The sequence below is a fragment of the Rhodamnia argentea genome, chromosome 9 (genome assembly GCF_020921035.1).
Source record: "Rhodamnia argentea isolate NSW1041297 chromosome 9, ASM2092103v1, whole genome shotgun sequence".
Classification (NCBI taxonomy): domain Eukaryota; kingdom Viridiplantae; phylum Streptophyta; class Magnoliopsida; order Myrtales; family Myrtaceae; genus Rhodamnia; species Rhodamnia argentea.
Window position 1 is genome coordinate 2,743,608 of NC_063158.1, and position 137,959 is coordinate 2,881,566.

A 137,959-nucleotide genomic window follows, 5' to 3' on the forward strand; every position below is an offset into this window, starting at 1 on the left:
TGGAAAAATTTCAAATAAGGACCTAAAGTGCCATTACTTTCTCAAATAATGATAGAAAGTGGACCTCATTTTAATAAGGGCCCGAAGTGCCAATATTTCCTCAAATAAGGGCCTGCAATAACCATGCGGGAAGGGGCGGACCTTTCGGCTGGTCAATAGCATTTTCATTCTTTACATTTTTTATTTTTTTCCCTTTTTTTTCTTTCTTTTTCCTTGTTCTATATTTTTCTTTACTTTTATGCCGGTGCTCAATCTCGGGAGATGGCCAGCCACCGGTGATGCCCGAGAGAGGGTCGGACATTGGTCTCCCACGGGCGAGGTTAAGCTCTTATTTGAAACTGTCATAATCACTTTAGGTCCTTACTTGAAACCGACATGGCCACTTCAAACCTTTATTTGATGAAAGGTTCACTTCGGGCTATTATTTGAGAAAATAAGTGCAATCCATGCCCCTATTTGAAAATTTCCCCTATTATGGGGGATTAGTCTACAAATAATATGATTCTATTGAATTGGTATCTCCGGTGATGCATGATTTTCTGCTTATCTTAGGTAGAATTTTCTTCCTTTATGTAAGAATTAAAGGCAAATCAAGTTAATTGACGTATCGACAACATCGGCAAAAAGTACTAGTTGTCATTAGTGGCACAATTTAGAAACAAGGGACTGATTTGCCCGAGAGCATGATGTTGCTACGGAGAGCCGTTGGCGTGTTACTACCTGTGAATAGCTGGTAGAATATAATACAAGGGCCTTTATAATTTGATACTAAACAGTAATTTTTGGATTGATCTTATTATCTATTGACCATAGATTTGAAAGCAGTATTGTCGCCAAAGTTTCCGACCAATTCGAAATTCAAAATTGAGTTTCTGGAGCCGAGAACATAAAATTGGCGAGTTAAGAATGTATGTTTCTGAGAAACATCCTCCCTAATTGGCTATTCCCTTATGCTATCTCGTCTAGATCCAACAACATAATGCTATTTGTTGTTCTTGGTTTTAATAGATTTAAGCACTAATCAAGACTAGATATTGTCACTTCAACGATTATTCTTTCCCGGTCACGACGCTAGATGGACACGCTTCGAGTAGGTACAATACTCGTGTTGTATTTAGCAATATCGCCTAGAGAGGATGAATAAGTGATTCTAAATAAATTTGACTTCAAATCGCATAATTAAAGGAAACAAATCAAATGTCACAATAATTCATAATGTAATTGTATGCGGTTTATGATTATGAAAAACTAGTAAGCAATATTATATCAGACATAGTAAGAAGAGTTTAGGGCTAGAGAAAATTGCATACGATGATTATAGTAATTCGGCTTAAATCAAGCCTACATTTACTCTCCCATGATGGTAACCGATATGCTAGATTTCGCTAGATGAATCAATGAAGGTTTACAACAAATGATGATATTCTCTTTGATAGATCACACTATTTTCTCTCAATCACTCTTATAAAGTCTTTCAAAGATTGTCATATAAAGCTCATGAGGACAAACATGTAGAATATAAAGTTTTCTTGCACTTTGGAATTTATGATTGTACCAATGATCTCCTTTTATACTCCTTCATGCCCAAACTAACCGTTGGACAGATCTCCGGAGGACCGTTCTTCAATCTTTAATTGGACGTCTCCAATCCTTAATTGAATGAGACTGTATCTTGAAGGTTTAGTAGCCATTGAGTGATAAAAATCTGAACCCTGCTGATCTAGTCGCCCATACGACCAAATCTTTGGTTTATAAGTAGATCCCTTCATTTATGGAAGTCGGCTTTTCTCAAGAAAGGTAATTTCCAATTAGAGATTTATCTACAATACGTCATAGAATCATCTTCCAAATCGAAGATTACAGACTCCTTAATAATAGATTCCCAGCCATAACGACGTTCATCATATGTGGGTCTTCATATAACAATTATTTTTGAATTTTGCATATATCGCTGCTTCTGAATAAGTAGCAATTTCTGAATTTTTGCTTCTAAATACGTTGCAGTTTCTAAATTCCTCAGAAACAAAATCAGTCTTTAGAATCTTACCAGAGAAGACATTGAGTTGTAAGTTAATAGAGTCCTTATTGATGCTCGCACATATGTCCTCTTCAAAGGAATAGCTGAATCTACATAAGCGATACTTCACTTAATCTGGATAACATAATTCAACTCCTTCATAGATAGATATGCGATACTCTTAACTTGAGTCCGAATAATTCAATAAGGCCAACATAAAATTCTTTTCTCATGAGTCCATTTGAAATAAAATACAGTAACGTATTTACCAGATTAAATTAGACTAAGGACAGTTTTGTCAATATCAAAATTTATTAGAGGAGTGTTTCTCAATAACTTGCTCATGAAATATTGCACTCACCTTGCAGGCGATAAAGAATGCGAACCCAATTCGAGCGAATGGTTGATTTAAGATCGATTGTGCTTTACTAGGCTTAATAACTGAACTAGTATTGGGTGCCTAATTCTTAAGAAATCATCTCCGTGATGTTAGGAAAAAAATAAAAGTTGTCCGATAAGTTTGAAGGGATTAGTTCAAGTGAAATTGTTATCGAAAATGAATGCAATTTGAGTTTCTTTCTTGAGAAGTACCAGAACATATCATTATATCCGTGTATAATCTCTTAGAGTCGAGTCCTCGATGAGGTAATTTCTTATATTTTTACCTCTAATTTGATTATGACTCTCTTTGTACTTGAGGTTACGGTCTTATCTAGACCGTCCACAGCGGGCTCGATTTGCATAATTAAGGTTTTGCACGGTCAAAGATGTAATCGGAGCATCTAATTAATTGGCACTAGTGTGAGCGAGATTTTACTTAGGGGTGGTATGAACATGAGACTGAGAGGACATGATCATAAGTGAAGTGACTGAACCAACAAATAAATTGATTCAAGACTTTTATTTGCCGAATATCACGGTGAGGAAATTCAGCATTTGTTTAAAATAGCTGACGTGGCAACCACATTAGCATCTCTCTCTTAAAAAAAAACAATAAAAGAGATAAGTCAAATAAGCTATTTTAATTTGTCAAATTGGACGGCGCTAACGAAGGGACTTGACAGCATCAATTCGATAAATTTTGGGACTTGATTGTACTTTTGGGAAGTTTTATGACTCGACTACACTTTCAAGACAAGTTTCAAGACTTTTGATGTACTTATCTCTAAAATGAGCTAACGAAAAAGTCTTCGCTTCGGAGGCAAAGAGAAAGTTCTCCCCTAGGGAAAAGGAAAAATGGCTTTTACTATCATTTGCTGCCTCTTTGTCGCTCCGAAATGAATATCTCAAAGTAATACTTTTATGAAATGACGATAGCTGCTGAGATAAATAATATGTTGCATTCCATGTTTTAGTTGAAATCTTCTTCTTTTTGGTCACTAAGTGAATGGTTATTGTGGTTTTAATTTATGTCCATCCGGACAAATATGTAGATACAATCAGATGCGAAACACCCTTTGCATGATTACGGTCGATTACATTAAGCAAACGGCATAAGGACACTCCGTTCGAGAATAGATCGAGCTTAAGTAAAGGGAGAGAAATGGCTCTCGCACTTTGTAGAAAATAGAAAAGAGCTAATGACCGCACGCTCACAACCGAGCTATTTTTCATTCGATATTCAAGTGGTACCTAAGTGATCATTTTTATTAAAAGAGAAAAGGAAAGATGAGACATAGAAAACGACCCCATCATCAGAAAATTTCCAAACACGTATATGAAACTAGTTTTAGTCAGATTTTCAGCCGGCCGTAGCTGGCAAGCCGGCCATAAAGATAATCTCCAGTTGTTCTGAACATGACCACTTGCTCCTTATAAAAGCCTCCATCTTTCACTCATCAATCACTTCTCTTCGTCTTCCTTCACACCATTCCCGCAGAAGTAACTGCAAAAGCGCTCATCTCTCCATTCTTTTTTGGACCCTAGAAACCTCCGGCATCGTCCAACATCACAAGTGCAATCTGTGATCGATTCTAGCGACGGAGAGTGTAGTTATGAGGCAGCCCGGGATGTATTCCGGGATGTTGTCTGGAATATCCGGCAAAACCGGGCCTCACTCCCTGCCCCTCGCGAGGATCAAGAAGATCATGAAGAAGTCTGGCGACGACGTGAAGATGATCTCGGGCGAGGCGCCGATCGTGTTCTCCAAGGCCTGCGAGCTGTTCATCGAGGAGCTCACCAGGCAGTCTTGGGCGATGACCATGCAAGGCAGGAGGAGGACGCTCCACAAGGATGACGTGGCCTCGGCGGTCGCGGCGACCGACATCTTCGATTTCCTCGTCAACTTGGTTTCGGAGCCTCCGAACGCGGACGAGGACGCTCCGGGAGGAACTAACAACATCGAGCATTAATCTCAGAGTAAGTTTAGCTTCCCACCATTTACATGGAAATAAAGATTCCTACACAACTCGGGCGTATATGGAAAGTTGTGTTTTATTGGATATATTGTTATTGTATCGAGTAGCAAAAGATGAAACAGCTTCAATTACATATATGTTGCTTCTGCCTTCGAGAAGATAGCTGATATTTTTTATTTGGACAAATATAACGAAAGTATTTTTATGGAATTATTTACAAGCAGCTTTCACTAGGGTTTTGGATTAAAGTTGGTGAAGAAATATTACCATTCAACGGTGATGGCAAAGAGTCAATTTTTGCTGCGCTCAATTAAATAATGGGAAGGTTTTAACCTATAAGAGACTTCATCTTCTCTCCTTTTTCTTTTTTTATTGATAGATCGATCATATTCTTTCGAAAAAGTTACCATCTGACCATTTTGTTGCATTCAGGCGCTCAATAGTATCCAATTACACAAATAATCGTCCTCGCTCCGAGAAGTATTTTTCTAACATGTTAGATTCCAACCACTTTGTTATCTCATGTCACAAAATTTGTGGGACTTATCGCAGTTGTGTAAAGAATTTGTAGCCTAGAGTGGCATTCTCTAGTCACGAACTATACTATATGCAATTCTCAATTGTCCCTTTCACCCAACTTAGTCAATAAGGGTAGAAATTTAAATATTTAGCTCGAAAGTCTCTTTCTGTACTTCGTAGTTTCGATCTTCCACTACTAGCGCGTTTGAATCCTTATTTTTAGTAATTATCTGCCACCGGTCGAATACCTTAAGAGGAAACACTTAGTAGTGAACATGTCTTTCTCCCCCCTAATTTCGCTTTATGTGTTTTCAAACTTGAGTTTCGTTTTCCATACATCGAAGTTGTACCATCATAAGTACACATATGATACATTAGTATTAGAGGGAATCAATAAATATGCGTACATATTTCATTGGTAGAACGAATGTTTAGTAGGTACATTTCGATCTTCCTCATCCTTGACGCGATATAAATTTCCCATTTCTCGCTCATGTAGAAGCACGCGGATGTACCGGTGCCTTCACCTTCTTTGAATCGCGATACGCTACCAAAATGATCATAGGAGGAGCAAATTAGGTCAATCAATTAAGACTACATGGTAAATATACTAGTTACTAGGAGGTGGATGGTCTGAACATATGAGAAAAGGGAAATGTTTCTCTGACATTACTGTCGGGGATGATACAATCTCAATCGTAAATCCATACACCATCACCGTGTGTTTTGCGTAAAGCACATATTGATTAGGAGATCGTGTGGTTATAAATTACTGACAGTACTATCAAACTATCAGTCTAACAACTTCCACGAGTAAAAGGCTAAGAGTTTGGGATCTCGATGGGCTGCTTCTAGCCCTTTCCTTGTTCACTTCAGGAAAGTCAGAGAGGGACTTCATGCTTTCCTTCTAGGGCCGACTTCTATTTTTGTTAGGACTAGAAAAGAAAAAAAAATCAAGGAAAGAAAGAAGTGAAAGCTAAGGTGGAAGATCCACCAGGACAATGGCTATATATTCGGTGTTTGGACGAAGTTTTATGCATCCTAATGTCACCTACGACATGCAACCCCAAAAAAACTCCAAATACTATAATTAGAGAAACTCTCTCTCTCTTCTCTCAATTTTTTTTTTTAAGTTTGTTAACTTGGAAAATTGATCCGGCATTCCACATTATATCGGCCCAATGAACACTGACGTGGCAATCCACGTCAGGAAAATGCATGTGACGTGGATGCACTACAGTCAACGGATTTTTGAAAGTATAGGAATTAAATTAAACAACTAAAAAATTCGGGGACAACATTGAAGAAAAATTTAGAAAATCACCCACTCACGTCATTTATCCCAAAGTAAAATAGGAAGTACATTCTAATCACATCGTCAGAATGGATGTCCATTCTTGAGAAAACTTATTGTTATATTTTCAGTGACACGACCGGTGAGAAATTATTTAATGAACCTAACTAGCACATATTCTAAACTGAAAATGAACCGTCCGATCTCCCAAATCTCACATGTACCCATATGGATCCATCATTTTCAGTGGTCCATAATCACACTTTTGTACTAATTTCTCGTGTATCGCAATAGTTGATTTATATCACACCGGCGGTCGTGGATAAAATAAAAGAAAATCAGCGCCATTAAAATGTTAGGTATTTGTTTCGAAACTGATTATTAATAATGCCAAAAATTACCAATACAAAATGGGATACATCATCAAGTAGTACATTAGCGGGTCAGTCTCTACTCTAAGAAAGCTCACGCTCACCACTCCATTTTCTACGATACGCTACTACCCTACTAGTACTACAATTTTATATACCCCCTACATACGTAGTTGGTACCAAAAACCAAGCAATACGCCTTGGTTAAGCAGAGAAGCAGCTATACACAATGCTCTCGCCGGGAACAGCTGGGACCGAGAGCTCGCCGCTATCGAACCTACGAACCCTGGTTGGCCTCGAGGTCATAGGGCTGGTCGTCTGGCCATCTCTGCCGGATGCTCTGGCTGCTGCATCCGGCTTCTTTCCGGCGGGGGACGCCCTCCTCTCCATCCGCCGCCTCACCACATACTCCTCGGGAATGAACACGTCCATTGTTGGTTACTTGCAAGGTTTTGGGTGGAGTGAAATGGAAGTGAAGAGGGAGTGTTATATACTAGGGGAGAGAGAGAGAAAGAGTTACAATGGGCGAAGAGGACCCATGTTTTGGGGGGTAAACAATTGGCGACAGGGTTATGAAGGTGGCGCCTGCAAATGGTTTTCTTTTTTCCCTTCCTCGGAGTGTGCTTTTTGACTCACTTGTGGTCGTGAAAAGCTTTGAGGTTTGATGGAAGAGAGAGAGAGAGAGGACATGTGTAACGGCAGGTACATAATATGATAGTCCATTGCTTGACAATTGTAGGGATAAACAGAAGAAATTCCTGGCCATTTCAATCTCCCTGTCTCCAAAATAATGATACAAATGTTCCATAAATTTTGGCCCAATATCTAATGTGATTCTCGAACTTTTAGTTTAATGTGGTCCTTGAACTTTAGCCCAATTTTCAATATGATCCATGAGCTTTTATTTTGTTCAATGTGGTCTCTTGACTTTTGGTACATATTTAATGTCGTCCCTGAACCACATTAAAATATTCAGTGTAGTCCTTTTATTAATTAAGATCATGTACAACATTGAATATTTTCTTATAGTATAGGAACTACATTGAACATATACCCAAAGATTAAACAAACTCAAAGTTTAAGGATCACATCGCACATTGTGCTAAAGTTCGGGGACCACATTGAACAAATTAAAAGTTCATGGATCACATTGAACATTAGAATAAAGTTTAGGGACTACATTACACATTGGGCTAAAGTTCATAGATCACGTTGAGCAAGTTAAAATTTGATGAACCACATTGAACATTAAGCTAAAGTTCGGAGACTACATTGCACATTAGGCTAAAGTTCGGGGATTACATTGAATAAATTAAAAATTCGTGGACCACATTAAACATTAGGCTGGAGTTCTGAGTAATTGAAAGTTGACAGAGGGGATAAATATCAAAAAAGTCATATACCTATTACATTGGTATTAATTCAGTCTTAAATCTTTCAATTGGATCAATTTAATTCTAAACTTTTTCAATCAGTATCAATTCAGTTCATCCAGCCAATTTCGTGGATGCCGGTCTTCTTACGTGGCACGGTTGGCGTCAACGCGGAAATGTTTATGATTTTCTTAGTAATTTTGAATTTTTTCTTTTTGATTTTTTTTTTTACTTTTTTTTTTGTCTTTCCCTTTTCTTTTTGACTATTGCCGACCCTCGCCTACGGCCCGTGGTTGGTGATCAGCAAAAAAGAAAAAGGTATGAGAAAAAAAAAGTTCAAAAAAATTATTAAAAAATGTCAACATCAACACTAGCCGGTATTCACGGCAGGAATTTTCAGCCTATATTTATCGAATGGATTGAATTTATACCAATAAAAGTTGAAAGATTTATAATGTTTTTTTAAGGTCAAAAAAAGATTTATAATGTAATTGGTACAAACACAATACATCTAGGATTTCTATGGTACTTTTTTCCGTCGACAAAGTCACGCGAGACGAGAGGATGGGACGGTGAAAAAATATGTATGGGTAGACAAGGCACCAGTCTACCCAACTCCTTTTGCCCTCTAAACAACGTTGGTGGATAACTCAGTACATAGTATCTGGAAAACAAATGAAGTTTCGTCCTTACCTTGGTCGGCAGATTAAATTAAGCTTTGCATAAATCGAGAAGGAGATTAGCATATTTCTAATTGGATACTCTCTCCCCGGAGAGCTCCACACATCTACATATTCATGTACTTCTTGTCGCGTGAGTAGAAGGGTCGGGTCGGCAATTTGACCGGAAAACGATCGGGGTGCATCTGGCAGAACCAGGGAACGAAGATAAAAGTCCAGGGATTGCAATTGAAGTGCCAAAGTTTTAGCGACTATTGATGAACACTCTGCTCTTCGCTCTTCATTCGATTGATTTGTATTACGCATTCCATATGAACACGTTGTATCATGCCATCGATGGTGCTAACAATAAAGCCGTAGGCCATCAACATCGAAACCTTATAATAGTGGCTGTCTAGTTGATCAAGATCATGGTTTTGCTTGGCTAGCAATCAAGCCTAGGCTTTAAGTAACGTATCTCCTTCCTCTCTGATAGACATCCTAGCCTAGGAATTTGATGAAACTTGCATTTCATTCCACAGTGAAGCACCAACTTTAAAATTAATTAACTCCTCTCGTCACATCAATGTTTGGTGAAAACCTTGGGGTTAACAGCTAAATCAAATCAGTCCCCAACCCTTAAATCTTCTCATTTTTTTAATGATCCAAATGCAACAAATTCCAAATCTTGCTCATTTTGTAGTTTATTTCATCTTGTTTTCGCGCGTACCGGTGGCTAAGTTGAAGGATTACGTGATGGAAGAGGAGGTGGAGAAGGAAGCTGGTCGAACCGACGCACCAGAAGCTCCCCCTGAACCAGAGAATGGAGCTCAGGAGAAGATCGTCATATCTGCTCCCAACAAGAAGGTGGCTTTTGTGGCTGATGATGGTGAGTACTCTGCTCTTGTTTTGGATTGAAAACAAAAAGAATTCGAGGTCGAGTTTGGTATAGTCGTCCCCATGGCAGACTTATCATGACATGCACATTCATCCATCGAACTAAACTTGTCGGATAATCTATTTCAAATTGGTATTAGAATAGGAAATCCAGTATTTGAAATTGACGATGCATTTTCGAGCCGGTAAGAAACTTTCGGTCTGTTGATTAAATAGACTGGCAGGGGTTCCCTGCAATTTTGCAAATCCTGTCATTTGGTTCTCTGCTTTTTACCTTACCCCATTGATTTTCTTGTGGCAGAGATCACTGATGCTGTTGAGAAGGGCTCAGGAGATCAAACAGAGGGAGGTATGACTAAGCGGGCTAGTGGGGACCTGTAGTCATTCATTGTTTTCTGATTAAGTATATATATAATTTTTTTTGGGCTAAGTTAATGTAAGATCATCAGACTAAGAATTTGACTTGTTGCTATGGTTCTTTAGATGGTGTACTTGCCCAAGTGGAAACAGAGAAGAGGCTGGCTTTGATAAGAGCTTGGGAAGAGAGTGAGAAATCCAAAGCTGAGAGCAGGTAAGAGACTCTTCACTTGTGATTGCCCTCCCTTTGCATCGAGTCCTGGTTGATTTGAGCGAGATCTTGGGACAGGGCATACAAAAAACTAACCATCACTGGGTCCTGGGAAAACACCCAGATAGCTTCTGTTGAGGCTCGGATAAAGGAAATTGAGGTGAGCAACATTCAAACTGTGTTCAAAAATGTTCTCAGGCATCCCGGTTCTCTCTGGCCCACCATCTGAATTATATGCGTGGAGCGGAACTGGAACTCTGATTTTCACAGTGTTGTAATTTGATTCGTTCGTTCGGGATGGTCTAGATTGCTACTGATGTCATTTGTTCTTCTTCACAAATGGTAGGAGGAGACAGAAAAGAAGAAGGCCGAGCAGGCGGAGAAAATCAGGAACAGATTAGTTGAAATTCACAAGGAAGCCGAAGTAAAGAAGGCGACGATCGAAGTGAAACGAGGCGAAGACATCATCAAGGTACAAGAGGCGGCTGCCAAGTTCCGTGCCACAGGCTATGTACCGAGGAAGCTCCTCAGATGCTTCGGCAGCTGAGTTTCCTCGGCCAAAACCGATTCAAGGAGGATGAATTTTGAAAATACAAGCATGCTTACGTTTGACTTTGGTGATCCGATGCTTTTCAAGGACTCTCTGCTTGTACAGTTAAAAAATGTGTGTACAATTTTGCTTGAACAGGTTTGAAGATTTGTAATACATGCTTTTGAGATCTTGTATCACATGATATATATAAGGGGTCGAGAATAGGATCATAGGTTTTGACATTTTTCTGGCCAAATGACAAGATTTTACATGGCTGATGGCTTTTGCTGCTGTGGAATATGCTCCAATTCTCAAGCATTTGACTCTTAAAAAGGGAAAAGAACAGAATGGATTACGAGGGAAAGAAATGGCCCATGACAGCACAGAAATAGAAGGAAGTGAACAGACCATGTCCTCTAAATTTATGCAGGTCAGACCAGGTCAACATATTTGATTTAGATCATCAAGGGCAATGACAGGTCCCAAAATAGAAGGAACCTCAACCAAGTGTCCAAATCTCATGGTAGAAATTCATGACTCCCTCCCAAACCAATCAACCTATCTTCCAAGCTTTATGACGCCGAAGGTGAAAACAGATTTGAGTTCTTTCGTCGAAAAGATCTCCGAAATTTTTGAAGACAATGTTCTCGCGCTCGATAGTGTAACGTCTGCATTGTCTTGACGGAAAGCTCCCAGCACAGATTAGGATTCAAGGATGGGGTTCAGTGGGACGCAGGAGAAATGCAAGGCTTGCGACAAGACCGTATATCTCATCGAGTTGGTATCAGCTGATGGAGTCCCTTATCACAAGACCTGCTTCAAATGCAGCCACTGCAATGGCAAATTAGTGGTACGAATCCTCATCTTTTTAGATGTTTCTCTTTTGTTGTTCATAAATGAAATCAATCCTGTCCCTTTGTAACCATCGCGGAAATCCTGCATGCTCGGAAATTATAGGTGCTTGGCGTTTGTTTATCTGTCTTATCACAATGGTCAGAGGACCGTGATCCAATGGGAAAAAACAATTAGCACCATTTCTAAAATTCCGGTGGCTAAATGCCAGCGCGATCTCTGAAGAGGTGAAAACATGACTATTAGGACCCCAGAGATACCGCATCGATTTAATGTGCGCAATCCATTTCTCAGATAAGCAGTTTCTCTTCGTTGGATGGAGTCTTGTACTGCAAGCCTCATTTCGAGCAGCTCTTCAAGGAGACAGGAAGCTACAGCAAGAAATTCCAACGTGAGATCTCTTCGTTTCAACAAACTCAAGACATTAACCGTCACTACGTCGCCGCCTTTCTTCACTTTGTCTAACAATCTTCTTTATGTCTGTTATATCTATGGTAACCAGCGGGAAAGTCTTCTGATCTGAAACAGAATGCGCTGGTAATCAACTCTCGAATCTCTCTAAAATCCCATCATTCTAGTTATGCATCATCATATTGGGTATTTATGTGCCATTGTCCTGTCACCTTCAGTCTAGGACTCCTAGCAAGCTTTCACAGAGGTTTTGCGGTACCCAAGACAAATGCGCATTGTGCCAGAAGACGGCTTATCCGCTCGAAAAGGTTAGCATCGTTAGCACCACATTCGCGTTGATAACCGATTCAATGCTATTATATCGGAGATCACACAATGTCGGGGTGTTTCTGCAGCTGACGGTGGAGGGAGAGTCATACCACAAGTCCTGCTTCAGGTGCTCCCATGGGGGCTGCTTCTTGAACCCATCCTCCTATGCTGCTCTGGATGGCATCTTGTACTGCAAGCACCACTTTGCTCAGCTCTTCAAGGAGAAGGGCAGCTACAACCACCTCAACAAGATCGCCTCCATGAAGAGGGACGCGGCTGGGCCGCTCCCCGAGCCGAAGGAGCAAGCGGGAGCGCCCGATCAAGAGCCGGGGAACGCGCAGGAGTCGGGACCCGAGGACAAGCGCAAGTCGGAACAGAAACAGTAGACATTGGCGTTGAAACGATAAAGTCGCAGCAGCGATGGCAAAATTCGGAGCTTCTTTTTTCTTGCTCATCATGATTATGCATTTGAATTTGAGTTTAACCTTGTTGTTATATTCTTATTATCAAATTTGAGATCTTTCTACGACTCTTCTTTGTGACATCCTAGTTTTGCATGATGCTGTTCCTGAAATGCCTGATGGGAAGAAAAAAAAAAAACCCAACTCAAATGGCTGTCCAAATTTGTGAATTGATGCCATTGATCCTCCAAAAAATTTAAAGCATGCAAAGAAATTGCCATTTGGCTCCAAGCAGGAGAACCCTGAAAAAGAAAATAGAAAAGAAAAACAAAAATAATGCATGCCACGTAGGACGTGACGTGGCATTTTTCCATTCCAGAAAAGATAAAAATGAAATCTTCCTCCGACAGCCGTTCTATCTCCAGAATCTCCCTCCACCTTCCCGTTCTTCACTTCTTCGGAACGCTCGCTCCTTTTCCATACTTTGTATCTCGGCGGTGATGAGCTTGTCTTGACCTTCGATTCATCACGGCAATGGAGGCCTCTGCTCTGACCGCCGTCGCTAGCATCGCGAGTTCGGCTCGCAAGGTTGATAAGTCGTTCGCTGCCATCAATGGGTCCGCTCCGTTTCCCCTCCGGAGGAGGGGGTCGGCGACCGGAAGCTTCCGTTTGCTGGGGAGATTCGGGAGGTTTACGGTTCTTGCCTCCAAGGACGAGCCGAAGCTCAATCAGTGGGACCAGATGGAGCTTAAGTTCGGCCGCATGCTTGGCGAAGATCCGAAATTGACTATGGCCAAGGTCGCTTCTCTCTCTCTCTCCCTCGCTCTCTCGTATGTAGGCACTCATTTTTCGATGTGACTGGGTGCTTTCAGCAATTAAATTATGAAACTTTCAATTATTCCGATGATGGAGAATGACAGAGACGTAGCTTCAATTGTGTTGTTTCGACATGCTTTCTTTTGCAACATATGAGAGGATCTCTAGGCAAGGAAAGTGGAAAATTTTCAATTACATGGTTGACAGTAACTCCATGAGGGATTGGAAAGACTATGTTGTATCAATTGACTGTCTAAGGAAAGGTAATAACGTAACTGAAACAATTAGCTTACGTATCCTTAAGACTGCATAGGACGGCTATGCAATTAAATTATTTAAACTTCTAATTGGCAAAATATGTGTAGCGAGTTCATTGGAGAGAACTGGGTTTTGGTTTTTCAGATAATGGGGAGGAAAGCAAATCCAGATGCTTCTTATCTTGAAATTGAGAAATCATTCTACAAGAAAAAGGGTAATATCAAGGAGGTGCCGTTTGAAGGGACAGAGGAGGGAAATTCGTCTGGCTCATCAGATGGTTTGAATTTGGTTCGGCCTGTACCGAAAAAAGGTGTAAAATTCCAGAGTGACAAACCAATGGCATCAGAACTGAAGAGACCAACACCAGTGGTTGAGAAGTCTAAACATAGTCTGAAGAGTAGTGTTCCTGATGTCATATTGAGAAAACCGACCGTGTTTAATGAGGATGATGTTGAAGATAAGCCATCAAAGTTGAGAATTAAACGGAACTTGTCCCTACAAATGAGCAACCAGCAGGTGATGAAGGAGAGATTCAGTGACATGACATTGTTGAGAAAGCCTCAACCGACTGAGGTCAATAGTAATCTTTCCAGAGAAGTAGACCCTACAAATGACTCTGGATCTGTACGTGGTCGAAATAGTGAACTGCAGATGCAAAATGAAGAGATAAAGGTTGAAGGAAATGATTTCACACTAATGAAGAAGCCTGAGGCTGTGACTGATAATCACGGACAAGTTGGCTATTCTGAAGCTCTTACCACTGCTGATGGAGGGGAGAAAGGCTTGGAATCTGTATCTGGGGAGACTACTGCAACTACAGGAGAATTTGAAGCATCTTCAGCAAGTGCTGATGTACCTCTTTATAGAGCTGAACCAAAGGATGATGTTGTCTTAGGTAAAGATCTAGATTCTTTTTCGCTTTTTCTTTGGTGGGATATGTGGATTAATATGATGATTGTTCTTTCAAGGATCGCAGCTGCATGAGAAGAACAATGTTGATTCTGGTGTCAATTTTGCTATGACGACCGCACTACAGGGAAAACCAAAGAGGTGTCTTAAATTGATTCCAAATTCTTTAGATTTTAGTGAGTTTTGTGCCTTGAATCTTTTGAATTTGTTTTGAATGACAACATTTTAAGTGCAGAATGGGTGAAAATATAAGAGGAATCTCAAACAGTGACAGAGTGGAGGCATCAACTCCAGCCTTTGACCATCATGGTGATGATTTTGAACTTGGGAGTGTATCTGGGAACCCTGCATTGGAGGTAATATGTTATAAATAATTGACACATTCTTTTGGCTAGTGAGAGAGATGCCCTTCAAAAATTTGGCTATTCTGTTTGGCTATAGGACCGTGAAGATGCTGATTGGACACGAGCTGAACACCTGGTTAGGACAGGTGAAAGAGAAGAAGTGGAGTTACTAAGCTCTAGCACCCGAGGTTTTGTTGTAAGTTAATTAGTGGAGACTTTTCTGGTCCTTATGCTGATTTGTTTTCCTTTGCTGTGTCAAATTGCAGACCCGCATGTAGCAACTATTTTGTTTTATTGGTTTGTGTTAATTGTCCTGAAATTGGTTCAATAACTGCAGGTGTCTTTTGGTTCATTGATAGGATTTTTGCCATACCGCAGTCTTGCCGCCAGGTGGAAGTTCTTAGCATTTGAATCATGGCTAAGTCAGAAGGGATTAGACCCATCAAAGTACAGGCAAAACCTTGGAGTTATAGGAAGTTATGATGTTTCGGGCAACAGTAGTTCTACCAGCAAACGTCTAAATCCAGAAGATGTTCCGCCAATGACCGAAGGAATCTTACCAGATATGAAATTGGAAGATCTTCTTAGAATTTATGACCAAGAGAAACTCAAGTTCTTGTCTTCATTTGTTGGACAGGTATCAAGGAGTAAGATTCAGTATCAATGCATTGGGAATTTCCATTGTTGCTGTAGTTACTTTACATGTTGAGTAACTTTCCTCATATAACCTTACGTTGCAGAAAATCAAGGTTAATGTGGTAGCGGCTGACAGAAAGTTTAGAAAGCTTCTCTTTTCTGTGAAGCCCAAAGAAAAGGAGGTAATTGTCGAGAAGAAAAGAAGTCTCATGGTAAGGCAAGGATATGGAAAATTGGAATCATTATCTGTTGGCCATATATCGTCCCACAATCGAATATGTGACTTAACCCTTGTTATGTTAAATGCTGAATAAAATGTTATGCTTTCAGATATGCTGCTAGGGTTTTGTTTGGTTTGGTCTTACCATTTTGCTTCAAACCCTCTCACATAAGAGTTTTTCTAGATGGACAATTTGATGATTATTATTCTTATTTTTTTTTGGGATAACCTAAGGGTGGAAACAGGCAGTCAACATGGGTATCGCCTTGAGTGTTACCAGGGGGTTGCTAATTGAGATGGACAATGTTTTAAATGCGTGGTTCTTGTGTTTTGGTGGCTGGTGTTTCAGTGGGGTGGCCAAGATTGGTTTTAATTGTATTGTGGGGGCAGGGTTAGTGTCCCAAATATGACATCCATGAGTTCAGAATGATCATTCGGGTTGTCTAGTAAAGATTTTTAGATTCAGTCTTCAGTTGCCCAGTGACTGATGCTACTGGTGGTGTATACGTTGAAATGGGATTGCTCCTCTTTTACTTACTCCAGTAGTTTGCTATCCTTTGAAATAATAAAGTGATCAAAGCACATCTTGATGAAATTTTATTTCAGTACTTGACATGATAGAATTTGTCACTAAGGCATAGCACTGTTTCTTATTGCAGGCCAAACTTCGCATAGGGGATGTTGTCAAATGTTGCATTACGAAGATCACATACTTCGGTATTTTTGTGGAGGTAGATTATTATGAATTTTCTATCTGGAAGGGAGCTCACTCAACGTTCTATGTTGGTGATGTCTGTACCTAAATGAAGCAGCTTCATAATGCAAAATCAAATCTCTTTGCTATTGGAATGATTTGGTGCTCTTATCATTGTTTCTTCTTTTATTGAAATTCTTCAGGCTATGGATCTTGCATATGAGGCTGCTATAGCAAATTAGTTGTTTGAACAACAACTCCTTGAATTCGTCTATGTAGGTTGAAGGGGTGCCTGCATTAATTCACCAGACAGAAGTGTCATGGAATGCAACGTTGGATCCTATGTCGTATTTTAAGATTGGTCAGGTAATACAATCTATTTAATGACAAAACCTTTATTTCTTTATGATCATAGTTTGCAGGAAATTAGTCAGACTCTCTTATGTTTGCCTTTTCTATAAAAACTTCATATATTCGATTTGGATAGTGTTTGAGTTCGCCTATTTTCTGTTGGTGGCTTCCCGAGTTTTGCTGGCTGTGTACATGGTATACAAATTCAGTTATTCATTGTAAAATTTTTTATGTATTCTTTCACTGTGGGTCCTTTTGGCTTTCTGACTTCTCAAGAAGATCAATTTGTAATCAGATTGTGGAGGCCAAAGTTCATCAACTGGATTTCGCACTTGAACGCATTTTCTTGTCACTGAAGGAAATTATGGTAATTTAGTTCCAAATTTTGGTGTAAAATGAGAAAACTTTCATATTTGTCCATCATTACAAGTGTTATTTCCTTATGGCAGCCCGATCCGCTGATTGGGGCCTTGGAGTCAGTGGTTGGTGATGGCAATTCATTCAATGAGAACCTGGAAGCTACACAAGCAGAATCCGAGGTTCCTACGATCATCTTTTTTTTTTTTTTGGTCGAAACGACAATCATCCTTTAATTAGAGCTTATTTTGCACTCATTGAACTATGCGGTTCTTTTGACCAAAAAAAAAAAAAAAGAAGAGAACTATGTGGCTCTGATGAGAGCTGGTTGGTGTGTCCTAAAGATGTTTTTGGCATAGTGATTCTAAAGAACTCAGAAATAGGATAATGACAGCAAAGTGATTGTTTTGTCTGTTGAAGTTAATTGCATAGAATTAGGTGGTTTACTTGATTCCACCTTTGAAATGTTGAAGAAAGTAATGGGTCACATGATGCATAGCCTAGTTGATTGCCTTTCCCCATTTTGCATCACTAAGCCTGGATGGTATTTGTTTTATCTTATGCTCGTTCAATTAGACAAAATGAAATTTGTCTCTACATGATCATACCAGAACATATGGTCTGGGAGTATTCATCAGTTGCTTTAAATTTAAGCAGTGGTTTGAAGTGGAGTCACTTATCAAGGAGCTGCAACAGATTGAAGGAGTGCAGACTGTGTCAAAAGGTCGTTTTTTCTTGAGCCCGGGTTTGGCCCCGACATTTCAGGTGGGTGTACATGAATGTTCAGTTCCTACTTGGTGCAAGGTTGTGGTTAAAACGGTACATGTAGGTTTACATCTTCGTGGAGATACTCGAGCTCATAGCATAATGGTCATTGTTCATTGCGCAGAAATTATGTTCTAGGTTGATGCATCTTTGTTCTGTTCTTTATAGTCTCCAGAACAATTTCATGAGCTCATATGGTTTTCATGTTTTTGATATTTGAGCACACCCAAAGACATCTCTAACTTTCATAGGATTAACTAGATTTTAATAGCTCCAAATTTCCTTGCCTCAGGTTCTTGGCACAAGCAAACATATCCAAGGAGATCCTTTTCTGATTTACCAGGACAGACTGTTGTTTTTCTTATGTTTTTGCTCTTTTAATATATGCTATCAAGTGACGACTGCAGATCTACGAATGCACAGAGAAATGTCTTTTATTATCTTCTTTAGCACATGTAAAGGAGGCATGTACTACTTACCCTTTTGATGAAGGCACACAAATGCACTGTGCACTCTTTTGTTTTTTTTTTTTTTTTTTTTTTGGGCCTAGTGCATATTCAACACTTTTGATTGCTTGGATGCTGGCTGTTTTCGTGCTTTTCTTTCAGTGAAACTCTTACTTTAAGACAATAAAAGAACGTTATATTTGGTTATAACTGGTGGATTGTGCCCTTGCAATATGTCCCATGGTGCAGGTTTATATGGCGTCCATGTTTGAAAATCAATACAAATTACTGGCTCGATCTGGAAACAAAGTACAGGAGGTACGAGTTGAATTATATTCCATGGTTCTTTCACTCACGTCAGCTGTCGCGGGTGACATGTCACTGATGTGATCTCTGATTATTATGCAGGTAATAGTCGAAGCATCGTTGGACAAAGAAGAGATGAAATCCGTAATTTTGACGTGCACCAACCGAGTTGAGTAGCTTGCTCATCCTTTCTGCTAAGTCCATGCAATCACTTTCTTTCTGATGGACTTAAAATATCATTCATCTGGTGACTGTTCCACCAAGATACCAGCTGAAGCGGCATGTTAGCTCGGTATTGCGCTTTCGGAGCCAAAGAGCGTTAGGTGGATGTAGCTGTCCAAGATAAGCCAAGTCGTTGCCGTCTCTTTGGTTGTGGGGCGTTTGGGATTAGATACATTTTTCGAATCAGTTTTCTCACTTGACGTTGGACAGCGTGTAGATTCTTCAATATGCAAAGGAATTTATATTAGGTTCGCAAGGGAAGATCAAATTTGTAATGTTATCCTGTAAAGGGTGATGTCTAAAAGATTGGCAGAATGGTCTCATTTGGATCTCATCATTTCTTATACCAGTGGCAAGATGCTTATGCATTACATCGGTGTTCATCGCGGTTGATCGAGCAAAAGGAACTGGGGGTTACATGCTGCACTCGCATACGCATGACACAGCATTAAGTGTTTAATGCTTCGCGTGCGTGCAAGTTTCAGCCTCCTCATGAGCTACAGCTTTTGCTTATTCTGTGACAGTCATCTTCATACTTGATCTTGCATTCCCTGAGCTGGGATGATAGTCCGTCGCCTCCTTGCGTGCATTTGATCCTATTCCATGAGACCCGCATTGCATATTTCGTGGCCGTAGCAGTTCGCATCGGAGAGTTTGAGAACGCATAAGACAAGTTGATTGTCACTCGCGGCTGATTGCATGACCTAGGAAATGATATGTACGTGGAAAGCTCAGATTGATGTATGGAAGTTGAACTGAGTCGCACCACTTGGAAGAGGACTCCGCGTTTACATTCCGGTTGCGGCTTGAGACTTCCAGATCAGTAATTTAATTGGTTTGCGGAGATAGAATTCCATTTGGAAGAACAGTGTCATTCCATACGTACTCGAAGTGACTGTATAAAAAATTTAGACAAAATAGAATCATGTCTTGACGTATCGGGCTAAATCATTCCGAAACTCATATCAGCACAAGTCATTTATTCTCCTCCCCAACTCTTTGACAACTATGACAAAAGAAAAAAAAATTCTTAAGACTACTACACTTCCTCCAATCTCAGTATAGCAAGTGTAATGCGGTTTAGAAACTCCTACAAGTAGATAGCAGGAAAAATACAAAAGAACGTAAGTTTAGGGTCCAAACGAGCGTGGCCTCTCTGCACTACTGAAGCCAAATATTGATCAAAAGGTCGATACAACCGTCCGATTGAAGAACATGCCGGAAGGTCCAGCTTCTGGCAATAGAGCCACCATAACGGGACCTTTCGCGCCTTCCTCGACTGGCAAAAACCCTGTGTTGTGGTTTAGGTCGGTCTTGACGAAACCGGGGCTCACGGCATTGATGGCAATTCCGGGGTACTTCTTAGCCAAAACTCTTGTGTAAGCATTGAGAATTGCTTTCGAGGTGAGGTAAGCGGATGCAATGATCGGCCAGCCTCCAGTTTCCACCGTGTCCTCCTTCTTATCCTTTAGAAATCTCACTACCAAGCTGTCCACTTTCTCTTCCGTGAGGCTATCAATGTCACCGAGCTCCTTTTTGATATTCTCACCGGGGATGTACTAATTTCAAGAAGGATAAGATGAACAAATCTTGTCGTGAGAGATTATTATTAAGAGTAGTTAAATATTAAATCACGCCTTCATCTAACAATTTAAGTTTTAAAAAAGTTGATAGTAGTCCCACAAAATCTCACATGGTATCGGAGCAGAAAGTCTTGAATTCAAATCTTTTCAGGCTTTTAATTATTTGCCTCCTCCGCAATGTAATACGACAAGTTGATTGTGCATGGTTTCCTCGATCAACAACATAAGAATTCATTCGTGTATCATGCCAGTTAAATACATACCTGAAGCTGGCCAACGGAAGAGGATACATTGACTACTTTTGGCAAATTTGATTGTTGAAGAAGAGGCAGAAGAGCAGCAGTTACTTGTTTGATTCCATAGTAGTTAGTCCTCAGGCATTTTTCTGCTGATTCATACGTCTCCTTTACGAACTCCTTCGTCGATTTGGCCAGCGGACCTTTGAGCTGCAATAAGGTTACATTACATGAAAGGGACGACAGTGTTAACCAGCATAATCTTCTTAATTTCGATGAATAAAAGGGAACAAATTAAAGGGAAGGGAAAGGAAAAATTGATGCCCCAAACATTATGCTACAGGGAATATATTCATGTCAAGAAGAGGATGGGTAAATGTTCAAACGGCTTAAGTACATTATATGTGCCAAAACTTATATACAACGCTCATTTTAGTACTAAAACTTTCAAAAAGATCATTTGAGAGACAAATTTTTTGAAAAACGCTCACTTCCATGCCAACCCCGACGAGCCAAGTTCAAATATTAAAAAAAAAAATATGCCACATCAGATTTTCGACGACCCACGTCAGCTCAAATCGAAATTGGCATTGAAATGAGGGTCTTTAAAAAAAATTTAGCACTTAAATGATTGTTTTGGAAGTTTTGATACTAAAATGAGTATCATATACAAGTTTTGACACTTGTAGTGTACTTTAGCCACGTTCAAACTAACATTTTCGAATTTGCATGATCAAAAGCTAAGAAAATATTAAAAGATGGGCAAATTTGTATTAAGGCTAGTAGCCAGGAGAATGCAAAAGCGGTGTGACATAGGCTTTAACGTTGTACATGTTCCATAAATCATTTACGTTAAAAACTAATGCATAGTAATACAGCCAAAATTTGAGAAAACTCACGTGATCTGCAGTCAAAACCAAGTCTTCTTTCGTGTGTGTTACTCCGGTTACACCTGCATTATTCACCTGCAAGGCCCCCTTTCTTTTATGGCTCTTTTCTCAATCTATTCGAGGCATAATATAATAAGTGACTTATGCATAGATTTTACCAGAATATCAAGCTTTCCGAACCGAACCTTGAGGAAATCGGCCAGCGAATCGACGCTGATCCTATCCACCACGTCGAGCTGATGAAAGACCACGTTGGAGATCTCAATACTCGCAAGCTTCTCGATCGCCTCGTTCCCTCTATTCACATCTCTTGCGGTTAATACGACAAAGACTCCATTCAAAGCGAGTTGCTTGCATATCTCGAATCCGATCCCTTTATTCGCACCCGTAACGACCGCAATCCTACGAAGATTTAACACAAAAAATGAGAACAAAACAAAAAGGGTCAGCACTTATGTCTAAACATAACATATCGAACCGGTCTCGATAATTCGTCATGAGTCGTGGAAGCGAGTAGCACCTGTCCGTCTGATGAAGAGCCTGAAATGTTAAAGTCTGCCTCTTTTCTTCTTTTCCAAAGGTTTTAGACGGTGGTGGCTCTGTGGCCCGTTGATTGGATATTTATAGGTGGCACCTAAATCATTTTTGTCCTTCTAGGCAGGAAAAGAAAAAAAAAAGGAACAAAAAACAGGAAACTGAGAAAACATCAGCAAGTACGTCATCGGTTTATACTTGGTCGTGGATCATTGGAGTTTATAACGTATGGGGTGACGTATCCTCGACGTTCTCACGTAATTGTTATCTCTTCAGCGTCATAAATTATCCAACCAGGTATGTACGTCACCCAGAGCTTTCGGTGAAAACTAAGTTGACTGACTGGCCGTTTAATTCTTGAGCCAGTGCCCCACGAGAAAATATTAGATACAGACCTTGTAAAGCTCACGTGGCAAAAAAAAACCAGACTCACCGATTCAATTGTACAACACGTGTCGAACTAGGGGTCCATCCATTTTCAGGAAAAAATTAGTAAATGTAAAAATTTCGCTCTAAATTAGAAAAGACCTCTAGTACTATCTTGCCACTAACTCTCTTAATCTCTGACTCTGTCTTTCTTGCCTGAGTACTTCTGCCTCGACCTCCTACCCGCTCTTTCCTCCGGCTAATCTCTTTTCCCTTTTCCGACCTCGAGTGCGAGCCAAGTGCCGCAACGGGCCCGCGTCAAAAGAAAAAGCGCCGTCGAAAGTTCTCTCCTCTCTGGCAACTGACTCGCCTCGCTGATGGATTCTGACCGGAAATTCAAGAAGACGTCGGCTACATGGCTACAGAGCTCGAGCCCCCAGCCAAGGCGCTCCGACTTTGCGCCGTGGCTGATAGAGCACGAAGCGGAGCTCGAGCGCACGGCTCATGGCCGCCAGGCCAGGAGTGGGCTCGAGCTCTAGCTGTTGGCGGCCTAACGTCTTCTCTAGCCCTGAGACGTCGGCCACCGTCGCAGAGCTCATGGTCACGGCTCGCGGCCGCCATGGCTGCGGACCTCGAGAACTCGAGGTCGGCAGCCATGGAGGCCGCGAGCCGTGACCATGAGCTCTGCGACCAGGGGTAGAGAAGACGTCGTCCTGGGCTTCAGAGCTCGCGCAACTGCTCCCGGAGCCTACGGCCACTTTGCTCCAATCATAAGCTACTACATCCAAGAAAATTGGGAAAAAAAGCCTTAAATTAATTAGTAATTATGCAAAATGCATCAGCTTAAATTCTTTTCTAAGATTTAGATCTAAATATTTTAAATTTATACTAGATTCTGTTCGATCCAGATCGAAAAATGAAAAAGATTATCCGGAGGAAATAGTTCTAAACGTATTGGAGGTCGGAGCAAGTCAAGCCTAAAAACTTTTTCAGAGTTAGGGAGTCCTAAATCTTTTATAGATAGTGTCAATGAGAAATTTTATCTTTTTTCTGTGTGTGGTGAACCCCTATTTTAAATCATATTTTAATTTTTAAAGATTTTTTCGAATTTTTTAATTTTTTTTATTTTCTATTCCATGTTCTTCCTTGTTGACTGCTCTTTGAATAAACGGCCAGTCAGTCAACTTAGTTAACACGGCAAGCTCTGGGCGACGTACATACCTGGTTGGGTAATTTATGACGCTGAAGCAGATACCCCTGACGTGGAACGTCGAGGATACGTCACCCCATACGTTATAAACTCCAATGATCCACGACCAAGTATAAACCGATGACGTACTTGCTGATGTTTTCTCAGTTTCCTGTTTTTTGTTCCTTTTTTTTTCTTTTCCTGCCTAGAAGGACAAAAATGATTTAGGTGCCACCTATAAATATGCAATCAACGGGCCACAGAGCCACCACCGTCTAAAACCTTTGGAAAAGAAGAAAAGAGGCAGACTTTAACATTTCAGGCTCTTCATCAGATGGACAGGTGCTTCTCGCTTCCACGACTCATGACGAATTATCGAGACCGGTTCGATATGATATGTTTCGACATAAGTGCTGACCCTTTTTGTTTTGTTCTCATTTTTTGTGTTAAATCTTCTTAGGATCGCGATCGTTACGGGTGCGAATAAAGGGATCGGATTCGAGATATGCAAGCAACTAGCTTTGAATGGAGTCTTTGTCGTATTAACTGCAAGAGATGTGACTAGAGGGAACGAGGCGATCGAGAAGCTCGCGAGTATTGGGATCTCCAACGTGGTCTTTCATCCGCTCGATGTGGTCGACATGATCAGCGTCGATTCGCTGGCCGATTTCCTCAAGGCTCGGTTCGGAAAGCTCGATATTCTGGTAAAATCTATGCATAAGTCACTTATTATATGGTGTCTTGGATAGATTGAGAAAAGAGCCATAAAAGAAAGGTGGCCTTGCAGGTGAATAATGCAGGTGTAACCGCAGTAACACTCACGAAAGAAGACTTGGTTTTGACTGCAGATCACGTGAGTTTTATCAAAATTGGCGATACTACTATGCAATAGTTTTTAAAATAATTTTTAACGACGTGATTGATAGAACATATGCAACGTTAAGACTTATCTCACACCGCTTTTGCATTCTCCTGGCTACACATTTGCTCATCTTTTAATATTATCTTAGCTTTTGATCATGTGAACGTTAACCCATTCATTTCTTGACTTGAAAATATTCCTTGTAGCATAATGTTTGGGCCATCCATTCTTTTTTTTTTTCCTTCCCTTTGTTGCCTTTTATTTATCGAAATTAGGAAGCTTATGTTGGCTAACACTATCGTCTCTTTCATGTAACGTAACCTTATTGCAGTTTAAAGGTCCGCTGGCCAAATCGACGAAGGAGTTCGTTAAGGAGACGTATGAATCAGCAGAAAAATGTCTGAGGACTAACTACTATGGAATCAAACAAGTAACTGCTGCTCTTTTACCTCTTCTTCAACAATCCAATTTGCCAAAAGTAGTCAATGTCTCCTCTTCCCTTGGCCAGCTTCAGGTATGTATTTAGCTGGTGAAATTCAAGAAAGAATTCTCATGTTGTTCCTTCTACTTTGATACCCTGTGAAATTTTGTAAGACTACTGCCAATTGCTCTAAAAGCTTAAGTTGTTAGATGAAAGCATGGCTTAATATCAAATTACTCTAACAATAGCCTCTCATGACAAGATTTGTTTATCTTATCCTTCTTGAAATTAGTATATCCCCGGCGAGAATATCAAAGAGGAGCTCAATGACATTGATAGCCTCACGGAAGAAAAAGTGGATGATTTGGTACTGAGATTTCTGAAGGATAAGAAGGAGGATATGATGGAAATCGGAGGCTGGCCAATCATCGCATCTGCTTACCTCGTCTCGAAGGCAACTCTCAATGCTTACACAAGAGTTTTGGCGAAGAAATACCCCAGAATTGGCATCAATGCCGTGAACCCCGGTTTCGTCAAGACCGACCTAAACCGCAACACAGGGATTTTGTCAGTCGAGGAAGGAGCGAGAGGTCCCGTCATGGTAGCTCTATTGCCGGAAGATGGACCTTCTGGCGCGTTCTTCGACCGGACTGTTATATCGACCTTTTGATCAAGATTTGGCTTGAGTAGTGCGGAGAGGCTACGTTCGTTTGGACCCTAAACTTACGTTCTTTTATGTTTTTCCTTCTATCGACTTGTAGGAGTTTCTAAACCACATTACACTTATTATACTGAGATTGGAGTGAGTAAAGTTGTCAAAGAGTTGGGGAGGATAATAAATGATCGATGTTCTTGTCCGTTTAGCCAAGCTCGTCGCTTTTGCCCGATCAAAGGCGAGGAACACCAATGTCACGCATAAACATCTTGCCACTGGTATAATGAATGATACAAGATCCAAATGAGGCCATTTTGCCAATCTTTCAGACATCGCGCTCAATGGGACGACAGTACACATTGACCTTCCCTTGTGAACCTAATATAGATTTCTTTGAATATTGAAGAATCTACACGCCGTCCGGCATCAAGAGACTGATTCGAAAAACGTATCTAATCCCAAATGAATGATATTTTGAATCTGTCAGAAAGAAAGTGACTGCATGGACTTAGGAAAATGGGTGAGCACGCTATTCGAGTTGTTAAATGAAAATATATTATCGTTTATTTATTTTCAATCAGGTCTGAAATTGGAACGGTCAAAATATGTTCTTAACCGGCAATCTAGATGTTCAAAGCCAACCAATTGATATAGCGTTCCCGAGTCGTTAAATGAAAATATTTTCTTCTTCTTTTTTCATGCTTTCTATATATATATATATATATATATATATATTGTCAAACATGGTTTCTACATAGTTAGATAGTAGTTTGTTCTAATAGCGGTGCGGTGAAATTCATCATTCATGTCAATATTTTCCTGCTCATGTAGTCGTTCTTCAATTTATTTAGGTCCATCATGTAGTTCTTCAATTTTTACTCAGAATCTTTTAGTCTGGCTGAATTGCGAATCAATCAAATTCATTCCCTAAAATTCATAAACTCGATCAATCAAATTCACACTCTCACCGTCCATCTTCTCGTTTTCCTGATTCTAACATGAGATTCACACTTTAGCAACTTTAATAATCCGTCAACGATCGACTAAGAATGGTCAGTCAATGAATAAATATTTAGGCTCCATTTTATTTCACAAAAAATACGAGATTTTCTGAAAATATTTTCTGAAATGTTATTTTTTGGGCAAATGACAATGTTTTTTGATGATTGGCTAAATTATGAAAAAGACTTAGAAAATAGTTTCCTTCATTTTGTATAGAAAATCGGATTTGATTTTTCTCCATGGACTCCTTTTAATAATTTTTTTTGTTTTCTTATTTTTTTCTTTTCATTTTTTATTTGTTTTAAATTCCAAATTTTATATTATTGATCTTTTTCCATTTTCTCTTTTTTTTCCTTCTAGTTTCGACCGGTGACCGGATGCAGCGAGCTCGATATCGCCGGGACCAACCAAGCCTCAAGCTCGTTGACCAATGTTATAGCCGATCGCGGGGCAGCTAGCCATCGCCAAAGGCCGCGGTCGGTGGAGGACGGAGAAAGAACTGGCGGAAGGAGGAAGAAGTAAAGAAAAATAATAAATAATAAAAAAGAAAAAAAAAAAAAAAAATAATAAATAATTTTTTGAGTTTTTTTAAAGATAAATAAAAAAATAAAAGAAGGACGTGTGAAAGAGAGGAGGAAAATATTTTCTCCACTATTGAAGGGGTTTTTGCAATCACTGGGAAATTTCCCTAATGACCACTCTTTCCATTTGGGAAGAGGGAAATTGGGGGTTTGAATCCCCACCTTCAGGAGGAGTGGGGTGGGGATAGAACCCGACCAAGAAAAAAAGCCAAGCAAAAACTCCAAAAAATATTTTCCTGGAAGTTTTTTCCAAGCTCCGTTTATTTCCTAGAAATAAATTATTTGAAAAATATTTTTTTTAAAGGTGATTGCTCATATCACTTGAAATAATTAGTCGATAGAAATGGATGATGAAAATTATTGTCGTCCATTCATTTTTATAAGTGATACAGAAAATCATCTTTAGAAAAATATTTTACCAATTATTTATTTTTTGTGAAATAAACGAAGCGTTAGTCTTATAACTAGACAAATTTTAGTATGCAAGCATGGTAGGTGTCCTATTTTATGCATTTCCAGGCACCAAACAATTATGTCAATCTTTCCCTATTTATTCCACGACCTCTTCTCCACGTACAAACTAAAAATACCAAATTTAGTCTCGTCCGTTACCGAGACGCAATCGTTAGCAGATATCAATCACTCAAGCGAGCTACAGAAATTTGGGAGAATTACAAAAAAAAAAATCATAGACTTATTATAATTATATCAATTTAGTCCTAAACTATTTTTTTTTTTTTTTTTGCCAATTTAGTCATAAACCTTTTGAACTTATGTCAATCCAGCCCATTCCGCCAATTTTGATTGGAAATCGCCGACGTAGACGTTATCCATCTTACATAGCATAGTCGATGCTGACGTTGACATTTTTAAAAATATTTTAATAATTTCTTGAATTTCATATAATTTTTTTTCTTTTCTTTCTTCACCCTTTTTTCGCATGCACTTAGGGCTATCGCGAGCCGGGACGCCCTCACCAGCGCTAGGTGAAGCCGTCGCAACACCCTTGCCAAATCTGGCCAAGCAAGGACACCTATTGCCGGCCCTAACCGCAAGGGAAAAAAAAAGTAGACACAAAAATTATGAAAATTCATAAAATTATTCATAATTATTCGAAAATATTTACTGCTACGTAGGACGACCGGCATTCACGTCACCTATTTTTGGTGAGATAATTACAAAAATAGTCCTAAACTTATTGTAATTGTGCCAATTGAATCCTAAACTTTTTTCTTAATTGTGCCAATTCAGTTCATTTTGCCGGTCGGCGCTGACGTGGATATTTTTAAATAATATTTTATTTTTAAAAATATTTGTAATTAATTGTTAAAATTTTTCTTTTCTTTTTCATGTTCTTCCTTCTTGCCACTGTTCATGGCCGATGAGCCAGCTGAAAGGGTCATCGAAGCTCGCTGGCGATTGGGCGAAGGCTGCGAAGTGCTCGCCGACAGCTGGTAAGGGCTTTGCTACCCCCGACCGGAGTCGCCGGGCCTCGCCCAACATGGGCGATGCCATGATGGCCGCGGGTGAGGCCTCCTCGCCCGGATCCGGGTGAAGGCAGCCTCACCATGGCCACACCCGCTGCCGCGCCACTCGGGGGAACCGCAGGTAGTGGAAAGACTACGATATGTGATGTTCAACAACAAATAGGTGAAAGAGCACTTCCTTCCTCGGACCCAAAGGTCGCTGTCGCTCAAACCCAAAACCAAAGGTCGCTGTCATCCATCTCGGATTACTCGATCCAACACAAACTAAATAGAGGCAAAAGTTTCACCCAGGTTCACTCAACGGACTAGAGTCGAAGCCTTAGCTTGGGGCTGCCAAAAGGATACGGAGGAGCTGTAATCGTTGCCACGACACGGGCGAGGCCATGGCAAGGCTGCTCTTGCCCAAATGTGGGCGAGGCTGCTCTTGCCCGGATCCGGGCGAGGGGCTTCACCCGCGGCCGCCAAGGCCTCGCGCAGCCCGGGCAAGGCCAAGCGACGCCAATCGGGGGTCATGAAGCCCTCACTGGCAGCCGGCGAGGGCTTTGCGGCCCTGGTCCAATGGTCGCCAAACTCCGGCGACCCTCGCTGGCTAGGTCGCCGGCCATGAACAGTAGCAAGAAGGAAGAACATGACAAGAAAAGGGACATTAAAAATATTTAAAAATTAAAATATTATTTAAAAATGTCCACATCAGAGCCGGCGACGTGGCGCCAGCATTTATATCAAAAATGTTCTCGATGAATCATCAAGAGTAGTGGAAGCAAGTAGTACCTGTCCATCTAATAAGGAGTTTGAAATTTTAAAATATGCCTCTTTCCTCCTTTTCCAATGGTTTTGGAGGGTGGTGAGTCCGGTGACTCTTCCGCCATGGCTCGTTAATTGAGTATTTATATGCGGACAGTACATCAGCTTTGTCTATCTAGCCAGAAAAGAACAAAAAAAGGAGGAAACGGAGAAAACGTCATACAGCGCGTCGTAGGTTTATACTTGGTCGTTGATCGTTGAGGTTCATAACGAACGCCGTATGGACTCCTCATCATACTTATCCGAGTGGCGATGACTTTCTTTCTCACGTTAAAATCTCTTTAAAATTATAAATACATAGGATAAAAAATAGGAAACTACTAGCCCGATGGTACTGTTAGTTTTTTCTAATCACACGATTTTCCAATCAATGAATACCATATGCAAAACATGCATATGATGGTGTGTGAATTTTCTGTTGAGATTGTATCGTCCCTAACAATACTGTCATTGAAACATTTTCCTAAAAGATACATAAGCGGGGTATGACTTGCCTGTCAATACCATGTATAGCTTTCGATGTTAACTTGGTTGACGAGTGGCTATGGCGAGGTCTCCGAGGCCTGTGACACTGGCCGGCAAAGAATAAAAAATGAAAAGTTAATTTTTTTAAAGAATCACAAAAATTATTCACATTAGTGCTGATCGTATCAAGTAGAATGATCGGCGTCCACATTAATCTTTTCCGGCCGGAATTGATTGGTTGTGTTAAATATATGTCTTGAGTTTAAATCGTTTATGGATATATATATATATATATATATATATATATATATTGATTTGTTAAATCGATTTGTGCAAAGAAAAAATCTTGAAGGCCATCTTCTGTTGGGATTTAAACTAAGAAAGGTTTCTACCACTAGAGGACAAAATAGGGGACACTTATTCTTTGCACATATTTGTTTATAAAAAGGAAGATCTTGACTCGATAGGAAAGAAAGAAGTGCACGACTTCTTTCTTGAGCAATGTTCGGTCAAGGGTTTGACCAAGAGAGGGACCCACACACATATACTATTTCTTTCTTTTTTCTGTACGGTGAACTCCCGGGATTAGAAGAGTAGCGCCGCGAAGACTCAAAAGAAAAAAAAGATCCCACCGTGCCGCACAAAAGATTGAAGTCGCGAACAGGGGAGGCTCTGAGAAGGACGACTCGTGAAGACGGAAAAAAGAGTGAACGAAAGAGGTGACGTTCTCTTGATCGCGCGAGGAGCCTTGAGCATAGTAGATTTGCGCGTGAGTTTTATTATATCTAATTAAGTTGTTTATTTGTGAACACTTAGGATTTGGGTATAATTTAGGTGCGGGAAACACGAGCGTATTGAGCAATTGTAATTTTGATTCTCCGATTATAGTGGATTGTTTTTGCTGGCTCTCCCGTGGATGTAGGTACCAATATTCGGATCGAACCACGTAATCTCCGGTGTCCTTTGTTGTTCCTCGTTAATTTTTCTGTGCTTTTCGCATTGACTTATTTGCAAAATCCTATTTAGTTTCCGCACGTTCTATTACAACAATTGGTATCGGAGCCAGGTTCGGATATTCTAGATTGTGATTTGGAGCTTTTGCTTGTCCGATTATTATCTGGATATCCCGTGATTGCAATTATGTCCGGAGTGAAAGCTGAAATTGAGAAGTTTAACGGGAGGAACAACTTTGGGTTATGGAGCCTCAAGATGGAGGCGTTATTGACAACCCAAGGTTTAGCAAAAGCATTGGAGGGCAAGGCTGAGTTGCCCGAAACGATGACAGATGCTGAAAAGGATATGGTAATGAGAAAAGCTAGAAGTTTAATCATGTTGAATTTATCGGATGAAGTGTTAATAGAGGTTGGTGAGGAGAAGGATACCGCAGTATTGTGAGCAAAACTTCGGGCACTCTATGTAACGAAGGGTTTGAACAATCGCTTATATATGTTGAAGATGATGTTCCAGTTTAGATATACCGAAGGTACGTCTATCAGAACCCATATAGATGAATTTAATAAACTCATGATGGATTTGAAGAAGGTCGGTAAAACACTTGATGATGAAGAGCGGGGCATGATGTTGTTAGCTTCCCTACTAGAGTCATGGGAGCACTTTGCTGATTCACTATTGCTGGGGCGTACTACGATTACCTCGGAAGAGGTAAAATCCCCCTTATTTTCTAAAGAGTGGCAAAGAAAGTTGCGAGATGACAGTCTAGCGCAGGATGTAGCGCGAGGACTAGTGATTCGGGGTAGAGAGCAACAACGAGGGTCCAAGAGCAACAGAGGTAAAAGCATATCTAAGTCACGTCATAGAAAGTCCAAGGGACGCGTGAAATGCTTTGAGTGTCACGAAGAGGGGCACATCAGAAGAGATTGTCCCAAGTTGAGAAACAGAGGTGATAAGTAGAAAGCCACAACCAGTGTGGCGAACGTTCTTGAAGAGAGCACTAGTGATACAGAGGCTGTCTTGTGTGTGATCGCAGGTTCGTCGGGAGATAAATGGATGCTAGATTCGGGGTGTTCTTATCATATACGTCTCATAGGAACTGGTTTACTACTTACCGGACTGCAGATGATGGTATAGTTCTGTTGGGGAATAACACATCCTGTAAGGTTGTGGGGAAAGGGACGATTCGGATTCGGATGCACGATGGCGTGGTGCGCACATTGACAGGCGTGAGGCATATACCGGAGCTCAAGAAAAACTTTATTTCTCCGGGGACACTCGATGATATCAAGTGTAAGTACACCACTGAAGGTGGTGTGCTGAAGATCTCTCGAGGTGCCATGACAGTGATGAAAGGGAAGAAAGTGAGTTCTCTCTATCATCTACTGGGAGAGACCGTGACGGGAGCCGCTGCAGTTTCATTAGGTGAGTCAGATTCTGATTTAACTTGTTTATGGCATATGCGTCTAGGGCACATGAGTGAGGCGGGTATGACGATGCTGAGTGATAGAGGGTTGTTAAAGGGTCATAAGACAAGTAAGTTAGACTTATGTGAACACCGCATTTTTGGGAAGCAGCGCAAGATTAAGTTTGCTACGGGTATTCATTCGACCAAGCAACCGGTAGAATATATTCATTCGGATGTCTAGGGCCCGTCTCCGGTTCCTTTGAAAAGAGGTGCTCGTTATATGCTAACATTTATCGACGACTATTTCGGGAAAGTATGGATATTCTTTTCGAAGCACAAATCTGATGTGTTTGATCGGTTCAAGAAATTTAAGGCATTGATTGAGAAGCGATCGGATAAACGGATCAAGTGCCTAAGAATTGATAACGGCATAGAGTTACGTGGTAAAGATTTTACCGAGTTCTGTGAGAGAGAAGGGATTGTGAGACACCGCACAAGACTTGGGACACCACAGCAAAATGGCGTGGCAGAATGGAAGAACAGAACTTTACTTGAGCGGACTCGGAGCATGTTTTCGCATGCTGGAATAGGCAAGGAATTTTGGGCCGAAGCAGTGAACATGGCATGTTACCCGATTAATCGATCTCCATCATCTGCTATCGAGTGGAAGACTCCGGAGAAAGTATGGTCGGGGAAACCTGTTGATTACTCCGGATTACGAATATTCGGATGTCCTGCGTATACTCATGCGAGTGATGGTGAGCTTGAGTCGAGGTCGAAGAAGTGCATATTTCTAGGTTATGCACATGAGGTGAAAGGCTACCGGCTGTGGTGCATCGATCCCGCATCACCTGGTTTTCTAATCAGCAGAGATGTGATCTTTGACGAGACCGCAATGCTTCAACAGAGGAGTTACGAGACATAACCAGCAGAGAAGATAGATCATGGTGTTAGTAGTAAGGTGGAGCTTCAGGTGGAGACTCCAGAGACCTCGGAGGTAACAGATGTTGAGGCTGCAGATGAGGCTGCAATTCCCGAAGACGGTGATAATGAACAACCAGATCTGCCGCAACATAGTATAGCCGTAGACAGATAGAGAAGGCAAATTAAACCACCGGTACGTTATGGTTATACAGATATTGCATATGCTTTGACTATAGGTGATGAGGTGGAGACAGATGAACCTTCGTCTTACTTTGAGGCGATGGCTAGTTCTGAGTCGTCGCATTGGCTAGGGGCTATGAGTGAAGAGATGGAATCACTCCATCGAAATCGGACATGGGAGTTAGTTAAAGTACCCAAGAGCCGGAAGATTATCGGAAGTAAATGGGTCTATAAACGGAAAGAGGACATTCCTGGTGTCAAGGCAGCAAGGTACAAGGCGAGGCTTGTTGCGAAGGGGTATACCCAGCGAGAGGGCATTGACTACAACGAGGTGGTCTCTCTTGTGGTAAGACATTCTTCTATTCGTGTTTTACTTGCCTTAGTTGCTGCACGGGATCTCGAGTTGGAGCGGCTTAATGTAAAAACGGCGTTTCTTCACGATGAGTTGGAGGAACAGATTTACATGAGGCAGCCAAAGGGATTTGCTATTCCGGGTAAGGAAGACCATGTTTGCTTGTTAAAGAAATCATTATATGGGCTAAAACAATCTCCTAGACAGTGGTACAAGCGGTTTGATGCTTTCATGGCTAGTCAAAACTATTCAAAGAGTCAAATGGATAGTTGTGTTTATTTTAGGAGATTGAAGGATGGGTCTTTGATATATCTGCTATTATATGTTGATAGCAGCGAAAAATATGTCCGATATTGATGTGTGAAGAGGCGGTTGAGTGCTGAGTTTGAGATGAAAGATTTAGGTGCTGCAAAGAAAATATTGGGTATGGAGATTTTACGTGACAGATCGCATGATTATTTGCGTCTGTCTCAAAAGAAATATATTGAGAAAATTGTCGCACGTTTTAATATGCGGTTAGCGAAGTCTGTGAGTACTCCATTAGCGAAGCATTTTAAACTTTCAGTTAAGTTATCGCCGCACACCGAGGAGGAGGAGGAACATATGTCTCTTGTTCCTTATTCTAGTGCCGTTGGTAGCATTATGTATGCTATGATATGCACTAAGCCCGATATTTCACAAGCTATCGGTGTAGTTAGTCGTTATATGAAGCATCCAGGTAAAACTCATTAGGAAGCTGTGAAATGGATCCTCGGATATTTGAAGGGGACAGCAGATGTTGGTATAGTATACTGGAGGGACAGTGATGGCAGTGAGACCACTGGTTTTGTGGATTCCGATCATGCGGGTGACTTGGATGAGTGCAGATCTTTAGTAGGGTACGTGTTTACGCTTGCAGGTGGTGCGATTAGTTGGAAGGCGTCCTTACAAGACCACGTGGCCTTGTCGTCAACCGAGGCGGAGTACATGGCACTAACCTTTATAGCGAAAGAGGCGATATGGTTACAAGGTTTGCTCTTGGACTTTGGGTTAGAACAGAAAAATGTTGATATACACTGTGATAACCAAGGTGCGATTTATCCGGCATATAATCCGGTTTATCACGAGCGAACAAAGCATATCAATATCAGGTACCACTTCATCCGAGATGTCTTAACGAAGGGTAAGATTGTTGTGAAAAAGATAGCTACAGGAGAGAATCCTGTGGACATGATGACTAAGCATGTTCCTTTGGCGAAGCTCAAGCTTTGCTTGAGCACTATAGGCGTCAGTAGAGAGTGATCGTCCATTGGGGCGATGGAGAGCAGCATGGATGATGAGCACTATGACTTTGGTTTCAAACATCGAGCCAAGGTGGAGAATTGTTAAATATATGTCTCAAGTTTAATTCGTTTATGGATATATATATCGATTTGTTAAATCGATTTGTGCAAAGTAAAATCTTGAAGGCCATCTTCTGTTGGGATTTAAACTAAGAAAGGTTTCGACCACTAGAGGACAAAATAAGGGACACTTATTCTTTGTACATATTTGCTTATAAAAAGGAAGATCTTGATCTGATAGGAAAGAAAGAAGTGCACGACTTCTTTCTTGAGCAATGTTCGGTCAAGGGTTTGACCAAGAGAGGGACCCACGCACATATACTATTTCTTTCTTTTTGCTATACGGCGAACTCCTGGGATTAGAAGAGTAGCGCCGCGAAGACTCAAAAGAAAAAAAAGATCCCACCGTGCCGCACAAAAGATTGAAGGCCCGAACAGGGGAGGCTCTGAGAAGGACGACTCGTGAAGATGGAAAAAAGAGTGAACGAAAGAGGTGACGTTCTCTTGATCGCGCGAGGAGCCTTGAGCATAGTATATTTGCGCGTGAGTTTTATTATATCCAATTAAGTTGTTTATTTGTGAACACTTAGGATTTGGGTATAATTTAGGTGCGAGAAACACGATCGTATTGAGCGATTGTAATTCTGATTCTCCGATTATAGTGGATTGTTCTTGCTGGCTCTCCCGTGGATGTAGGTACCGATATTCGGACTGAATCACGTAATCTTTGGTGTCCTTTATCGTTCCTCGTTAATTTTTCTGTGCTTTTCGCATTGACTTATTTACAAGATCTGGTTAGTTTCCGCATATTCTATTACAACAGGTTGGTCTCAAATGACAAATTATCAAAAATTTTATGATTAAATTGATCAAATTAAAAGGGTTAGGATTGATCCCGTCCAAATACCATATGTTTTAGGCTTTTTGATTAATTTCCCTGCTTTGTCCAATCAATGTACACAACCTAAGGATAAAGTCAAACCACGAGGAGGACTGCGAGGGACTTTTTGGGTAATTTCCGCGCTTTGTCCAATCACAAGTACACAACCTATGAATAAAGTCAAACCACGAGGAAGACTGCTAGGGATATGATGACAAATTTTGTAGAATAGGATATTGAATCATTCGAATTGAAAATTTTGTACGGTGCTAAATCACTCCGAAACTCGTATCAGCATAAGTCATTTTTTCTGCTTCCCGCTCTCCCCAACTCTATGACAACTTCACTCTCTCAGATCTCAGTAAAATAAGTCTAACGCGGTTTAGAAACTCGTACGATACAAAAGAACATAAGTTTAGGGTTTAGACAGACGTAGCCTCTCCGCACTACTCAGCAAAATCTTGATCAAAAGGTGGATACTACATTCCGATCAAAGAACACGCCGGAAGGTCCATCTTTTGGCAATAGAGCAACCGTAACGGGACCTCTCGCGCCTTCCTCAACTGGCAAAAGTCCTGTGTTGCAATTTAGGTCAGTCTTGGTAAAACCGGGGTTCACGGCATTGATGGCGACTCCAGGGTATTTCTTTGCCAAAACTCGTGTGTAAGCATTAAGAGCTGCCTTCGAGACGAGGTAAGCAGATAAGAGGATCGGCCAGCCACCGGTTTCCAACGTATCCTCCTTCATATCCTTCAGAAATCTCACTACCAAACCATCCACTTTCTCTTCCGTGAGGCTATCGATGTCGTTGAGCTCCTCTTTGATGTTCTCGCCGGGGATGTACTAATTTCAAGAAGGATAAGATGAACAATCTCATCATGAGAGACTATGCAAGTGACTAATATTTATGAGAAATTAACGAGCATGCTAGATTATTCAACTTGCTATGACTATAATTTTTTTTTTTAATGGAGTTATGCCTACAATTGGAAAGTCGTTAAACATTAGTGCAGCTCATAAACTGTGGGTTATTTTACATTCCTTGTGTTCGATTCTTCTAATCTGCCTCACTTATCAAATTTTTTTCTTTCACATAATGATTTTCAATCATCGCACGTCGTTGCATTAAACGACAATACGACACAATAAGTATTGTACATGGTTTTCTCGATCAACGACATGAAAACTCATTCGCGTATTACACCAATGAAATACATACCTGAAGCTGACCAAGGGAAGAGGAGACATTGACTACTTTTGGCAAATTTGATTGTTGAAGAAGAGGCAGAAGAGCAGCAGTTACTTGTTTGATTCCATAATAGTTAGTCCTCAGACATTTTTCTGCTGATTCATACGTCTCCTTAAAGTACTTCTTCATGGATTTGGCCTTCGGACCTCTAATCTGCAATAAGGTTACATGAGAAAGACGACAGTGTTAGCCAATTTAAGCTTCTTGATTTCGATAAATAAAAGGGAAGAAAGGAAGAACAATGGATGCCCCCAAACGTTATGCTAGAAGGCATATTCTCATGTCAAGAAGAGAACAGGACAACGTTCAAACTAACATCTTCGAATTAGCGTGTCAGATATCTAATCAAAAGCGGTGTGATTTACGCCTTGAATAAAAGGGAGCAAAGGGAAGAAATCAAATGGATGCCCCAAACATTATACTACAAGGAATATTTTCATGTCAAAAGAAAGAACGGGTTAACGTTCAAACTAACATTTTCGAATTCGCATGATAATGATTTCCAATCAAACGCTAAGATAATATTAAATGACCGGAAAATGTGTGTTAAGGCTAGTAGCTAGGAAAATGAAAATTAACGTTATGTTCTACAAATCACGTCATTAAAAATTTATGTGAAAAATTTTATTGCATGGTAGTATAGCCGATTTGAGAAAACTCACATCTTCTGCAGTCAAAACCAAGTCCTCGTTCATATATGTAGTTCCAGTTATGCCTGCATTATTCACCTGCAAGGCAAATTGTTCGTTTATGGCTCTTTTCTTAATCTATTCGAAACAGAGTATAACAAGTGACCTATGCATAAATTTTACCAAAATATCAAGTTTTCCGAACCGAGCCTTGACGAAATCCGCCAGTGAATCGACACTGGTCCTGTCGACCACGTTGAGCGGATGAAAGACCACATTGGAGATCCCAATACCCGCAAGCTTCTCGATAGCCTCGCTCCCTCTATTCACATCTCTTGCGGTTAATACAACAAATACTCCATTTAATGCTAGTTCCCTGCATATCTCCAATCCGATCCCTTTATTTCCACCGGTAACAACTGCGATCCTGCAAAAATTAACACAAAAAATGAGAACAAAATAGAAAGGGATTGCATTTATATTGGAACAAAACATATCGAACCGGTCTCCATAATTCATCAAGGGTGGTAAAAGCGAGTAGTACCTGTCCATCTGATGAAGAGCGTGAAATGTTATGCTCTGCCTCTCTCTTTTTTCTTTTCGAAAGGTTTTGTAGGATGGTGGCTCTTCTGGTATGGCTTTGTTGATTGCATATTTATAGGTGGAAAATGCATCCTTTTTGTCTATCTAGTCAGGAAGAAAAAGGAAACAGAGAAAACGTCAGCCAGTACGTCGTAGGTTTATACGTGGCCGTCGGTTGTCTAAGTTCATAACGTAAGCCGTGACGATTCCTCGTCATGCTATCTATTGGTGGTCATTCTTGACCCAGAAGGCCCTACTTCGTCCAAAACCATAAATACACAACCCAAGGATAAAGTCAAACCACGAGGAAGTCTTCGAGAGAGATACAAGGATACTAGTAAATTGTTAACAACTTCATCAGCAATACCCAAATGCTCCCCTCTCCACTCCATCTTTCATATCTATGCATCTCAGTTCTCAAATCCCAAATTCTCAATATATCCAAAAAGAGAAAAAAAAAGGGGGGGGGCTTTAATCAGAATGACGATATCGCAGCATGATTAAAGAACATGCCGGGTGGACCGTCTTTCGGCAGAAGAGCCATTGTAACAGGGCCTCGAGCACTTTTACAATGGTCGACACCCCGGTTCAAAGTGTCGAGGGCCTCGAGCATTTGCAAAACTTAAGACTTGCCGGCGTAGTGCGGTGTTTCTTATGGAAACTAAAAACCAGGAACAAATGCTTCATGGCACAGAGAGAAGGCTGCAGTTTCAGAGCTGCTTCATAGTTAATCCAGTGGGTATTGCAGAAGGTATGGCGATTTTCTTGAATGAGCCAGCTTCAATGAAAGTGGAGTCACATTCTGAGATTTTTTTTTTTTTTTTGTAGATGTGGAGTGTGTGATTAAGGAAAGTAAACAGAAGATACGACTCACCTTTTTTCCTGCACCGTCACAGTTTCACGAGAGAGTTTTATTATGGGATAAATTACGTGGCATTAGTCTCATGAATCATCTCCCTTGGACTTGTATTGGAGATTTCAATGAAATTCTATATCATTAGGAGAAGGTTGGGATGCGCATGGCTAAACATTATAGACTCAATGCTTTTCGGGACTTCCTAAATGCTTGCTCGTTGATGGATATGGAGAGTAAAGGTTGTGCTTTCACGCGGGCTGATCACAAGGAAGGAGAGGCTTTCGTTAAGAAAAGGCTTGATAGTGTGTTTTGTACCATGGATTGGAGGGTCAGTTTCCCCAATGCTGATGCCTTTGCACTCCTTGCAGTTCGTTCAGACCAGTGTCCTATGTTTCTGTCCATTGAGTCATTTAAGAGTCGTGCATGTTAACACTTGAATTTCGGCCGACAAGTTTTAAGTTTTAAAAATCGAGATTTTCAGAATTCTGATCACGACGGAGTCCGTTTCTTAGCTAAAAAGAGTCCTAAGAATCCTTACATGCCGTTTTTTTTTTCCCTAAAAAGTTCACTTTTCAATCAAACTCCTAAAAAATAAAAAATAAAAAATGAAAAAATCATCTAATCAGCTCATTTTATCTAAATTCGACTTTGATTTCATCAAATTTACAAAAAAAAAAAAAAAATCAATTAGAAATTGACTTCTCTCGAAATTCGAAAGTTGGGTTTTCGATTGGTCAATTTTAGGTTTAACTATTGGGATCAAAAGTTTGAGTGTGGATTTAAGATATGATAGACTTTCTCCACAAAAGTCAACACGCGTGGAGAGTTCGATTGAGCCAATCAAACCCAACCCTGAGAGCTTAGTTGCGGCATGAATTGGGTGAATCGAATTCAAATCTTGCGACAAGAACGAGTCAACCCAAGGGGCAAAAACACAAAAATTGAGGTTTGGGCGATTCCAAGTCAACCAGGTCAACTTGGTTTGAATGAAGTCGAGCCAGTCCGGAAATGACGGCCAAGATCCTCCGACGCCCCTTCTCGCCCCTGCTTCGAAAAAATCTCCCAAATTGCCCAAAAATTACCCTTAGAGCAAATAATGACCCAAACGCCCTTGCATTAATAAACGGGTCCAATCTTAGCCATTCATTACATTTATGATCATGGTCATCAAAGGTAACATGTCATCAAGCCGTGTCACCTTAAATGAGCCAATCATATTCTTTGTTGTTCATCAAGTCTTAATATGAGCCATTAGATCAATCATAGGATCATAACTCATAACTCAAATCATAACGTGCAAAAATGACATAACAAAAACCTAGGAAAAACCCTATGTATTTGATCGTCCGGATTTCTAGTCGGAATAGGATCGTATATGATTGGATAAAAAATTGAGGATTTTGTCATATCATATCCATTGTTTTGTGAACTAGGGACTTAAAATCGGATATTCTCATATATTATCCAATTCATTGTTTTGTTGAAACTAGATATCAATATAAATGACATATATGCCCCTACGTAATGCCCCATGCAAATATATGTGCTTGAAAGCATGCATAGATGATTAGACTTACAAATTTCAATTGCAAAATCCAAATAAAATTAGACTCACAAACCAATATATTTGAACTATTTTTTCTATTATTTAACACATACTTCCGAATTGACTGAAGTTTGTAGCCAAACTAGAAACATATTTGTAAGAAACTGGAATTGTTAAGTAGGCTCATCAAAACCCACAAATACCACACTGCAAAATTAATGTAACTCAAATTGATGTATGTAAATAACAAGTAGGTAAGCAATTCGTTTAAAAGCAAGATAAATGGTACATAACTAAGCCTATTTGGAGGAGGTGGGTAACCTGCAATCTAGCCACAATTTAAACATCACATAAGGAATATATGCCTTGATAATGACAAACCAGCACCATATTACATGTATAATACCAATAGAATAAAAAAACTTCTTACAACACGAGTCTTACAACAATGGGAAACAAGTGATTTTTGTACATAATGTCAAATCATGCAACTCTTTCATGACCTCGACTTGCATTCCACTCATTAAACAATTATACTGCTAAAATTTGCCTCCATGTCATTCAATGATCCAATGTCTCAACAATATCAATTGTTTCCACATCTTCAATGGGGCTAACAACTTCATCTAATTATGCCTCAAGTTGATCAATAGTCATTTCTCTTCTTATCAAGTTATGTATAAGGCAACAAGCTATGATTATTCGACCTTACGTTCTAATTGGATAAGAAGATGGACTCCTTAGAATAGCCCACCTTAGCTTAAGTAGACCGAAGCATATTTATTTGACATTTCTAGCTTGAGAATGCTTCATATTAAAGCACTCCTCAAGAGAATTTAGCGTACAACCTGTTGTTCATTAGGATAGGTGGTATCGAGTATCTCTATAAGGAGCAAAAAAGCCCTCTCCATTAGTGTATCTAGCATCTACAAAATAATAATAACCTAATAACAAAGAATAACATCATTAATTGTCTTAGAATCATCAAAATCCATGTGACAAAGAATGCAACATATTTATAAAGGCTTAACTTACCGACAGGAATCTCCAAACCATTTGGTTTAATCGAAGCATCTCGAAGCACTCTAGAATTTGCTACCGAGCCTTTCCATCAAGGTAAAACATACATGAATTTCATGTCATGTGAGAAAACTCCTAACACATTGGCCTCTATCTTACCATTTCTATTTCAATATTTTGGTTTATCAACCTCCGGAACATGTACCCTAATGTAAGTACCATCTAATGCTCCTAAGCAACCCCAGAAATATGAAATTAATGAAATAACCTTATCTTTAAAGTATTAAATTAATTCACGTAATAGCATAACAAACATACCTTAAACCATTTCCACTCTCGTCGGTACATTCCTCTGGAATTGGTTCAAGTGAGACAAGAAGAACACTATGCATTCTTATCACCATAGTTAAAACTAAGTTAAAATATCTACTCATTGTTTCCTCATATCTCGTAAATCTAAATTTGATGATGAGACGATTCTTCACATGATGAGCAAGTATATGTAGGAACGTAGCCACTTGTTCTTCTATAATTACAAGTCCATCTTCTTTTAACCCACCAATTGTATGTGCCAATTCACATAGTAGAGTAAATGTATGTCTATCCACCCTAAGTTGTTCCACACAATTTATGTCCTACTAGTAATGAGGCGATCATGATGATCTAACCGAGCTTAGCTTCTACAAAATGTGCGATCCTTCAATATATGCCTACGGTAGTGCCTTTAAGCAACAATGGACGCCAAAATCATATACATCATACACAAAAGCAACATCTATAGGTTTATCTCCTTTAATATCAGAATACTAAAAATTTCTTTTCAATCATCGTGATCCATATCTAATGAGGAAAAAATAATAATAACATTAGGTAAGTACAAACCGGCGGGTTAGATAATAGCAAAATCATCCAAAATAATATTTTTTTCAAATCAAGAGAGTTTTACAGAATCAATCCATGATCATTGCTAGAAATACACAAATGCACCAGTTTTGTTTTTCTTTTGATGGCGTTTCTATGTTTAGGAGGACAAGCTGCGTTTTAGTTGCTAATCCCTACCTCCGGATTGATATTTTCCCTTCAGTTTTCTTAATATTCTTAGAACTATCAATGAATGTGATACAATGGCAAGTGCAGATGCCCTTCGGAGCCTATCCAAATAATGGTTTGACTTTGCTAAGCCTAGGTCATATTGCTCCTAAAATAGTACAAATGAGACCAATACTTGATAGAGCTCGAATGAAGTTTTGAGAAATCGAATATACAAATCGAGTCAAGCTCGAATTTGGCAACATATCATACTTGAGGCGACTCAATTTCTTTTAGATCATTCTCGTATAAACCTTGGAAGGGTCATGATCACTATAAGCCACATTCGACCCGACGACAAATGCAAAGCCCCAATAATAACAGATTGCTCATGATTGCGCTTCTCGTCATGCTGCACACATCTACCTTGTCATCGTCCCCCGTCAACTCTTCTCACTAACTCATGCAGAAAGCAAAAAAAAAGGTGACTCTTTTCTATCATGGAAGACTTCTTTGCGCATTCCACACTCAACTAAGTCACTAAAACAATACCGTGTTCACTAGAAAATCGATGACATGTTTCGACTCACAGAGAACCGAATAGAGAGACACCACCAAAAATGAGAATTTGCAAGCCAAAAAGAAAAATCGAGACTAGAAAGAGAGAAATAGAGCTAGATTCACAAATAAATGCACCCATGAAATCTAATACAAACCCAGGAAGGAACTCGCGAACCGTGTAAAGCGTGTGAATATTGATGCAGAAAGAGGGGAGGGAGAGAGATGAAGCCTTGCGAGGAAGCAAAACTGCCTATGGCTCTTCGCCGGAGATGGAGGTTGAGTTCGTCGGATTGTTGCTACGGGGAAGAAGACATTTCGACTATCCACTGTTTTGTGAAGTGTTTTCATGAAACTTCAATGTGGAGGATGCATGTGAACTAAGGAGAACGAAAAAAAGATCATAGGGATTTCAGAAAAATAGCTAGACAAGAGTAATCCTATTTGGGTCTATCTTATCTCCCCCTAGAATCTTTTTATCCAGGCTATATCCCATCTATATCCGATTTTATCCTGTCCTAGACAGCTACTAAACACAGAATATGATAAAACATATCATATCCCGACATTTATCCGGATGAGCAAATGCAGCCTAGAGCCAAACATCAACTTCTAGATAGCCACACATAAAAAAAAAAAAAAAAACTCTCTCTCTCGATTTTTTTGGGTTTCCTACTAGACATAGGGGAAATGTATGTCCTAATTGCCGGCCAAATTTCAACCACTCGCCCGATCAGCCTTGCAACCCGACTCTCCAGTCCGTCCACAACACAAGAATGTGTAAAGTTTGAGTACAAACTTCAGGATATGTTCAATTTTTAACTAGGACATGAAGAAATTGGTCAATTGAACTAAAATCGGCCTAAAAATTGAAGTGCATTAGCGTAGACTCCAAGAAATTTCATGTTTAGCCCTCATTTTCAATGTGGCTGAACCATCTATGCTATGTTCTAAGGACCATTTCCCGTGTTAGATGGTTAATATAACTTACATTTACATGATTAGGTGAGTTTATCTTAGAAATTTGACCTAGAATGGTTAGTCATTTTTTTGGATTTATCTGGGAAATATGCTTGTTGTCTAGCCATGTTTAATGTGATGTTATACTTGATTTAGATGTTAGTTTTCGTTCGGATGGCTCCAAGTTTGATGGATGACGCCTACGGGGTGTTTTGGTATTGATGAGTGCTTATTTGATGATGTATTGATGGCGATTCCTTGGGTTTGGATGAATATGGTTGAACATGTTCTTCAATGTTCATATTTGAACTCTGAAGATTGCCTAAGTTGTTGGGAACAGATTGAATAATCATTAGGTGTTCATAGACTAAAGTTAAATGGTCATTGACTTTTACAGAAATTTTCAATAAAACTCGAAGGCTAGCTGGCTCCTAACCTTCCGATTGTTGTGATCTTTTGGGGCTCGAATTCAGAAAATCTTTCTTCATAGAAGTTGCAGAAATAGATTTCAATATTTCCAATGGTGCTAACTTCATAACAATTCCACTCCAAAAAAAAAATCAAATATGATATTTGGTCCTTGTTTTTGGTGTTTGCATCAACTGATTTTGTTTTGCAATTTTCGAATAGTATTGAGCGTTTTCTAGAAAAAAAAAAGTCAAAACATGAAAGTTGTTCAAAATAGACTAAATTGAAAATTTGGAAAGTTTGGGACTATGGGTATAAAATATAGGGTGTTAATTTTGTGAATTTCGCACAAGATTAGGACTAAACTACAAAACTTATAGAATCTGACCTTCAGGGGAAAATTGGTAATTTTGGCAAACTAGGGAAATTTTTTCGAAAAGCCTAAAAGAAACTTGGAGAGCTCTCGGAGAATTAGTTGTCTGTAAATTTTGGTGTCGTTTTGGGTTCATTTACTATTTTTCCTATTTTTTTCTAATTTTCAAGTCGAAATGGTATTAAATCTGGAGTAGGTTCGGTTTCGGGTCAAATTCAGGTCAATAGGATCCAAATCCAGTCAAGTGGTCTAATGAAAATTAAAATAGACTTCACAGGCTTTCTAATGGTATAAATATCACTCAATGGGTAGATAATTTGGTCATTCGATTGAATGCATACATAATTGCTCGGAATCAATAAAAAATTGGATGAGTGACCCAACTTGGTTCACTTAGTAAAGCTATTTAGCCTAAATGCATGTTTGCTTGACCTTTTGCATGTGATTTCTAGATGCATGGCCTAGGCTCGTGATGCATGTGAATTGGTGGGTAGTTTACTGGGGTGATTAGTTTTAATTAGGGATTTATGTAATCGACTCATTGCATTACGAATGCAAGTGGTGAGTAGATTGTTGTTAATATTAATTAAACAATCCCTAGAGGATTAGGTGGTGGCTAGTATGATCGACGTGTATGCTTATTGTCGAAATCAATTCCATCTCAATTGAGCATTGAGTTGACACGGACTTTGCTAATTATTTGTTTTGCTTAAGTACTAAATGATGTGGATGAATGAATTGGTTGCAAATAGATACCCCAATGCAGGTGATCTTATAATGTTCCCAACATAACACTAAATATTTACTTAAAATATTTTTTTGCCACGTTTTTTCCGCTTCTCTTTTGACTTAAACACTCCCTTTCTTAATACTTTGACCATATTATCCTTGTGTGGCCTCCCATTTTCAATAGTCGATGTGACGGCCCTCTCTTTTTGTTTTCTTTCCTTAAGGTCCCACTTTCCTTCATCTTCTTCTCTCTCATGGGTAATTCTCTTCCTTCCACACTTATGTGTCTACCAACAACAATGCTCTTGATGTCCAACTTACTAAATCGAGAATAATTCAAAATCAAGCATAACCTATTCCTCCGGTAAAACTATTGATTGATATTAATGGCTTGTCCTGCAGTAATGAGTGAGCTAAATGATCCATTAACGATAAATGTGAGGCGGCCACAACACAACAAATCAGTAATAGAAGCAAGCCAGCTTTGAATCGCAACATGTGTTGACTTGGCATGCTTATGGCTGGATTGAAACTAACCCAAGAAATTAGAACAGATAAAATGAGAGAGCAAAATTTGAATAGACGAACAACTCAATAAATCAATGGGATTAGAAACGACATGATGGTGACTTTTGTGGATTGAAGATGGTGATTAAAAAAAAAAATCTAGGTGGGTGGTTTTTGGTTTTTGGTCTTGAGTCTCTTGTGTGTGTGCCCAAAATTTCACTTCTGACGATAATCTGTAATCTTAGTGAACTCTTTCCGTCGTCCTCTTTTGTGCATCCCCATTGTCCAATCAATGAGCATATTTTATGTCAAAATGTGTCTCGAGTTTGAGCTCACGAACGAAGGCCGACCCGAGATGAATTTGAATATTTGTTTTGATGATATCCATGTTGGAGATTTCCTATATTGTCCGTCAAGAAAATTAAGAAAATGAGATTAATTCCTGCTTTAAATCGGTCCACAAAAAGCAAAAGGGGAAAGTAAAGAAATTGACTTCCAGTGTAATTCGATCGGAGATTCTTTATTGTACATATGGGTTGTTCGCTTGGTAACGTGAGCTTTCACCGAAGTAGATGTGCATGGATAAAAACTTATTTGTGAGATTTAAGGCGCGCATCAATAGGCTTCGCTAATTGCATCCTAGGAAAAACTGCAATCGCTTTATAGCTAATAGAAAATCTTGCTTTTAAGATTTCTACAATTCTTTCGTGAGATGGAAAATTATTTCGTGAGGAATTGTGGAGCTAAATATTACGTGAATTAATGGGTGCAATTGGGGTTGAGAAGTATTGAGAGTGTTTGAGTCACTCGAGTATGGTTGTAATCTCCATTGTATCACTTGATCTATAGTAGAATTTATTGCTGCTTTCCCATGGATGTAGATTTCTACAACCGAACCACGTAAATATGATGTCCGATTTATTTTCTTATTCTGTTAATTTTATTGTTCGATCGTTTGCTTCCCGCAATATTTTATGGGGCCCTTCCCTTGCTAAAAATACATATGAATAATGGTCTCATGCTGCCCAATAGTAGCCTTGCATTCCTCAATAATAACACCAGAGGCTTCAATAACTTGGTTAACTTCGGTGATGGCGATCGGATACACTCCGTTGGAGCAACACTTAGTGGGGTCCGTGTATCTGCAAATTGCTGAACAAACACCAGCACAAGATCCACTTGATTTTACCATAATGAGAACGTCGCCCATGTCACACTCCCAATTCCCTTTTCGGGTCAAAAGATCAAAACGGGAGTTTCCCTGCATAGTGATTAGGTTCGCCCCCCAAACAATTTCATCCCCCTCTTCTTCCTTAGCATTATGGCCCCACCAAAATGAGAAAAACTTTTGACCAGCCCTTGATTGACAATGCTATACCAAACGGCATTGCTGCATATAGACATCAAAGGTGTCGAAAGAAGAGGGTCGCCCGCAAGAGAGAGCACAGAGAGAAGTGAGTAGAAGAAGGAAAGTGGGACCCACAAAGACAGAAAGAAAGAAAGAAAAAATGCAAAACAAAAAGAGGGGAACCACTTTCTTTTCTTTGTAGAGTTTAATCGTAACATGCTAAATAGTGGGTCATAAAAGAAGTAGGGTTAATAGCATAAAAAATTCAAATTGGTACACTTGCGACAAATTTAGCTCAAATTATTTTTTTACCATAAAAAATCCCAAACCGATACATTTATGACAAATTTACTTCAAACTATTTTTTTGCCACAAAAAATCATAAATTGGTATACCTATGACAAATTTACCCCAAATTAGTACAATTGTGATAAATTTACCATCTGTCAGTTTTCGTTAAATTTTTTCATCAAATTTTTGAGTTAAATGTCACGTGGCGGTTGACGAGTGTGCCCATTTGAGGTTTTTATCCTTTGTTTATCACATGTGTATCAATTTGATATTTTTGGTGGTATTAACTCAATTTAACGGAAACTAACGGATGGTAAATTTGTCATAAATGTACCAATATGGGAAAAATTTATCACTTGTGTCCAGGTTTAGGATTTTTGGTGGTTAAAATAGTTTGAGGTAAATTTATCACATGTGTACCGGTTTGAGGCTTTACATGGTTAAAAAAATAGGTTGGGATAAAGTTTTTGCAAGTGTACCAATTTCGGATTTTTCATGATAAAAAAATAGTTTGAGATAAATTTGTCATAGGTATATTAATTTGAATTTTTTTGTGGTATTAATGCAAAAAAAATAATATAATTAAAACACTTGTGAAGAGTGGGAAAAGAGTGGAAAAGAAAAAAAAAAAACCCTTCCGTTCTAAATATTGGCTATAAACATTCAAAAAAGTAGAGGTGTACACGGGTTCTTAGTCCGGCTCTCTCGGCCTCTCTTATATGTGTAGCCGGCCATTTGTTTGGCCCCTTGCTGTTTCTTTTGCTTTTCTTACTCGAGCTACCCTTGCGCTTTTGCGAAACTTCTGTGGTGTGCGGCGGAGGTTTTGTTTTGTAAACAACGCTCTTTAGTTCAATACACTTCTTACCTTTACAAAAAAAAAAAAAGTACCTTACCAAAAAAAAAACATTCAAAAAAGTACAAAGAGATCGTCCACATAATTAGCAATGCATCAGACAATAAAACTTATAATTCTTTGCTAAACCAAGTACTTGTACAGCGTTTCACTAGAACAACATAAGCTTTTGTGATCGTTTGTTGAGATGATCAAGTACTTATTACTATATACCCGAGTTTCAGCCTCCTCATGACCATGGGCGACGCCGGGAGAAAGTGTAAAGAAGTAGGAGGTAATACAAGTGAGGAATTAAGGAATAGAATACTGGCCACAAATGGGAATCCACCCAAAGGATAAGAGTAGAAACAATAACCCCTTGTTGTTAACAAGCCAAAGGCTCAATTAAATTTATCAATCAACAAGTCTGCCATTCTCATTCATCGAAATGCCCTTATATAGGCGAGCATGGAACAACCCTTCAAGCTTGAGTAAATGAGGCTCTTAGGAAATATCAAAAGACTCTTGGAAAATAGAAAACACAATTAAAGTCTAGGAACTAGAACTCGACTCTTAGGAAAGACGCGATACAACTTAATAAGACTTGGAAATCTAAAGGTTACTCAACTACTCTTGAAAAGATAAAAATTATTAATGCCCTTCGACACCTTCAAGGATTGCTCCGGCATCATACGCTTCTGCTGCGTGAAAACTCGTTCATGAGTTTCCCTCGTTGTCTTCTTCATGGTAAGGAGAAAGATCAGCAACATTGAACGTTGCAGAAACAACATACTCACCAGGGAGTTCGATCTTGTATGCGTTGTCATCGATCCTTTCCAGAACTTTGAAAGGTTCATCGGCTCTAGGCTTTAATTTTCCATGACGACCTCGAGGAAATCGTTCCTTCCGAAGATGAAGCCAAACCAAATCTCCTTCTTTGAAAGCCGTAGACCGTCAATGCTTGTTCGCTCTTTCTCGATACTTGGCATTGTGCTTCATAATTCTTTCTTGAATCCGGGAATGGAGCCTTTTTAAATAATCAGCATGGGCTTCAGCGTCTCCACTAAAATGATGAATGATGGGAAGTGGAGCTAAGTCCAATGGACTAATAGGACTTTTCCCATACACAATTCAAAAGGACTCTTTCCGATTGTTTGGCTTGAAGAACGGTTTTAAGCAAATTCAGCTTGAGCCAAAGTGAGATCCCATTGTCGAAGATTACTTCCAATTAAGCTCCTCAATAAATTTCCCAAACTTCGATTAACAACTTCAGTTTGCCCATCGGTTTGAGGATGATGAGAAGAACTGAATTGAAGAGTTGTGCCGAGCTTTTTCCAAAGTGTACGCCAAAAATGACTGACGAATTTGGAATCCCGATCGGAAGTCATTGTCTTTGGAATGCCATGAAGTTTCACAATCTCTTGGAAATAGAGATTCGCTACATGAGTCGCATCCAATGTCTTGCTGCATGGCACAAAATGCGCCATTTTGGAAAATCGATCAACGACCACCATGATTGAATCTTTACCCCTTTGCGTTCGAGGTAAGCCAACCACAAAATCAAGACTCACATCTTCCCAAGGAGCCATTGGTATCGGTAATGGAGTGGACAAACCGGTGTTTTGCACATGACTTTTGGCAATATGACAAGTTCGACAACGATCCACATGCCCTATGACGTCTTTCTCCATTCGAGGCCAATAAAATTTTTCTTTGACAAGAGGGTACGTCTTGTCTCTTCCGAAATGACCCGCTAAGCCTACTCCATGAGCTTCTTTGATAATGGCTTCTCTCAAAGAACCTCTTGGTATGCATAGACAATTATTCTTGAAAAGAAATCCATCTTGCAAAAAGAATTGCTGAATTGGACCTTTGGAACAATCTTTCCAAATCTTACCGAAATCTGGATCATCTTCATAAAGCTCTTTGATCACGTCGAAGCCTATAACGTTTACTTTCATAGTGGAAAGCAATGAATGTCGACGGCTTAATGCATCCGCAACGCGATTAAGAACTCCAGCTTTATGTTTGATGAGAAAAGTGAAAGCTTGAAGAAACTCAACCCACTTGGCATGTCGAGTGTTGAGTTTATGTTGAGTATTTACATACCTCAAAGCTTCATGGTCCGAATAAAGAACAAACTCTTTGAACAACAGATAATGTTGCCAATAATCCAAAGCCCAAACAATAGCATAAAACTCCTTATCGTAAGTAGAGTAATTCTTACGGGAATTATTCTGCTTTTCACTAAAGAATGCAAGTGGTTTTCCTTCTTGGCTAAGAACCGCACCAATTCCGACATTAGAGGCATCACAGTCAACTTCAAAGACTTTATTAAAATCTGGAAGTGCAAGAATAGGAGCCTCGGTTACCTTCCTTTTAAGGAGTTCGAAGCTATGCTATGCCTCTTCCTCGAGCAATGATGGTGCTGAAATGCTTGATGAATCGACGGTAAAAAGAAGCCAAACCATGGAAACTCCCGACATCATGAATCGATGATGGCACCGGCCAACTCAAGATCGCCTCCACCTTGCTGGGATCCATCTTGATGCCTTCTTCAGAAACGACATAACCCAAGAAGATAAGGCTATCGGTAAAGAAATGACACTTCTTCAAGTTCGCATACAATTTTTGCTCCCGCATGTTGACACTCGATTTTTAATCAATCTTTTTTCGATTTATCTTTGAAAATTCATAAAAAAATTCACAAAAAATTAGAAAATTGAAAAATCAACTTTGGTAGCCTTGGCCAAGCTCGAGGAACCATTTTTGATCAAAAAATAATTTTTCATATTTTTCGCATTTTTTGATATTTTCAGAAAATAGGAAAATTCCCAAAAAAAAATCAAGAAAAAATATCAGTCGAGGTCACAAAAATACAGAAAAATAGTCAATATTTTTATTTTAATTTTCTTTTCACTTTGACCTCTTAAAATTTGAAAATCTCAATCCGGATTTGTATGTTCCTTCACAAATGCACCCCACAAATTAGACATAAAAATACCATTTGGGGTCATTTTATTTTTCTTTCTTCACTATTGAGGGTTGTGACATGATTCTTTGGCATTCCACTTCACATTCTGATCCAATTGCACGTTAATTTGTTCAATTTCGGCATTAGGGACTTGATTGCACATAAAATTCTTTCATTTTAGTCCCTAGAAGGCCAAATTCAAAATTAAATTTTATTGAGAGACACCCATGGAACCTCAAGATCCCTATCCTATAGTTTTTGACCTTCTGAATCTAATGGTAGGCTCAATTGACAATAATTCTTTCATTAAGGACTCCAATTTGATAAAAATCAATTTCGGATCCTACTCAATATTTGGGGTTTTCACTCAATTTCAAAGAAATTTTTCACACAAATCACATTTTCAAAGGGAATCCAGGTTGGGAAAATGATTTTTGGCATCAATTTCATAAAAAATGTGTTTTGCTACCTCAATTTGGCTTTCCTTTGCAAGAACCGGGTCTGCCGGGTCCGACCCGGCGACTCGGCAATGTTCATCGTCTCTCCCAAAGTGTCACGGGCGCAAGATAGAGGGAAGGAGGCCGTTCCTTGAGTCTGTTATTCCGCGAAGAAGCTTCAAGAAGCTTCTGGAACAGCCGACGGTTAGGAGGAAGTTAACAAAACAAAAAAAGTGCTCACAAACGGAGAGAAAGGGAGGAGGGCAGAAAAAACGAACAAAAGAAAGGAGAGAGAGAGCTGGAGGATCAAGAAAGGAGAATAGAGAGGAGAAGCGAGAGAAAAAAGGAGCGAAAGATTAATCGGAGCTCGTTGTCGTCGCGTCTCGGAGGGGAGCTCGTTGCCGTCGCGCCTCGGATCAACTCCAACGTAAAAGGTGAGCTCGGACTTCTCTGTTAGTTTTCCGGCGAACATTGCGAGTTTGCGATCCGAGTTGATTCTATCCATACCGAACTGAATCGATGAATTGTTTTGAATGATTTAAGTTAGTCGAGTACGGACGTAGACTCGGTTTTGCATAATCTAGTATATGATCAGATTGTATTCACCCCATAGCATTAGCGTGATACCTGTTCGATGAAATGCCCGTATGGATCAAGGAATGCCGATCCAAACTACATGTCTGCGATTTTGTCTATTCACTTTTCTTACACTTTCGCTCGCGTCTAAAACGTTTACTGAACCTTGCTTCCCCTTTTTATGCATTGATGTGGTCAAAAAACCGTACATCCAAACCTGCGTATATACCTCGCCGGAGCCTCGCTCCGGAAGTTGTTAACGGTTGATTCCGAACTCGTAAGGATGATCGGGTGAGTTTCCCGAACCATTATTGATGTGGATTATATGCTTAAGTCTCGGTTTGAATGATCGGTAGTCGATGTATATTCGCTCGCCGGAAGTTGCGGGTTCGGCCGGACATTGGAGGCCGGTTTAGGTTAGTTCGGCTTAGTCATTCGCGTTAAACTTGAAATATGTTGACATAGGTTAGCCTCGGAATCAATTGGAAAGAAAACCGTGACATTTTAGGTTGATTTGGGCGTCGGGATCGGGTTCCGGCGAGGCGCCGGCGAGGTTTGCCGGCCCCGATCATCTTCTCGGGCGAGCTCTTTGACCGGTCAACTAAAGTTGACCGGGTCAACGGCCAGCTGTCGCCGACGTGGCGGCCACGTCGGCATTTTTGTTACAACAAAAAAAATGATTCGACGGCCTAAAATAGGCCACGTGTCGAGATCTCGAATTTTCGAAAAATAAAAATCACTTTTTCAAAATATATTCCATTTTTCGAAAAATAAAAAATATTTTGTGATCGCGTGGCCCAGGTTTGGCTACGCATCACCATCCCGATCGTTGGATCAAATTTTCGAATTTTCGAATTATAAATAAAATCATTTTCAGAAAAATAAAAAAAGTGATTAGATCGAACGATTGAGATTTAATCTCACCATTTGATCTGAACCGTTGATCTCGGTATGTAGATCGTGCGGTGGAGATTAAGCCTCCATTCAATCTGAGCCGTCGATTCCAGTCAATGAATCCGACTGATGTCCTCGCGCCACGTGGCGAAATCTCGAGCGTTGAAATTTTTGAGCGGGAATCTTTAAATTTTTTAGCGCGCTTGGTATGGAACGGCGCCGTTTCGGGGAGCGCTGGTTCGGGCGCGGGTCCGGACCGGGCGGACTGGTTCGTGGACCGGGTTGACCGGTCCGTTGACCGGGTTGACCCGGTCCGTTTTATAAAAATAAAAAAATCGAGAAAATCATTAAAAAATAAAAAAAATTAGGAAAAATTGTAGAAAATTCCCAAAAATTCCAAAAATTCCCAAAAATTGAGGAATGGCCACAATCAACTGGCCAATCCTATTTTTGAGATTTCTTTTCCCTATCTTTCCAAAAATGACATTTTTACCCCTTAGGGGTAATTTGTCTTTAGAAATTCCTGTAAGCCTCTAAAAAATACCGAAAATTAGGAAATGGGTCAATTTAAATGGCCAATCCTATTTTCAACTTTCCTCACTCCAAATTTTTTCTGAAATGATGATTTTTCCCTTTTTGGCAAATCGTCCCCATATTTTCTCAAAATTACGATTTTGCCCCTCATGGGCGGATGACTTCCAAATCATTCCCGATCTTCTCCTATGCTTTGAATACCTTTTCTCCGAGCCAATAGGGCTATATTAGGAATTCTATGCCGATTTGATGTGCTTTATCAGCATGTTATGGATTCTTTGATTTGCGCATTTACTTTAATTGATTGTGATTTGCTAGGGTAGTCACTCCCATCCGTATGAACTCCTAGATTAGGATCCGTACCCCATTCGTCTGCATGAAATCTAAGGTTAGAAAATTCAGTCAACTTAGGTACCGAAAGGGCGTCAATTAGGATAATTGACGTAACTAAGTCCTCGAACCCACTTCTCTGGTTCTTGCGGAATCGAATAGAAACTCCCGACTATTCAATAGGGTTTCCAATTGTACCTTCCATGAAACGATTGGTGGCGACTCCAAGGCATGCACACGTAGCACATGTCACTAGACCACACCGAAAGGTCGATCCGATTTTTATCTTCCGTCGCGATTTGGGTAATAGGCCTTGGGAGAGGTCCGCATTTGAAGGTCCACATACAACTGGGCCCGAAGGGCGACCCATTAGCCCACGATCTCCCGCCGACGAGATCGAGGGTCGCGACACCGCAGAACTTGAAAAACTTGTCGAAGATGCTCCAAGTGTTGTTGTTGTGTCGAACTATAGACAAGAATGTCATCAAAGTAAACAACAACAAAGCTGCCAATAAATGATTTGAAAATATGATTCATGAAGCGCATAAAAGTTCTTGGAGCATTAGAGAGGCCAAAAGGCATAACCATCCATTCATGGAGGCCATATCTGGTTTTGAAAGCGGTTTTCCATTCATCTCCAGCCTTCATCCCGATTTGATGATATCCACTCCGAAGATCAATTTTGGAGAAAATAGTAGCACCATAGAGTTGATTGAGAAGATCATCGAGCCGAGGAATAGGAAAGCGGTACTTGATAGTAATTTTGTTTACCGCTCTACTATCAATACACATACGCCAGGAACCATCCTTCTTCAGTACAAGAAAGGCAAGGACAGCACGGGGACTCATATTTTCCCTCACCATACCTTTAGCCATAAGCTCATCGACTTGTCGTTGTAGCTCTTCATGCTCCTTTGGACTCATTCGATAAGCTTCTTCGTTAGGAATAACAGCTCCCAAAACGAAATCAATACAATGTTGGATATCTCTAATGGGTGGAAGACCAAGTGGAATTTCTTTCGGAACAACATCCGAAAATTCACGGAGTACAGGTGTTACCCGAGCAGGAACATCGTAACGTTCTTCATTCTCCTCTAACACCACAAGAGCATATGCCTCCATCGAATCCTCCAAAGCTTTATCGACTTCGGATTTAGAGAGCAAGTTATTTCCTTCCCCAATAGATGGTTTAGGAATACTCTCCATTTTGGAAGGACCCAAGATGATCTTGACTCCATCTTTCTCGAAAGCATAAGTATTTTTGTACCCATCATGCCTTGTTTTTCTATCGAATTGCCAAGGCCTCCCGAGAAGCAATGGCAAGCATCCATGGGGACAACGTCACACCATACTTCATCGATATATTTCTTTCCAATGGAGAAATCAATGAGACATCGTTTATCGACTCGTACCTCGTTTCCCTTGCGAAGCCAAGAAAGCTTGTATGGTTGTGGGTGCTTCTCCGTTTTAAGGCGCAATTTGTCCACCATCGTTGTTGCTACAACATTTTCACAGCTTCCTCCATCGATGATAACATCGCACACCTTTCCATGAGAGGTACATCGAGTGTGAAAAATATTGTTCCGAAGCCACGTACCGTCTCCGTCGGGAATAGCATTCAAGATTCGACGAAGGATTAGAGACTCTCCTTGGTCGCCGTAGATGACCCCATCTCCCTCCTCTGGTTCTTCGTCAAAACTAGGGGAGTCTTCATGATTGCCTTCTTCAAGCTCTTCCTCCACCGGAGAGACAATCTTACGATTTGGACAATCAAAAGCAATATGTTCAAACCCTTGGCATTTGAAGCATTTGATAGAATTAGAGCGATTGGAACTCGATGCTCCACTATTCTTCGACACGGGTTTCGCGGTGATAACTTTTGATTTAGGAAGAGAAGAACTCTCCCCTTTGGAATAGTTTTCTTTGTTCCGATATCGCGAACTCACACGAGCCTCTTTAAGCTGCTGTTCAACCTTAAGAGCAAGTTGACAAACATCATTATAAGTCCAATAAGGCTGAAGTTGGACAACAATACCGATTTCATATCGAAGTCCGCCAAGGTACCGAGCAGCAGTTTGCTCCTCCGCCTCAGAAACATCACAGAGCATCATAAGACGATCGAATTCCGCAGTATATTCCTCCACGGACAGCTCCTTTTGCTTCAAATTGTGGAATTGGAGGAAAGTATTCCGGCGATAGTTCATCGGTAGGAACTTCTTCTTCAATTCTTTTCGCATCTTCTCCCATGAGATGATATGACTTTTTCCATCACGAGATCTTTGCTTCTTCAAATGCTCCCACCAAATAGACGCGTGCTTTTTAAGCTTAATGGAGACGAGCTTTACCTTTCGATCATTCGGTGTGTCTTGATAGTCGAAAATCCTATTCGATTGTGTGTAGCCAATCTATGAATTCTTCCGGTTGAAGCTTCCCTTCGAATTAATATCAATCTTCACATATGAATCTCGATGAAATCCATGAGGATTTTGATGCTGACGTCGAGGAAGCCTCTCCGCACTAGAAGCATCACTACTAGCAAAGGGATAGACATCTTCTTCGTCGGAGGGAATACCATCTGAATCGTGACGCAGATCATCACGTCCCGGATGTTCGAAGCGTTGCAAACGCTCTTGCAATTGCTGCACTTGTTTCCTTAAATCATCCACCTCCACGTCTCATAGGTCTCTTTGTCGAGCCGTCGGGGAATCAACGTTTGGTCCACGTCGAAGACGACCAGCCATTGAACCAAAGCTCCGATACCAACTTGACGCCGGGAGAAAGTGTAGAGAAGTAGGAGGTAATACAAGTGAGGAATTAAGGCATAGAATTCTCGCCACCAATGGGAATCCACCCAAAGGATAAGAGTAGAAACAAGAACTCCTTCTTGTTAGCAAGCCAAAGGCTCAATTAAATTTATCAATCAAGTCTGCCGTTCTCATTCATCGAAATGCCCTTATATAGGTGAGCATGGAACAACCCTCCAAGCTTGAGTTAATGAGGCTCTTAGGAAATATCGAAAGACTCTTGGAAAATAGAAAACACAATTAAAGTCTAGGAACTAGAACTCGACTCTTAGGAAAGACGCGATACAACTTAATAAGACTTGGAAATCTAAAGGTTACTCAACTACTCTTGAAAAGATAAAAATTATTAATGCCCTTCGACACCTTCAAGGATTGCTCCGGCATCAATGGCTGACTCATTCTGTAAAGTAATAGTCCTCGTATCTAGTCCTACAATCCTCAAGTCCATTTGCTGGTCGCCCGCCGAAGACAAGCACGCCTGGTAGTCGGATTCAAACAGTGTGTAGTCGCAGACCCTGTGGCCATGGCAATCATGGGGTCGATAGGGTTTAAACCCACGTAGCCTCTCTGCGCTACCCATCCAAATCTTGATCAAAAGGTCCATACCACTGTACGATTGAAGAACGCCCCGGAAGGTCCATCTTTCGGCATTAGAGCCACCATAACAGGACCTCTCGCACCTTCCTCGACCGGCAACCCAATGTTGTGGCTTAGGTCGGTCTTGATGTAACCCGGGTGCACAGCATTGATGGCTATTTCAGGGTATTTCTTCGCCAAAACTCTTGTGTAAGCATTGAGAGTTGCCTTTGAGACGATGTAAGCAGATAAAAGGATCGGCCAGCCTCCGGTTTCCACCGCATCCTCCTTCATATCCTTCAGAAATCGCGCGACCAGACCATCCACTTTCTCTTCCGTGAGGGTATCGATCTCCTGGAGCTCCTTTTTTATATTCTCGCCGGGAATGTACTGATTTCAAGAAGGATAAGATGAATGAATCTTGTCATGACAGAATACGCAAGTAACTAGTAATTTTAGAGGAATTAATGAGCATGCGTGGATTATTTACTTATCCAATTTTATTTCTCTCACGTCATGAGCTTCAATCAATCTCCTTATGTTCAGGCTTGTCATTGCGTTAAACGACAATATGAGACAATCAAGTGCATACCTTAAGCTGGCCAACGGAAGAGGAGACATTGACTACTTTTGGCATACTTGATTGTTGAAGAAGAGGTAGAAGAGCAGCAGTTACTTGTTTGATTCCATAATAGTTAGTCCTCAGACATTTTTCTGCTGATTCATACGTCTCCTTGAAGTACTCCTTCATGGACTTGGCCTTCGGACCTCTAATCTGCAACAAGGTTACATGAAAAAGACGACAGTGTTAGCCAATTTAAGCTTCTTGATTTCGATAAATAAAAGGGAAGAAAGGAAGAACAATGGATGCCCCCAAACATTATGCTAGAAGGAATATTCTCATGTCAAGAAGAGAACAGGATAACGTTCAAACTAACAGCTTCGAATTAGCATGTCAGATATCTAATCAAAAGCAGTGTGATTTACGCCTCGATGTTGTATATGTTCTATGAATCAGATGATAAAAATTATATAAAGAACGCATTTCGCAGTAGTAGTTTGAGACAACTCACTATATCTTCTGTCAAAACCAAAGTCCTCTTTCATGAATGTAGCTCCGGTTATGCCTGCATTATTCACCTGCAAGGCAAATTGTTCTTGTATGGCTCTTTTTCTCAATCTAGTTGAAACGTAATATAACGAGTGACCTATCCATAGATTTTACCAGAATATCGAGTTTTCCAAACCGAGCCCTGACGAAATCCGCCAGCGAGCTGACGCTGGTCCTATCCACCACGTCGAGCGGATGGAAGACCACATTGGAGATCCCAATACTCACAAGCGTCTCGATAGCCTCATTCCCTCTAGTAACATCTCTCGCGGTCAATACAACAAACACTCCATTTGAAGCTAGCTGCTTGCATATCTCTAATCCAATCCCTTTATTGGCACCCGTTACAACTGCAACCCTACGAACATTAACAGAAGAACGAGGACAGAATCAAAAGGGTTAGCATTTGTTCTGAGATACATCATATCCAACCGGTTTCGACGATTCATCAAGAGTGGTGGAAGCGAGCAGTACCTGTCCATTTGATGAAGAGCTTGAAATGTTAAAATCTGCCTTAACTTTTCCTTTTCCGGAGGGTTTTGGTGGGTCTTGGCTCTTCAGCTGTGGCTTGTCGAGTGAGTATTTACAGGGAAAGGATAAAAAGAAAAGTCATGTTTTTTCGGCTGTCTAGCCAAATAAAGAAGCAGAGAAAACATCAGCCAGTGCGTCATAGGTTTATACTTGGTCGTGGGTTATTGAATATTTTAGCGTATGCCGTGACGTCTCCTCGTCATTCTTATCTAAGTTGTGATGTCTTTCTTTGAAGGGCTCGGTTTTCTACTTCCCTTGCTCCAATTAAAGTACGAATATATGTTAAGATCTTTGTGATCCAACAATTAGTCAGATGGTACATTGAAAATTGAAATGGACACGAATGACGAATTTCACCGCACCACTAATAGAACAAACTATCTAATTGACATAGAAAGGGGAAAGATAAAAGATCTTCATGTGATCATTTACGTCTCAAGATCCGCTAGATCAGTTGTATTGAAGTATTATCCCATGTTGTTTGACAATGGATTCTAAACGCTCTTTATATTTATGTGGTCTCTTTTTCACTTATTAGTTTAAGTTTTTGGATTGAATTTTTTACATTGTATCAAAGCCAGTTCTATTCATTTCGCGAATGTACATGGCCAAAATTTCACACGAACATGCGTGGTCAAAACTTAATACTTTATCAGTATAGCTCGTATGCTCCCCTCTCCTCCCCATCTCTACATCTATGCATCTCAACTCTCATCATCTCGGGAAAAGTACACTAGAAGTGCCATAACTTTTGTACGGCGTTCACTTGAGTGCCATAACTTTCAAAACGTTCACTTAAGTGCCATAACTTTTAAAAATCGTTCACTTGAGTGCCATGTTGACGTGGCAGCCGGGAAAGTTACTGCGGACACTGGAAAAGTTACTGTAGCACGCCGGAAAGTTACTGTAGACGCCGGAAAGATGACGTGGCACGCGCGGAAAAGTTCTTGTAGCACTCAAGTGAACGATTTTGCTTCGACGTAGCACTCAAGTGAACGATTTTTGAAAATTATGGCACTTAAATGAATGTTTTGAAAGTTATGACACTTAAGTGAACGCCGTACACAAGTTATGGCACTTCTAGTGTACTTTTCCCCATCATCTCAGTGCAGAAACCAAAAAAAAAAAAAAGTGGCTCCCTCCTTAATCAAAACGTCATTATCGCAGGACCATTAAAGAACATGTTGGACGTACGGTCTTTCGACAGTTTTTTAAGCCGTGACTCTAGTAGAAGCATTGAGACTTGACATTGAGAGACGACGTAAGCTGATAAAACCATTGGCCGGCCTCTGGTTTCCACCACAACCTCCTTCACATTCTTTACAAATTCCTACCAAATTTTCCATTTTCTCTTCCATTTAGTCATTGATGTCACTGAGATCCTTCTTAATGCTCTCGCTGGGAATTTACGGATAATTGGGAAAATAGAAAAAGAAGCACTGAATAACATTTGTCATAGGCTAAGTAGCATCGACACCGACACCGATATGCGACACGACACGCCAACATGCCATTTCTTAAAAAATAGAGAATTCCGACATGTTGGGACACGTTGTATATTAAATATATATTTTTATATATTCATGATAAATTATCATGTATATATTAAAGTATGAGCCGTTAGTTTCTTTTTCTTCTATTAGGGATTTACAGTTAGGTTTTTCTTTGGCTAGCTGGGTATATTGATTTGAGGGTGGTTGGGTATATGACTTAAGTATATATATTTTTGATAAATTAACATTTTGACCCATAATTTATTGAAAATTCTTAAAATTGATCTCGCGCGTGTCGAAATGGATTATCGGGATGCTAGACTCGCACATCGCATGTTTGGAGCGCTGACTATATGTCGGTTGCATGTCGGAGAGTATCGAATACGACACGACACGAAAGCCTCCGGAGAGTGTTGGTGCTTTTAGGTCATAGGACGAAGGCGGTAGCATATTACCGTTATCTCTTTTAGTTATTAAATTGTTTCAGCATAGAAAATATTAAACTATAATATTACCGGTATCTCTTTTAGTTGTTAAATTGTTTCATCATAGAAAATATTAAACTATTTTACTTACACATATATTTAATCAATTCTATGTGTCAAATCCTGAACATGTGTTTAACACGTTTTAGGTTAAAGAAGAACTTTTGAGGAGCAATCTATTCACATCGTTCATAGAAAAAATCAAGTGCTACGACACTGAATTATTCCTTACGTGAAGATACAATAGCAAAATCACATTGAGAGAGGTCAATTAAGAGCTCGAAGAGGAAAAAATTGAGGTAAGTTGAATTTCGATGACAAAATCTATTTTTAAGAGGAGTACACCGTAACAAATGGGTCCACAAAGAAAAAACGTAAGCTTTTGTCAAATTCTCCAAACCGTATTACAAGCCCATGAAGCTTACTCTCACCGCACTTTCATCAGCCCATTTTCTTATTTCCTTCTGCAAAATGGTTCAAAGGAAAAATAGAGAGACAGAAGGAGAAGAAGAAGAAGAAGAAAAGTAGGCAACCAACGAGGAGAAGAAGAGAAAAGAGTGGAAATCGAGAGAGAGAGAGACGAAAGGGGTTTCGACTCATGCACGATTCCGAAATCTCGACAGGCTAGATTACTTACGTTTCAAAGCGTTCGGTAAGAATGGGAAGCGTTAATTCGTCCAATTAAATAAATTTTCTTGGTTAAGCTATAGTTTCGAATCAGTATGGAGTTTCGGTTGCTCGGCCAATTCTAGAGGTTATCGAACTGTGAAATCATAAAGTAAACAAACTTTAGGGCGGCGCGAAACAGTAGAATTTTACGGATAACGCTTTGGACTTCCCATTCGAGCGATATTAATTTTTCGAAGTACTCAAGAATCGTTGCAACGTAAGTGCGACCAGTAGCATTCCGTCATAGGAGAATCTGGTCTTCTAGTACCGGGAAAGAGCTTTTATTTGACTGTAAACTCACTGGAAAGAGAGCACTTCAGGTCAAAATCCACCGAGGATTGAAATCAATTGAAGCACTTTAGAATTGCCAACACAAAATTTCGTTGTTCTAAAATAAGCCCAAATGATGGCGAAGCAGGCTAATGAAGTTGGGCTATGTATGACCAAACAAAATAAAAAAAATAAAAGTTGGGCCATGTTGTTGTGTGGCAATGTTGTGGGCAGTGACCATGATTTCACACTATTTAAAATCAAGTCCCTCAAGTTTACGGTAAATTAAAATCTCAAGCAGTCTTTTCACCAAAATTGCGCTGAACTTTTCCACCCTTTTTAACCCTAATGATATGCATGCTATGGTAAGCACTCAATCCAAACTAGACATTCATTCATCATGAAGTTCCTCCATTACTCACTTTGTTAGCTAATTAAAAGTGTGCACTCACGCAAAAAAGCACTTGCATTTCTCTTGGTGATTTCGAATGTACTCCATCTACAAGACTAGTGCAGTTTGTTTTGGCTTTGGGAAAATATTTTTGGAAAAATGTAAAAGTCTTTGGGCTAAAGTAGTTCTTTGAAATGCAAATAGCGTTTGGTAAATTTTAATTTTAAGGTATGTTGGGAAACAACTTTGGCTAGATGGTGTTTAGCGAAATCACACTTTGAAAAGAATTTTTGGTTTTTTTTTTTTTAAAGCTCAAAACCGGCAATGACTCGGTGATTCGCTGGGAGGCCGGCGAGGCTTCTAGCTACCAACAAGCCAGATCTAATGTTGGAAGCCTCGGCCAAGGTCATCAAACCGAACCTCGGGTAACCGTAGCCTAGGATCATGCAAACCCAAGCGATGGTCGATGGACCTCTAGCATGTCGGCTAGCCACATACATCCCGATCTCACCGGAGTCTCACTAGATGCCTATCGGCCGTCCACCGGTGATGTTGCGTTAGGTATGGATATTTTCAGAATTATAAAAGTTTTTTTAGGCTGAAGATTATAAAAGTTAGGTAAGGGCAAAGTTGGAAGAAAAAAATTGTACTTGCATTCCGAAAAGACAACATTCCAAAGCATCCTGGGACCTCCCTTGAGCTAAAGGCTTTTAAAGAGCTTCAGAGATGCAATTGCATCACCCCAAAGCTTCTTTGAAAATTTGTCAAATGCCATTTGCATTTGCCCAAGGGGCTTTGGCAATGCTAAACCAAACACACCCATAAGTGGCTTAACAATCACGGTACACATAATCTTCGTACCTAATTTGACAACCCTTAAGTTGGACTTGAGCCGCAACGCCCGTAGAACATCAATGAAGTATTCGCGGTGGAGTCAGATTGCGAAAGCTCCCCGTAACAAGCTCCGGGTCCATAAATAGCGACTTCGTTTGAGACTTGATCCGGCTTATCATTCCTCCACGAGAATTAAGACAAATTGTGCAATTTATGACATTGTATCGATGAAGTGTGATTTGATGAAGCACCAGTAAAGACAGTGCGGGTTAGGACATCATAGTCCCGAAATTTGATAGTTCAACCTTCCTCGGTATCAATTTATGGGTCCATATTTTTCACTTTGGTGGCCTTCAACAATTCTTTCTTCAGCATGTAATGAAGGAGCACCCTTAAAGTTTTCAGCTTTGATGTGGCGGGCATCCTTGAAATATAAAGTGCAAGCCAAACAAAACTTAAAACTTTAAGCACCGCTACAATTCCCAAAATTGTTAAAGTTCTACTTTTGTTTTTTAAATTAATTTTTTTGATGGGGATCCTTGAAATATAAAGTGCAAGCCAAACAAAACTTAAAACTTTTAGAACGACAAGAGCAACCGTACTAACGAAATTCCATGAAAAATTATCCAAAAAGTTCTAAACTTATTGTGTTTTTACAAATTCAATCATAAATCTTTTAATTTGGTCGTTTAAGTCCTCAACATTTTCACGTTTTACCAATTAAGTATATCCGCCCGACTTTGGCCGGAAGTTGTTGACGTGAACATCGGCCATCCCACGTGGCATGGCCAAGATGGACCAACTTTTTTTATTAGTTTTTCCAAAAAAAAAATTCTTTTCTTTTCTTTTTTCCTCTTTTCCTTTTCTTTTATTTTCTTTGTTATTTTTTCCTAATGTGGCTGGACCCAATAAGCCAAAAAAATTGAAAAATAAAAGGAAAAAAAAAATTAATGATAAAAATTGAAAAAAAATATTAAAATATTTATTAAAATTGTACATGTCAGCATCGGCATGCCATGTGAGACCGGTTACGTCCACATTAGCGATTTCCAGCCAAAATTGCCTAAATTGAACTCAATTAGCAAAATGTGAAAATGTTTATGACTCAATTAACACTATTAAGATATTCGGGATTGAATTGTTAAAAGTGTGCGACAGGTTTAGGACTTTTTAGATAATTTTCTGTGAAATCCTTATACTAAGCATTCCAATCAAGTGATATCTCTGACCTCTTTTCATTTATCGGACGACCAACTTGTCCTCATGGCCCAATTAAAACGCCAACCTTCCGATGGCTTAATGTCGACACGAACCATCGGTGAACAAGCATATCTTTTATTAGTAGCGCATTCCAGCGATACCATCGATCGACTTTCACGCACCCTGCTAATTCAAACTTCTTTGGTCCGGTTAGTGAAATGAAATGAAAGACTTTGAAGCAACTGGCCTCTCCAATAATGTCACAAAACCAGAGTTTAGTCAAAAAGTCTTCGTCTACAATGGACTTGAAAGTACCATCTGAGATATCAGCCAAAAGGGTGGTTGTGGGCAACTTCCTTCACGAAATCATCCAAAGCCTTTCAACATTTGCCCCCGAGCGTAGCAATAATGGCAGTCAATTTGGTGACAAGACCATTGCCCCTCACGCAGGCAATCTAAATTATTCCCAATAGAATGAAAATATAATCCTAAACTAATGATGTGTCACGTTAATTAATGGCCCCAGATGCCTATGATTCCACCATTTGTACGTTATTCTATCTAACCTCTCTGCAAGAGAATGCTCATATCGAGTTTAATATGCCCCCATTGCAATCAACTGTCATTCTAAGCCATCAAAGGGGGTTAAAATGTAGCTATCGTCTGATATTTTATGCGTGTGAATTGCGTAAATTGCTATGTGATCGGTCCCGGTGAAGATAAGAAAAATGCCCTTCGTGTCATGCGCATACATAACGACCTTGATAGAGCAATTCTCTGTCAATCTAGCCATAGGATCACCACAAACCGAAGCTTGATCAAACGTAGGGACTAGAGACAGACTAGAGTGATTTTAAGCTACCCATCCTTCGGAGGCGATGGACGTGCCACAAGTCCCTGATACATCGGCATCACAAAACTAGCAAGTGAATTAGCCTGTATAAGGGAGTGATTAGTCGATCTTTCAACTTACCTGATGGCTCCAAGGTAAAACTAGACCGACTAGCAGTCATTTCTATTGCTTTCAGCTTACATTTCCAGACGAAGTCATAAGCCAATAGAGAGAGAGAGAGAGAGAGAGAGAGAGAGAGAGAGAGAGAGAGAGGGAGTCTGGGTTTTAATTTCAATTACATGGAGATGACTAAGAATGAAAACTAATGAAAGCTCCAAGTTGAATAACCTGGCGTTTTCAAGGCTTCAAGATTTGATGTCCATGACATCGACACAATGGGAATTTAGTCCACACGTTCGATCACAGAATTTCACGCAAGTAATAGAGAATATAGGCGAATTGCCAAATACGTGTGTATGTACATAAGACCTGAAAATCTTATGAATGATGTGCTAGAGACTAAGGTAATTATACATGTGTGATGTGTACAAATGACTAGTCAGTTTTCTCAAGTGAACCTATTCACACGCACGCAACCAAGCCTGTCTTACAACCTACGGATAGTTATCTACCACATACTTTTTATTTCCCACTCAATCTAATTCTTACTGTAGGATTTTTATTTCCCACTCAATCTACTTCTTACTGTCTAAGGAGTGTCTTCATGAAACACTCAAAGGACCGTCCATTTCTACTCATGACTAGGGTTTATTGAGAATAAAGAATTCTCTTTTTCATTTAAATTTGATAAAGCCAGTTTTCCGTCATATTCGTATTAAATACTGATGAGTTAGGTTCTCCCGATTTAGTACCTTCAACCCTTTCCACAACCACTAATTCGATTTCCCGTCGGGTTATCCGATCTATTTCCTTATACGACACCACCTGATAATGCAATATTGCAACACGTGTCCGCAAGGAATTTCATTAGTCCTCCCATCAAGATGGTAACAACATATCAATTTTCACTATCAAATCCGAAACGTGATTAACTTGGTTCCAACAATAAAAGGTCAACGACCCAGCAACCCAAATTGGAACTCAAGTGACTACACAAGGACCAAATTGGCCTCAAGATTAATGCTCATCTTCAACAAAGTAATGATCTGGTTCATCTCTACTCTACATGTTGTACTAGAGACTCCTTCAATTCCTTTGAGATAACCCATTGCATCCCCATAAGCAAGGGAAGGTGCATCAAAACTTTGGAGCTCAAGATAATTTCAAATGGTGAGATTTGTCAATCAAGGACTCGTCCACAAAACTCAGATTAAACCAAATAATGAGGTTGTTTATGTCATTTTGGAAAGGGCTAATTTCAAATTTTTGGCTTCTTCCGCACCACAGGTCGCTGCACCTTATATTTAAGAGCTCAGAACCTCCATGCATTAATGAAACAGACTCACATAAACCACCTTCCCACCAAAATCATCCATTCTCTCTACTCTCACCGATACCCATTGTATTCATGAAAACACCGAACTATAGGCTAACGCTTCTGTTGTTAACAACCATGTTAATCATCGCTCAGCTCTCCAGTTGCCGCACTATCCAGAGAACAGGTAATGAATTGCATAGATCCCTGACAGCTAAGTTCTTTCCGAAGATTGCAAAGCAAGTCTCAACAAAAGCCTTCGAAGACAACAACAAAGATGAGATCGACACAGTTTATGGATTTTCCAAGAGACAAGTTCCTGACGGACCCAATCCGCTTCACAACTAATCTCTCTCCAAGATGTGTTCTTGGTCATACAAAGTTTTGCAGATAATAGCTATCTTTTCTCTGCATTTGTACACTTCTTCAGGTCGTGATGTATATTGCTTGATATATACACTTTTGAAAAGGAATGTAAGTGTGTGTATTTTACTAGAAACTTGCAACTGTACCAAGTGAAGAATGTAAGTTCTTTCCGAAGTTTGCAAAGCAAGTCTTAACAAAAGCCTTCGAAGACAACAACAAAGATGAGATCGACCCAGTTTATGGAGTTTCCAAGAGAAAAGTTCCCAGCAGACCAAATCTGCTTCACAACTAATCTCTCTCCAAGACGTGTTCTTGGTCATACAAAGTTTTGCAGATAACAGCTATCTTTTCTCTGCATTTGTATACTTCTTCAGGTAGTGATGTATATTGTTTGATAGATACACTTTTGAAAAGGAATGAAAGTGTGTGTATTTTACTAGAAACTTGCAACTGTACCAAGCGGGGATAGTAAAGCGCTATATGCAGCTAAAACCGGTTGTAACTAGCCGCCCGAGTCCTTACTTCAGAAGGGCTGCATATGATCCAACACAAACAATGATTGACATTCTTGTCATGCTAATACCTACAAAAGTATTGTCTTCCGAAAACATATAGGCAGCAAAAAGATCGAAACATGATAAAGGTCAGGGCATACAAGTTTGTGAAAGGAAAAAAGAACAGAGAAAGAGGAGGTGGACTCAAATTAGAACACATGGCTAACCAACTTGAGTCATAGACATGCATGTGTTAGCCATTAAAGTACTCAATCAGCTAACAAAGTCAAACCTAAGCACTTAACAACAATAGAAACTGAGTTTACTGTACTATCTCATATTGCTAGTAGCCAGAAGGTGGGGTGCCACCTTCTTTTCTATTACCAAATTTCATCTAAGAACAGAAGACACGATATTTTTGTAAAGTTACCGAACGTCAGAGCTCATTGTGCTCATTCCAGCAGTGAAAGAAAAAATTCGGATGTATTGAAGAGTGTTAAATTTCATGGTCAGCAGAATAATTGGAATGGAAAGGTTGAACAGATGCAACTTCCAATTTCCAGCTGACAAATTTTCCTTGTCAGCATGTGGAAAAGAATTAATATAATACGAAGAGAGGCATCGCATCAGGCTGCCAATGACTGTGAATGTCTACTAGTCTCTTGTGCTGCATATTCGTGCAAATGGATGAAGACATCCATTGGATTGTCAAATCAAATTTGGGTCCAATCAGAAAAGAGGATTTAGAGAGCTGCACAAAAGACAAAGGAAAAAAATATCCGTGTACGCAACACCATTTTCTCCATCAAAATCTTTTAGAATGTGACCCCAAGTTGGCAGGTCTTGACCCTCATTTCATAAAATTACGGAAACGGAGACAGAAAGCCCCACGGTGAGAGCAGTTCTTCATAAAGAAGAACATCAAAATACACTCAATGCTTAAGGTTGAGGCAACAGAAAAGGATGTACATATAAGAATTATAAGGGTGAAAAGCATTGAGACACCATAGGTAGGCCTAACTAATAGCAAGTGAATTTGCACAAATACGCCACAAAGAAGCCCGTTGAAGGATAAAATACGGGGCTAAAAGAAAAAGGTAGAGGCAGTGTGCTCACCTGGATGCTTTCTTTTAGGGAAGTGGAATAGCTCCGGCCCAGTAGTAACATGGAAACTGGAGCAGGAGCATTTGCCTTCAAAGTTCACCGTTTTAAACGATAAGGAATGACTCTGCAATTTTCTTTTAATTACTCCAAGTTACATAAGTTCCGTCCCCACAGGATCAATCGAGAAATGAATGAAAAGTGTTTTCCGAGTGATTGGCAGGAATTTGGAGCTCCAGATCTGTATGAAAATATGAAGTCAAAAGTCTTGCAATTCTTGCCACTTGAACGTAGCAAAGTCCCGCAATCAAAGATTTTCCTTCTCAGCAAACGGGCATTTGGAAAACAGGTGAAGAAAGACAAAAATAAGAAGGATGGCTGCCGGTCAAGATGGTAATAATTGAGCATCATTTACTTCTCATAAGGGAAAAGGGTGAGACAGTACTTGCGTGTAACTCTAGACTCAAGGTGAAAAATGATGAACAAATGTCTCGAAACATTACATGCTTGTACTTTGTACTCCCAACAAATATTCGGAAGGCTTCAACTGCAAAAGAATAAAGTGAAAACACAATCAGCACAATTAGAAAAGGCATTTTCATGCCATCTGACAAGATAGAACACTGAATGAGAGCTCACTTGAACGGAATCTTATCACAACGCCGTGTGTGTACTCCATATTACTGGTGGAATTGAAATTCAACCCTGGAAGGTGAAATCAATGAAAACAATGGTTCCCAAGACCAGAATGCAACAATTTTCTACTAAAAAGGAAAAGGGTACCGAGAGCACCGAAGACATATTACAGTTGACAGCTATTTAGGCTCCATTTTAGAGACTTAAAAAAAGTAATAAAACCGCATGAAGCTATATTATGCACAAGGTTCAACTCAAAGTCCGAACCTTGAGAAACTTGTACTATCAAGGATGGTGACTCCATGGCTATTCTATGCAGAGAAAATAGTGCATCTTCTGCAAGTTCACCAAGCGCATCATCCTTTAACTCGACCAACAAAACAAATTCCTCACCATAATTGAACTCCTGTTTCAAAAAGTTATTTGGACCCCTTCACAAATTAAAAAATACGATAGTAAAGACAACAATATGTGTCTAACAAAAGAGAAATAAAAGAGAATTGCCAAAACAGTAAATGATCAAACTCGGTGGTAGGGATCTTTCTACCTCTCCTTTCCTAAATATAGACAGGATATCGTCATCTACTTCAGACTCGTAATCAACATTAAGTAGTTCCTGTAGATAAATAAGATAAATTGAATGGTAAAAAATTTACTACCACAAAAAATAATGGCCAGAAGCAGTACAGGCACCAAATATTGGCGGACAGTCACATGCAGGGTCATACATGGCAGTATGGGATCACATGCTTCTGAAGAACTCCCAAATAGAAAGGGTTCTCGTAGAACTTTAACAGGTCCCCCTTCCTCTGGAAACGCATAAAAACAGCATGCGTGTATCTTTCAGGATTATAATCATCGATACGTCCTACAGGAGTTTCCGGGACGCGCATGTTAGCATAGAAAGTATGTGGGATGTCAATAGGCAACCACACATGAGACAGTTTACCTATTTAGAGAAAATACATTTTAAGAGACTACCAGTACAGTCACAAAATGACTAGTAACTAATCAGAAATTTCAAGCAAACATTAAGCGAATGCAGCACTATGCCAGGGGCAATTCCACATTAACAAGAATGTGGAAGAGGAACCAACCCAATGATATTGCAACAATGCCACCCATTCGATACTGGGATGTATACAGATAATCCAGCATATCCTTCTCTTCCTCATCAGTTAGGTTATCCTTAGCTTTTAGCAAACATATGTGCTCCACAACATCTCTGGGAAGAATGAAACTTGACCAGTAAATAAAACGCCACAACCAATTCATACATTAATAATGATAGTACTGAAAGTGTAGTAAGAGTTTCAACTCAATCATTGAAGCAACACACAAGTAATTATGCCTTTTGTGTCAGAAAGTGGACAATGGTGGGTATTTATTTGTCAATAGATCTTTCTTATGGTTTACTGATTGAAATGGATAACTTACCTGTAATCAATATATAATTTTCAAAGACCTTTCTCATACTGCCCAGATGTAAAACATTTGATGATGATAATATGGCAACTGAAAAACAAGAAGCACAATCATATATCACCCAATAACATTTAAGTCATGAAGGAGCTGGAACATAAACCAGCTAAATGTGAGAATACATTTGCGAAAACTTTTCATCGAAGTGACTACTCCAGGTGAGAAGGGGCAAAACCAGTATTGACCTGCGATCTTGTTTAGATTTTAAATGGTGGGGAAGGAGCACCAACCCTAAATAGGTGACTATTGGCCAAACTATATCACACAGAAGAAGAGGTCTACATAGTGTTGCTAATTTTTTTTTATAGCTTAAAGCAAGACCAGGTACCCCCACTTACCTTTCTTTCTTCTCTTGAGAGACCATGTTTTGGCGTATAAATGAAAGAAGTTATTATCGAATCTCGTTTACCACTTTGAGTTTTGTTGCTGAGATACTGTCAAAGGTACCACAGAAGGAGAAGGTAAAGCAATTCCCCATCAAACATGCCTAGTTCACTCTACCAAGCTCCTAGCTCTGAAACAGAGCAGCATGATAATGTTTAGAAGAAGTGGCAGCCCAGGGGAGCCGCTAGTCGCCCTTCCACCACCCTTTAAATGCAAATGCACTATTTCCATGTGCCCCAACCCCATTCTCTGTTCGACCAAAAAAAAAAAAAAAACATTCTCTGTGCATGGCATTGTTGTACGATCAACTTCTGTTCGCTCCATCCACTTAATTTTCAAATTGTAACTAGATAACCTAAAGAAGCAACTAGGAACTACAGATGAATATGAGTTGAAAACGAGTATGAAGAGTAATTGCCCATCGCCAGGAGACAATTAGCGGTAATGTACCTCTTCCTCTGCCCACCAGCATTCGACTGACTCTGCTCGAACGCCAAAATCCTCCTTCGGACATTCCTTTTCCGCACAAAATAGGCACCCGCCACTGCATTCACTCCCCTAACTAGAATCACACGACAAAACACACGAAGTCAAGAGTAACCAAACCTGGACGGAGTCCGAAATGAATTCGTTTTTCAGTAATCCAAACGATCCGTCAGGCAGCGACAGTCCATGCCAGGAGCTCAGCTCACCGTTGAACAATCGGAACGGCGACAATCCGCAGTTCCGGCCGCTGTTGCAAAGGAAAGAGAGGGGAACTGGAGAGGAGCTCCAGCTGAGAGCTTGGATGAGCATGCCTGCTGTGGATTTGATGGAGTGACTGGAGACGGTGAGCTCCCTCAAGGTGTTCGATAAAATTGGGTGAGAGAGAGAGGGCGAGAGAGAAGCAAAACGAGTGGTCGAGGAAATAAACGACCGATTTAAAGGGCGGTTGAAGGATTGGCGCGTTGTTCTTTCGCATGTTGACGTAGCGTGAAGCCGTAAAGATGATTACAAACATTTTGCCTATTGTCTCGTGATTTTGATCACTCCAATTTTTTTTCGGTCTTTACCCTTTCGAATTGCGATATTTCTGTTTCTCGCGCATCTCGTAAATTACTTAGGAACCCGGAATCGGAACGACGGGGACCGGAAGAACATGGACAGGACCTCGATATTTTCAAATTCAGAAATAAATGGTGGCAAGGATTTAGAGAACTATCCCAAAGCCAAAGATCTCCACTTCTTTGAATTCTTCAAAGTAGTTGTGTTTCAAGTCCCTGAGCAATAATGAGAGATGGGAATGTCCCTCACATGTACAATTTGTAAGATGAAACTCGCAGTGGCTTGTGAACCGAACTTTAGTCAAACGAGAATGTTGGGAAACTTAAGACTGTCCATGCAGTCCCTCGGGTATTTGTTTGTTGACGACAGCTTCTGGCGTCTCCGTCCTTCAGGAACCTCTCAGATTCTCGAGAACGGTTCTGGAAGATGAACGTTGGTGAGCTTCGCGTCCTCTTGCTGACCTCGTGCTTCTTCTTCTTCTTGAGCTTGGGCTTCTGTGAAATCCCATGGATTTGGGCCGGGAGCCTTCTCTGCGACTGTGTTTGTCGATGGTTTCATGCCATTTTTCTCGAGATCCTTCTCGATGGGGTAATTCGAAACTCCGAAAGAGTTGCTTCAGATCGTCATCTACTTTTATGAGCACTTTGGGATGATTCGCATAGGCAATATCCTCCTGAGAGTCGAAGTTCGATAGGAGCCATACTTCACCAGCAGCTTTCAAGGCCTGTATATTTTTCTATATATGCCTTAGAAATCAAGACGCATAACAAAGAGCTCCATTTATCATCCCCAAACCAACACAGAAACGAAAAATCATATGCTTTTTCACTATATACTAAAGCCTTAACGTCCCAACTACAATTTCCGTAGAAACTAAAATGAAAAGACAATCGAGACCTAACACATTAATTCAGATTATGATAAGAACCTCCCCATGATACCAATATTGCTAAAAACAAAGACATTAACTATTCCAATGACAATACGAGATTTAGGTAAAGCATGAAACATTTATCTCACTGATTTTCTGGTTGTGTTCTGATGTAGTAAGCGCATATGTGTTATTGGGTCCAATAGTCAACTAGAACATCTACCCAATCAATTTCAGACGGCACAAATGGCATGGCAGGAACTCCAACATTCATTCATCCGTCATTTCAATGTATTACCCTGTAAACATAGAACACTACAGGAAATTAAAAAAAAAATGAATCATAAACCCAGCAACAATCAAGTAACAAGCTATAAAGACTACACGGTATTCTCAAGAACATATTTTAAGCCCCTTTAAGAGAAAGCCATTGTGGTGCTAGCCTAGCAAACTAACTTCAGCTGCCTTTTATCTTAGTCGTTTAATTAAAAAGAGGAAAACCAGACTCGAGTCACAATGAGGCAAGGAGAACGCGATCAGCAAGTAGATATACCTGTAAGTTCTCCATCACAGTTGGGTAAGCATCCTTAAGGTCAATGACAGCAATGCCCTCTGTGTAGCTTCTTATCAACTTCAATAACTGATTCTTGTCCTTCACATCATGCTTTGACTGAAGCAATTCAAAAACCAAAACCAAACTATCACCTCAAGAAAGCACGGTATATATTTATACAACAGAGGAGCTTCCCAAGAAAGTGTACCTTGTAAGAAAACCGCTGGCCATCATAGTGTACTTTCAGGTTATTTGCCAAACTGTCAAAGACAGCTTTATTGGAAAGCATATCGACAAAACATTCTTCGTTTATCTGCTCTGGTGTAAATGCCAGCCTTTTCTGGAAACATTCATCCCAATTAATGGAGACCGTTCAGGTAATATGTACTACGTCTCAGATCTAAACATCGATTGGTAATGTTTTAGCCACCTCAAAGAGTAATTATGGAGGGAGATGTTATACAACAAGGAAAGACATGAAGGGGGCGGGCAGCATTAAAAAAAAAAAATTAACAAGCAACAGAACAGCATATAGAGAATTAGATGAGAGAGATTGATGACATTGATGGGTGCCAGGTATTTCTGGTGCAATAAATGCAATCTAATTTGGAAGTCAACACTCAAAACATCTGGAAGTATGCGCAGCAGGTGGCAAAGCTGCTTGTCAATTATTCCATTATTAAACCAAGACAACTTTGGAAGACTGCCTCCATTCAATCAAATAGCACTCAAGCAAGGTGCTCAGTTTGCCCATGGCTGTTGTTTGACTCTGGAATCACTACGAATTCGCCTAAATCCTCTATCATCTGATAAATTTCACTGATCCAGAAAAATCATTAACCTTATTGTAAAGCCCCATTCAACAATCAATTAATACATACTATCACAAAACATTTGAGGGAGATTCAACCAATTCTCCCATTCAATGATTAATGGACCTCTAACTCTGATTAATGACAAGTAAATCAATTGCAGAGCCAAGCCAACTGTTCCAAAACTTTTTCGATTTGTTATACGTTTCAATAATCATTAGTAGCCATTAGAAGGGTGATAAAAGACAACCCTATCGTTAGAATAGGACAAAACTTGAGTACACATACAAATGCGTGCGCCTGCACAGGGAGAGAGATTTAGATTACCTCAAACAACAGGTCGATGACACGCTTCATCTGAGCTCCTACAGGTGCATTGCGTATACCACTAATACACTTAAGTCTTTATGCATCATCTGAGAACTTGACAGCAGGCGATGCAGCTCGTGCACCAGCAGGAGGCGTAGGCGTGGGCTTTGCTGGAGTCCTTGTGCTTCCTGCCCTAGCCAAGATACTGCTAAGAGTGGACTGACACTTCTGCTGCTGTTTCTTGGATTTATTCAACTGCTCTTGTAATGCCATGGTTATCTAAAAGGTAGTCAATCCCGTTTCAATGTGTGCGAATCTCTCCGAAATCCAATGATCAGCAGTAAATGAACCTGTGGAGAAATGTGAAAGTCAGCAACAAATGACTCACAGTGAGAACAATCAAGCTAGCACGACAACCAAAGATAGTGCAAGCTCAGCCCAAATATTTTCCATTGAAGAGATAGCCAGTTAAATCACTAAAAGAAGCACAACAACAATGAAATCGGCAAAGTCCACATCTTCTGGAAAAGCAACCACATGAATCCTCCTTCTACCTTAGCATCATCGGTTGACTAATCGAGCGAAGCCCTCAAGGCAACTTAGACAACAACCACCCGCAATTATAAGAATCACTCGATCACCATATCGCAGGGATCCATCGAAGAACTGCATGAAAGCGAACGCACATCCAGGACGGACGGATGACCAACGACAATTTCGAAAACTTGAGAACAGATTATAGCTGTAATGGAGATAGAGAGCCAGATACACACGAGCAATTCCTCGATCAAGAAGCGGGAGAAGCAACGGGGTTTTTCTTTTCCAGCTCCAAATGGGTTCTCGCGGTGGCCAACCATGTAGCACCGACACGCGACACGTGATTTTTCAAAAAATAGAGAATTCTGACAAGTTGGGGCACATTATATATCAAATGTATATTTTTATATACACATGATAAAAATATCATATTTATGATTCCACAAACAAAGAACAATCAATCAGGAAAAAAAAAAGACATCCTTCGGGATTCAAAAAATCAAGAGCCGAAAAAAAATCGATTGTCAAAACCCAGAAACACGCAGACCCTTTTCTTTTTCATCAACAGAAACACCCAATTTCTCATCAACTAGCTCAGGATAAAAGAATGATATGGTACAACGTCAATGAAGCTCCTCAAAGACATGCTTTATCATGTTATGAGGTTCATCAACTCATAGTAAGGGAAGGAATAATTCAAATGCAGTCAGGAAGTGATTCAACTGCTTCCGGTCAGATCGCTCAAAGGAAGATGAAACAACCAAAAGAATAATCGAAAACACAAAACAGAGTTGCAGGCTAATGGGGCACAAATTTCATAGTATTCTAATGAAATAGAAGCAAACAGGGGTTCTACCCAAACAAAACAGATATACAGGGAAGCCAAACAAAACAGAACCAACCCCACACCGCATCGCACTAAAAATCCTCCAGAATCCTACAATCCCAACCCAAAACATCCACACGAAACCCACAAGAATCAGACCAAAACCCAGCCGATTCATTATCTCACACCTCGAACAAATCAAGAGTGAGCGAGGATGCTAACCTTGACGGAAAGAGAGGCGGCGAGGCGACTCAGGCAAGGCAAGTTGTCGTCGTTGTGCGAGAGCGAGAGAGAGACGAGAGGCGGAGCGAGAGAGATCAGGAGTTATTTATATCCGTTTATGTGTACTTTATCATTAACAAAACTTGATTATTCTAATACCTTTTTTTTTTATCGTGCCACTCAAAAATATAGAAAATTTATAACACGTTAGAATTCGGAATAATATATCTTCTTTTCCCAAATTTTTCCCTTAACTGAACAATTATCCCTTAGTTGAGGTGCGCTTGTTTTACGAAAAAATCAAGATTCGACAGTGAATATATAAATTCCTAGTTCACTAATACTTACATTCAAGTAGAACTGTAATTGTTAAAATTGGGTGGTTTTCATATTTTTAATGGTTATAAGGGACAAATAATAAACCCGTTAAAATTTCGATTTTTCTAATAAAGTACCGATTAAAATAAACCAGTAAAATACGATTTTGTAATGTATTAACTAATAATAACTTATTTTGTATAGAAGTATTTTCTTTTCAAAAGAAAACGACCCGCCAAAAAAAACATTGCAACCTAATTCTAGCGTCACATTCAACATATATTAGTAACTCGACGATCTCGCGACTGGTCGAAGAAAAAGGAGAAAGGAAAAAGAAAAAGAAACAAAAAGAAAAGCAATAAATAAATAATTCTAACAAAATGTTTAAAAAATATATTTTAAAATTATCAAGTCAACGCAGGTGGCATGTTGACACTTAAATTTTAGCTAATTCATTTAGAAAAATCTGCATAAAAGTTAGAGGCCAACTTCAGTCTCGAACCGAAAACATTCAAATCATTTTAGTGTAGTTTCATGTGCACTGAATTTCTGATTGCATTTACATTCACATCTAATTGGACCGGCGGCTGATGAATGGCCTTTGAGTTTAATTGGATTAACAGCACATAAGCCCCGTGGTGACGAAAAATTTGCTCAGACCCATTATCCTTCAAATTAAGGTTTGGGTGGCATCGCAAAAGAAAGCAATTTGTATGGATTCCTGCGTGCTCAGCTAGTTGAGGAGTAAAAGAAATCGAGAGAGAGAAAGGAAATTTTCGAAAGAGATCAATTGCATATATATTTATGGACTATTGCGTACCACCAAGCTTAATATGAGTGTCAAAAGTATCCTAGTCGGTCCTGCTCGACCTAACCCGAAATTTTCCGGGGTTTTTCCGTTCAGGCTGAGTTATGAGTAAATGATTTCGGGTAGTTTGACTGTTCAAGTCAAGTCGGGCCGATTTGGGCTGGGTTTTGGTTTTTTTTTTAATTATTATTATTTCTTAGCTTTTCACTAGCGTTCCCAAACTTCTAAAAAAAAAAAATACTATAATTGATAAAGAGATAATATTTAAAGATTCAACCCAAAGATTGATAATGTACTCTGTCCTTCTTGTCGACTCCCACCACACCCACCTCCGGTAAACAAAAAAATATGACTTAATGAAAGTCCACTATTAACATAATTCACATAGATAGATATAAAGTATTCGAATACGAATTTAAATGTTCTTTATGTTGTGGTCAATTCTTTCATATTGCATATGAATTTTTCAATGCGTTATCCGAGGAGTGCTAAATGAAATATCTTAACATAAGAACTAAAAAGAAATAAGATCGGTTGTTTTGATTTGGTATATTATTTTGATGATAAGTATATTAAGGAAGCCAAAAATATAATAGTCTTCTGGATGGAGAGAGAGAGAGAGAGAGAGGAGAGGGGGGGGACCCAACCTGACCTAACAACTTAGGTATATGCGATCGGGACAGACCCGACCTGATCTAACAACTTGGGTATATGCGGGTCGAGTCAAGTTACGCTGAGCTCATTTCTCTTTCTATTTTCAGGAAAAAAAAAAAAGGTAAATTTTTTTACTTCTTACTTTTGTTCCAAATTTATTTGCTAATCACCGATTTATTTCGGGAAGTAGAAAAATTAACTTACCTACACAAACAGATTTCTATTATTTTATGTTCCGAAGAACAAAATAATAGAAAAATAGAGAAATAGGAATGTTACCAAACACACCTTATATCTAATATAGTTTAATCTGTAAGCATAATATGTGCATGTTTTGACTCGCCTACAAAGTGAACTTGCATCACCAAAATTTTCGTTTGGTGATGGCAGAGTTCACATTATGATATGCTACAGGAAACCAATTGATCAGCCAAATCTTTTGGCCAAAAAAATTGAAATGCATGAAAAGTTAATTTTATTAACATTAAGGGTTAAAAATAAAAAGAAATTCTATTTTTCATAAGTTAAGGCATTTAAGTCTTCAAGTAATGATAATAATGAAGAAAAAGGTTTGTTGCAAAGGTCGAAGAAATTTACTTTCACTAAGATTTGAATTCACCATGACCGGAAAATAGTTCTTCTTTTTCCAGGTTACTCCTAATTGAAAAATTATTCCTTCATTGGATCAACACTGCAAATCAAGAAAAGTTGTTTCTTAACTCCTAGCCGCGTTTTGTCGTCGGGATAAAAAACCTCAGGATATGATCTTTTTTTTATCATATCCTGTATTTGATAGTTGTCCAGGACAAGACAAAGAGAGGACAAAGGGGGATATAGGGGGATAAAATAATCCTAAAAAGGGAAGTGGGATAGAGTCGGATATGATTTCTTTTATCCATAGCTCAAACCAACCCCTCTCGCCACGCCCCATCCGCCTCTCCGTCACACTCAGTCACCTTTCCGATGGCAAACCACCATTTCGGTTGTGGCAGGCCGCCTCTCCGGTGGCGGCGGTGGCAGGTCACCTCTCTAGCGATAGCGACAGGCAATTTTCAGGCAAGTATTTCATGGCATAGACATCCAACCTTGAAACTGACATAGATGTGGAGTTAAAGCAGGTGAACTTGTAGAAACTAACATAGATGTGGAGTTAAAGAAGGTGAACTTATAGATGCGCTCAATAGTCAGCTGCAATTAGTAAGTACGCAACTCTCGTCTCCATGACCATTTTGCTCTTGGCAGTGTCGTTCCTGATCCTGATTCCTCCACTGCCCTGCAAAACTAGCCCCGGCCTGGTACGAAGCATGATCGTTCCAGGAAGCATAGGCCACAAATCTGTTCCTGCTCTGGAGCTCCAGCTCTGAAGCATTCACCCAAGTTCCACTACTGTGCTGTGAGAAATAGATCACCCATCGCTCACCAGTGAAATTGTTGATTCTCAATGTCACATGCTCCCAATCACCGACATGTTCGCCTATCTGGTATGGTTTCTTCACGGCTGACTACCTAACTCAAAACTTTGATGTGTTATGCCCCTAACTTTTACTCATCCTTTTGTAGTGCTTTTTCCCACAACGTCATCGCACCCTTTTTCATCTTGAACTCGGCCTATGATGTCTACCAGGTTAGTTCCTTATATGCTTCGATTTGCTAGAAACCAAACAAACTCTTGAGAGGTTATGGCTTCAAATGCCTCTACTTTGCAATTGAACAGTTCCATCACATATTGGTCCCTCCCTTTGCTGATGTACATGGTCATTGGAACCGCTGCAAACTTAATCACGCTGCTTGCATTGACAGCCAGTTATGTAATTTCCCATATTTTCCCTAAGAATGATCGAAGATTGAGTCGAACAGTTTCAATGAGAAATTGTATAAATGATGGGTGTTGAATTGCTCAGGACCATTTAAAGAGAACCTTTGAGCGCATCTATAAGTGTGCACCCACAAATTCACAGTCCCCAGCAATTTAAGTATATTGATATCCAGCTTCTACCAAATAATGGATAGGATATGATACAATACAAATGTATCTGATTAAATATGTAGTTCACCAAACGGGAAACAGGATATGATCAAATCCTTATATTTCTTATCCTATCATATCTACTCCTATCCTAACTAGAAATCCGGATGACCAAACGTAATCCTAGAAAGAATGGATTAATGTAATAAGATATTGAAGCATAATATTATTAGATATTATTGAAATCTGAAATTGTCTTTTTTTTTTTTTATTGCTATTCCGCGCAATGCGTGGCAATAGACGTCTAATTAGCAATTAAAACATATATCATTGACAATGGTAACTCTTCTTTTCCCCGATTACTCTTCATAGAACAATATTTCCTTCATTTGGTTCAATAATGCAAATCCAGAACAGTTGTTCCCTGACCCATAGAAGAATGGCTATCCTCTGTAACTAGAAATAGCTTTTGTGTTCTTGTTGTGTTTCAGGAGTGATCTTACAATTGTCAAAATTCACATCGTTTTAATGAATACTTACACTCAAGTATTATAAGAATCATAAAAATATTGGCTTCCATGTTTTTATTCATTATAATAGATAAATAATAGGACACTTAAATCGATATTGTATAAAAACCAAATCTAACTGTAACGACTCGGTCCGGCTAGGGCAAGGAGTGATTGCCGGGGCATGAGGACTTGGAGAAGAAGTGACTCTTGGTAGATCTCTAAGATGGCAAAAGGGACAGGAATTAGACTTGTCAAAATTAGTCGTAAACATATTTCTTAACTCATATATAATGGGATGAGTTCATATATGGATTAGCTAAATTAAATAAATGAGTTTAATCATAATATGAGTATTAAATGGGTCGTATATAGGTTTACAACTTACTTAAACCCAACTTACCTTTATGATTATCTCATCTTTCTCTCTTGCTCTTACCCGATCTCGCATTCACTCTGCACTCTCACCTCTTTTTGGGTATGAGTTTTTCTAGATGGGAGTAATTATAGAAGTGCTTTAGGAAAATAGATTGTGTCGAGTATGAGATTAGATTTGCATTACTATAAATTGGTCATAAACGGGTCAAATGCTTCTATCTAGGTTGGATCATTTATGACCTAACCTAAATCCCGACCCACTCGTTTGACGGGTCTAGCAAGAATGAACCAAACTATGTACTGAATAAAGGAAATCGATTCTGGGATATATTTGTGTATGTGTGTGAAAACTGGAATCAACTCACCGCAACACCTTTTGACGCAACATTAAGTTTTACTTTATAATTTCAAGTTTCTTTTTTTTGTCAAATTTGGTATTCCAAGTTAAGCATGCTCAAGTTAGAGGATGGGTGAATTGTGAGGCTCGATATGGAACAAGCGAAAGCGGACAACATCTCGAGTGTGTTTATCTAGGAATGTTACACTAACTAAGTATCGTTTAATCATACTTGATAAACTACAATTTTTCATGTGATAACTATTAAATCATTTTTTAGAAGTACTATAGATAAAAGAATTATTTTAAACATATAACCCCTATAATATGCTTTTACCCCTATAATATGCTTTTCCAGACATCAAACCGTTTTGAATTATGACTCACGTTTACTTGTTTTGAAATTTTTGTTGTTTATTTTATTTTACGTGTTCATCTTTTATGTGTTGTTGCTTTTGGCATGTAAAGATTTCTGTTGTTGCTTTAGCTTTCATTTTGCTTAACTAAGGGATGAGTAGGATAAGTCTATTGCTTTAGATTTTTGTTTGGCTCTTATAGGTGTTTTACTTCTCGCCGTTTTGTTGCTAAGTATCGCAGTTCTAAATATTGTGTGTTGATGGATATGTACTTTAAGAGAGCAAGTTTGTTCTTTCACGGAATCAAAAAATGAAAAGAAAAAAGAACGAATCGGCTAGTTCCCTAGAACCTGAAATTGGACCACATTAGGAAGGTCGATTCTAGGTTCTAGGGCTGAACCAGCCTAACCCTAGAACCTCTCACCCCCTAAGCTAAGCTCTATCGTAACCAAAATTTCGCTTTTTAGGCTAACGGATTACTAAATCAATTAACTAATTAACCTAATTCGAACTCTCTCAAGTCCAACTAAATCGCAACTTAGGTTCAATAATTAATATGCAAAATATTTTCTATATGGAGTCGCTGCTAACCGATTTATGTTAAATGGTGAGACATGAAGAGGATCTCGATATTTTCAGATTCTACAAATGGTGGCAAGCATTTAGAAAACCGTCCGAAAGCCAAAGTTCTCCAATTTTTTTAAAAGTCTTCAAAATGGCTGGGATTCAAGTCTCTGAGCAATAATGAGAGATGGGATGGGAATGTCCCTTACGTCATACAATTTGCAAGATGAAGTCACCGTGGAGTGTGAACCGAACTTGAGTCAAACGAAGATTTTGGGAAACTAGACTGTCGATGCTAATGATGCAGAGAACAGGACTATCACAAGAAGCTACAGGTGTTTAGGTAATCGTGTATACCAACCCATCACTTATTCATCAGGAATCGGAAGAAGCAAAAGGTGTTTAGGTGACAGATGCCGCTGATGTATTTGTCACTGGTCTTTTGCTGATCTAATTGGGTTGAAGAGCTTTCCAATACTAGTTCTTAACCTCCATTGAACTTGGATGAATCTGACTTTCAGAACTCTGCGACTGTATACTTCAGATTACGGTCGAGATCAATGATCCAAAACAGGCACACGGTAAGGACAACAATATCGGAGATACAAGGGGAAAAAGATCATCGTCCATTCAGTCCACACGTATTTGTTTGGTGAGGACAGCTTCTGCATCTCCGTCCTTCAGGAACTTCTGAGATTCTCGAACAGTTCTGGAAGATGAACGTTGGTGAGCTTCGTCCTCTTGCTGATCTCGTGCTTCTTCTTCTTGAGCTTGGGCTTCTGCGAAATCCCATGGATTTGGGCTGCAAGCCTTCTCTGCGTCGTGTTTGTAGATGGTTTCATGCCATTTTTCTGGAGATCCTTCTCGATGTCGATCATGTCCCGGGGTAACTCGATACTCCGAAAGAGTTGCTTCAAATCATCATCTACTTTTATTGGCACTTTGGGATCATTCGGGTAGGCAATATCCTCCTGAGAGTCAAAGTTCGATAGGAGCCACACTTGACCAGCAGCTTTCAAGGCCTGTATTTTTTTGGTACATATGCCTTAATAAGCAAGATGCATAACAAAGAACTCCATTTGTCATTCCCAACCCAACACAAAAATGAAAATCATATACTTTTTAAGCCTCACTGTATACTAAACGCTTAACTAGTGGACGTCCCACCTACAATTTATGCACAAACTAAAACTGAAAGACAATAGAGACCCAACACATTAATTCAGATTATGATAAGAACCTCCTCATGATACCAATATTGCTGAAAACCGAAGACATTACCTATTCCAATAACAATAGGAGATTTAGGTAAAGCATGAAACATTTATCTCACTGATTTTCTGGTTGTGTTCTGATGTAATAAGCGCATATGTGTTATTGGGTCCAATAGTAAACGAGAACATCTACCCAGTCAATTTCAGACGGCACAAATGGCATGGCAGGAACTCCAACATTCATTCAGCAGTCATTTCAATATATTACCCTGTAAACATAGAACATTACAGGAAATGCAAAAAAATGAATCATAAACCCCAGCAACAATCAAGTAACAAGCTATAAAGACTACACAGTACTCCCGAGAACATATTTTAAGCCCCTTTAAGAGAAAGCCATTGTGGTGCTAGCCTAGCGAACTAACTTCAGGTGCCTTTTATCTTAGTTGTTTAATTAAAAGAGGAAAACCAGACCTGAGCCACAGTCAGGCAAGGAGAACGCGATCAGCAAGTAGAGATACCTGTAAGTCCTCCATCACAGTTGGGTATGCATCCTTAAGGTCAATGACAGCAATGCCCTCCGTGTAGCTTCTTATCAACTTCAGTAACTGGTTTTTGTCCTTCACATCATGCTTTGACTAGAGCAATTGAAAAACCAAAACCAAACTATCACCTCAAGAAAGCACAGTGTATATTTATACAACAGAGGAGCTTCCCAAGAAAGTGTACCTTGTAAGAAAACCGCTGGCCATCATAGTATACTTTCGGGTTATTTGCCAAACTGTCAAAGACAGCTTTATTGGAAAGCATATCGACATAACATGCTTCATTTATCTGCTCTGGTGTAAATGCCCGTCTTGTCTGGAAACATTTATTTCAATTAATGAAGGCCGTTCAGATAATATGTAATAGGTCTCAGATCTAAGATCGATTGGTAATGTTCTACCCAACTTGGAGAGTAATAATGGAGGGAGATGGGATACAACAAGGAAAGACATGAAGAGCACAAAACAAATCAACAAGAAACAGAACAACAAATAGAGAATTAGATGAGAGAGATTGATGCCACTGATGGGTACCACGGACTTCTGGTGCAGTAAATGCAATCTGATTTAAAAGGTCAAGACTCAAAACATATGGAAGCATGCACAGCAGGTGCAAAGCTGCTTCTCAATTATTCCAACATTAAACCAAGACAACTTTGGAATACCGCATCTATTCAATGAGATAGCACTCAGGAAAGGTGCTCAATTTGCCCATGGCTGTTGATCGACTTCGGAATCACTAAGACTTCGCCTAATTCCTCTACCATGCTGAGAAAATTCACTGCTCCAGAAAAATCATCAACCTTGTTGTAAAGCCGCATTCATCAATCAATTAGTACATACCATCACACGACATTTGAGGGAGATTCAACCAATTCTGCAATTCAATGATTAATGGACATCTAAATCCAACTAATGACAAATCCCCATCATGCATCTTACCCTACACCGATAAGTCAATTGCAAAGCCAAGCCAACTGTTCCAAAACTTATTCAGTTTGCTATACGTGTCACTAATCATTAGTAGCCATTAGAAGGGTGATAAAAGAAAAATCTATCATTAGAATTTGACCAAACTTGAGTCTGTACAGCGAGAGAGAGAGATTTAGATTACCTCAAACAACAGGTCGATGACACGCTTCATCTGAGCACCTACAGGTGCTTTGCGTATACTACTAATATACTTAAGTCTTTCTGTGTCATCTGAGAACTTGACAGCAGGCAATGGAGCTCGTGCACCAGCAGGAGGTGGAGGCACGTGCTTCGCTGGCGTCCTCGTGCCTGGCCTGGCCGTGATACTGCTAAGAGTGGATTGACACTTCTCCTGCTGCTTCTTGAACTTATTCAACTGCTCTTGTAATGCCATGGTTATCCAATAAGTAGTCAATCCCGTTCAACGTGCGCCGATTTCTCCCAAATTCAATGTTCAGAGCGAATGAACCTGTGGGCCGAAATGCGTAAGTCAGCAACAAATGACTCATAGCGAGAACAATTCAAGCTAGCACGACGAGCAAGATCGCGCAAGCTCAGCCCGAATATTTTCCACTGAAGAGACAACCAATTAAATCACTAAGAGAAGCACAAACAACAATGAAATCAGCAAGCTTCACATCTTCTGGAAAAGCAACCGCGTAAATCCGCCTTCAACCTTAGCATCATCGGTTGACCAATCGAGCGAAGCCCTCGCGTGAGCTTATACAACAACCACCGGCGATTACGGGAATCACTCGATGACGACCACGTCGCAGGGATCGATCGGAAAACTGCGCGATTAGGTCGAGCGAAAGCGAACTCGAGCGCGAAAACACATCCACGACGGGCGGGCAGGCGGACGACCGACGACGAAGATTTCGAACAATTGAGAACAGATCACAGCTGTAATCGAGATAGAGAGCCGGATGCGCACCTGCGATTCCTCGATCAAGAAGCGGGGAGAAGCAACGAGGTTCTCTCTTCCGGCTCCGAATCGGCTTCTCTTGCTCTTGCTCAGGACCTGGAATTTATGGAAGCAGCGGCAGATGGGCCGACTAAGAAGGCCCAATCTCAAGCCCACTGGGATCAGGAGTTGTTTATTTTCAATTACTGATTATTTTAATGCTTTATATCACGCCACTAGAAAAAAAAATAGAAAAAATTATAACACGTCAGATGATGTCAAAAAATGATCTTATGACAGTGAATTTACCAATCACAGTTTGCTGATATTTACATTCAACTAGAATTTTAATTGCTAAAATATTGATGTTCATGTTTTTAATCGTTATAAGGGTTAAATAATAGAACCGTTAAGAATTTAAATCGATCTAATTAACTATCGAGTAAAATCAATTAATTAAATATGATTTTGTATGCTTACTACTGATAGTATATTTTGTAAAAATGTACATTGAAAAAAAAAAAACCTCATGACAAAAACATATGATCAGCTATGATAAAATTATGATTTTGAAGACATTAAACTATATATCAGAAATTTCAAACACAAGGAAAACGAATTGTATGAAGCTATAATAAATATTTTCAAACATATATATTTTAAAATGGGTCGTAAACACATTTCTTAAGCTATATATGATAGGCTAAGTTGAGAAATAGTTTGTTATATTAAATAAATGAGTTTAATCATAATATAAGTATCTAGCAAGAATAGACCGAGAACCGTAGACTGTATAAGGAGAGAACGTTTTTGGGATATATATGTGTATGTGTGCGCGCGTGAAAACTGGAATTAACTCCGGAGATGTCTTTTAACATAACGGCAAGTTTTGCTTGGAAATTCCTTTTTTTTTTTTTGGTCGAATTTGAAATTCCACGTTAAACATGCTCAAAGCTTCAACCATGCATGGACATATTGACTTTGTTTCTTAAGAAGGTGTATGCATACGGTATGATTGATCTTACCATGCTAATACGATTATTATTATTATTATTATTATTATTATTATTATTATTATTGGTCGAATGCTAATAAGATTAACGAGTTAATTCTCATTTTAAAATTTAGGCGACGCTGGACGTTGCTCTTCTCAAGTCTCTCCACTTCCTATTTATTTTCAACTATCACTGTTTATTAGGGTTCATAGAGTTGCTTCCTAGCGACACGGTTTGGCCAAAACCCTTTCATTCCGAGCTCGCGCTCCCAAACATCCCCAAGGGAAAGTAAGACAACTCGCTGGGGCAAAACACGACGCTAAAATTGATCCCGGAAGCAAGAAAAAAGGAGGGGATTGGTTCATCACGAAGGTGACTATGAGCTACGAGGTGTTAGAATATATTTTTTAATATTCAATATGGGCTTTATTAATTGTTATTGTAAATATAAATTGGTCTAATAAAGATAGATAAAAGATTTCCTAATTCAAATTTGATATGGGATTGGATAAGTATGGGCCAAGATAAGCTTTATCCATAATGAGAGGATAAAGTTTCAATCTCTATAAATAGAGCTCAAGTCCCTCCTCTAAACCATAATGTCCACATAACCTCACATCAAAAGTCGTTAGAAACGATACGTGAGGGGCCGTCTCATTGAAGCCGGTGTTAAAGAGGGTTCATAGAGGAGAAGCTCTTGAGCAACGGATCGTCGCAATTCCGCATCAAGAGCAATGGATCCGAAACAAGGTGCGTCAATTCTTCCATTTTATGTATCCGTGATTCATGTATCTAAACGTGATTAATTGGGTTGTTGCATAAGGGTATTTATCGCAGCTTACCTGTGGTATCAGAGCCAACGCGTTCTAAATCTCGAATTACATTTTGGTGTATTTTCGAAGTTTTATTTTCGTCAAAAAATAAAAAAAAATTATATATTCGGAACCTACACAACGAGACGAGCAAAACCATATAAAAATCATCGCTGGTGATTGCCGCACGCGCCGCCACACGCGGCTGCCCATCGAGGGCGTGGCGGCCACGCGCCAAGGGACGCGCCACGCGCTAACCCGAGCCCCGCACGTGCTCGGCATGTGCGGGGCTGACATCAACCGACATCACTTGTCCGGGTGCAAAACCGACCCGACCCGGAACCTAACTCGACTCGTAACCCGATCCACTCCGATTAACCGTTGACTCGGACTTCCCGATCGAATCGGTCATTGACCGGTCGGACCGGGTTAAGACCGACTGGGTTCGCCGGTTCGATTAGGCGAGCGGTTGGACTGGACAAATCGGTCAGACCTGTTTCAGAACCGGCCAAGATGCGGAACACGTGCGAATCACGTGTCGGCGCGTGGGCCTCACGCGCCGAAGCTTCGGGTGGCACGTGAGGGAGCGTGACAGGTCCGATTGAGGTGATCCAGGTACCGACGTACTCGTATTCTCATGCTCTACGATGTAGTATATTTATTTTACATGTTTGATGCTTTTATGGATGAAAAATACCTATAGAATCCCAAACACGTGTATTGTTTGGGGTATTTTTGGCGTATTTCAATGTATTTATATATGGTTTCGTGAAATACGGATGCAATCTCACATGTAAGTACCACATACAGATATGTGGAGCATAATTTATCAATTACATATATATAGTTTAACATGTATTGTTGAGTGAATTAGCACGGCAAGTAATTTTGTGGATAATTGCCCATAGTTTCTGAAATTATATGCATACGATTAATGTGAAATATAAAGATTATATCATAATATCGGAAAAATCTAATTGGGTTGTGATCGCCAAAGTGGCACACTTGATTGGATTTAATATATAACGGTTTATAAAGTATTGGGATGTCCCTTGCTTTAATGCATAGTTATATTCCCAAATGAGGTAATTGCGTGTTGTTACATGGAGGGTTGCATGTACAGCATATGGTTGAGAATTCGTTGGTCGAAATGATTTCATACACCCAAAGGTGGTGACTAATGAAGATAAAATAAATTCTCATAGCCGTTGTAATGTAGAGAGTATACAAGCGCATATAATGGCTTCTGCCCAAAGGTGATTATATGATGATGTATGTAACTCTCAAGGTAAATTTTCACATTATGCTTATTATAAATATCGATTTTTTCAGTCACCTTTTACGTGAACGGCAACTTCATAGCTATTGAGATTCTTACCGGTTCTAATTTTAAGAAGTGGAGAGAGGATTTTCTGTTTGGTATGGAACTAACGGATGTTCATGTTGCTCTTAATGAGAATAGACCGACGGCTCCCACTAATGCTAGTACAGAGGCCCAAAAAGCACAGTTTGTTGCTTGGGAAAAGAGTAATAGGATTTGCTTAACGTCGATGAAGCGATCCATACGGGAACATCTTAGAAGTGGCTTTGATGCCGACATCATTGTTAGACAAATGATGGAGGCCTTGGTGGCTAGAAATCGTGACTCACCTAATGCTGAAGTTGGGACACATATGTTAGGGTTATTCAGTTTGAAGTATGATGGTTCTGCTGGTGTTGGAGATTATGTTTTAAGGATGGTTGATCTGCAATCAAAGCTTAAAGCCCTTAATGTTCCTAGCTCTGATGCTTGTATTGTGCATCTTGCACTTAACTCCCACTTGAATTTGGCACCATCTAAACATAGTACAATACCGTCGATCAACCATGGACAATCAATGACTTGATTGCAAGGGTAGTGTCAGAGGAGACTAAGCTGAAGAAAAGTAAAGCATATATTGCTATGTATGTTGTTTCTAGTTCCGGTGTTAAAAGGGGTAAGGGACACAAAAATTGTGCTCACAAAGAAACTCATTCATCCGCCGATGCATCCGACAACTTGGGTTTAAAGAAGCCGACCTTTAAAAGGGACGGTAAAGCTGGTAATGATGGTCTATGTTTCTTCTATAAGAAGGGAGGACACGTAAAGAAAGACTGCGCTAAATATAAAAATTAGTTGTCTAAGCGCAAGCCTAAAGGTAATGATTCTTTGGCACTGGTTTGTGAATCTAATCTATCAAAAGCCTCATCTTGGTCGTGGTGGCTAGATAGTGGTGCAACTAATCATGTTCCGTTTACCATACGAGGATTCATAAACCGGAGGAAGCCAAATAAGGAAGAATCAAAGCTCGCCGTAGGAAACAACAATAAAGGCGACGTTGAGTTCGTGGGAGATGTCATTTTAATTCTCGATTCTGGTTTTAATTTGATGTTAAGGAATATATTTTATGTACCTTCCTTTAGACGGAATTTAATTTCTGTATCAAGTTTGGACATGTGTGGTTACTCTTTTGAGATTTCAAACAATGCAATTTCTATTTCTTTTAATTCAAATAAAGTTGGGTATTGCACTATGTCCAATGGATTGTACAAACTATGTTTATCTCCCAACGAAATCTACGTCGCTTATACAATCGAAAACGTTGTTTCTAAAAGACCTCTACCTAAGGAACAGTCTTACGCATTATGGCATAAACGTCTTGGTCACATCTTTAAGAAAAGAGTGGAAAGACTAATAAAGGCGGACATTCCGCCCACTCTCAAAAGTGATATAGACGCATGCGTAGGTCCTTGTAGATATAAGATGACTAAAATAAAGAAGAAAACCGCAATCCGTAGTTCTTATTTATTAGAGATCATCCATACAAATATAAGTGGACCCTATACAGCAATATTGTGTAGAAATTTTTATTTCATCACATTTATAGATGATTATTCCCGATATGGTTATCTGTACTTGATTAAGAAAAAGTCTGAATCTCTTGACAAATTCAAGATTTTCCGGACCGAAGTCGAGAAACAACTGGGAAAAGTCATAAAAATTGTTAGATCCGACCGCGATGGTGAGTATTATGGATGACATGGCAATGCTGGATGACTTAAAGGGCCATTCGTCAAGTACTTAGAGGATTCTGGGGTTGTGACTCGGTTTACTATGCCCGATAGTCTTGAACAGAACGGTGTAGCAGAAAGGCGTAATCGTACACTTATGGATATGATGAGATGTATGATTAACAAAACTAATTTACCTGGTTTTTTGTGGGGTGAAGCTCTGAAAACGACGCTTTATATTTTGAATCGTGTTCCTACGAAATCTGCGTCTCTTACTCCTTTTGAGTTGTGGACCGGACGGAAACCTAGCTTGAATCACTTGAAAGTTTGGGGATGCCCTGTAGAAGTAAAATTATATAATCCGACTTTGAGCAAGTTGGACTCCAAGATTACTCGATGTTATTTCGTGTCTTATCTAGATCATTCAAAAGGATATCGATTTTATAATCCCAATGGAGGAAAGAGAATTGTGGATTCACAGACAGCGAAGTTTCTAGAGATTGATGTGGCCGAAAAAGGTGATTGTTCGTAGACTATTGAAGATAACGGTACGGTAAGTACTTCTATGTCGTTTTCTATACCTACACGGACAATTGTGGAAGTTCCCACTACACATACTGAACCCGTTGAGGCCCAAGAACCCGTTATTGAAGCGGTTCACGATGAAGTTCCTCAAGCCTCTCAAGAACAAAATGAGGTCGAAGATGCTCCTCTAAGGAGATCCGTTAGACAAAGACGATCAACTATACCACCAGACTACATAGTTTATTTAGGTGAGCGGGATTATGATATTAGTTGTGTTGTTGATCCGGTGACTTATGCAGAAGCTATTTCTTGTCCTCGATCTGATTTATGGTTAGATGCAATGAAAGATGAGATGTTGTCCATGAAATGCAATGGTGTTTGGGAGCTTGTTGAATTACTTGAAGGATATAAACCCGTTGGTTGTAAATGGGTGTTTAAAACCAAGAAAGACTCCACATGAAAAATTGAAAAATTTAAAGCCAAATTAGTAGCTAAAGGAGTAAATGAGGCAACTTTTTCTCTAGTCTTTTCTAAAGACTCATTTAGAGTAATCATGGCTTTAGTAGCTCATTTTGATATGGAGCTTTACCAAATGGACGTTAAAACTGCTTTTCTGAATGGAGACCTTGATAAACGGGTTTATATGGCACAACCTGAAGGTTTTACAGTAGATGATACAGGTAATCTTGTTTGTAGATTGAAAAAGTCCATCTATAGTTTGAAGCAAGCTTCTAGACAGTGGTACTTGAAGTTTCATAGTGTTGTTACTTCTTTTGGGCTCATTAAGAACAAGTTATATCAGTGTATTTCTTGCAAGGTCGGTAGGAGGAAGTTTATTTTTCTCGTTCTTTATGTTGATGACATCTTGCTTGCTAGCAGCGACATTGAATTACCGCATGAGATAAAGAGAATGTTGTCACGGAACTTTGATATGAAGGATCTTGGAGAAGCGTGTTTTGTCCTTGGAATTGAGATCCATAGGGATCGTTCTCGTCGCACATTAGGCTTATCTCAAAGGGCATATATTGATAGTATTTTGGAGAGATTCAATATGCAACAGTGCAAACCAAGAATTGCTCCTGTCTACAAAGGTGATAAATTGAGTCTTTCACAATGTCCTCATTCAGATATTGAGAAAGCACAGATGAAGAATGTACCTTATGCTAATGCACTTAGTAGTATCATGTATGCACAGGTTTGTACTAGACCAGACATTGCTTTTGTAACATGACTTTTAGGTAGATATCGGTCAAATCCAGGACACCATCACCGGGTTGCTGCCAAGAAGGTTTTGAGGTACGTAAAGAGGACCGGAGACTATATGTTAATTTATAGATATGTTCAAAACTTGCAGCTAATAGGGTATTCAGATTTAGATTATGCTGGTTGTCGGGATGATAAGAAGTCGACAACGAGGTACTTCTTTATGCTAGCAAGTGGTGCATTTTCATGGAAAAGTGAGAAACAGAAAACAGTATCATCATCTACTATGCAAGTGGAGTTTATAGCATGCTTTTCAGTTGCTACTCAAGCTATTTGGCTCCGGAATCTCATTAGGAAGTTGACCGTATTTGATTTTGTTGATAGACCCATACGGTTGTATTGTGACAATAACTCTGCAATGTTGTTCATTAACAACAACAGAGGTCTCAAGGGGTCTAAGCATATGGAGGTCAAGTTTTTGACTATAAAGGAATCCGTGCAGAATGGTGACGTTACAATAGAGTATATTACTACGGATGTTATGATTGTTGATCCACCGACTAAAGGTCACGCCCTTACGTATTTGAACGACATATTATTAGCATGGGCTTAGAAGCATCGTGGGATGCCATTATTTATTGTGAGCTTTTTATTTTTGCTCTAATAAAGTTTGCATTTGTATTATGTTACTTTTAGTAACGATTTTGATATGTATTGATTCTTTTACATTCAATTGAGTATTTATGAATGTGTTATTAAATGCATATATGTTAAAATCTCAAGGTATTGTGTAAACCTTGAGTAATGGCTAGGGCATTTATTTTTGGTTGTGTGCATATGTCTTATTACACATAAAGTATAGTTAACTATAAAGATAATATATATGTGAGTTCGTTGGAACCATAAGGATGCTCTCTTATGACACATCGGGTTTCGTGACACATAAAGTAAGAGAATTGTGACTAACAAATAGGATAACATATAAGGTGTCTTTATTTTTGAGATGTTATCCGTTTGTCATACTACCATATCAAATCCATATCGGTAAAGTTAAGAGCATTAGTGATTATGGATGGCTCTGTGTCTTCGATACGTTCTATCGCTGTGATTCGGTACTTAAAAATTTATGAGATCGGATTGACTATTGTGAATTATCTCTAGACCAATATAAAGATGCGCATATACAGTACAATTTCAATTAATCTAGTCCAAGTGGGAGAATGTTAGAATATATTTTTTAATATTCAATGTGGGCTTTATTAATTGTTATTGTAAATATAAATTGATCTAATAAAGATAGATAAAAGATTTCCTAATTCAAATTTGATATGGGACTGGATAAGTATGGGCCGAGATAAGCTTTATCCATAATGAGAGGATAAGGTTTCAATCTCTATAAATAGAGCTCAAGTCTCTCCTCTAAACCCTAATGTCCGCATAATCTCACATCAAGAGTCGTCAGAAACGATACGTGAGGGGCCGTCTCATTGAAGCCGGTGTTAAAGGGAGTTCATAGAGGAGAAGCTCTTGAGCAACGGATTGTCGCAATTCTGCATCAAGAACGATGGATCCGAAACAAGGTGCGTGAATTCTTTCACTTTATGTATCTATGATTCGTGTATCTAAACGTGATTAATTGGGTTGCTGCATAAGGATATTAATCACAGCTTACATGGGGCACTCCTCCTTGAAATACTCCGTGTAATCCGGCGCACCACATACGCTCTTGCGGCAACAATACTACTCCTCGGTCTAGATCACCGTGCATGGGTCGTTGCACCCGCCAGGGTGCTTAGGACATCGGGGGCACTCCTCTATGATGTCGCCCGTGCACTCAAGCGTTTTGCACATCCGTATCCACCGGGTAGGGCTAAATTTGATACGAATGTTGAACCCGTGTTCTAGGGAGAGGTAGACGCCCAACGCGTGCCGGTACAACACGTACTCGGTCAAGGCGTAGGAGGCACGGGGGGGGAGGAGCGCCCGGTTCTTCACACTGGACGACGCCCGCGATCGCCCGGGCCTAGCACTTGCCCGGTCACCCCTATCGAACTAGCAGTGCATCCGGCCCCAAATTCGGCCCTTCGAGACATTAGGGTGAATGTCGAGGATCCACGTCTCGCCCTGGCCGGGGTGGCGGGGTGATGGCCGCCCCAACATGGTAGGGCGCGTCATTGCGGATGTTGAAGATGACAGAGCGGGAGGGTGTGAAGAAGAGGGCTAGATGGACCGAGAGGAGGGTGAGGCACATTTTTTTTTCTTTTTTTGGGTTGGGGGGATTGAAGATAAATGGGGCTCTTTATAGAAAATTTTGCTTGCATGCTTCAATCATTGTGCTATAAAAGTTAAAATAAGGTGGGCTTTTTTGGTTCCGTGTAAATGAAGGCACGTGTCTAGTATTTCATAAAGTTAGATTCGGCCATCTGTTGCGGGTCACCCGGATAATCATTTAGTTTGTTTAGATCTCTAAGAAAATGTTGTCACGTTTTGTCATCGGTGAACATTTTTCATTTCAACGCCTAATGTTTCCATTACAACACATCATTACCGGGGACTTGTTTATACGAATGGGGTCGGATTTTCTAGAACAATCTATCCGCTCGTGGAATCGAGATATATTGATATATATGTGGACAAGGACAGTCAAACAAAATTGTGCCATGAAATAAAAGTCAAATGTCCATAGTGACTAACGGGACAAAATTTGGTATTCCGGAAGATAGTTTTATTGAGAAATGCTAAGTGTACCAAGATTAATTTGAAATAACTCCATATATTAAGTGGTTTGTCACATATTCATCGTGCCTTGCACAAGTTGAATTATTCGAATGTCCAATTATAATCTGTTAAGTACATCAATTAATGATGTGCATAATAGAACTTAGAAAAAATTACCAAAAAAATTATAAACATATTGCAATTATGTCAATTCACTTCTAAATCTTTTGGCATTTATGCCAATTCAATCCATCCGGACAATTTTAGCCGAAAATAACCGACGTACCGTTACGGCACGGATGTGAACAATTTTTATTAATATTCTGAATTTTTTGAATTTTTAATTATTTTTCTTTTTCTTTTTTTCTTTTTCTTTCCTTCTTCCTCTAGCTGGTCACCGAGACTCCTTCTTTCTCCAACAATCGGCCAAAGGTGAGGGCTCGGGGTGCAACCCTCGCCGGTGGATGATGGTGTCCCAAATCCGAGCGTCCACCTCCTTCACCACGAAAAACCTCATCGACCTAGCTCTACTCTTCACCACAGCTCCGACATTTCCCAATTGAATGGAGAACGACGCTTAGGGAGAAAAGTACCTCTTCAAAATTGTGCTTATCGGTGAATCCATTGTCGGGAAGTCCAACCTCCTCTCGCAGTTTGCGCTCGACAAGATTGACATCAACACCAAGGCCACGATAAAGCTCGAGTCCAAACACAGATTGCGAAGATCAATGGCAAGGACGTGAAGGCTCATTGTCGCCAGTGGCTAGCGGGGACGACCTTCACTAGAGGCCGACGAGGTCGACCTCGTTGACTCTCACCTCTAGGTGGTCGACCGCGGCCAAAGGAAGAACACACGTAAGGAAAAAAAATAAAACAAGAAACAAAAAATAATAGAAAATAGTATTAAAAATTGCCACTTCGGCTCCAATAGAGTCATGTCATCAATTTTCGACCGAATTGAATGAATTGGCATAAATGCAAAATGTTTAATATTGAATTAGGAAAAAAAAATAGGACTAAATAAGTATAATTGCATTAGGTTCACCACTTTTTTGGTAATGACTTGTATAAAAGTTGATATATGATAAACGAAGTTTGGGACTAAATTAGCATAATTGCATTAGGTCAAGAGTTCTGTATATTTCTTCCTAATTGACAACACAAACATTTCCAAGTAAATATTTTCAACTTTTTTTCCAATATTTTCCAAGTAAATATTTTCAATTTGTTTGAGTTAACCTTCCATGCACAGGTATCGAGAGGAATGGAGCCCCATAGCTAATTCTCCGAGTGAGTCTCCTCAATTTTGGTCTCGCTAGTTGCTTTGGCGGTTTTCCCAAGCATTGTTAAGTTAGTTTATCGACAAAGTAGGTGTCATTTTGTCTTGAAAGGGAACCTCTTCGAGCTCCCCTTCCAAGAGGAGCAGTTGCTGACACCTAATTTTAGCGGTCCCGTATTTTATTTTCTTTGTAAAATAAAATATGTCTCACTTATTAAATAAGCATATTTTATTATTTTTCTTTTGCAAATAGAAAAGAAAATAAAAATACATAAATCTAAAAAAATTATAAGAAAATGATTTTAAAAAAAAGGGAATAAAATCGGATCGGGCCCGTCAAGCCCGCTCGGGCGAAGCTCGGCCCGCCTTTTCTCCCCTTTGCCGCGAACAGGCTTGCACTGGCGGCCCACCCAAGTCCTTTTTCTTTACCCCGCAAGCCCAACTTTCTTTCTTCTCGCATGGGCCTAAGCGAATAGCCCATTTTTCCCTTTATTTCCCATAGCCCTTTTTTAGCCCATTGTTCTTCTGTTTTGTCCACTGGCCCACATTTTTCTTCAACCCACATTCACTCCCACGCTCTCTCTCTCTCTCTCTAAGAGTCAACTCACGTCACTCACAAATTCACCATACACTTTACATGGTCACTCACTAGTCCACGTCCACATCAAATAGTTTCTACGCTCGTCCACACATGCAAGCTTGCTGAAGGAGGCAGAGTGAACATAAAAGGGCGCAGATTCGGCAGGCTACAGGTTCGGTCAAAGGGAGCAGAAAGAGGGAGAGCTCTTCGGAGCCTTTCTTTTTTAGAAAACCAAGAAGAAAGAAAAGAAGAGCACGAGGCCAGAGCGAGAGTTCGACGTCAAGAAAGCATGGCCGATGTCGTCGCAACCCGAATCAAAGGCGGCCTCGTGCCACGAACCACTGTGAGCCAGCCTGAGAGATCGGCATCATGGTGGATGGCGACGTACGAGCAGATCCCGATGGTGGTGGCGAGTCCCAGAACCAGCGGCGGTAAGAAGAGCAGATCCCAGTGGCTTGGAGTTGTCGGACCCCGTCGGATCTGACCAGGGCGGTAAGCAAGACTCGACGTTGGTGGTAGATGGCAGTTGACTATAGCCATCGATTCTCACCTCATTTCCGGAGTGGGCTGTGGGTACACAAACAACCGATGGTGATGTTGGGTTGTGGCTTCGGTGGTCAGGCATTGGCCAGTGAGCATGGACTACCGAAGATGAGCTCCGGCGAGCTTGAACAGGGAAGGTGTTTTGAGGAGAGAGTGTCGTGGGTAGAGGCGGCACAAGCTTAGGCGGATGGCGACGCGAATAGGTGGCAACGCGTGCGTGAGCGGTATAGCACACGAACTCGGACTAGCGATGGTGCCCGCGTGACCAAACGAAGGCGCGAGTTCCGGACAGTGGCAGTCCGATGAGGTGACTGTGAGGCGACCCAAACTAATGGCAGTCCGACGAGACGGCAGCATGGCCGGCGAGGTGAGCGAAGAGTAATAGTGTTGGGAGCGCACTGGCGTCCTATCAAAATAAAACATCCTAACAATCTCATGGTCTAAATGTTTCCGTTGAAGCATGTTGAATGTATTCTCAATTGATCCTCCACTCCCACTCCCACTCCCACTCCCACTTCCAATGTTCTTTTTCCTAGAATCAAAAGATGAATCCATCCTATCAATATTACCACCATCAGTAGCTGAAAAATAGAAGGGGGTAAAGGCACATACTCGTTAATCTAGTATTAACCGCTTCATCTAATCTTTCCATCTTCAAAAGATCTTTTTTTCTACTTTTCCGCATTTTACAATCCCTTTTTGACTTATCATAAACAAATGGGCCCTAACTGCCATATCTGAACTCTTAAAATCTTTTTCACAAAAATTACATTTTCAAAAGTAATCCTCGCCTCCCCCCCGCCCCCGCGCATCGTCATGTTCAACCAACCTAATAACATACCTCCACAATGGTTTATTTAATTCTTCATTGGTGAATGTAAGTGGTTGTATACTGGAAGTTCTACTGTCCATCCTTGATATCACTCTACAAAAAATACAATTACAAAAACTACAAATTCAATAGAGTGATGGCAAAAATCAAAGCATACCACAAGCACAACCACAGCTAAGTAGTAGTGAAAACGACTAGAGCTATACATAAGACTTAAGATTCAGTTCCATTAACATTGAAATATTATTTTAGCAGAGGAAATAATGAAAGGCACAGTAAGATGGAGTTGGTCATGAAAAAGTGCAGGCAAGGAGCAAATGTGATACGTAAAGAAGATGCTTATTTACTTAAGAGCATGTTATTTTTTCCATCATTGCCAAACAAGTTAAAAATCAAAGGTTCACTATGATAGATCTTATTGCCAAAGCTCATCCTCATAGAACAATAATAAGCAAGTTCAAGATACTTAAATCCACCTTAGTGAGACTGACATCAACACGGCAACACACTCCCCAGTGCTAAGTTGTTGAAATTCAAACACATCACACAAAAGTAGCCCTAATCTCCATACTGTCCATAAGAGTTGCAAAAAGCATAAACTTGAAATCATAGCTTACCAATTCCAACGAGAAAAGCAAGGAACCACTTCATTGTCCACTTGATACACGAAATACACCTTCCCTCTTTTTGCCTGCGATCAACCCACACAACCTCAAACTCAGACTCATATCCCAGGCCCACAACGCCACAATCGGTTTCATAACATAAAAGGAAATATAAATAAAAGAACCAAGAAATTTACCTGGTTTTCGTGTGCAAAGAACAAGGACTCCCTTGAGTGACGGCGGCGATGAGCAAGTGAGACAATCGTGGGGACTGAGAGGAGAGGAGGCGAGTTGAGTGCCTGCGGCAAACTAACAGCGCGAGCTAAGGCCATGGCCTCACCAGTCTAGAACGTAGTGGCGAGTTGAGGTGAGGAGTGAGGATGCAAGCTGAGGACCTAAGGCGAGACATCAAGGGGAGTCGAAGGCGACGGATCAGAGAGCAGTGAGACAACACAAGAGACAAAGGAGAAGCGCGACGAGAGAGAGAGAGAGAGAGGAGAGAGAGAGAGAGAGAGAGAGAGAGAGAGAGGCCTGAGGGTGAAAAGAAAATTAGGTCAAATTTGGGTTTTTCTTTGACTTCACTAAAATCTTTCCTATCTTACCCCTGGACATGTGAGTCCCTCGCGTGTCCGTTATGTTGACCAGGTGTCTACGCTTGGACGCGCGTTGACTGCATGTTTGGAGCGTGTCCGACACGGCCGCATGTCCGACGTGGAAAAATTCCCTCCAAAGGAGTGTCCGTGCTACATAGCCTAGAATTGGATCAGATCGGCACTTTGAGGTCTGATCCTTAGTCCAAAAATTGGAAATTGGCACTGCATAGTTTGTTTCCGAGGTCAGGATGCTCAACGGAATGGTAGACCAACCCTGGACGGCGCCCATTTTAACTATATTTGATATTTGTTATACTTTTAGGTTGCCATAATTTGGAGCAATGTTTTATGGATGAATGAGGAATGAAGTTTTATGAATCATATTTACATGTGTCGAACCTTTTTGGTTTATTTTATTTTACGTGTTCATTTTTATATGTTATTGCTTTTGGCAAGTGAAGATTTCTATTGTTGCTTTAGCTTTCATTTTACTTAAGGCATGAAGTCTATGTTGCTTTAAATTTCTGTTTGGCTTAGGTGTTTAACTTCTCACATTTTTGTTGCTAAGTATCGCAGCACTAAATATTGTGTGTTAATGGACACGTACAATGAAAAGAAAAAAGAACGAATTGACTGGTTTCCTAGGCCAATCCTGAAACTGGACCAAACTAGCAAGTTTGGTTCCAGCCCAATCCAAGAACCGCTCAGCCCTAAGCTAAGCTCCAATAGTTTATCCTATCACATATCAAGATAGTGAAATTCCACTTAAATATAATATTTAAGACAATATTTACATTATTGTTAACTCTAGCCATTTTTAAAATAAGTACATCTAATAAACATTGCGCACGTTTCAACATGTTTATAAAATGAACTCGCACAATCGAATCATTTGTTTTGGTGATGACTGAGTTCAAACTATGATCTGCCATAGGGAAAAAGTCATCCACTAAATTATTTGGCCAAAAGAAATTGAAATGCATGAAAAAAAAAGTGAATTAATTAAAACCAGGGTAAAATATATATTTTTTCGGAAGTTGAGTTATTTGGATTTCCATGTTATGATATCCATTTATCACCCGCCTGAAATCGCATAATAATCAAGACAAAATGAGAAGGTTGAAAGAAAATTATTTTTGCTTGAATTCGAATTCATCGCGATCATTTTGAGAAACCCTAAATAATATTGAGTCTTAATTAACTTGTCAAATCCGCTAAATTGAAAAGGCAGTTTTTTCTTTTCAAATTAGAGGATATAATGACAGGACTAGATAAAATTGATACTACTATGGGGCAGAAACAAGAGGAAGACTTATCTGCATTATTATTATGGTCGCATATAAATCGTCACCGATTGTATTATTTGAGTAGTGAAGAGTACAACCATTTATAACTGTGCTCATAAGTCATGAGCTACATTATTAATCCCTCCCCCCTCATCATTCTTATTTTGCGTAAAATTTTTCCCTCTATGGGCAAAATGTGACCTTATAGTTGGTACCACTTGGGCAAGTGAATGTGCTGGTTGGATCATCTTGTGGGTAGCTATACGCATCCGGGCACCTATCCTTGAAGAATTGGGAGAAAGTGGTAGCGTTGCAGCTTCCGGGCCCATTGGTGCAACAATACTCATTGGTCTTGAACACCGTGCACGGGTTGTTGCAGCCGCCGGGGGCCTTCAGCTCCGCCGGGCACTGGCCGTTGATGTCAGCCGCACACCTAATCCCGCGGCACACACTAGTGGTGGGGCTGAAGTCAATCGGGATGTTGAATCCGTCGACAAGCGATATGTCCAGGAAGTCCAGGTTGTTGGGCTGGTTCAAGGCGAACTCGGCTAGGGTGTTGGGCGGGCTTCCCCAGCCCTGGCAATTCAGCAGCCGGTTATAGTCGCCGGTCTCGCACCGGCCCTGGCCATTGGCGTCGAAGTTGCAATTGGTTCGGCCCCATATGCGCGCCATGACCGTGCTCGGGGCCACGATCAAGGACCACGTCTGGCCGGCGTCGAGCCGACGCCCACCACCAGGCGATGCGGCCGCCCAAACGGTGTATGTGCATTGGTTGACTATGTCGAAAGTTGCTGCATGCGTGGAAGTGAGGAAGGAGGACAACAAAAGGGCCAAGGTTAGGGACATAGGCGTGAGGATGGAAGTCATCTTGGTTCTTGAAGAAGAGACCTTTTCTTGATTGAGCTCTACTCGGTGATTATCTTTGATCAGCAAAGAGGGGTTTATATAGACTGAGGAGGCAGAGATTTGGCGTAAGGAATGGGGGAATTTGACGATTATTTTCCAGTCGAATTTTCACCTAAATTTCAAAGAAGTTGATCGATTCAAATGTGGAATGTCCGTGTCTTTTGCAATAACTAAAATTTCTCTTAGATTGATGTAGTAGTGATTGATTGTCGAGCACAAGTTTCTATAGAAACTAGAAACCAGTAACCGCACGGCATCAAACTTTCGGGATAGTCTTTTCACCCGGGATTACGTGCATGGAAAACTTATCGATGCTCTCGTCGGTCAGTCGGTAGATCTAGACTTGTCGACGTCGATAATTGAATCTTGTCTAGATATCCGATCTAAAGCTTATCAACGTCGTACATCGGATTTGATCATGACAAATTTCTCTTGGTTTTGCTTACGGCACCGTGGACACGACCCTTCCTTTTCCTAATGAAGTGATCGGACAAAAATTTTCATCTCGCTCATTTGAAGGATAAAGTATCAAATGGTCTTCACATCGCTGTTGATTATCTGTCTTTCTTAGGTACAATTTCTCAATATATTAGATAAATTTTGTTAAAATATCCAAATAAAGAATGTTATTTTCAATGATCTGCACCTCTCGCGTTATATGCATATTCTCCGCATTGGAAAATCAAATTATTTCGTTACAGAAACCTATGTCGCCTCACAAATCATAAGATGAATCCGCCCTCGATTTTTGTCAGAAAGTGTTTTAGGTCCCTCTTTAGAAGCATCATTGTCCAATATTATATACTTGATTGATTGATCCCGAATGCCTCCAAGAGAGTTCGGCAATCTTGTTTTTCTCACCACAAAATTGTCAATTCATTGAAGTCCGCCAACCTGTTTGGTTGCAACGACGTGAGGAAGGATAGTTCCTCAATCTATCTGAATTTAAGATATGATTTCTTTAATGGACGAAAATATCCTACTGGCTTTTTCTTATTCATCCACATGACCGGTATTTACTAACAAAGTTTATTAATGTTCAAAACAATATTGTTTAACCTAATTTTGATGCGGTTTGGTTTTGAACAGAAAATTAGAAAATAGAAAGGAGGTTAGAAACAATAAAACTAAAATTGAGAAAAAAAAAAAAAGGGAGAGGGGGATCACGCAGGTAAATGTTAGGATTAGATAGACAAATACAATGGAAGAGAGAGTAAATATGAGAAAAATAAATCGAAACACAAGATTTATCATACTTCACCCTTAAATTAATGCTCCATCAAATAGATAATTCCATTATAAATAGTATATCTTTCATTTTTATTACAAAAAAATGAGCTGACTCTTGTGCCTTCATATTGATGAGGAGTACGTATCATATATCAAGTTATCAACAATAGGAAGGCACAAGAAAGAGAGAGGGGCCATGTCCCGACAAGCACTTGCCCTCAACTGGCATTGGTTACGAGATGGCGCCCAAGCCACCACTTGCGAGGGCCGAGTAACCCTCACGCAATAGTGGCTAGGGTTGCCAAGGGCTTGCCGAAATTTCACATCGGGTGAAAGATGCCTCATTAAGTGATATAAGCTAACACCCACTCCAAAATAGTTATCACCTAGTGTTGTTAATCAGAATACTCATTTAGGACTTGACCCATCTCCTTAAGTGATATAAGCTAACACCTACTCCGAAACCGAATGATTCCATGACCGTTTTCTTGAAAATGATCACTTATATCCTAAGTAAAACCGATACCGACACACGATATGTGACACGACACAGCACGACACGTCATTTATCAAAAAAAGGAGGATTCCAACATGTTGGCACAAGTTGTATATTAAATGTATATTTTGATATAGACATGATTATAGAAAAATGTCGGTGAGTTTTTTTTCTCTTCTTCTATTAGGGATTCATGATTAAGTTTTTTTTTTTTTTTTTCCGACTGGATATATTAATTTTGGGATGGCTAGATATATGACTTAAGTGTATGTATTTTTGATAAATCTACATTTGTACTTCTAATTTATTGAAAATGCTTAAAATTAATCTCGTGTGCATTTCGAAATGGCTTGTTGGGATGCTGGATTCGCTTATTGCTGGCGTGTCTAGAGCGCCGATCACGTATGAATCACATATGGGAGAGTATCGGAGTATCGGACACGACACAAATGCCTCCAGAGAGTGTTGGTGCTTCCTAGCTTATATCCCGTGAAATAATTATCTAATGAGAAATCTTGTCATTAACGATAATAATATATGTATAAATATTTTCGTTAACGGTAAAAATATTTTCCGTTTGCTTATTTTTATAAGCGACCATTCATTGACAAAAAAAAATAAAATTCCTAGGAGCGTCGTTCTCATCGTCTCTCCTTTCATCACGGGAGGTCCCTTTTTTTTCGCGCCTTCTGGAGAACACATGCATAAGGAACGACCCAAAACGACTAAATGTCAAAGGACGGGGGAGCTTCCATCAATGTGATCTGAACATTCAAAAGCAGACAAGGGCCGGCATTGAGACCATCGTTCAGTCAAAGACAAACTCACAGTCGTTTTAAAAGTCCTTGGAAAATTTATCTGGCTTAGTCGGGCACGTAACATTTGATAACCCCGCCAATCGCGGCACTTGGATCGGGGCCTCAACCTGTTTCTAGTCCTCTTCGCCCCTTATCCCCAGCAATTTTTTTTTTTTTTGGGGTGGGTCGAGATTGTATTTAATTTCGTCGAATAGATTTAATTTCTTTTGACTTTTTCAGAAGCCCTTACTAAGAAATTCTTTTTAAAAGATCACTGGTAACAGCGATAAAGTAATTTATCGTATGTATCCTGCATCCTAATCTAGAACTTTATACGGACATTTTTTTCGGAAAAACAATAGCGAGCACGAGCATCAGTCCAATTTTTTTTTTTTTTTTTGTTCTTGAAGGTTGGAATTCTTTTTGGAGTAGAAAAACGTTTGTTTTTACAATTTTCCTGAAGTGCTCGTCGACGAAAATCTACCGAAAATATTTGAACATGTGTTCGGTACTTTTTTTGAAATCGGTATCAAACTGAAAATGAGGAATTCGATTTTGAAGTAATATCAACAACATTAACAATAGTTTTCGGATGCTTATCTTGAAAAAAAAATGATCTTTTATTTTTATTTTTATTTTTTTATCAATTTCTATCCTTACAATTGTCATTTTCATACCGAAGAAAAACTCCATTTCTTTTGATGAACTCGGTCTTGGCTTTTTGTTTGTTTGTTTTTTTTTAAAGCAAATCTTGCAATGCACATATTTTAAGTGTTTATAATTGACACGTAAATACAACTTTTCACAACTTTTTGAATTCGAATTATATATTTGTTTTTAAAAAAATGGAAAAAATGTGCGGTTTTTTTTATTTATTTATTTACGTTTGACTTCTGATAAGTCCAGGCAAACAAACCGTAAATCGGCCATCTCCTAAGAATCCAACGTGTAAGTAGTCTATCTGTCCACGACCGAAAAATTATCAAAAAAGCTTTAAATTTATTATAATTAGGCCAATTCAATCCTAAATTTATGTTTTTTATCGATTTAGTCATAAACCTTTTACAATTGTATCAATTCAATCTATCCGGCCAACTTTGGTCAGCCAGCCAGCGACATAATATTTTTAATAATATCTTGTTATTTTTTTATTTTTTTGAAACTTTTCTTTATTTTTTTATTTTCTTTTTCCTTTACTTTCCCTTCTCAGCCCACCCAGATCTGCTTCTCTCTCTCCTCCTCCTTCTTCTTTTTCGTGAGTTCCATGTACCGTCAACGACGCCTCCGTACACTGCAGCTACCCAGGCCTCGGCCACAGCTGCTCCAATGGCTCCGATTACCCGATCCTCTATCTTCCGGGGACACCTTCTTCGTTACTAAAGTCACCTACCCCGACGGAACCCTGACTCTCGTGACATCGACGTCACCGACCAAAAATGCCTCAGGGCATGCCACAGCCTCACGATCGACTCCCTCTCGCTCGATTACAACTCCGCCAACGTCAATCTTACCTTCTTCAACTGCAGAGCTCCTCTTGCCGTGCCTCGCTCGGCGACGGCGATGTCGAGCCTGACCATGGTTGGGCGAGGCTGGACCTCACCAGATTTGGGCTGGCGAGGCCAGCCTCGCCTGGTCATCGACACTCGGCCTCGCAGGCCCTTGGCGATGCCGGCCGTTCCTCTGCCCGGTCGCTGAGGTCCGGCAACCGGCTGAAGGAAGAAGATGGAAGGGTAAGAGGAGGACGTCATGGAAGCTCACGAAGAAGAAGAAGAGGAGGAGGGAGAGCGCAGATCTAGATGGGCTAGGAAGGGAAAGCAAAAGAAAAAGAAAATATACAAAATTCAAAAATTCAAAAAAAAATATTATGAAAATATTATGTTGCTAGTCGGCCAACGTCCATGTCAGCTTCGGCCAACCAAAATTTATTGAATGAATAAAACTGGCACAATTACAAAATGTTTAAAACTGAATGACAAAAAAAAATTGTGAATAAATTAACACAATTACAATAAGTTTAGAACTTTTTGGTAATTTTTCCTATCCACAAGAATAGCTCCTTTTTTCAAGACTGATGATGAATTGTTTCGGCTCACGCTATTTTCACTCTCTTATTGGCTCTTGACACCGCCCTATCGCATTATTTGACTATATTAATCCCGTTGGGTCCCATTCTTAACTCAAGATTAATGCTACCTTTTTTTCTTCATTTTCTTTTGTTCCAATTTTGCTAGGGACGAAACTGCCCATACTCCTTTCAGGCAACATTTGTTAAGGCTAAATGTGGGGTCCACTATTGATTTAATATTATTTCTTGCCTTCTTTTCTTCTTCTTTTTCATTTTTTACTTTTCATTCTCCATTTGGAACAAAATTCGGTGGTCTCATCTTCCAAAAGAAATGGATTATTTAGTAGATAGCTAACGAATTATTGTGTTAATGAGTTGATATTTCTCTATTTTCGTACTAATAAATTATTATTCAACAAATAACCTAAGTACAAGTAAGAGTGAAAAGAATCATTTATCAGTTTTTGTGGGCATTTCGCTCAATTATAACATTAATATGTGTCATTACGTTGTAATCCATGCACTTTAATTACTCAAGTTTCATTTTATTTGGTGAATGTAGTAGTCTTATAACCATTTATTTTTTATGCCATCATTGCATGATGTTTTAAAAGATATTTAAAAAAATTGAAAATATGACAAAGTTAAGCATATAAAAAATTCTAAACATCCATTATTATCATACAAATGCATAAGAAAATGTTGCGTAAATATTACATAGAATACTATATTTGCCTTGATTGCTGGTATAATTAGTTATTGATAAAAAAATTTATAGCAATTGTAATCACATTATAAGACAACCCATTCAAATCATTTGCAAACACATATTTCTTGTCAATTCTAAATGCATCAACCATAAAAATAATAAAATAAAAAATGGATAAATTGCATATAACGCATACATCAACCATAATATTCAATTTTCAAGTTTATTATCGTAAAATTGTAATGAAAATCCAAATCAATAATTCGCGGTCATGCGGATATTCTATGGGAATAAAGTAAACAATTTGCAGAAAAAACTAACATTTCTTTAATGTATGATTGGTGCTTGCTCAAATTACAATAATGGGAAAATAAGTTCAGAAGAAAACAAGAATGAAGGAAGCTTGAAATGCTATGGGTGTAGGAGAAGCAGCTAGAGTAAAAAAAATGTTGCTTGAAGGGATGTGGGCAGCTTTTTCTTTCAGTAAATTGAAATAAAAGAAAAAGAAGGAAAAGAAATGGAAGAAATAATTTTAAATTAAGAGTGAGACTTACAAGGAATAATATAGTCAAATCAACAAATTGGGTGTGTCAGGAGCCAATAAGAGGGGTGAAAATAGTGTGATCCATTGCTTCACCAAATATATTTTATCTTACAAACATGATATTTGACACTACAAATCAATATCATTAGCTGTGGTAAAGAAAAGGCCGACGTGGCACTTGACACGGGGATTGTAAGTCATGGCACGGAAGCTCAAAGAGCACTATACTCTCCATGCAATCAAAAAGTATCCGAATGGACTTATTTTCTATATAAATATAAAGATAGGTGCATTGAAAGTACTAAAATTTGTCACGAAAATAAAATTGAGTTCTAAAATTTACATAAAGTGCATTTAAATCCTAAAACTTATCAAATTTTTGCAATCAAGTCGTTCCGTTAACTCTGTCCAACGTGACTAACTGGAAATATTGACATGGCTTTTTTAATATTTTCTCTCTCCTTCATAGATGCTATTGGTAAATCTTAACATACACGTAGCTCAATCTAAATATCAATAATGTGTGCAATGTACGGGAGAATTTTTCTTTAGGTAGAATACCATTCAAGTATATGTATATAGGGAGTCGCTACTCCGACACACCGTCAAGATCGTCGATTATTTTGGATCACACGATTTTTCAATCAATGAATGTTTTATACAAAACACGCAATCGTATTGTGTGAATCTACGATTGAGATTGCACCGTCCCCGATAGTATTGTGAGGGAAGCATTTCTCATGTAGAAACATTATACTCGTGGAAACATTTATTTATGTGTGAAATACAATCTTATACATTCAATCAAACACATTAATTATGTGTGCGATTTATAGGAGAATCTTATATGGATAGACTACCATTTTGGTATACGGGACATATACACTCATAAGCCAAATTCTCCTGGGCTCTTCTTTTAGTCCTCCAAATAACTACGTGAGATAAGTGTGGAAATCATCCTAAAATTTGTTATCCATATATTTACAATCCTCACATTCAAAACCCATATTCTATATCGCCCCAGGCTAAAAAGGCTCATTCGCCCTCATACACATCCAAAATCTACATCCAACCCCCTCTCCCTCTCTCCCCATCTCTTCCCCTTGTCCCTTCTTATTTGGCCCAACTCTACGCATATGGCCACCAAATGTTAATAGATCACGCTTGCCAAAGTTGGATTAGCTGCTTAATGCTTTGATAAAAGGTACAAATACACTTCAAATTGATACAAATAATACGAATTTAAAAAAAAACACGCAAAAAGATGCTGGCTCGAATTTCTTCCACAGCTAATCACCTAGTTTTTATTTCTTCAAAAAGTGCATAATATGTTCGGATCGATCTAATCCGTGCTCATAAGACAACTCGTTAATCTTATTAGCAAACTGTAATCACATTGCTTATAGATACATACATATAAAACGACACACAACATAAGAACTAGTTCTCGAGGAAGTCACGACTTGCAACATTGAACATTGCTCTTCTCGACTCTCTCTCTCTACTTCATAGATATTCAACATCGTTATTTATTTGAGTTATATTTTCTCCTTTTGTCCACAGATTTAGCCAAAGCCCTTTCATTCTGAGCTCTCGCTTCCAAACATCTCCAAGGGAAAGTAAGACGACCCACCCGGGCAGAACACAACGCGATAATCGGTGGACCCGCCGGGACAAGTGAACGTGCTGGTGGGATCATCTTGAGGGTAGCTATAAGCATCGGGGCACTTGTTCTTGAAATACTTCGAGTAAGGCGTCGGACCACACTTGCCCTTGGTGCAACAGTACTCGTCAGACTTGAACACCGTGCACGGGTTGTTGCACCCACCGGGGGCCTTCAATTTGTCAGGGCACTGGCCGTTGACGTTGCTGTCGCACTTGATCGATCTACACTTGTCTTGCGACGACGGCTTGGTGGGGCTAAATTCGATGGGGATGTTGAACCCATCGACGAGGGAGATGTCGAAGAAGTCTTTGTTGCCGAACTGGTTCAGCGCGTACTCCGCCAGGGTGTTGGGGGGCACGCCCCATCCTTTGCACTCTAGGACGCCCCCGCAGTCGCCCGTCTGGCAATGGCCCCGGCCACTAGCATCGAAGTTGCAGTTGGTGCGTCCCCAGATCCGGGCCATTTTGGTGCCCTGGGGAACGTTGAGGGTCCACGTCTGGCCATGGTCGAGGCGGCGGCCGCCACCTGGGGAGGCGCCCGCCCAGACGGTGTAGGGGCAGTCGTTGCGGACGGTGAAGGTGGTGGAGTGGGAAGGTGTGAAGAAGAGGCCTAGGAGGAGGAGGACTGAGAGGAGGGTGAGAGACATCTTCTGGTGGGACATGTTAGCTCTAGTGGGTGCTGTGATTGAAGATGGGTGGTGCTTTTTTCTAGAACGGATTACTAAGGGGGGCTTATATAGAGAATATTGCTAGCATGCTTTAATGATAGATCCTATAAAGGCTAAACGAAAGTGGGTTTTTTGGCCTTACGTAAATGAAGGCAGGTGTCCATTATTTCATAAAGTAGAGGCGGCTACGTGATGGCTTTGGCATCTTCATCTTGATAAAAGATCGAGTCAGATAGATCGCTTTTTGACAAGGAACAGTGGATTTGGATGGCATACCTCAAGCTGGTTTGTCGAAGGATAATGACCTTATTATAATAGGATTAAAATATTTACTAAAGTCTGTTTTCGTTTTATTTGTGGATGTCACTTAACTGGGTAAGTCTTTTTCCTCATAAAAGGACCGCACTTACTGCGTGTCATCCGGATAAGCCTTCAATTTGTTTATGTCTCCGAGAAATTGTTGATGCGATCGGCAATTGCTTTTAAGACATACTGGTATGATTTCTCTTGCACTATCGCATGCGTGGAGTCCACATGAGAATAATATATGTGTGGATAAGGACAGTCCATGGTAACGAGGGGATGCAATTTGGTCCTGTCAGGATATTCCAGGCATCAAACTAGCAAAGTATGTCAAGATTTATTTAAAAAGCATTGGTATATTAAGTGATGCGGCAAATCATTTTTATACTTTGCATTTCGTCAGTTTGTTTTGATATCCGCTTATAGACTACCAAGTACCCGGCCCGTCGGTGCAGCAATACTCGTTGGTCTTGAGCACCATGCACGGGTTGTTGCACCCACTTGAGACCTTCAACTCCGCCAGGCACTGGCCGCTGATGTTGGTCGCGCACCTAATAAGTCCATCGGGATGTTGAACCCATCAACGAGCGAAATGTCCAAAAAGTCCAGATTGTTGGGTTGGTTCAGGGCGAATGCCAGGGTGTTGGGCGGGCTTCCCTAGCCCTGGCAATCCAAAAGCTAGTTACAGTCACCGGTCTCGCACCGACCTTGCCTATTGGCGTCGGGGTTACAATTGGTCCGGCCCCATATGGGTCATGGTCGTGCCTTGGGCCACTGTTAGGGGCCACGTCTCGCCGGGGTCGAGCTGAGGCCCGCCACCAGGCAATGCGGCAGCCCAAACGGTGTACGTGCATTGGTTGACAATGTCAAAAGTAGCTGCATGTGTGGATGTGAGGAAGAGGGTCAACAAAAGCGATAAGGTTAGGGACGTAGGCGTGCGGATGGAGCTCACCTTGGTTCTTGAACACTTGACCGTGGCACGAGCGTTTAAAAATCGTTTGAAGAATGGGACCCTCCTCATGTAGCTCTACTTGGTGATTATTTCAATTCGCGAAGAGGAGTTTACATAGATTAAGGAGACAGCGATTTGGCGTAAGGAATGGGGAAAATTGACGGTTATTTGCTAGTCAATTTTCATATAAATTTATAAGAAGATTTTTTTTTTTATTGAAAGTTTTCTAAGAAGTTGAACGATTCAAATGTGGGACAAAACACGAGCCAATCAATATATTTACTTGTCTTTTGAGTGACAACGTAACGCATCCCGATGAAAAAATTGATTATCATTAGTTAATTACAAAAGATTAAATGATCTTGAATCGAATTCATTATGGAATTCAAGATATAACTTTTAAAAATGCTATAGATATGACCTTTTTAAAGTTAGAAGAAAGAATGGCTCAATTTCATTTTCTTCAATGACACAATTATAATATATTTCTATCGCTGTCAAGATGCCTTGGCTATGAAATGGTAGACACGCGGACGTAAAAGGTTTAAAGACAAATTTAACCATTTGGATAATATATCCAAATGAATTCCTTCGTGATTAAAAGGAAAGGAAATTCATACCACTCCAACAAACAAAGTAAATAGCACTAGTAATAACAAGTAAAAAGATCTCGAGTCATAGGATAATTACATGTTAAAACCTACCTTCATCTCATAGGTTAAATTTTTGTTAAAACAGTTGATAGTGATCCTATAAAATTTGACATGATATCATAGAAGGAAGTCTGAGTTCAAATCTTTTTGGGCCCCTACATCCCCAATTAAATATTTTAAAACCTGAGTAAGCGTGAGGGGAGTGATAGAATAATTAAACATAAAAACACCTTCTTCATTTAATAGTTTTAGCATTTAGAATAGTTGATAATGCTCCCGTAAAATTTGATAAAAGAGAAGCTTCTCTCATATTGACTTTTCAGTGGTGATATTTTCTGTTTTTTGGTCCCTTTTTTTGGTGATGATTGTCGAGCACTTTATTAATAGAATCTAGAAACCAGTAATCACGCGGCATCAATCTTGTTCGTCTGATCTTTTGACAAATCCGTCCAATTTGATCCCGGCAAATTTGCCTTGGTTTTACTCGCGGCACCCTTGTCTTTCCTTTTCCTAATGAAACGATCGCTGAGAAAAATTTAATATTCCTCGCATTCATTCTATGGATATAGTATCGAGTATACTTCACATCAACAAGTTGACAACAACGCCATATTAATTATTAGACCCATCAAACTAGTGACCTGATCCAAATAGACCCATTTTAACCCATTTGTGATTAGAAATCTAATGACACAAACCCGAGATGATCCATACCCAATCCGATTTATATTCCTAAAATAGTTCCACATTTAATCTAATCTAGGAAAACTCATACTCAAATTGAAGTGAAAATGTGGAATGAGTAAGTGCGAGATTGAATGAGAGAGAGAGAAGATAAAAAGAGTCGTAGTTATGTGTTGAGCATAAGTAAGTTGCAAACCCATTTACAACCTATTTAACACTCGTATTATTTTTAAACATATTTGCAACACACTTATTGAATATAACTAACTCATATGAGAACTCAACCCATCATAATGGGTTAAGAAATGAGTTGATAATCCAATTTGATAGGTATTTGAATTATCTATCTTTCTTAGGAATAATTTGTCAAAATTTCGAACGGATTTTGTTAACCCAAATAAAGATTATTTGTTATTTTCAACACACCATCCCTCTCAAGTCATGTGTAATCAATATATTGAAAATTGAAAAAAAAAACACTCCTTATTAAATGTGATAAACAAGGGAAAAGTGTTGTATCTAGCAATATCACCTAGAAGGGGGTGAATAAGTGATTCTAAACAGTTTTGAAACTTAATGCCGAATTTAGACAAGTTCAAAACACAAATTGAAAGAGTTTAGATATTAGTTCAGAAAATCACATGCAGAGATCAAAATACAAGAAAGAAAGTTTAGAGTAAGTGATAATTGCACTCAATGTTTATAGTGGTTCGGCTTAACAAGCTTACGTCCACTCTCTCACACCGATAACCAATTGGCTAGATTCCACTATATGAATCGATGAAATGCTACAAGAGATATCACTTTCAATCACTCTTACAAAACCTCTCAAAGATAAAATTTATAGCTCTTGAGAACAAGTATGTGACTCTGAACAACTTAAGTACTTCGGAATTGTAAGTTCTAATCTCTCTTGGCCGATCACCATGAATCTTCCTTTTATACTCATTTACCCCCAAACTAACCGTTGGACGGGTCCTTAAAGGATTGCTCTTCAATCATTAGTTGGACATCATCAATCATGATTGAATGAGATTGTATCTGGGAAGATATAGTAGCCGTCAGAATAGAGTCCGAGCTCTTCATATTCAGTCACCCATACAACTAAATCCTTAGTTTTCATAAGTAGAATTAATTCAAATCTTCAATAAAACTTATTCTTGGAAGGTAATATCCAATCGAAGATATTCTCCTAATCTGATTGGAAAATAATCTTGCCAATCAAAGATTACCGACTTCCATAAATAATTCTGTCAAACCAGAAACTTGCCAAACGTGGGTCTTCGGAATTTGTATGAGAGATATTGCAGAATCTAAACATCATTCAGAAGCGGTCTTCTGAAGTAGAGACTCTTTGAATCTGAACAGAGTTGAACAGTGAGTCTGAGCTCCAATAAAATCCTTACAAACGTGTCACATAAATCTTTTCAAGATCAAGCCTTTAGAGATAGTATCATCCTTCATCTTAATACAAGATTTTAGCTATCTCAAAAGCAAATACATGACAACTCCACTTTGAGTCTAAATGCTAGATTAGGAACAATATAAGCTTTTATTCCCTTGCTCATTCCTGCAATATAAAGAATACTTGCATTAAGCAGATTATTTACTAATAAGGATAGTTTTGTTAGAATCAAAATATTAATAATGAAGGTTTTCTAAAAAAAAAAAGTCTCAAAAAAGTCTCAAACCTATTGCATTGGAGCTAATTTAATTATAAACCTTTTTTTATTACCAATTTAATCCTCAACCTTCTTTTGTATTTATGCCAATTAAATACATCGGGCCAATTTTGGCAAGAATTTGCTGACGTGGATGTCGGTTGTCTTATGTGGCACGGCTAGCGGCGACGGTATATATATATTTTTTTAATATTCTACTATATTTTTAATTTTCTTTTGTGTACACTTTTCTTTTAATTGAGGGTCGTTGACCCTCACGGGGCCGGCCTGGGGGAGCGCATCATGGCCTCGCAGGGCCCAAGTGAGGGTATTGCCACCCTCGCCTAGACAAGACGAAGGTCGTGGCACCCTCGACCGGCCAAATCCGGATGAGTCGCCGGACCTGGTCAAGGGCTCGTGACCCTCGTGGACCATAGCAAGGGTCCGCGAGCCCTTGCCTAGCTGCCGGCGAGGGCCACAATGGCCCCACCCAATGTCGGGGAGAGTCGTCGGTGCTCGGTTGAGGCCGACAATGGTCGGCCAACGACCCTCGCCAGCCCTCAATCAAAAGAATAGAAAAATACATAAAAGAAAGAGGAAAAAATAAAAATAAAAAAAATGTAAAATGTAAAAAGAAATGTCCACATCGGCGACGATCGTGCCTCGTGAAACGACCGGCGTCCACATTAGTTATTTCCCGCTAAAATTAACCCGATAGACTCAAATGGCGTAAATTCAAAAGGTTTAAAATTAGATTGGTAATAATAAATGTTTATGATTGAATTAACATCAATGTAATAAATTTAGGATTTTTTTGATACTTTTTCCGATAAACAAGTGCCCAACTGAGCACACTCGTTGACAAAACATGTACTAGAATACCCATAGGATCTGCGCAGCCACATGAATCATAGATGTACTCACTCCTCCCATAAATTGTTTTGATTGTCTAGTGTTCTAGGAAAAAAGTGTTTCCAAAGCAATTATTAAATAATCAAATACGGAAGTGTTACGATATGCACAATCACCGCCCGTTGATTTTTATAACAAAAATTAGGCTTCTTTTTATTTTATTTTAATAAGGTCGGTTCCTCTTCTTGCACCTTCTAGAGAACAGACACATAAGAAAGCAGACATCATCACGTCGAGACCTTTGTTTAGTCAAATCAAGACTAGATCAAAACTCGCAGATGTAATGGAACTCCTTGGAGAAACATCTGATTAACTTTCGGTCAAGCACGTAAAATTCGATTCCCCCGCTAATCGCGGCGTTTAGGTCGGGTTTCCAACATGTTTTAGTCTTCAGCCTCCCTTAGTCCCTGCAAATTTTTAGGTTGGCATTGAATTGACTTTCATCAAAATAGATTCAATTTCTTTTCTCTTTTTCAGAAACTCCTCCAAAGAAAAATCATACACAGATCACTAATTACAGAAACAATATGTGGGGGCCAAATCACAATAAAAACACAATTGCTGATCGGATCTGGAGGTGAAGTCTGTCTTTGGTACAAGCTCAAAAGTGGGGGCCATGGGTTCTAGCTAGGGGCGAGCGATTTCAGGTTCCTTATAGGTTCCACCTAAAACCTAGAACCTACCTTTCGGAATAGGTCCTTCATTTTTGGAACCCGGAACTTACCTATCATATCTTGAAACCTAGAACCTACCCTCTCACAGGCTCTACGATCGGTTTCGTGGTACCCAAGAACTTCCTAATTTCGTTTCTTTTCTTTTCTTTTTTTCATTTTTAGTTAAGCAAAATGAGAATAAATGCTACAACATCTAAGGGGAAGTAGATGGGAGCGATTGTAGGTTCCGTACATGTTATATTTAGAACTTGAAGCCAACCTTTTGGAACAGGTTCCTCATTTTTTTAAACCCGAAACCTAAAAATTTATTTGGCTCCATATTATACACTCGTCATTGGACGCAATAGAATATTATAGGATCGTGCAAAAATATATACCAAGAAAAATACAACAATTTATTTCGAGATCCAGGTTCCAAGTTCCAAGTTCCAAGTATAGAACCTGGAACCTACCCGTTAGAACATGTTTCTTAATTTTTGCAACTTGAAACCTACCATACATACCTTGAAACTTGAAACAGGACCGATTCTCACATGTTCCGGTTCTAAGTTCTTAGTTCTATCTTGGAACCATGCTTACTCATAGTTCTAGGGTCTATCTAAGTTCCACTTGAACGTGAAATCTGCCTTGAATAACATGAAACCTAGAACCTACCTTGTCACAGGTCTTAGGGCCGGTTCCGGGTTCTACTCAGGTTCCACCTACATTCTCAATTGAACGATTGTAGTTAATCTTTATATATAATGACCATCATTCATTGCTACAATTTATTGACCACAACTTATATTGTAAACACACAAAGAATATAAAATATTAACAAAGTAAAAGTCTTAATCACGGATATCGCTGAAAATGAAAGCTCGAACAAGTATTTTCATATTACACAATTATCATCGAATGTTATGGAATACCGTAGGATCGCACGAAGAGATAAAGGAAAAAAAGATACAAAGACTTGCATATATTTGAATTCCCGTGTGAAAATGTCCAATCTTAGTCTAGTCCTATAGCATTAACATTGCTCAAAATTTCTCATGTGGAAAAAGTGGTAAAGTCCGTGCATTACGAAGGAATTTTGAGCGAATGTTCATCTTTCCCTTTGTTGGACGACATTGACTAAGTCTTGTGGATTTTATGTGCTTGGCGAATATTCCTATTTTTCTTTCCATCACGAATCACTACTTTATTTGTGCTCTCATTGTCTTTTATCGGTTGATTTGTGGCGCTAGTAAGTCATGACATGGAAGTTCAAATAGCACTCCAGCACTCTAGATGCAATCAAGAAATGTCAACATACACTCTTTATTCAATATAAATATACAGTAGCAAAATTTTTCTTAAGAATTATCTCGAAAAAGTCACACATGATACTCGGATATGTAATCGATTCATTATTCTCGTTACAAAGAGTATTTCCTTTTGGACTGTCTACACATTTGGCTTCCCATTTGGATTTGTACTTGCCTCATTCAATACTATTAGTTTTGTCCAACGGAAGGAAAATATTAGTTCTTACGACATTAGTTTTTTTTTTTGTTGCAAATTAGCAATTTTGAGAATTCTAACATTTTCTGCAGCTTCTTATTATTTGCAAGGGATAGACCATGCTTCTTGCAAGTAGCATTTTTCCGGTACTCTCCACTCTGCTTGCTTCCACCTAGAATTTGTGCTTGTCTCATTCAATACCATGATTTTTTCCTTTTTGACAAAAAAAAAAATTTTTAATGAGTTTCAATGTTGCAAAATAACCATTATTTGAATATTCTAACATTTTCTATAAACTTTCCTATAAAGTATTTTCTTAGATTATTTTTACTATTTTCTCAAAATATTGTGATGATATCATTGATCACATAAATATATGTATATGTCTTATAGCACTAATAATTAGGAATTTTTTAACTGTCTCAGAGTCCCCCGTATTTTAGATTATGTCATATGAACTAAAAATTTCTTCTTCGTTTTGTTAAAAAAATAGAGATTTATACGAAATAGGATGTAAGTGGCAGTAAAACCCCCACCCGGCCACCGACATTCTCAGCCCCGTCCTCTCCCCGTGCCCCCTTCTCTGCCTGTGCAAGCCCGCTCGAGGTTTACTTTGGTGCGGCCATGCGAGCTCAGCCTGAGCTTGCTGGGCAGTATCCATGAGGCCCTGAGAGCTCGACCTCCAAGTCGCAAGGGTCACAGTTGGGCGAGATCTCTATTGCAAAGCTCAGGCATGGCAGCCAAATGTTGGGGCTTTTTTCCAAACCAGGTGGAAAAAACAATATAATTACCAAATCAGGTGTTGACTTTTTTTATTTACCGGATCAGGTGTCGCTCGGCGATCATAATGCCGAGCGGCAGTCATATCGCTGGTGGGTGGCCGGCTCCCCCGCTCGACACTTATAGTGCCGAGCGGATCGCCGGTCGGCGGTGATGGTGCCGAGCGGCAGTCCACGCCGCCCTTCGCGAAATTATCAAACCATAAATAATTAAATATTTGGATTCGTTCAATGGTATAAACAGGACTTGTATTATAGAGTGAATGATTAGGAAATAATTTATCTGACACATGAAAGCGGTGAAGGTTGGGGAAGAAAAAGGTATCGTCTAAATGGTCAATAGGTTTTCATTTTACAAATGGTGGGCGAATTAGATTGTAAAATGTACAACACTACACCCCTATCATTTTCATATTGTCTATAATTGGATTGACTTCGCATGGCATACGCTAATTTCATTTGATCCAAATGGATGAGTTGTTGGAAGAGTATGTATTAATCATAATTAAGTAGGCAAATTGGGTTGATCACGAAATCGATATCAATTATTCAGTACATTGTAATTAAGAAGGTGCAAATGAATTGGAGTTTTAAGTGTCGAGCATACGGGACCTCAAACACCTAGCCGGTTCTTTATAAGCTAAGTACTTAACGATTTATTGTTTTCATCCATCCTTTTGTCCTGAAGCCTCGTCGAAAGACGGAGACTTTCTGGTGCTTTTTATCCTCAGCAGACCCTACAGAACACATGAACAGACGAGAAGATTAAAACTACGAATATTAGGGGTAATTACGACCAGCCATGTAAAAGAGTATTGTAATGTAAAGATAGCATGAAGATGAAACTTAACAACTGGTGTTCATTGATTAACTGGCGGTCTTTTGCTCGAATTACAATCCAAATACTTATAGCTACTAGCGGCAGTTAACAATGGCTATAACAAAAAGCAAATAACGTCCCGTTAAGCAACATATAAGCCAAAAATGGTGAAAATTGTCGAAAAGGTCATAAACCTATCATGGTTTATTCGATTGAGTCTTAAATCTTTTAATTGTGCCAATTGAGTCATAAATATTTTTCACTTTTTATCAATTAAGTCATTATCAATTTTGGCAGGAAAACGTTAACGTGGATGTCAACCATCCTATGTGGCAAAATTGGTATTGATGTAAATAATTTCTAATAGTGTTTTAATATTTTGTAGATTTTTTAATTAATTTTTATGTTTTGTTTTCTTTTTCCCTTTTTTCTTCACTTTTCCTTCTTCACTTTTTTTTCTTTTTTTCTTCTTTTTCTTATTTTTATCTTTTCCTTTTTCTCGTTGCGAGATCAAGCGATGGTCGCTCTCACTCGATTTGGCGAGGGCTGCCTCGCTAGGTTGCGTAGGCATCCCTCGCTCGAGGTCGATGAGGATGGCCCTCGCCTGAGGTTGACGACCTTCGCCGGTCATTAGTGAGGCCCGAATGGCAGGCATAGGGAAAAATGAAAAAGAAAAAAGTAAAGAAGGAAAAGAGAAAAAAGCAAATAAAAAATAAAATTCCAAAAAAGTTAAAATATTATTAAAATTTATCCAAGCCATCGCCGACCATGCCACGTAAGATAATCAGTTTTTACGTTGGCAATTTCTGACCAAAATTGATTGGATAGACCCAATTGGTAAAACTTGAAAAAGTTTATAAATTAATTGGCACACTTAAAAGCTTGAGGCTAAATTGACAAAAATTGTAGTACATTTAGAAATTTTTTGACGATTTTCCCGCCAAAAAGGAAAATAGATAAGCAGTGTATAATTTTTTTTTGGTTGTATGAACTAATTCAAAAGCTCAAAATTCAATTCAAATTAACCTGAGCAAACCTTATTTGTGGGACGCGTCTTTGCACGTGGTACCGTCATTAATTAGTGCCTGGCATTAAGAACTTTATATTTAATTTTCGTTGATGCATTAACTATAATCCCATATGATCCTGCTTTCATTTGCCTTGGTTGGAAATTATAGCTCAGTCATCGCTGCGAATAGTTGACGGAAAATGCCATTACCCTTGGCTTGGGTGGCCCTAAACAATGTTGCACATAGGCAGGCCTCGTAGACCTAGGATGAGAGTTGTGCATGCCCTTGCCGCCGCAAACAACCCCTTTTTTTTTTGGATACTAATTGGATTTTGCAAGGGCATCTACTGGCCTAATATCGTCAATAATTTGCAATAATACGTTTGGAAAAAGATGCAAATCCCTAATCTCTCATTTTGACAGGCGCAAAAAGGCAACTGAAAAAAATAGATCGGCCAAACTCGAAGCAAGACAATGAAATGACTTATTCAAGAACTAGAAGTGGACGGGGGTGAAGAATGGAAGAAAGCAGAAAATGCTGAAGCCACGTATTAATTTTCACCGAAAATTTTTTGGCGGAGGTACCAAAGTGATCCTTTAGTCTCCGACTTAGTACTAAAGTAATCCGTTTGAAATTTTTGGCATTGAAGTAATCTGCGTACACAACTATTGACACTAAAAGTGTACTTTTGCCGGGGTAAAAGTGAACATGAAATTTGGTTGTTGGAAAATTAAGCGGGGAGAAACGTAGAAAAGTAGCTTCTCCAATAATCATATGATCTTCTTGAATAGTCATATGATTTTCTTGAATGGAGATTAGTGTTTTAAAATTGCTCCATCTAATGCTTTTCTTCCACCATCCCCTTTTGATGCACAGGGTTTACGGTTTTGGTGGTAGAACATTTTAAGGTTTTAGTGATGAACAAAAAAATTACGTTTTTGTGTTACCATGGGCACCGTTTCCATGATTTTCTATTTTGTTTTTGGTGTTTTCTTCAAATAAATAAAAATGGATACGTGTGGAAACACGACATATAATTGCATAAGATATACAAAAACACGAAATCTTCATAATAGATAAAAAGTTAATTGCTCCTTACCAAAAAATAAAAATAAAAAGTTAATTGCAATTACATGTACTAATTATGTGTCTTCCTACATGACCTCCTGTTCGCAATGAGGTTGTCTCGTTGATTAGGAGGCCTAGTGTATGACGAGAACGAGGGTCCGATCAAGTAGGATGTCTCGTGATGAACGCATATCTTGTGAAAATATGCATATTCGTAGGAGGGACTGGATAAGAATGAGAGAAATCGGGTCCATATTCGAAGGAGAACTAGCGGGCGGATGTTGATCATCAAATGTTGCCGGGTGAACCCTGCATCAAAATGCTGGTTGAACCCGGAGTGAACTCGGGCGAAATCCGTGTATGATATTCCATAGAATACGGGCGACATCATCATATGTATGAGCCGAGGATTTCTCCGTGTCGGGTGAATCTGGGGTCATCCTCCTCGTGGCGCACGGGTTTGTAGTTTTGGTTTGAGGTGCTAGCATCATTGTTAGCCGCGCTTCATTTGGGCATATAATATTGCCTAGCTATGTCCGACTTCTTCCCAAGCCTTAGGAGATGGACCCACCGAATCCATGATATGTACGATTTCGCCGTTACCCTAGTAATAATATGAAAATTAATGAAGTTATCAATATATCAATTATTTATGTTACTTAAAAATAAGTAGTGAAACAAATTGAAATTAAAATGCCGAACCGTTGAACCCATTGCTCGCTAATCCACTTCCTTGTATGTCGCGGAACCACTCCATATTCGAAATGAAAGTGGAGTGTTTGTTTCCCTACACTATACGTTGGGCTTATTGCTTATTCTCCCATCGTCCTAGGTGGCGTGTTATCAAGACCATGCAAGCCACTATGATCGTGAGGATTCCTAGGTATTGGGCCGCAACCATTGCCAAGTACGGCTGGATAGTGCCACCAACTATCAGGGTGGATGAGTGGGACATTCGCCCTCCAATAGTTTTATCCGTGAAAGCGATATCGGTAGATCTTCTTCAATTTGTCATACGGCTCCCAAATAATCTTTATCATAATGAAATATATCAAATTACACCAAAGCTAAATTTAAAGATTAACATTATATTGAACGACTTGTTGCTATCATTACTACATCATCGGTCCCCATTCGATAAAATTGGTAGCGCGGATGTGTCGGTGCGTGGGGGGTCGGTTGTGGTTCGCCCTCGACTCAGTGAAACATAAAACTTTAGATTTCATGTACTATACACTGCAAAAAATTAATGGCCGAAATGAAAAAGGCATACTGACTCCGAAGGTGCATCGGGAAAGGAGCAGTGGAGTCGGACGGGGGAGACACATTTGAAACGCTCCCACGCCCAATGGTATGTAGGGCCCCCATTTGGGTTTCTGCATAGCTCCCGATACAACCATGCTAGTTGCTGAACCCCAACATCTTGTGTAGGGGCCTCGATGTTCGCGATAGTGGGAGAAATAGCAAACTAACCGGCACTGATTTGTCGCGAAAATATATCCTCAATTAGGCGGAGAACGAATGCCTTAGCATGATATAGAGGGTGACCTCATCGGCATCTTGGAAGATGATGAAGTTTTCACTCAACATCTTAAATTTATTTGTGTGTGTTAAGTTGGCGAGCACTGCGTTGATCCGAGTGCTCCAATTCCGTCGAGGGCCGCGCAGTCCTCGATAGGAAGCCCCGTAATATCGCAATGTCTGGGCGTGATTGTAACTTCCCTTCGGCATATGAAAGGTATGGGTCTCGGCCTCCTGCTCGACCAATGCTGTAATCAAATGTCAATCAAGCGGGACAAACCACATTTTATGAACAGTAAAATCCCGATCTTGGATAATGGACTATTCGCGGATCAAGTTCACCTACGTGTTGCGCCGCTCTCGACATCTAAGAACTGCGGTTGCGGTATTCGCAAAATTGTCATCAACTATTAGTGACTACTTTCTAATGTCGTGACAAATGAGTTAACATGCTAATTCAATTACCTCGTGTCCCATAAAGCTTGTGATTTGTGTCGGTCCACTAAGTAGTGAATCATTCTCGAATGTGCTCCTCTGCCATTTCAACATTGTGAAGAATGCTAAAATTTCGTAATTAGTAATCGAGGAAGAGCAAGAATCGAAAAAAATATAGTCGATGATGAGAAATGAGAGCGTTGCCTTTACTTAAAAGGGGTGGGACCTTGCATCGCCGTGAAGGCGCCGAGAGGCCCCCAGGCTGAGTACCATTATTGGCGCTGCACTCTGTGGGGGGCGCCTCCTCCATATTGCGGCGCCATTTTGCAAGATTAAGGGCGGGGGCAACCCATCCCTAGGGCTGCGCGCCCTAGGGGGCCCTACCTCTGGCGTGTGGGAGGTCTGCCGCGTGGGGGGGTGCCCTCCTATGTTTGTAGAGTAGGGGGGTGCCTCCACCTTTTTGAACGTATTATGGCGTTATTGCGTCCTACCTCCTAAAGGGTCGCGGCCCCTAATGTGTTGCGGCGCCATTATTTGGCTGAAGCACCTTCACGGGTGCTACCTCTCTTCGGTGTTTAAAGCACGGCTAAAGCTCCCTCTCTCCTCTGCATTCTGGATCACTCTTGGCTTTCCTCTCTCGTGTTCCAACTCTGACTTCCTCTATTTACACTAAAACCCTCTCGTTGCTGGCTCAAAATTATTGCCCTCTGTTGTTTAAGTGTATATTACGTGTGTGTTTTATATATTTTTATTAATATCTACGTCATATTGAAATTAATTTTGAAATTTTTTCCCAGTTGTGATTTCGTGCAAGCCAATGTTGTTGCTCGATGCATTGTCTTGGCGGTTAAGAAATATTCATTGGACGTGTCTCCATCGATATTTCGAGGTTAATTTTGTTGTACCTATTTTTGTTTGTAAGTATAGATTTATTTTTTGGGTTGTTATTTATACGTGAAATAATTACAATATTTAAAATTCATTGAATTTTAATTTTGTAAACATTTCTTTGGGATGTTTATGGCTATAGAAGGATGTTTATTTCATTTGATATATTGATTGTTGTAATATTTGTAAAATGTAGCCACCAAATAATTTATAATTTTTTAATGGCGTCTACATGTTGCGATTTTGCATTGGGGAGGTAAAATAGTGCAAAAGATTATGGGTGATTACGAAGACGGAGAATCCACGGTTCGCGTTTGCAAACATATGGACATTAGATGCATTACGTGCTACGATTGGAGAGCGCGTTGAATATTTTGGTACATTCTAGCATCATCTATAGATACCCAAATGTCACACAAGGGTTTGTCGTGTATGATATAATGGATGTGTGTGATGATAATATTGTTCGGATGATATAGCAATTTGCCAATCAGACTGCTGGAAAGGGGTTTGTAGTGTTTTATGTCATTGTAGATGAACACGGGTGATACATGATTACCATACGGGGGAAGGGTCCAATGTTTGTGAAGAAGAAGAAGAACAAGAAGGAGCAGAACAAGAAGAACAAGAACAAGAAGGACAAGATGATGTGCGTAATCGGCCGGGTGAGTCCGATGATAATAACGATAATAATGATAATGATGGTGATAATGATGATAATGACCATGATAAGGTTAGCGATGAAGCGATGATAGTTGGATGGGCTGGTGATGATGTGTTGAACCTTACAATATGGAGAGTTACTATAACACGCAGTATAGTAACCTCATTCGGCCATTGGTACATCCACCGCCCTATTCGGAGAACGACTTTGATATGATGCAAGACGATACAGAGCAAAGCCGGGCGGTACGGTATTTGATCCGTGAAAGAATTTGTTGTTGGGCGATTTTTCCATCACGTGATGCGGTACTTCAAAGAGTACTCAATGAGAAGAAATCATAGGTTTTGCTATGATACCACGAAGAAGAGAGAATATGTCATCAAGTGTGGTATGAATGGACCATGTGGAGGCTCGCGCGATCACAAAAGTGGGTGGCATGTTTTGGAAAATAAGTAAGTATAATGGCCCACATACATGCAGATATACATGCATCTGGGATCATCCGTACCTCGATCAAATGTACATATGCGGCTTTATCCAACAAATGGTCTCGCAACCGGATATCAAAATCAAGGCGATCATGGCGGGATTCAAGACAAGTTGAACTTCCAACCTACATTGTAAAATATGGAAGGCCAAACAAATGGCGATTGCCAAGAATTTGGAGGATGGGATGAATCATATGGTAGGTTGAGGAGGTACATGAACGCAATGATGAAGAGAATCCGGGTTCTCATTTGTGATCGAGGATGCATGGTTGAGGATGAGAGCTGCACGGTTTTCCACCGCATGTTTTGGACTTTGCAAACAATTGAAGGTTTCAAAGTTGTCGACTGTTATATTTGTCTACGGTACTTTCTTGTTGGAAAATACCGAGGAACGCTCTTTGTGCGGCCTCATTTGATGGGAATAATCATAATTTTCCATTGGCATTTTTTGTGGTTGATAGGGAAATGTTGACAACGGCGGTGGTTTATGAATATTTGGGAGATATGTCACTAGAAGGGATGATATTTGTGTCATATCATATAGACATGTCGGGATTCAACAAGCAATGACAGTGGCGTCCTCATGCCCACCATAGATATTGCATTCTTCATATTGAACTACAAAAATATTTCAAAAATGCCGACGGGATAAAACATGTTCAAATGGCGGGTAACGTTAATTTTCATGAATTCCAAACTCAAAACTTTTAAAAATTTTACTATAATGTACGTGATTTTTTTACGCGAATCAACGATGGAAGTTCGATTTCATCATGAGCCGAATTAGGGAGGTCGATCAACCCTGGTGAATGGTGTGATCGATTCCAAGGGAGAAATGGACAAAGGCTTATGATGGAGGGAAGAGATATGGGTCGATGACCACAAATTTGGTTGAATCGTGTCGTTCGTGGTTTGCCAATAACAGCTATGGTGGAAAGATATTCTACCGGTTGTCTCATTATTTTTGACACGAGGAGAACGATGTACACGATGGGAAGGCCAACCAATGGCAATTTACGCAAATTGCGGGTGAAACGCTCCACAAAAATAGCGAAAAGGCAAAGAGGCATCGGGTAAGATGTTTCGACTGAAGAGGGATTTCGGAGTGGCGCGCGTGATAGAACCGATGCGGGAGCAACAAATACAAAGTGCATCTACACGGCGAACATGCGCATGTGAGAAATCTGAAAGTTGAAAATTCCTTGTTCCCGCGTAATTGCGGTATGCCAACTACATGCAATTGATTATCTGGGTTCATAGATGAATGCTATACGTTGGACAAAACCCTGTGCTATCGGTACATGTTTCATCCGTTAGGGCATCATGACTACGGGATAAAGCTAATGAGTTGCCATTAGTTCCGGATCCAAGGCGTATTAGGAAGAAAGGAAGGCCTCGTGCATCTCGGATACGTAATGAGATGGTGGAGAACCCCGAGCGTAGCGATTTGCGTAACCATTGCACGATCTGGAAATCGGGGCACAGGCAAACATGTGGCGATCGGCCGGATTAGATGGTTGTGTAATTATGTAGAATAGTTTGATGACACTTTTGTCTTGTTATAATACCGTTCAACGATCATATTTTTTACGTTCATTTTTTAGTTGATTTTTATATTACATGTGTAATTTTTTTGTAACATTACGATATCTCAATTGGCGATATTTCATCATTTATTGTTCGATATCCACTTTACATACTTGAAGAGGTGTTGTCGTAATTCGTGCGAATCTTAAATTAATTTGGCGACAAAGGTATAATTACACGGGGGGGCCTTTTACGGAAGTTGCGGGCCCATTGCTTGCAACTCCGTAAAACGAAAATAGGGGGAGAGAGAGAGAGAGAGAGAGAGAGAGAGAGATTCCCAAGTCAATAATGCTGTTTCCTTATCTCGGCGTGATCACATGTCGGAAATGATGCAAGCTACATTGGAGCTAAAATGCTCGTGCTCGTTTCCCAATGAACTTCTTCTCAAAAGATATCAAAAAACAAATGATCAAAGTACGGAAAAAGATAAAATCCTGTGATGACTTATGCGGTTCTTGCGTGTCGAATGAGAGCATAAATTGCTTAGGAAAAAAACGATCGAAAATTGGGAAAGAGGGAGAAATAGCTAAGTGAATTGGACATGGTTTCTGGCTTTTGGATGGCGGAAGAGAGTCAAAAGATACCAAAAAATTCCCAACTCCTTCCTTCTTGGTCTTGATGTCCATTGTTAATTGCAACGTATTATCTCTTACTTAATTAATGTACGGTTAATAGTTTGCTACTTTGTGCACATATAATTAGTACATGTAATTGCACACATATACGGTGGAGTAGCCTTCCCACCTCGTATGGAGCCAAAATCTTGGGCATCATGGACATTTCAAATGCAAAAGAGAAGAATTCAAACGATTAATGAAACCCGTGAATGGCGCGCGCGCCCGCCGCGCGACGCAACATAAGCTACGTGCACACGATAGGGTATAGGGAGGCCCTCATGGTGCGTAGTGCCATTATTGGCCGCAGCGTCTTGTTTGGAGGAGGCCCCCATACAACAAATGAAAAGAACGTTCTCTTTCCTTTTGTGTTTAGTAGTTCATATATCATATAGTCCTTGTCTTCTCTCTTTCTTTTGTCGTGGGCAATAATGACTCGCATTTTCCGTCATTTGGGGAGGCCCCCATACAACAAATGAAAAAAACGTTCTCTTTCTTTTTGTCGTTTAGTAGTTCATATATCATATAGTCCTACTTGTCTTCTCTTTTTTTGTGTGAGTGCCAATAATGACTCTGCATTTTCGTCTTTGGGGAGGCCCCGGGCGGTCATTTGGGGAGGTCCCCCCGGGCGCGGGGAGATGAGGGGTGCTGCGGGGGTTGGCGTGGTCGGCCAGCGGGCCCGCCTGCCGCACCGCGGGAGGGGGCCTCCCTAAATGCGCAAATGCGAGCCGCGGTCGGGGGGGGTCCTCAAATGTCGCAAAATAAATTGGACGGGAAGGAAGTCAATTTCGAGCTCAAAAACAAAGTTAGTCAGTCATTTTTCTCGTTCTTAAGAGTTCGGTTTGAAGCTCAAAACGGTTAGTTCATTTTTCTCGTTCTTTGGAGCCGTGAAAGAAACGAAGGAGAAGATGGTTTCTCTCGTCCAACAAGACCGAGCCGCCCGGTAGTTGGGTCCCCCCTCCCCGCCGGCGGGACGGGATTTGGCGTAATCCGGCGAAGGAAGTGGTATGCATACTGCGGCCGTCCTAGACTTTTGCGCTAATTTTCGTAAGGTTCCTCATTATGTGTTTTCATAACCATCACAATTTTGGTTTCCATTTTGTGAGAATTAGCTTGATCGATTTTAAGGCCGTACATTTTTAAATGCCTAAAATCTAAATAAGGTTTGGCGTCTACCCGATTTTATGTTCGTGCGGCGATTGTCGCCTCCAATGCGGAGATCGGTTTTGAAGAGACTTTATATATTGTAATGTTTGTAAGGAATCGCTGTCTAAGTTTTCCTTACACCCTCTACAATTACATCATATAATGATACATATGCGCTCGTGTGCATGCATGCAAGACAATGCTCGGTTAAAAATTTTGATCGGTCTCATTTTTTTTTTTCGCTTTGCCTAGAGACCGTAGTTTTCCATGGGGACTTTCTTTGGTTTGCGAGGATTGTCAACCCGAGATTGGAAAGCCCGACACCAATGGGGAGGCTTTACTCCCAAAGGCGGAATAAGAAGAAGAGGAGGACTAAGAACCGAAGTGGACGAGGGTGAAGAATGGAAGAAAGAAGAAAATGCTCAAGCCATGAGCATAAAAGGGATGAGGAAAGAGACGACCTCAATAGCCCCAAATCATTATTGTCTATCCACCCGGAACTTTTCTTGTCCCGCTTTCATACATTCCAACCATCAATGAAAGCATTTCTCTAACAACATCTATTTTGCTCTACCCACCCTACGCTTTCTAATCAATTTTGGGTGAGAAGAAGGGCGGTTTCTGCGGTCGCTAATCTCCTCAAGATTCTTCCTAAAACGTAGCAATCATCGTATTGAATCCATCTTATATCGCTCTACACCCGATCTGTTGTTTAATACGAGATTACTCCAATCCACGTAAGCTAGAGAATGACTTGAACCCTAATGAGCCTTAGGGTCTAGTAAAAAGTCAACATCGGCTCGCAAAATTTGCCTCTTTCCAAATACTAAAAGAACTTGATCAACCCCCCAAAATAAAAAAGACGGCCTTAATGTCCTTTCAATGTTAATTAATCTCTTTAATATCATGTACATTGAACTTTTGTTTGTTCAAAGCCATGTTTTTTTGTCACTTATGCAAGAAGCAACTTGGGTAACTATTGATTGACAAAATATTATTAAAATAAAATAAAAATTTGCAAATTGCATGTTAAGAACCTATTCTTTGAATAGCCGAAGAGGCATCTTAGTTTCGGGCCATCTTTGATTTTGGACATAGTAAAGCCAATCTTCTTGATGACCTTTTTTTTCTTTTTCTTTTCTTTTCGGCTAATCCTTTGCTTGATTTCTCGGAGGCCCGTGCAAGTGATGACGGTCTCATTCGACAAGAGAATGCCTTTTTTTTTTTTTCCGGCCCTCCTCATTCAAACATGAGGCACGAATATCATGTGCTTTGGCGTGATATGTCGCTACATATACATACATAATTAAAAAATTCTCGCGATGGGAAATCGCTATGCCCTTAATCCACGGGTTGTTAAATCAACCGTTGCTTGTGAGACTTCTTACTTTGTGCGTGATTTTTTTTGTTCGGATGAATTCAAGCTTGCCTAGCTAAGACTTTGCTTCCTAAGATTAGTCAATTGCACGTGATTTTCGTAGACCTAGCCCTTTGGAGTGCGAGGATACCCCGACCAAGTCCAAATGCATGCACATACGAAATTACCTTTTGCCCTTTAGCTTCCATCATTACATATCAACCCAAGCTCACTTGTGGGAATGACCCCATTTTGTCTTTTTACTCTCGAATCAGTCCTTCTCGGAAATTTACTCTATATCTTCATGTAATTAGGTGATCAACAATTAAATGGGCGAATCAAATTTAGATGGAAAATTTTTTTGGGCAAATTTACATGGAAAGTTAATCAATGCAAATTATCTCATATTTTAAATGAAAATAAAAATTAATTAAAATTGGCGGATGGGAGCGGCCGCGCTCATGTCATGGTGGCGCCGCGCCCCGCTCGGCACTATAAGTGCCGGTCGGCAGCCGTTCGGCGTTAATAGTGCGGGGGCAGCCTTCCGGTCGACCGGCAGTGGGAGTGTCGGTCCGGGTGCCGTTCGGCACTATGTTTCCCGAACGACACCTGATTTGGTAAATAAAAAAAGTCAACACTTGATTTGGTAATTAGTTTGTTTTTTCCACCTGGTTTGGAAAAAAGCCCCAGATGTTGACCTGGCCTTGGGCGATGGCCTCCCGAGGAGAGAAGGCGGTGTGCACGGTGGAGAGGCAGTGCTGGTTGTATGGGTGCGAGCTTGTTAGGTGGGTGTTTTGAGAGAAGAGAGAGGGCATTTGATATGAAGAATATAAAGTCGAGAATAACATTTTTATTTTCTACGAACAATAGTCTCTTTTATCCAAGTGTCGGCCTCCGCTCTACACGCTCTCGATTCGAACATCCCAAGAAGAAAAGAATTGGCGAGATATCCATAGACAACACAAAGAAAAGGAAATACTAAAAAAACATATGAATTGCTGATTAAGAGCGTATATAGGATGTTCATTTATTCAACTCCTTAACTTTTGGTTCTTGCCTCAGCTGCATGCATGGAGGAGCCTGAGGCAATACACTCGTGCAAGTACAGTAGCTCAAACTAACTTGAGCAACATTATTTAGACATAAGTCTCCTATCTAGTATTCCTTACGATTCCACTCTTACTTCATGGGCAGAACACAACCCTATAGTTGGTTCCACCAGGGCAGGTGAAAGTGCTGGTCTGATCATCCTTAGGGTAACTGTAAGCATCAGGGCACCTATCCTTGAAGAACTTGGAGAAGTTCGTAGGCGAGCAGCTTCCTGAGTTGCAGCAATACTGGTCGGTCTTGAACACGGTGCAGGGGTTGTTGCAGCCGCCGGGCGCCTTCAGCTGGGCGGGGCACTGGCCGTTGATGTCGGCCGTGCACTTGATCCCACGGGTGCACCCATTGGAGGTCGGGCTGAAGTCCATGGGGACATTGAACCCGTCGACCAGGGAGATGTCAAAGAAGTCCTTGCCGCCGAACTGGTTCAGCGCATACTCGGCCAGGGTGTTCGGTGGCTGGCCGAAGGAGCTGCACTGGAGGACGCCGCCGCAATCGCCGGTCTGGCACTTACCCTTCCCGGCCCCATCGAACTGGCAGTTGGTCCGGGCCCAGACGCGGGCTTGTTTCGTGCCCGGGCTCACGTTCAGGGACCAGGACTGGCCTCGGTCGAGCCGCCGGCCACCTCCCGGGACCGCCGCAGCCCAGACCGTGTAGGGGCAGTTGTTCCTGATGTCAAATGTGGCGGCATTGGTGCAAGTGAGGAAGAGGGAGAGCAAGAGGAAGGAGGAAATGCAGATGGCATGGAAGCGAGCCATGCTTGGGGTTTGCTCAGAATATAGGGTTTTGGTGTGATTTCCTCTGTGTGATAGTACTTGGTGTAGTGTCTTGGTGAGTAACGAAGAAATGCATGAGGGTTTATATAGGGACAGGAGCAGCTACCGTGCGGTGGAGAGAGCCCAACGGGTGTTTCCACATGATTAGCCGGTTGAATATTTGACGGGGTTTGATAATATTATCCTTGGCTTGGCTCGAAGACAAGTCAAAGAACGAAGATAAAGCCTCCACGATGCAACAGAGACTTATCTGTAACCAGTCAACGATTTTTACCATTGCAAACTTGAAGGCTTATCTGTAACCGGTCACCAATTTTTGCTATTGCGAACTTGGAAGCTTTTCCTGCAGACCAAAGGAGTTTTTCATCAGGGAGCTGCTAATGGGTTTGGTAATAATCCACGATTTAGGCCCTTCTGCTTAGAAATTTCAACCAGTTTGTGCTACAAAACATGAGGAAAAAAGGAACTTAACAGAGAGTATTAACAGGTGAACTTCTGCAAGACGAGTTTGCGAGCTACAGCCTGCCTTTTGAGTATAAGCATGTACATGTATTTTCTTTATGATTACATGCATTAGAGTTAATGTTTTAAAATGCAAAGTTTTTGCTGTACCCTGATGCGATTTCCACACGTCGATCACATGGGCATTTCAAGTTTTGAATTGCTAGAAATTATAAAATTATTGTGACATTATGTACTTTTTTATCATATATGTCACTCCAAAGTCAAATGAGGCCATGTGTCCTACACAGAAATATCTCGCTAGTGTGAACAATGAGGTCATGTGTCAATCGTACCAGTTAGAAAGTTTGTGGAAGAACTTGGTTTAGGAGTTGTCGGTGAGCAAAAATAGTCCCACCATAATTCAAAATAGCATATACAGAAAAATAATTTTGTTGGCTTACATGGTAATGGAACTTGCTGCTCTTTTTGTTATCTTGATTTCAACCCTTGTTGAGAGTACTTCGGAAGTTAAAACCCTAAAAGCACCGGGCCGATATTGGGGGAATATGCTCTTAAGATCATCCGGGGAGTTGGACGCCTAGTCAAGATGCATGAAAACTAGCTTGGACAATACTTGACCCTTCTATAACGAAAAATCACTATATATAGTTCTGTCTATTAGATTAATTAAATATTAAACCACGTTTTCATATAACGGTTTAAGCTTTTAGAACAATTAGCTATGGTCCCATCAAATTTTTCATGATATTAAAATAAAGAGGTCTTGAGTTCAAATCTTTTCAACCCCCCAATAAAATATTTCCAAGCTTTCTTCTAACACCTTAAATTTTTAGAACAATTTTCAACCAAAAAAGTACATTCAGTCATCTTCAGCTTAGCATTATTTAATTATGTACGTTTTTTAAATTCATGATTATCTTGATATTTTTTTATTTCCTCCCTTTGGAGATATCAGATAAATTTAAAAATTTCTCCATCAAGTGGTGAGCACTCTCCAATATCGCAAAAAGATTAAACTCAGCCCAGATAAATTATACGTTAGTAATGGTAAATCGCTTGAAAATTATTTTCACTTAGTAATTTACGAGTATTTCTTACGCGGTTCATCGTCACAAGCACTAGTGTTCTCGATGATTGTGAAGAGATGATATGTCCTTTTCTCGAAGGATCAAAGCCCATCATCAAGGAGAGTCCACACACGTTGTTGTCAAAGTCTTGACTAAGAAAATGTGACGCAGAAAAAAATCAAAAGAAGGAGAAAGAGATCGATGGCGTGATTATGGCAGGGGATCTGGATCCGGACAAAAGACGTTGTAATAGGGGAGAGATTTTGAATTGAAAGCCAGAGAAAAGTCGTCGAGAGCATCTGATAGGGATTATTCCTGAGGAAGAATCAAGATACGTACGATTTCGACTCGTGGCATCACAAACGAGAACCTAGCGATGCGATGCAAGATGAGCACATTATGTCGGTTCAATAATTAACTTCATTTATTTCACAAAAAATAACTTTTAAAAAAATTAAATCTTTCGGCGTTCTATCCACAAAAAATAAATTAGTTAAGAAAAACACTTTCTACCGACGGAGAAAACACTTTTAAAAGTAGGGAAATGACCTTCTCTAAAAGAGGAAAATATTTTCCTTCGTCTTTCCTCCCCGTACTCCCTCACATTCTTTTTTATTTTAATTTTTTTGTTTTAATTTTGTTTTAATTATTTTTCATTTTCTTTTCTTTCGTTTTATATTTTTCTTTTCTTTTCTTTTTCTTTCTTTTTATATTTTCCTTCTTTCTCGGCTGGTCGTCGCCCATGGCGACTAGCCATAGATGCGGGCCTGCCAGAGGCCGGTTTTCTCAAGCTCTCTTGTGGCTACCGCCAGTCGGTTGAGGCGAAGGAAGAAAAGAAAGAAAAAAAATTTAAAAAAATATATTATTAAAATTGTTCATGTTCGGATAATCATATTGTTTCAGCATGTTTTCTTTTACACCCTTAATTTTGTGTTCTAGGAAGTAAAGTGGGTAAACTACAAGGATTTTACAAAAGACCGCAAGTCTCACTGGATGTCCGATACATGTGAAGAAGCATTAAAACTTGAATGTGCTCCATGTCCAACCATGATTAACCCAAAAGATAGAACGTCTTCGTTATAGAGGAAAACCTTATCCCTGGAAAGCTATTTGAATTGACAGCTAAAAAAAAGCCGAAGAGAGCATCAGCATCAGATAGGATTATTCCCGAGGAATCAATATGCATACTAATGAAAAATCAATTTAAAGTTTAGATCGATAGATGAATGGAGATCACACACACATGTATATATGTATATACATACATATATACATACATACATGTGTGTGTATATATAAACCCCGCAAATAATCGATGTGGAATACTTAGCACCTAGCCATGAATGGTGAGTAAGAGTGAGTGGTTCCAGGGTCGATCAAGGTTCTCTAATTTTTAAACTACCTACCACACATACTTTGAAACCTGTCATGTCGCTGATTCTAGGGTCGAATCCAGGGTATACGTGGTTCTACCCGTATTCTAAATTTAACGAATACAGTGATTGTTGCCTCTAATCATTAACATTTGATGATATAACCCACTTATCACAACTCATATTAGACATATGAAAAATATGAAATATTAACAAAGTAAAATCAGTCATGAATATTGCCACAAATAGAAACTCAGACTAGTGGTTCTAGATTACATATTTATTATCGGACATTATGGAGTAATACATGATTACGCAAAGACATAAAATAAGAAAAACACAATGACTTGTCTAAGTTCCATATTTTGGGCTAAAAATTGAAACCTACCCGTTGGAACCAGTTCATCAATTTTTGGAACTTAAAATCTACTCTACATACCCTAGAAATTGAAACTTGATCGGTTTCCACCGATCCAGTTCTACGATTCTATTCTGGAACCATAGTCACTCCTCCTATTGAGCGCATTATGCCGGGTTCAATAATTCTCACGTGAGCATTTGCACCTATTTTCTTTCTTTCTTTTCTATGTTCACCCGGCAAATGGGTGGGCTTGCATATATGTGCCCATGATTCTCTTTTCAGATTGGTTGGCTTGGACAAGTCATTAAACTTAGCCCGCTCAAGTGATTGGGTCTACTCAAGGCATCATGTAATCACAGCATGGAAAGACTAGTAATGAGTTAGACCAGAAAAAAAACTAGTAATGACAAACGATTTGCATGGGCAACCATACGATTTACCGAGAGACGGACCCTCAGACTACAACAAGTCGTAGCTCCTTATATTTTTTATACCTAAATTTGGGCGACCCATTGAGTCCTTGATTACATAGAAAATTAGAGAATGGACCCGATTACTAACCAGAAAAAAGGTTATTGTTAGATTGCATCTGCCTATTAGGAGCATCTTTATTCTTTAGTAGTAGTATTCAAGTCCGCAAGAGCTTCATTTTAGTTGGACTGACACTAAATGGACTTAAGCAGGGCAGTTCTGAGCTTAATTGAATTATTTGGACAAAATCGATCTAAATTGAAAATTCGGCCAAGCTCATTATTACTTGAGTGACCTAAGATTTGAAGGGAAAATTATCAAAAAAGTCCTAAACTTATTGCACTTTTACCAATTCAGTCATAAACCTTTTAATTTTGTCAATTCAGTCATAAACCTTTCAATTTTGTGCCAATTTAATCCTAATTTTTTTTGTGTGTCGATTCAGTTCTAAACTTTTTACATTTGTGCCAATTCAATCCATCCAGCGAACTTTAACCGGTTGACGCTGACGTGTTACTGACGTGGCAATTTTTAATAATATTCTAATATTTTTTTTCAAATTTTCTTTTCTTCATTTTCTTATTGCTTTGGGTCATCTCGTTCCTCCAGCCATGGTGTCGCCAACCAGTGGAGGACATAGCCAGTGGGCCAGTGGCACCAGCGCCGACATCACTAGGAGACGCCGAGCCCTGCCATGACTGGACGATGCTCGGCCTCACAAAATCTAGGCATGTTCATGTTTATGTGGATTCATGTTCTAGGTCTGACAGATTCCTGGGTTTTCGATCTGCGTGTGATCGTCGAAGAGAGTGGCCTGGTCGACCTTGACACACTCGACTTCCTAGGCCTTGGGGTCATCATTGGCGACGGAGGAGGTGCGATCAGCGTTGATGTGCTTCTTGCAGTACTCAATGGCCTTGGAAAGGATCTAGCTGATGACGTTGGGGAGGGGGGTGCTGTCGTCGACGTATTTGTCCCCGATCATGTGCTTGATGGTCTAGGACTCCAGAGCCACCGCCTCCTCCACCTTGTAGGACTCTTTGTCCGAGCTCTTGAGGATGATCTTGCGAGTGGACGACATGGCTACTCCGCATAGGTTTTTTCGGGAAAAGAGGAAAGCGACGATGCAATTGCAGGGAAACCCTAACAATTTGGGGGAAATTTCTTGCAGGTTTGCTCACCTATATCTAGTGAGGTTGAGCCTCGCCTAGCCATGGCGTGGCTCAGCTTCACCCAGCAGCTATGGCGTCGGCACTAGTGGCCTGCTGGCTATGTCCTCCACTAGTCAGCGATATCATGGCTGGAGGAAGGAGATGTCCCTAGATAACCATGGCTAGAGGAAGGAGATGACCCAAAACAAAAAAGAAAAATGAAGAAAAGAAAATTGAAAAAAAATATTAAGTACTAAAAATTGCCACATCAACGACACGTCAGAGCTAATTGGTCAAAATTTATTGGATGGACTAAATTGGCACAAATACAAAAGGTTTAGAACTGAATTGGCACAAAATTAAAAGGTTTAGGACTTAATTAGTAAAATTAAAAAGTTTGAAACTGAATTAGCAAAAGTGCAATAAGTTTAGGACTTTTTTGACAATTTTCCCAAGATTTGAATAAGATGGGGTGCCAAGTTGGAAAACTAATCATTAAGCAAGCTTGAGGAGTAATTAAACGTAATGTTATCAAATTTAAGCTACATGAGATTAAAGGAAAAGTTTCATATTCTTAAATATTGCATATATTCTTTGGGTTCAAAATAGGAAAGTGGACTTGCAAGAAAGCCCTAATTACATCCTATATAAACCTTTGTCCTTTTGAGAATTGGGGGTTCATGAAAGGGAGGTTAGACACAGCAGAGAAAAGGCACAGTAGTACGCGCAAGAGAGAGGGGACTCCATTCATGCCTTGACTATTTGCTTGAGTAAAACCTCGCCATATTTTCTCACTGTATGTTTCTTTTTTTTTTTTTTAGGGAGAGGTGTAACGACCAGGACGCCCAAGGGCGTTCGGTTACGAGCTCTATTTTAATCTTATATTATACAAATAATAGAGGCTTATATGAAAGCTTGACAAACTGAAAACAATTAAGCGGCCATACAAAATATACAAGTGCATAAAGAAAGAAAAGG

The 137,959-nt window shown here is 39.8% G+C and overlaps 14 protein-coding genes, 1 long non-coding RNA gene and 2 pseudogenes across 21 annotated transcripts; 7 read left to right on the top strand and 10 right to left on the bottom strand.

Moving 5' to 3' along the window:
• The first annotated feature begins 3,953 nt into the window (after nucleotides 1-3,953).
• LOC115756133 (nuclear transcription factor Y subunit C-3-like) lies at nucleotides 3,954-4,412 on the top strand. Its single transcript, XM_030695823.2, has one exon. The coding sequence runs from the start codon at nucleotides 4,012-4,014 to the stop codon at nucleotides 4,366-4,368; it is 357 nt and encodes a 118-aa protein (XP_030551683.1). The 5' UTR covers nucleotides 3,954-4,011; the 3' UTR covers nucleotides 4,369-4,412.
• Nucleotides 4,413-9,183: 4,771 nt separating this feature from the next.
• On the top strand, nucleotides 9,184-10,829 carry LOC115756131 (remorin-like). Its single transcript, XM_030695821.2, has 5 exons — nucleotides 9,184-9,479; nucleotides 9,789-9,836; nucleotides 9,971-10,058; nucleotides 10,134-10,215; nucleotides 10,402-10,829. The coding sequence occupies exons 1-5, from the start codon at nucleotides 9,251-9,253 to the stop codon at nucleotides 10,600-10,602; spliced, it is 648 nt and encodes a 215-aa protein (XP_030551681.2). The 5' UTR covers nucleotides 9,184-9,250; the 3' UTR covers nucleotides 10,603-10,829.
• A 281-nt stretch (nucleotides 10,830-11,110) lies between these two features.
• Nucleotides 11,111-12,689, top strand: LOC115756109 (LIM domain-containing protein WLIM2b-like). The gene is made up of 5 exons (XM_048284974.1): nucleotides 11,111-11,437; nucleotides 11,734-11,830; nucleotides 11,942-11,976; nucleotides 12,069-12,158; nucleotides 12,246-12,689. The coding sequence occupies exons 1-5, from the start codon at nucleotides 11,303-11,305 to the stop codon at nucleotides 12,543-12,545; spliced, it is 657 nt and encodes a 218-aa protein (XP_048140931.1). The 5' UTR covers nucleotides 11,111-11,302; the 3' UTR covers nucleotides 12,546-12,689.
• A 309-nt stretch (nucleotides 12,690-12,998) lies between these two features.
• Nucleotides 12,999-19,255, top strand: LOC115756130. Its single transcript, XM_030695820.2, has 14 exons — nucleotides 12,999-13,358; nucleotides 13,779-14,529; nucleotides 14,603-14,684; nucleotides 14,779-14,899; nucleotides 14,985-15,083; nucleotides 15,225-15,524; nucleotides 15,628-15,735; nucleotides 16,403-16,474; nucleotides 16,717-16,803; nucleotides 17,084-17,155; nucleotides 17,238-17,327; nucleotides 17,803-17,910; nucleotides 18,606-18,674; nucleotides 18,765-19,255. Exons 1-14 carry the CDS (start codon nucleotides 13,095-13,097, stop codon nucleotides 18,837-18,839), a joined length of 2,298 nt encoding a protein of 765 aa, XP_030551680.2. The 5' UTR covers nucleotides 12,999-13,094; the 3' UTR covers nucleotides 18,840-19,255.
• Nucleotides 19,256-19,667: 412 nt separating this feature from the next.
• Nucleotides 19,668-59,658, bottom strand: LOC115756127 (salutaridine reductase-like). Its single transcript, XM_030695813.2, has 5 exons — nucleotides 59,604-59,658; nucleotides 21,752-21,995; nucleotides 21,603-21,668; nucleotides 20,731-20,913; nucleotides 19,668-20,443 (listed from the first exon to the last, which is right to left on the bottom strand). Exons 1-5 carry the CDS (start codon nucleotides 59,609-59,611, stop codon nucleotides 20,066-20,068), a joined length of 879 nt encoding a protein of 292 aa, XP_030551673.2. The 5' UTR covers nucleotides 59,612-59,658; the 3' UTR covers nucleotides 19,668-20,065.
• LOC115756126 (salutaridine reductase-like) lies at nucleotides 23,957-25,790 on the top strand. The gene is made up of 5 exons (XM_030695811.2): nucleotides 23,957-24,024; nucleotides 24,143-24,386; nucleotides 24,470-24,535; nucleotides 24,876-25,058; nucleotides 25,258-25,790. Exons 1-5 carry the CDS (start codon nucleotides 24,017-24,019, stop codon nucleotides 25,633-25,635), a joined length of 879 nt encoding a protein of 292 aa, XP_030551671.2. The 5' UTR covers nucleotides 23,957-24,016; the 3' UTR covers nucleotides 25,636-25,790.
• Nucleotides 36,186-38,475, bottom strand: LOC115756124 (salutaridine reductase-like). Its single transcript, XM_030695810.2, has 5 exons — nucleotides 38,399-38,475; nucleotides 38,038-38,281; nucleotides 37,888-37,953; nucleotides 37,196-37,378; nucleotides 36,186-36,819 (listed from the first exon to the last, which is right to left on the bottom strand). The coding sequence occupies exons 1-5, from the start codon at nucleotides 38,404-38,406 to the stop codon at nucleotides 36,442-36,444; spliced, it is 879 nt and encodes a 292-aa protein (XP_030551670.1). The 5' UTR covers nucleotides 38,407-38,475; the 3' UTR covers nucleotides 36,186-36,441.
• On the bottom strand, nucleotides 45,904-59,319 carry LOC115756128 (salutaridine reductase-like). The gene is made up of 5 exons (XM_030695816.2): nucleotides 59,244-59,319; nucleotides 59,092-59,158; nucleotides 58,611-58,793; nucleotides 57,995-58,408; nucleotides 45,904-45,984 (listed from the first exon to the last, which is right to left on the bottom strand). The coding sequence occupies exons 3-4, from the start codon at nucleotides 58,767-58,769 to the stop codon at nucleotides 58,034-58,036; spliced, it is 534 nt and encodes a 177-aa protein (XP_030551676.1). The 5' UTR covers nucleotides 58,770-58,793; nucleotides 59,092-59,158; nucleotides 59,244-59,319; the 3' UTR covers nucleotides 45,904-45,984; nucleotides 57,995-58,033.
• A 7,029-nt stretch (nucleotides 59,659-66,687) lies between the features above and the next one.
• On the top strand, nucleotides 66,688-68,254 carry LOC125316696. The gene is made up of 2 exons (XR_007199787.1): nucleotides 66,688-66,992; nucleotides 67,426-68,254. It is a non-coding gene; the product is annotated as an uncharacterized LOC125316696 (long non-coding RNA).
• LOC115756115 lies at nucleotides 67,478-72,760 on the bottom strand. 7 transcript variants are annotated; one of them, XR_007199786.1, is made up of 10 exons: nucleotides 72,425-72,757; nucleotides 72,183-72,294; nucleotides 70,964-71,091; nucleotides 70,595-70,734; nucleotides 70,414-70,482; nucleotides 70,134-70,272; nucleotides 69,870-69,935; nucleotides 69,734-69,777; nucleotides 69,246-69,471; nucleotides 67,478-67,677 (listed from the first exon to the last, which is right to left on the bottom strand). XR_007199786.1 is itself a non-coding variant. In XM_030695801.2 (9 exons), exons 1-9 carry the CDS (start codon nucleotides 72,525-72,527, stop codon nucleotides 69,385-69,387), a joined length of 888 nt encoding a protein of 295 aa, XP_030551661.1. In that variant the 5' UTR covers nucleotides 72,528-72,757; the 3' UTR covers nucleotides 67,478-69,384. The 7 variants fall into 7 exon arrangements, 3 of the variants coding, with proteins under 3 accessions (XP_030551661.1, XP_048141647.1, XP_048141648.1); XR_007199785.1 differs by having other exon boundaries at nucleotides 67,478-67,987; XR_007199783.1 differs by having other exon boundaries at nucleotides 67,478-68,167.
• Nucleotides 72,761-72,920: 160 nt separating this feature from the next.
• On the bottom strand, nucleotides 72,921-86,515 carry LOC115756088 (annotated as a pseudogene).
• On the bottom strand, nucleotides 83,198-86,558 carry LOC115756087 (general transcription factor IIE subunit 2-like). Its single transcript, XM_030695764.2, has 5 exons — nucleotides 86,462-86,558; nucleotides 85,670-85,996; nucleotides 84,740-84,871; nucleotides 84,532-84,648; nucleotides 83,198-83,818 (listed from the first exon to the last, which is right to left on the bottom strand). Exons 2-5 carry the CDS (start codon nucleotides 85,919-85,921, stop codon nucleotides 83,477-83,479), a joined length of 843 nt encoding a protein of 280 aa, XP_030551624.1. The 5' UTR covers nucleotides 85,922-85,996; nucleotides 86,462-86,558; the 3' UTR covers nucleotides 83,198-83,476.
• A 1,602-nt stretch (nucleotides 86,559-88,160) lies between these two features.
• Nucleotides 88,161-90,124, top strand: LOC125316632. The gene is made up of 2 exons (XM_048285457.1): nucleotides 88,161-88,176; nucleotides 89,571-90,124. Exons 1-2 carry the CDS (start codon nucleotides 88,161-88,163, stop codon nucleotides 90,122-90,124), a joined length of 570 nt encoding a protein of 189 aa, XP_048141414.1.
• An 11,349-nt stretch (nucleotides 90,125-101,473) lies between these two features.
• Nucleotides 101,474-102,362, bottom strand: LOC115756135 (thaumatin-like protein 1). Its single transcript, XM_030695824.2, has one exon. The coding sequence runs from the start codon at nucleotides 102,297-102,299 to the stop codon at nucleotides 101,616-101,618; it is 684 nt and encodes a 227-aa protein (XP_030551684.2). The 5' UTR covers nucleotides 102,300-102,362; the 3' UTR covers nucleotides 101,474-101,615.
• A 7,173-nt stretch (nucleotides 102,363-109,535) lies between these two features.
• LOC115756123 (osmotin-like protein TPM-1) lies at nucleotides 109,536-110,565 on the bottom strand. The gene has a single exon (XM_030695809.2). It carries the CDS (start codon nucleotides 110,504-110,506, stop codon nucleotides 109,760-109,762), a length of 747 nt encoding a protein of 248 aa, XP_030551669.2. The 5' UTR covers nucleotides 110,507-110,565; the 3' UTR covers nucleotides 109,536-109,759.
• A 677-nt stretch (nucleotides 110,566-111,242) lies between these two features.
• LOC115756108 lies at nucleotides 111,243-116,381 on the bottom strand (annotated as a pseudogene).
• A 14,827-nt stretch (nucleotides 116,382-131,208) lies between these two features.
• On the bottom strand, nucleotides 131,209-132,155 carry LOC115730175 (thaumatin-like protein). The gene has a single exon (XM_030660769.2). The coding sequence runs from the start codon at nucleotides 132,073-132,075 to the stop codon at nucleotides 131,398-131,400; it is 678 nt and encodes a 225-aa protein (XP_030516629.1). The 5' UTR covers nucleotides 132,076-132,155; the 3' UTR covers nucleotides 131,209-131,397.
• Between the last annotated feature and the right edge of the window lie 5,804 nt (nucleotides 132,156-137,959).

Bases quoted from the DNA above. Each gene is read 5' to 3' on its own strand.
- LOC115756133 (XM_030695823.2), top strand. From the start codon at position 4,012: ATGAGGCAGCCCGGGATGTATTCCGGGATGTTGTCTGGAATATCCGGC.
- LOC115756131 (XM_030695821.2), top strand. From the start codon at position 9,251: ATGATCCAAATGCAACAAATTCCAAATCTTGCTCATTTTGTAGTTTAT. The intron at 9,837-9,970 runs GTATGACTAAGC...ATGGTTCTTTAG, and splicing joins AGGAGATCAAACAGAGGGAG to ATGGTGTACTTGCCCAAGTG. The intron at 10,059-10,133 runs GTAAGAGACTCT...ATCTTGGGACAG, and splicing joins AAATCCAAAGCTGAGAGCAG to GGCATACAAAAAACTAACCA.
- LOC115756109 (XM_048284974.1), top strand. From the start codon at position 11,303: ATGGGGTTCAGTGGGACGCAGGAGAAATGCAAGGCTTGCGACAAGACC. The intron at 11,831-11,941 runs GTGAGATCTCTT...TATGGTAACCAG, and splicing joins CTACAGCAAGAAATTCCAAC to CGGGAAAGTCTTCTGATCTG. The intron at 11,977-12,068 runs GTAATCAACTCT...TGTCACCTTCAG, and splicing joins ATCTGAAACAGAATGCGCTG to TCTAGGACTCCTAGCAAGCT.
- LOC115756130 (XM_030695820.2), top strand. From the start codon at position 13,095: ATGGAGGCCTCTGCTCTGACCGCCGTCGCTAGCATCGCGAGTTCGGCT. The intron at 16,804-17,083 runs GTAATACAATCT...ATTTGTAATCAG, and splicing joins CGTATTTTAAGATTGGTCAG to ATTGTGGAGGCCAAAGTTCA. The intron at 17,328-17,802 runs GTTCCTACGATC...AAATTTAAGCAG, and splicing joins CTACACAAGCAGAATCCGAG to TGGTTTGAAGTGGAGTCACT.
- LOC115756126 (XM_030695811.2), top strand. The intron at 24,387-24,469 runs GTAAAATCTATG...GTGGCCTTGCAG, and splicing joins TCGGAAAGCTCGATATTCTG to GTGAATAATGCAGGTGTAAC. The intron at 25,059-25,257 runs GTATGTATTTAG...TCTTGAAATTAG, and splicing joins CTTCCCTTGGCCAGCTTCAG to TATATCCCCGGCGAGAATAT.
- LOC115756124 (XM_030695810.2), bottom strand. The intron at 37,379-37,887 runs GTGAGTTTTCTC...ACCTTATTGCAG, and splicing joins TGGTTTTGACTGCAGAAGAT to ATTAGAGGTCCGAAGGCCAA. The intron at 36,820-37,195 runs GTATGTATTTCA...TCTTGAAATTAG, and splicing joins CTTCCCTTGGTCAGCTTCAG to TACATCCCCGGCGAGAACAT.
- LOC115756128 (XM_030695816.2), bottom strand. From the start codon at position 58,769: ATGAAGGAGTACTTCAAGGAGACGTATGAATCAGCAGAAAAATGTCTG. The intron at 58,409-58,610 runs GTATGCACTTGA...TCTTGAAATCAG, and splicing joins CTTCCGTTGGCCAGCTTAAG to TACATTCCCGGCGAGAATAT.
- LOC115756127 (XM_030695813.2), bottom strand. The intron at 21,669-21,751 runs GTAAAATCTATG...GGGGCCTTGCAG, and splicing joins TCGGAAAGCTTGATATTCTG to GTGAATAATGCAGGTGTAAC. The intron at 20,444-20,730 runs GTATGTATTTAA...TCTTGAAATTAG, and splicing joins CTTCCGTTGGCCAGCTTCAG to TACATCCCCGGTGAGAATAT.
- LOC115756115 (XM_030695801.2), bottom strand. From the start codon at position 72,527: ATGCTCATCCAAGCTCTCAGCTGGAGCTCCTCTCCAGTTCCCCTCTCT. The intron at 71,092-72,182 runs GTACATTACCGC...CATTCTTCCCAG, and splicing joins GCTGGTGGGCAGAGGAAGAG to AGATGTTGTGGAGCACATAT. The intron at 70,273-70,413 runs GTAGAAAGATCC...TTTTTGAAACAG, and splicing joins CTATATTTAGGAAAGGAGAG to GAGTTCAATTATGGTGAGGA.
- LOC115756087 (XM_030695764.2), bottom strand. From the start codon at position 85,921: ATGGCATTACAAGAGCAGTTGAATAAGTTCAAGAAGCAGCAGGAGAAG. The intron at 84,872-85,669 runs GTAATCTAAATC...AAATGTTTCCAG, and splicing joins TCATCGACCTGTTGTTTGAG to ACAAGACGGGCATTTACACC. The intron at 84,649-84,739 runs GTACACTTTCTT...CAATTGCTCTAG, and splicing joins GCCAGCGGTTTTCTTACAAG to TCAAAGCATGATGTGAAGGA.
- LOC115756135 (XM_030695824.2), bottom strand. From the start codon at position 102,299: ATGACTTCCATCCTCACGCCTATGTCCCTAACCTTGGCCCTTTTGTTG.
- LOC115756123 (XM_030695809.2), bottom strand. From the start codon at position 110,506: ATGTCCCACCAGAAGATGTCTCTCACCCTCCTCTCAGTCCTCCTCCTC.
- LOC115730175 (XM_030660769.2), bottom strand. From the start codon at position 132,075: ATGGCTCGCTTCCATGCCATCTGCATTTCCTCCTTCCTCTTGCTCTCC.